Genomic DNA, 135,335 nt, shown 5'->3' with positions numbered 1-135,335 from the left:
GGCTAGATTCCTTCCTTTCTTGAGGCTTCAATAAATGGGGCATATTATCCCTTCCCAGGACCTCAGTGTGCCAGAATTCAGGAAAGCTGCTTCCTCTCCCCAACCACCTCACCCTTGAACCCTCTCACTGTGAGGAAAAGAGGCCCCCTCCAGGGTCTCTGTGATGGCAGAACTCCAGTGTAAACTGCACATAGCCTAGTCCTTGATGGGGGTCACAGATCCTGGGTAAGGCAGGCACTGGGTTGGGGGGCCCAGTTTCCCCCGCTTCAGCCCCTCTCCACCTCCATCCCTGCTCTCTCATCACTTCTATTCCCTCTACTATCTGGCCTTTGCAGAGCCATCCCCCAGGGGACTCTGCCTCTCCCCCCTCTTCCTGCATGTCCTCCCTCCCTTTTCCTCCCACAAATGTTTATCCATGCCTACTCTGTGCATATATCACCAAATAAGCTCAGTGCCTGTCCTTGTAAAGATCACAGTTTAGCAGGGAGACGGACAAAGAAACCAAGTTACAATTCATTCACCCACCCCAAATCCTGTGGCCCTCCCCGCCACCGCCCTCACTGGTACAGTCTGCTCTCCACACTGCAGCCTGAGCCGTCTTGTTAAAACGGAGGTCAGAACATGTCTCTCTTCTGCTCAACCCCCTCCCATGACTCCCTGTCTCAAAGGAAAAGCCAGCGTCCTTGCCGTGACCTGCAAGGCCTGCATGATCTACCTCATCGCCTCCTGCTCTCCCCTCTGAACACGCCATTCCAGCTGCACTGGCTGCCTTGCTGTTTTTCAACATGCCAAGCATGCTCCTGCCTCAGGCCTTTGCATTTGCCCTTGGTGCTGCCAGGAATGTCTTCCTCCAGGCATCCATGAGGCCTCCCTCCCTTCACCCAGGTGTCTCCACCTTATCCGGGGACCTTCCATCTGAATATCACTCCTTTCTTGCCTTCTGTCCCTTTATTTGCTTTATTATTATTTTTCTTGACAATATAAAGCAACATAATTATTTGTTTGTCTGTTCCCCTCCAGTAGCATAAATCCCATGAGATCTCCTGAGGTTCCCCACCCCTCAGGAAAAGAGAGAGGAATACAAGGAAACTGAAAAAAGAAAAGGCAACACTAATAACATCACTACTACAGATAATCATACTTAAAGCCTCAATAATTCAAACAACTTGGTTTGGCCCGAGCCAGTTTGGCTCAGTGGTTAGAGCATCGGCCCTCGGGCTGAGTGGTCCTGGGTTCGATCCTGGCCAAGGGCACGTACCCTGTTGCAGGCTCAATCCCCTGCCCTGGTCAGGGCACATGTGGGAGGCAACCAATCGATGTGTGTGTCTCACATCGATGTTTCTCTCTCTCGCTCTCGTCCACTCTCTCTGAAAAGCAATGGAAAAAATATCCTCAAGTGAGGATTAAAAAACAAAACAAAACAACTTGATTTGGGTGCAGAAAGAGAGACAAACAGGCCAATGAACTGGAATAGAATTCCAGAAATAGACCCACTTGCACAGAGATTTAGTATTTGATAGCTTTGGTAAAAGTGGCATCTCGAAGTGCAGAACAGACTCTGTAATAAAGTGTTAGGACAACTAGGTAGCCAACTGGGGAGGAAATTAGACCTGTACTTCACAGTGAGTACCAGGATCAGCTCCAAAGGGATCAAAGATTTAAATGTAAAAAAAAAAAAAATCAAAATAAAGCCATAAAAGCAATAGAAAAAAATGGGAGAATCTATAATCTCATAATGGGAAAAATCTAACCATGACTCAAAAGCCAAAAAGCCATTTTAAAAGACTGATAAAGTCAACTATATAAAAATAAAAAACTAAAGCATGTGGTTGGTAGAAGGGAGGGGATTAGGAGATGAGGGACAGATAGGAGCAAGACTTTGCAAAGCCTTTGCAGTTTTCAGGCTTTTTATATAAATGTAGTATCTATTTAAAAATTAAATTAAAAATTATTTTAAAACACAAATCATATTACTGCCCTGCTCAAAACCCTCCAGTGGTTTCCCATCACATTTATAACAAAATCAAATACCCTTAGTGTGGCTGACAAACACCACTAGAAGGTGAGTATCCCTTTCCACAGCTCTCAGTTCATTTCCCCTCATTCACTGTCCTCTAACCTCACAGGTGGCCTTGCTGTTCCTAGAGCCTGCCAGGCACACTCCCACCTCAGGGCCTTTGCACTGGCTGTTGTTCCCTCACTTCATTCAGGTCTCTGCTAAATGTCACTGCTGCAGAGCCACCTCTCACCAAAAAAAAAAAAAAGAAAAGCAACCCTTACTCGCAGTTGCCACAGGCTCTACCCCCTTCCCTGCTTTTCTTTTCTTCAAAGCATGTGTCCCCTTGACACATTTGTTGTCTCCTTCCACTTCTGAGTTCCAAGGAGGGGAGGGACTGTGTCTCTCTTGTTCATAGCTTGTATCCCCAGTCCTTAGCACAGAGCCTGGAACATTCAATAAACATCTGTTTAATGAATGGATGAAATGAGACACTATATGTAAGGTGCTTAGCATGGTGCCTGGCACACAGGAGAGGATTCCCTGCCCTACCCCCCCCCCTTCCTTTGGGCATCTTCACTATCTTCTTATCCCACCCCCACCAGGAATACCTCCCACGTGACCATATGGGTGCCTTCTCTCAGGACCCCATTTCTCACCCAATTCTACTCTCTCCTCTCCAAGTGACCTTTATATTCAGCTGTTGACCTGGGATGTGACATGTCTCCTCCATTAGACAATGGTTCCCTGTGCACGAACTGTGGGAACTGCAGTTCTGCCTCGCTCTGGCCCCCCCTTTCCCAGAGCTCAGCCTGTGGAGCTACCCACAGGGACCAGTGTGGCATTTCCTGACTGGTAAAGCATTCCTGGCTTGTTCCCCCTCTCTGTCAGTAAGTCCCTTCTTCAGTCTAACTGAAATCATTCTTGCTACAATAAACTCATTCTTTATTGTTTCCTCTTAGTTCCCTAGGGCTGCTGAGAGAGTGGTTGGCCAGTCCTTTCTATCCGCTTTTGTTGGTTGTCAGGGACTTGGAGGCAGGCCCTCACCATGGAATCTTCAGTTGAGGCTCTCAGGCAGAGCCATGCTGGCCAACTGCTTGGCAGGAAAGATTTATCCTTCATTTAGCTCAGAGGACCTCAGCAGGCCCTGCAGGGCTGCCAGCACTCTAGGACTGTGGTCCATTAGGTTGTTGGGGGCCAGGCACAAGGTGTGGTGGGAACTGTTGTGGTAGTTAATAAACCTGAGTGAGGGAAAAGATTGACACCTGTGATCTTGACCACCGCACTACCACCTCTCCCTTCTTAATTCATACGTCCATTCACTCAGCCTTTCAGAAAAGTCAGGAGCACCTACTATGTGCTCTTATATTCTCTAATCTCACTTTCCCTGTCTATAAAATGGGGCTAATAGTACCCTACTTATGTGGTCATTGTGAAGGTTAAATGAGTTTATTGAATATAAAGCCCTTAGCATAATACTTGGCTCATTGTAAATACTCAATAAACATGTTATTCCAATTTAATCAACACTGAGAGATGCCAGCTCTGGGCCAGGCCCTCAAGGGTGCAGTGGGAAAGGGATATATAAAAACAGATGTTTATAAAATAAAGTTCAAGCAACAGGGTACTTGAGGACAAGGTGGAGCTGGGACCCCACCTGCCTGCTGATCTGCAGGGTTGCCTTGGAGAAGACACACCTTCTCTGGTCTTGCCAGGGAGAAGACAGGAGTTAGGATGGGGACTGATGCCTAAAAATAAGGCAGAGCAGGAGTAAGGACTTGGGGTTGAGCCAATGGACCCTGCCTTCCAATCTCGCCTCTGCCAGGTCCTTCCACTGTGATCTTGGGCAAGCCTTCCCCATTCCAAACCTCAGTTTCCTCCCCTGAACAGTGGGGATCATCACATGAGGGGGCAGGGTGTTTATGAGGATACAGGATGAAAACAGATGACAAATTTGAGGTGCTGAGCCCTTGTGTGGGAACAGTGTCAGTCCTTGTGCACCTAAGGCTGTGGAGGAATTTCATCTACAGCAAGGGGACGTGGAGCTGGAAGCTGTAAGGTCCTCCTTGCTGCCGTAGCTTCTCTCATGCCAGTGGCTATAGTTATTGAAGAGGCTGAAGGCTCAGTCTTTGCCAGGCCCCAAGAAGTCTGCCATGGGGTTCACCAGCTGTGGTGTTACACCTTGGGCTGAGATCTTGTGGGCAAGCACATCTGAGGGCGAGGGGTACAGGGCCCCCTGGAATATCACATCCCTCCCCACCCAGGGCCAGAGGAGACTGGATGGACCGTGCAGGGCCTCCTCCCTGCTCAGCAATTGAGTCACTACATTCTTGGACAAGTGACTCTGGTTTCCTGGGCCTCAGTTTTTCTATCTATAAAATAAGGACAATGAGACTGACCTAGAGAATCTTTCAGAATTAACCTGTCCCATTCCCTAAGGAACGTGGTCCATTTTTTAATGCTCTCTCCCTTCCTCTGGTCCTGGTGAAGTTATAAGTGAGGTGATTTCTGCCACTTTGCTTAGTCTCTCCTTCAGACTGGGGGGATGGTGAAGGCAGAGCTTTATCTCTCCCTTCACACTGGGGGCAGGGCTATGTCTCTTCCATATGTTCCAAATGTTGGTATTATCTAACATTTACTGTACAGAGGAATACAACACAACACTTCACACACATCATCTCTGTTCATCAGATAACATCGATTTTATTAATATACCCATTTTACAGATGAAGATACTGAGGCAGTAGAGCTGCCCAGAGGCCCATGTCAGGGCTATGAAGAGAAGGTGGTGTTAGTCAGTTCAGGCAGACCCTGGGCCAAACCCCAGCTTTTTCACTCACTTACTAGCTGTGTGAACTTGGGCAGGTATGGCCTCTCTCCCTATCTCTATAAAAGGAAGGATGACTCTACTTCACAGGGAGATAATACATATAGAATGTCTAGGATAGGACCTGGCACACAGTAAGTGCTCAATAAAGGATATTCCTTCCTTTCTTCCTTCATTTCCTTCTCTGGCAGGTCCTCCAGGCCTGGACATATGCCAGGCCAGGTTGGCCTAGCTGTCTCAGAGACAATATTTGTGTTCTCTCCTCTCATACTGATAAGGCCTGGGGGACTGCTGCCCCCACTCAGGGTCTCTCCATTCCCAGGAAGCCTCAGTCTGCTGGGGGAGGGAGGGGAGGGGATAGTCTCCAGTCGGATGGAGACACAGTCCAATCAGAGAGGGAAGATACTGGCCCCAGGCCTCACACTGAGTGAGAAACCACAGCATTGTGTCACCTCTTTGCACAGGGTGTGTAGGTGGGGTGTGGACACCGGAGGCAGAAGTGTTGGTGTTCTGGGAGGGAGGGTGTCTGGGGCTCTGCCCCATGTAGAGTGAGCTGCTGGCGTCACTCACTTTTTGGAAGGTGGAACATGTCGTGTTGGAGAAGCTGGTGTAGTTCAGCTGGTACTTGTGGAAGTGACAGCCCCGTAGGTAGCTAAAGCTATGCATGGTGAAACAAACAGGAATTGTCCCCTGAGGTCCTAAGGCTACCAAGAGTTAGCACATGCTCTTCTGCCCACCACCTACTAACACCCTCTCCAACACTGAGCACTCCTGGCCCCCAAGTGCTTCAAATCACACAGGCTGCAGGGGACACCGGGGACCACTGAGGCAGAGTAGGTTTTCCCTCCCCAACAGAGCTCCCATACTCAGGAAATAAGCAAGCCCCCCACCAAAGCAGGAGGGTCTGTAGGTAGACTGCAAAGAGACCCTTAGAAGCAGAGGGCCCTGTGCCAGCAATGCTCCCTACTTTAACGGGGAGTCTCATTCTTGGGAGAGGGCTGCTGAGGAAGGAAAGGGAGTCCTGCCCAGAAGCAGAGGGATGGCCAGTTGATCTGACCCTTATCTGGAAGCCCCAGAACTCAGGCAGGATATTTCACTAGGACTTGGTGGCAGCAGAAGTCATTGGCCCCCAAGGCCATGGTAACCATCATCACCTTGTAGCTCATACTGAGGAACTGCTTATGGCTTACCGGGAGGGTGATGAACTGTCCTGTAGAGAGCATGAGACTAAACTCCCAGATACCTCCCCCAACCCGGAATCCTTGGACTAAAAACTCAGGGTTAAAGGGGGCTCTCTGGGCAGCCTCCAAGGCCACACACCATCCCAGCACCATTCTCACTCACCTCTGAAATATTTCAGCCCACCCTGTAAAAGACTCCCACCCCTTCTGAAGTAATCCTGTTCCCTCTGAAAGAATACAGCCTCCCCCAGAAGACTTTACCTTCATAATATTCCACCTTTCCTCCAAAATTTTCTAGATTCTCCTCACTAAACAATGTAGCACCTTCTGAAATAACCAGGCCCTCGGTGGAGTCTGTCCCCCACTCTACACTACTCCAATCATCTCTAAGTACTCCAGCCCCTGCTGTGAAACTCCACTCCACTGTTAAACTCCTGCTCAACTTTAAAATGTGTGCTCTGACTTTAACACTCCAACACTCTTGAAATATGCCAATACCTATAATATTCTGCACCCCACTTTAACACTCCAGCCCCCACTTCCATGATAGTTCTCCACCCCCAGTGAAAATCCTCCAGCCCCACAATGATATCCCAGCACCTCTGTAATGCTCTGTCCTGCCCCAAGGGGAAGATGGATTCCTAGGCCTGTCCAGAGCATACCGTGTTAGCACTCAATTTGGTTCCAGCTGGTTCCTAGGTCCCCCGGGCCTCAAACAGCTCCTGGACATCAGTGTAGGGGAGCATTAACACCCTTGGCAGAAGGAGGCTGTGAGATGACCCCACTGGCTTTCTCACAGTACTCCCAGCCCAGCAGAATTCCCCACCAGGAACCTTCTTCCTACCCCCAGGATAAGAGCCCCACTAACCAGAAACATGGTTGCAGTACCCAAAGGTTGGGGGCACCCAAGCCTTCAAGGACAGCAGACCCCTGACCTGCCAGGTTGACTTGTCATGAGCCCTCTGGCTGGGTCAGCCACCCAGAGGCAGTCCCACAGGCTCAATCATCCCTGGCACTCAGTCAATTTCCCCACTGTCCTTCTCTGAGACACCTGTCCTGTGGTGCCATGGGTCTGCTGATAGAAGGGTAGCCAGGCCAAGGCCAGGCTGCCTCTGTTCAAGGAACACGGTGACCCATTAGGGTGTCTGGGTCATCAGAGAGCAGAGCTGGGCCCCTGGGAATGGCTTAGGTGGGGGACAACATGCCCTGCTTTGTGCTTGTCCAAGTGCCTGACCGGTTCACCCTTATGTGAGGGTAAGTGTAAGCAGAGCCTAGCAAGTTCCTGACCACAAGGTTGCTTCATGGGAGGGGATCTTAATCACGGGTTCTGTCAGCAGAAAGAACTAGGTTCTAAGCCCAGCTCTTCTGTGTTACTTTAGGCAAATCACTTTCCCTCTCTGAGCTGCACTGTCTTAGCCTTTGAAACAGAGAACAATAGCCCTTATCTTGCCCCTTACTGGTTTTCTTCAAGGCTCAAAGGAGAGAGTGGTTATAGAATGAATCTTTCATTTGACAAATACTTATTGAGTGCCTACTATGTGCCAGGTCTGCTTTAGACTTAGACATAAAGTATTTTATTATTTCTCCCTGCATCGATCACCTTATGAGTATGAAGGAACTCGGGTATGGAGTGGTGGTAGGAAAGAGTCTAAAACTCCTGATCAGACCTCCCTCCCTGGATCCTGAAATTTTTTTGTATTCCTGACAATTTTTTGTATACCTGCTATTTACAGGTATTTGCACAGCCAACATTTCCTTTACTCCTCATTCTGGGAGACAAATATGACTGTTCTGGTTTTATTTTATATTAATTAATTAATTAATTTATATTTATTTATTTATTTTAAAATATATCTTTATTGATTTCAGAGAGAGGAAGGGAAGGGAAGAGAGAGAGATAGAAACATCAATGATGAGAGAGTCACTGATCAGCTGCCTCCTGCATGCCCCACACTGGGGATGGACCCTGAAACCCGAGCACGTGCTCTGACCGGGAATCAAACCTCCATCTCCTGGATCCGAGGTTGATGCTCAACTGCTGAGCCACGCCAGCTGGGCTAAAGGACAACTTTTAAAAGTGAGTTGTCTTTTAGAATGTTCCACATTATAGATGAGTCTGAAGGTTCCCTCATAGTGTCACTTACCTTACTTCTCTAAAACCAGTATCTCGTTACTGGAAGTTAGGTCGAGAGCTGGGTTGGCAAACTTTTTTTGTAAAGGGCCAGAAAGTAAATATTTTTAGCTTTGCAGATCATATGGTCTGTGTTGCAACTACTTGGCTCTGTCATTGTAGCATGACAGCAGCCATACACAATATGTAAATGGGTGTGGCTGTGTTTCAATGCAACTTTATTTATGGACATTGAAATTTGGATTTAACATAATTTTCATATGTCACTCAATATTATTTTTCCTTTGATTCTTTGAACCATTTTTAAGTGTAGAACCCATTCTGGCTCACAGGCTGCACAAAAACAGGCAGAGGGCCATAGCTGGCCCACAGTTTGCTAACACCAGTTTCCGGGTGCCCACCAGATCTCTCTGTTGAAAAGGAGGGGTCCTCTTTGCAAATACCAATCAGCTGTGCAGTGCTACTTCAGCACTGGGTGAACATTTTGCGCTTTAAAACCTTTCACATAGTGGTTTTGGCACCTGCTATGCACTGAATTGTGTCCCCTCACCCCCAAATTCATATGCTGAAGCCCTAACTTCTGATGTGACTGTATTTGGAGATAGGTAATTAAGGTTAAATGTCATAAGGATGGGGCTCTAATCAGACAGGTGTCCTTATAAGAAGAGACATTAGAGAGTTGGCTCTCTCTCTGCCTTCGAGAATGTGTCTTCTACAAGCCTGGAAGAGAGCCCTCACCAAAACCCAAACCAGCCAGACCTTGGTCTGGGACTTCTAGCCTCCAGAACTGTGAGGAATAAATGTTTGTTGTTTGAGCTACCCAATCTATGGTACATTGATTATTTTTGCCTAAATCTATTATCTAACTGGGGCTGCAAAATGGAGTTTTTCTAGCTCTCACATCCCTTCTAGTGGGTTGGCTGGCATTTTTCTACAACAAACAAAGAACAAAAACTTTCCCTCATTAACTAGAAATGAACTGAACTGGAGCTCCTCCCAAAAAGGCAGGATACAATGCTTCACTCCCTAAGGGAAGGTTTTTGGGTTTTTTTCTTTTTAAATGAAAATATCTAGAACCGATTTGCATGCTGAGAGGATAATTCCCTGGAGAAGGAGAAATGGGTGGTGCAGGAGAGGGGGTTACAGAAGGTGTGAAGCTCTCAAAAGGTGAGAGGATTTGGAGTGCAAGGGGAACGATAAGAGGCTGGAAGTTGGCGGACAGAAGAAAGGGTGGGAACTGGTTAACCAGGCAGACACAGAAGGCCAGCCTACTCAGAAAGTGCTTTAGAAGGATGCTGGGTCTGGCTAGTGTCCTTTTTTTAATCCTCCCTGGAGGATATGTTTTACTGATTTTAGAGAGAGGGGGAGGGTGAGAGAGAGAGAGGGGAACATCAATGTGAGAGAGAAACATCTATCCCTTGCCTCCCTTACGTGCCCCCACTGAAGATCAAACCCGAAACCTAGGTATATGCCCTGAATTGGGAATTGAACCTGCAACCTTTCGGTGTATGGGACAATGCTCCAACCAACTGAGCGACACCAGCCAGGACATGGCTAGAGTCCTTTTGAGGCTGGGAGGTGTAACCCTGTCTGTACAGCAGGTAGTTTTCACCCCCACACCCAGAGAAGGTGGCTGGTGGGTTGCTGCAGACCTGGGCTTTTCAGGTAAGTACACCAGAGGAAAAGGCAGGCAAGCAGTGCAGGGTCTTTGCAAAGGACTATAAGGAGTGACAACAGAATCTAAGCTGGTTAAAAATAGAAGTGAGAGCAAGAAAGTAATGGCTAGGTGGGAAATGGATGGGAGGTCTTAGCCGACTTGCTGGGTTTTGATTTTTGGTTTTGGTATTAGTTTTCAAAATTGATTTAAAGGAGCATGTGAGCATGCTCCTTTAAAGGATAGTGGGGGATTTTAGCAGGCCCATTCCGTGGCCTCTTTGATCACCTGTATCATATAGGAAGCAAGTGCCACAAAGAGGACAAAGAATGCACCTGATTTCTATCTGAGCCCCCAGCACCCAGCCTGGCATGAGCAGTGGTGACAGGGAAGGCTTGAGGTTTGATCAAATGAGTGAATGTTAGCAAATACTTATATGGCGGCTTCTAGGTGCCAAGCACTAGTCTAATAGCTCATTGATTTCTCCCAAGACTCCTGTGAAGTGGGGTCTACTATTATTCTTATTTTACAGATGAAGAAACTGAGGCACAGAAAAGTAAAATAATTTGTCTAAGGTCATGGAGCTAGAAAGAGTCAGTGTCCATGTTCCTAACCAACAGTTTATTCTAAATAGATAAATAAGAATCAGAATCTCTGTCCTGAGTGGTGCCAGGTATCTCTTGAGGTCAGAGCCCTTGTCTTGTCAAGAGAGATCCAGAGACAATAAACAATGAACCGAGAAATACACAACTAGATTGTCTAGATTGTGACGACTGCCATGAAGGAGACAAACTGGGTGCCAAGAGCAAAACGAGCGGACTTCCTTAGATAGGTTGGTCAGGGAAGGCTTCTCTGAGGAGGTGGCATGTCAGGTAAAGGACAGAAAGGAGCCAGTACTGTGACGAGAAAGGAAAAGAGTATCTTAGGATGAGGGAACATGTGAGACGGCCCGGAGGCAAAATTTCATTGTATTCTAGGAACTGAAAAAGATTCCGGTGGCTGAAAAGGAAGATGGCCCAATGGAACTGGAGACATGGGCAGGACCGGGGCACACAAGGCCTGGAAGGCCATGGCAAGGTGTTTGGATTTTATTTTTCTTTATTATTACTGTATTTTATTTTTATTATGCAAGCAAAGTGGGAGGTAAGCCATTAGAGAGTTTTAAGCAATTTGGTTCAATTTTTAAAATTTACTGATTTGAGAAAGAGAGAGAGGAAGGGAGAGGGAGGGAGAGGAACTTAGATGTTTCATTGTTCTACTTACTGACACACTCATGACCAGGGGTTGAACACCCAACCCTGGTGCGTCAGGACGATGCTCCAACAAACTGAGCTACCTGGCCAGGGCCAGTTTGGTCCAATTTGTATTTTTAAAGCAGAAGCAGTTTTGTTCTGCTGTCCATTTGCTTATTTAGTCATTGATTCTTGAATTTCATCATTCTTTAATTTTTTAAAATTTTTTATTGGTTTTAGAGAGAGGGGGTGGAGAGAGAGAGAGAAACATTGATGTGTTGTTCCACTTATTTATGTATTCATTGGTTGCTTCTTGTATGTGCCCTGACTGGAGACTGAATCCGAAGCCTTGATGATGCTCTAACCAACTGAGCTACCAGGCCAGGGATAGTTCATTCTTTAATTCTTGTCCTCATTTATTAATTTTTTTCATTGGGTTTTCATTTGTTCACCTGTGAATTCCTTTGTTCCTGAATAATGCATGCATTTCTATGCCTAGAGAGCCCGAGACTCTGTGCCAGACACTGCACAGACTGGAACACTGGCAAGAGCCAGACCCAGTCCTTGCCCTTTAGGAAAACATATTCCACACCCCACACCCTGAGAATCAGTGGTCACGAGGCAGAAGGTGCTGAGTGTTCAATCAGGGAAGGCCTCCTGAGGAGGATGGCAAGACTTGGTGCCTGGAACTGCAGTGGCTCTTGTGACAGCAGCCTGAGGTCAACTGACTGTGAGAATTTGGGTAAGGCCTGTCGCATCTGGTCCTCAGTTTTCCCAGCTGCAAAAGGAATTAGGGGTGTTACATGGGCCAGGTACAGAAACCCAGGTACAGAAACCCAGGTACAGAGACTCAACAGGGAGGCACAGATGCCTAGCAAGGGGTGAAACTGGGAAAACAACCACCTTGTCCCCAGGGTAACTTATCCTCCCCTAGCATATCGATGGTCATGCGGTTTAGAGCCCCTGAGGGATTCTCCCTAATGATAACATCTAGGCCTCTGTAGTATTTCAGCTCCAGGCTCAGATAAGCATGAAACCAGACAAGTGTCGCTGTGGGTGACTCAGGACCAGATTCATTGACTAATGACCCCCTGCCCTGGCACCGACTAATCAGTGGAGACCACAACCCTGAAAGAGCACACCTGGAAAGCTGATGAATATTCTATTGAGACTCTCCGAGACCTCTCCTAAGATTCCTGCCTGCATGAAAGAGATAAATATGCTCAGGACAAAGGACCCAGCCCCCGTCCCCCATTAGGGGCACATGCCAGTGCCATCTCCATCCTCCAAGAAGACCCAATGGGCAGCAGCAGCTCCTCCAGGGCTCACCCCATGAACCTGTCTCCAAGGCCCCCTTCTCTCTCTCTGACTTCTCAGTGAGCCAGAGCAGCCTGGCCTAGGTTCTCCTGTTGCTTCTTCTATGTTCTTCCTTGTTTCACTGTCCCAGGTATGTTTTTACTGCCATCATGGACCCAATATCCTTTGGGTCAGTGGTGTGTAGCCCTTCCATTTGGATGTCCCTAACCTCTTTTAATAAATTTAATTTTTCTTTATTCACCCAGCTAAGGCGATTTAGCCTGCCCGGCACACCACTGTTAACCTTTCGTGGCGGGGTGGTGGGTGGTGGAGAGGGAGCTTCAGTGACAGAGAAAAGCCCCTTTTAACCTCGTAGGCAATGATTCTAAAAGAGCAGGTGCTTCTGGGAGGGAGGAACCTGCCCCTTTGGAAGGAGCCCTTGGGAAGGCGATGCTGGAGGTTCAGGTCTGCGGAGAGGAGCTGGGGTGCAGGGACAGCGCTGGGACAGCCGACCCCCGGTAAGTCAGGGTAGGCGGGAAGTGGGGGCGGGCGGGCCTGGGATTTGAGGGCCCCTCCCTGCTGCAGGCAGCTGGCCTGGGGCTGGGGCGTGACTGTGAGTTCTCCCCGCCGCCACTGCCGTCGCGCCGCTGCGGCTGCAATAAGAGAAGTCCGAGACGGCTTCCTCCTTCCAGCCCAGAGGGGGCGGCGGTCAGAGGCGGGCAGCACCCCAGTCATCTCCCTTCACCCCACGTAGGCACTCGTGGCTGCTGGGAAACCCACCGACTCACCCTGGGGTCCGTCACAAACGACCTCCGCTGGGACCAGGTAGGCGGCCGTCAGGTGGGGCTGGAGGGGCAGCGCGGAGCCCCTCCCGCCGGGGCGGGGGGGTCGGGGAGGGGTGAGTCTGAATTTAGGGGAGGCAGCTGAGTTAATTGAGAGCCAGGAGTTTAGGGCCAGGGGGCCCGCACCCCGAAAAGGACCTAAGGAGGAAAACTGAGGATACCTGGAGAGTCAGACTGATAAGATGTGGGGAGGGGGCTGGGGGAATATGGGGAACGCAGGTCCCCTAAAAAGGTCTGGTGGGAAAACGGAGGGAACCTGTAGAGGGAGGCTGATAGAATTTGGGACGGGGGTTGACTCGGGGGAGAGGGACTAAGCAGACCTCCGAAAGGGGCTGGGGGAGCAACTGAGGGGACCTTGAAAGTGAGGGTTTGGGGAGAAGCTGCGGGGTCTGAGTGAGGGGAACCAGGTGGGGGGTCTGGGAGGATCAGGTGAGGGAGTTTGCGGGAAGGGGGTCGAGGAGAACCACTTCTGGAGGCTGCGGAATGCGGGGTGCAGTTCCGGGGGCCCATTAAGTCCCCTTATCTGGAATCGGCCGAAGTCGGGGGCGAAGCCGGCAGCCGCGAGCGGCGCGGAGGCTGCGCGACTCCAGCCCGGGGCCGCCTCCCCCACACGGTGGGCGGGTCCGGAATGCGGGCGGACACCTTCCAGGCTGGAGGGGTGGGCGCGGCTTCCTGGGGAAGTCCCCGCCCTCGGCAGGCAGGGCCTGTCGGTGCCGCGCCTGCCGGCCGCGGCGGTCTCGGTCCGCGTTCTCCGCGGGATCCGGGAATTTCTGGCCGCCCCGACGGAAATCCTGCCTTTGACCGCGATTGCGGGGAGGGGCTGTCTCCATGGCAACAGGAGGGTGGAGACGCTGAGCGCGAGCTTGGCTGCCGCGCTCGGTACCCCCGCAGCCCACTTCGGTCCCGCTTCGCTCCCATTTTGTCTTGTTTTTTGTTTTTGTTTTTCCCCCATTGATTTTAGAGAGAAAGGGAGAGGCAGCGAGATAGAGGGCAGAGGACAGAGGATAGAGAAAGAAACGCCTAATGGTTGCCCCCCCCCCCCCCACTGGCCCCGGGCATTGAAACTGCAGCCCGGGTGTGTGCCCTGACCCGGAATCCGACCGCCACCTTCTGATGCACGGAAGACCGGCCAGGGCTTCGCTCCCGCCTCGGGGCTTGAGTCCGGGGAGGGCTGCGGGGCTGAGGAGTAAGACCATGGTTTTCCGTGTTCGCGGGTCCTGGGGTGGGCGATCTGCGGTTTCTGGGACTTGACCAGACTGGGCCCTTGGTTGCTGTGTGACTTTAAGTTAGTTATGGGGCTTCTCCAGGCCTCATTTCCCTCATTTGAATTATGGGGGGAAGTCGTTTCTGCCCCTACGCAGCCCCCATCTCCCATCCCATCCCCAGTCCTGAGAATCAGGTGCAGAAAGCAGTTTTTGCTGAGTGTCCTGGAGGGGTTAAGAGCTATTTATCCCTGACCTGGGGATCCTCCCCTTCACCTTCTCAAAAGCATGTAGGGCCTGACAGAAAACCCGACAGGGCCTCCAGGGACCAGCACAGTTGACATCTAATAAATAAATAAATAAATAAATAAATAAATAAATAAATAAATAAATGTGATCTGTTGAGGGCCCATACTAGGAAAGTCAACCAGTTTGCGATCTGTCCCCAATGCCCATGGTGCCACACCCTGTGATCCTGAGTCCTTTGGCCTCCTTCCATCTGTTTTGGTGGAGGGAGAGCAGGGCTCTGTTCCCACGTCACAGGCTAGAAGATGAAGGTTTGGGAGTCAATGACTGACAGGGCCAGCACTAGGGACCCAGAGTCCAGGGCATCTTGTCCCTGATGTGGTGAAAGAAGTAGCCAGGGCTGAGGGCTGAGTTCTCCTCTCATCCCTACCAAATCCCAGGCAGCCCTCTGGAAATTGTGAAGGGGGAGAGGTGCATGAAGGCTTGGGCTTCATGGGCTTCATGGCTGGTCCCTGGTCCCCTGTGAGAGTGATTGTGAGCAGGGCTTGGGCTTTGAGTGAATGATCATCAGCATGTAGGCCAATGTGTGAGTATTTGGGTGTTCTCTGCAGCCACCTGGGGCTGATGTGGCAAAGGAAGTGGCCAGACCGAGAGAGGCTGAGTAGGGGGGCTCCAGAACCAGGGAAGGGGGAGCCAGGGCCCTTCTGGCTGGCCTAAGGTGGGACCTGGTGAGGGGGCTTCGTGTCTGGTGGAGTGTCGAATGTAGATTCGTAATTCTTCAGCTTCCCCCGAGTCACCCATGCCTCAACATCTCCCAAGAATCTGGAGTCCCTGAAGACTCCTGCTTTAGACGCTGATGGGTGTGTTTTTAGCAACAGATGAAAAAACACTTTTACCCACAAGAAGTGGGAAAAATTCAGCTGACACCTCAGGACCATATGGAGGGTAAAGCTAGTATGGCAAAGATAGGTCCCTTCCCTCTCCCCTGCCCCACTCTTCTCCCACTGTACCCCCACACCAGGTTAGGAGCCTCAGATTGAGGTTTGTCTTCTCTGCCCCTGTGTTCAGGGGTGGAAGATGGTAAGGCCTCAAGAAAAGCTGGTGTGAGATGGTTGGAGGTTCAGTGAGAAGTGGGGGTCTCAGTGAAGGAGATCAGGGCTCAGTAAGGGCACCGAAGTTCGGTGAGGGGTGGAAGCCTTCAGTCAGGGGGGTCAGGTCTTGGTGACTGGTGACAGATGGGCTGCTGTGGAGTTGAGGCTTGCCCCCTGCTTCTCCAGCCCTGACCCGCCCCTGGATAGCCCAGAGCCTTGAGGAGAAGCCGGAACTCTTGCAGGATGGTGGTTTCCTACCACTGCCCAAAGGCACCCAGTTCCCTTTTGGTGAAATTCCCCAGGCAGCTGTGCCAGCCCAGCCCTCCCACCTCACCCTGGGAACTTCTCTTTCTTCTCAGCCCCGCCACTCCTCCTACCTCAGACTTGGAGGTGTTTTCAGGGGCTTGACGGCATTTGATGTTCAGAAGCAACCTCATGAGGTAGCAATTTTTGTTCCTGTTTTCTAGGCAAAGAAACTGCAGCTTGGGAAGGTGAACTGACTTGCCAAATGTCTCAAGCTAGTTGTCAGGCCGGTAGAATTTGCCCCTAAACTTGTCTCCAGATGCTACAGATACTTGGCAGGGGTTAGTGGGGTAAACAGGACACCGTGGGTATACATCAAAGACCTGACATGGCTTTGGGAAGTGTGGTCCTCAAGAAAGGATGTGTAGGCCTCGGGCTCCTATGTCCAGGAGTAGGGGTGGGAGGGAGGCAGGCTCCTGGCTGGGTGGCCAGCTGCCATATGATACGGCAGGGAGTGGTGGTGTGTTTAGTTGGCCAGGAGCTGGGTAGGAAATATGATGTTCCCCTGCTCAGTCTTTGGAGAACACAGTCATAGTTACAGGAACAGAACTCTGGACCTGAATTAATAGTCCTGGCTTTGAATCCCCCATCCGACTGTTTGACCTTCAGCAAGTCACTTCCTCCCTACACACAAGACGGGGGTTGGGGGTGGACTGATTAATGTCCCTGGGGGCCATTCTAACTTCGATACTTGTAGTTCTCAGCCTCGCTTAGCTACTGCACACTAAGCAAGAGCCACATCTCTTCAAGCCTTCCCAACAACAGTACAGAAGGTACAGGTGCAAATATTGAGGTTCAGAGGGCTTATGTCATTAATCCAAGGTTTCAGAGTTGAGTAGGGCCACACAGAGGAAATGTTGAAGGCTGGAGGGAACACCGTGGTCGGACCTCAGCTCTGACATCCACTACCTGATTTTGACCCAGATGAACCTCTGGTAGCTGAATCCTGCCAACCAGATGTTCAAAAGCCATATTTATGAACAGAGTCAAGTCCCTATCTGTAAAATAGGGGTAATAGTGAAACCCACTTCATAAAGTCACTGAGATCGTGCATGGAAATTGCTTGGGTCAACACCAGGCACTGAAGAGGTGTTCAGTAAATTAACATTTTTAAATTAATAGTTATTGCCTCCCAGACTTCTAGGAAGTCGAATTATTTCCAAAGATCCCTTTTTCTTTTCTTTTTTTCCTTTAGTTCTATTTCTGACTCTTTCTCTTCATCTCTGCCTTTTTCTTTTCCTGTCTCTGTCTCTCTACTTTTCATTTCTGTCTCTCTTTCTCTTTGTTTCTTTCTGGCAGTGAAGCTTTGGAGCCAGCTACTGCTGGCTCTGGGGAGCTGATTTTGCAAATCTCCAGCCCAGCATTCAGGAAGTCACTTAGGTAACCTGAAATCAGCCATGGAGGGAATATTTACACCATGGAAATCAGCAAATGCTACAAATCAGGGCTTTTTTTTTTTTTTTAAGAGTCAGTATACCAGCACATCACTCTGGGATTCCCTTTGTGTCTCTGTCTGCATTTATGTCTTCCTGCCTGCCTTTTCTTTTTCTATCTCTTCCCTCTGAGAAAACTATATGAGCGTTGTCACATTCAATGTGGCATCCTTAGTGCCTTGGGCCATGCAGATTCCGCACCCTGTGCCCCACACCCTCACCCCACCTCCCCCAACCTCCTCAACACACTACCAGCGCTCAGAGGGCCAAGCCTAGCCCTGGGCTTTGATCCCCATCAGTCCTAGAGTGCAAAGCCCTGAGAGCTGACTCTGTTGCCTGCTGCCCATGGTGTCGGACCTGCCTTGGCTTGTGCTCAGCCCACAGAGCCCTCTGCCTCCTTTTCAATGGCTGACAGTTTCTGAACCCCACCCCATTCCAGACGTGCAGAATTTAGGACTCCCCTTAGGCTGATTTAAACACATTGTGGTTCCCTGGCCAGTTTGGTTCAGTGGTTAGAGCATCGGCCTGGTGACAGAAGGGTCCCAGGTCCTGTCCCAGCCAAGGGCACGTACCTCAGTTGCAGGCTTTATCCCCGGCCCATGTTGGGGGCACATGCAGGAGGCAACCTTAATCGATGTGTCTCCGTTACATCAATGTTTCTCTCTCCCTTCCACTCTCTCTGAAAAGCAATGGGAAAAATACCCTCAGGTGAGAATTAAAAAACAACAACAACAACAAAAATCATTGTGGTAATATGTACCGAAGTGGCAACATTGTTTCTATGTGTGGGCCCGAGAGGTTGTGTGGGTGTGTCTTTTATGGAGGGAGTTCTGTGTGGGTCCACCACCCAGGAGGGCTGCGTCCCTGCGCAGGCTCCATCTGTGCACGCTTGTAGGAATGGCTGCAATTGCCCATGTCTGTGACCAGGCACTGGAAAGAAGTGGCTCTTGTTCTGGGGTCAAATGCCAGGATATATCAACTGTGCGACCTTGGGCAAGTTTCTAAACCTCTGTGCCTCAGTTGCCTTATCCATAATAAGAATACTTACCTCATAGGGGTGTTATGAGAATAAAATGAGGTCATATATGTAAAGTGTTTAATGAAGTGGTGGCACACAGTAAGTGCTATAAATTCTGTATATGCTGTTGTGGAGAGGGTGTGTGTGTGTGTGTGTGTAGATGGGTGAGGGCTGGAGATTTGTGTATGTGGGGGTGTGGTAGCCTTGAAGATATATGTGTCTGTGAATGTGTGTCTGTGTGTGTCTGTGCCTGTGAGTCTGTATAGAGGAGCTGAGTCTCTGGGTGAGGTGCCGTGTGTAGCTGAGGTAATGTGTGTGACTGAAAATGTGTCAGGAGGGCTGTGTGATTCTGGGTATAGGGCTTGTGTGCCACTTAAGATGTGCACGTGTCTTCCTGTGCGAAGACCTTCATTCTCAGCCTGTAACCCTTTCCATCTTACCTCCATCTGTCCCCGCAGTGCCTGAAAACCCTGTATGCCACTCCCACCTCCATCTCTCCCTGGTCCTAACCAGCCCTGCAGCATCCTGGAGCCTTGCAGACACAGTGGTTTTGCCCAAGACGGGGGGTCCTGAGGTGAAGATCTCTGAAATGGCTTGGTGAACAGGGGCTATTTTAGGTTTCTCGCCACAGCCCGCCTCACAGTTCACCACATAGGTGTCAGCCCCCCCCCTTCTACAGGAGAACAGTTACAGTGAAGGGTGAGAGGGGCTGGTAGGGCTAGGGTGGAGATCAGGGCACTGATGTGACAGAGTCATTGGCTAAGCAGCTGGACCTGGTGGATCCAGGAAGGCTTCCTGGAAAGAGGTGAGTGGTGCTTGGTGGGAGGGGCAGGACCCAGAGAGAAGAGGAGGAAGATATCCATAAGGGCAACTGGATTTAGGGGTCAAGAAAGGCAAGGCAGGGCCCTCAGGCCCCTCTGGGGAAATCAGTGTTCACTGGGTCAGCCCCACCCTGCATCTCTCCATTCCTCTCACATCTTAGGAAACCAAGCTCTCCCCGCAGCAGTTCCTCTCTGAGTGTTGCAATGCCAGAGTTTCTGGCAGGGCAGGGGGAACCCTTGCTCAATGACCTGCTAGCCTGTTGCTCAGGGGACACAGTTACCAGGAAAGGCTAGGCTCATTGGTGGGCTCCTCAAGGGATCTTGATGGCCCTGACTTCTGACCTGGGCCTTTCCCTAATACGGGGATAAGAGCAAGCTCTAGAGGTAGGTGTCTGCCTTTACTCTGCCACCAGATGTAGCCATGGGTTGCTGGGGTTTACCCAGCCCAGGCTGGGAGCAGAGGCAGCTTCCAAAGGAAGGAGACAGTGTTTTTAGGAGATAGGGACTGGCAGGCCAAGAATGAGCTGAGCATGACTTGATAGGAATCCAATTAGAGAAATGGATCTAACACTAAAATATGAGTGTCCGAGTCTGTTACTTGAGAGGCAGCCTGTGTGTCCATGCCGTTATGCATCAGTTTGGGCTTGTGGGAGAGCTAGTTTGTGTTGGTGTGTAGTGGTGTTTAGCACACGCATGCAAGTGTATGCTGTAAGTGTTGGCATGTGACTGTTGCTGGTGTGTGTGTTACTGTATGTGGTTGTGTGGGTGGTGTGTCCTGTGTGAGGGTGGATGTGTAAGTGTGCCAGGGGTGGTGAGAAGGAAAATGAAGGCAAAAGTCATGCTGGGGCAGAGCCCAGGCCTTCTGGCTTCCTGAAGAGGGCAGGAGCTAGCAGCTGACTTGCAAAAACATTAGCAGAACCTTTCCCTTCCATGTCCTCTGTCTTACCCTCAGGTCTCTGGCCCCTCCCAAGGACCATGCTGCAGCCCCACTGACCCAGGAGTAGGGGCCTGAGGGGTGAGTAAGGAGAGTGGGGACTGAGGGCTTCTCATACTCAGGGACACTTCACCAAGAGTCATCTGCTTTGAGGGTTGGGAACTCGGGTTGGGGTGGCCTTCCCGGGCCCCACAACTCCTCACAGCCCCCTCCTCCTGCAAGGGCCCTGTTGCTAGGTAACAGATGGGGGAGCCAGAATGAGGCAGCTTGAGAGGCCAGAGGCTGGACCTGAGACAGGAAATGGCCTTGATCCCGCTCTGCAGGGGATCTCCAGGTGCGGGCACACAGCCCTCACACACACTCACACACACATCCGTGCATAACATGCACATACACAGAGACACACACGCATATGCACAGACATTCACATGTACTTCCACAGAAGTACGCGTGCATAGGAACACACTCATAAGACACAAGCACACACAGAGCCATCACATACAAAGATATGTACATGCACTTACATACACAGACATTCACAAAAGGCTGCACATACACACACACCAACAAGCTCACAAATACTTAGAGACACACAAAAGGCACACATGAGCACTCTGAAGGAGTCATAGAAATACCAAATATTGAAGCAATAGGAGGCAAAATATATAAATGAGCACAGCAACATTTGGAAGCAGAAAACCAGCCCCACTGAGGATACACACACTCTCTCCAAGCACACTAAGGCAGCTGGTAGGTAGATCAGTGGTAGCCCTGCCTACCTTTATCCCTCACTAGGGAGGAGCCCCTACTGCAGACCTGAGAGGGAAAGCTGCATGCTTGTGACAGAGTCATTGGCTAGGCAGCTGGACCTGGTGGGGTGTATGTGTGTATGCAGGTGCGCACACGCATGCATGCATATGTGCATAGTGGGGCATATCTGGCAGGGGCCCCCGAGTGAGGCATACCCCCATTTTTTAGCAGGGCACCTGGAATGGGCTGTGTGTTCTGCAAGAAGTCGGAGCCGGGGCCCAAGGAGGATGTTGGCCTGGAAGGGGACTTCAGGAGCTACGGGGCTGCAGACCGCTATGGCCCTGACCCTACTCAGGCCCGGCCTGTGTCCTCCTTTGCCCATATCCCCAACTATAACAACTTCTCCCCTCAGCCCACCAGCCCCGCCTTCCTCGATGGGGGCACCATCACGGGCATCTCAGGTGAGTTGTAGGCTGGAGGCAGGCACTACCTGGACCCTGGGAGAAGGGAAGATACGGACTTGTCCTTAGGAGTCTCCAGTATGGCATGGGAAACACAGCCCTGCTTTCCTCGTGCGCCCTGAGGGAATACACACAGCCCTAGCCTCAGAAACCCCAGTCTGCGGGGGAAACAGCTCTGTCCCAGTCTCAGAGAGGGACCCCTGTGGCAGCTGCAAAAGGGAAGTCTTCTTGACCAGGAAGAGGAGGAATTGGTGACCCGGCTACTCCCCAAGTTGGCAGGGATGAGTGTTAATGTGTGTGTCCTGAATCCAAGAGGGGCCAAGCTGTGAAGCCCGAGTTGGAAATCCATGGGATTCCAGAGGCCTAGGGAAGCAGGGCACAGCAGTGGGAAGGCACAGTGCCCGGCTGAGGGACAGAACTCTAGGAGTACAGCTGGTGCCCTACTCTGCTGAGTAGCCTTGACTCTGCAGGAACTGGGGTGACCCTGTTCATCGCCCTGTATGACTATGAGGCCCGGACAGAAGATGACCTCACCTTCATGAAGGGTGAGAAGTTCCACATCCTGAACAGCAAGTAAGTGACCTGGATTGGGAGTAGGACCCGAGCAGAATTCTACCTGGTCCCTCTCCTCAGAAAACTCCAGCCTAGTTGGAGACAGATAAATGACAATAACAATCCTGGGTAATTACTACTATGTAAGGAACTGTGAGCATGGAAAGAGCACCAAACGTGATCTCCAGGTTGGTGGTGATCAGGGCAGGTGTCCTGGAGGAGGTGATTTCTAAGCTGAGACTAGTGAAATGAATAGACGTTGAAGGAAGAGGTGAGAAAAGAGGAAGAGAAAGCCAGAGAGAATGAAACTAACTGATGACTCCTGGAAACTACCAAGTGGTTCAGTGTAGGTGGGTCATACAGTATGCGGTGAACAGAGAGAGCAGAGGCTGGAGAGGTGTATGGGAGCATATCTGCAGGGCTTCATAAGCCATGTTGAGGAGTCTTCTGGGACAGCTATAGTGGCTGGGGTCAGAACAGATAAAAGCTCTGGGGGGGGGGGGTTGTCCAAGGCAAGGGGTTAGCAGGACCAGTCTCCACCTGATCTTTTGTGTGGCCCTGCCTGGCTCTAAGGTGCGCCAGGGGCTAAGTTGATGCTGACACCCCCTGTTCTTGTGCCTGCAGTGAAGGTGACTGGTGGGAGGCTCGGTCACTCAGCTCCGGACAAACTGGCTACATCCCCAGCAATTATGTGGCCCCTGTGGACTCCATCCAGGCTGAAGAGTGAGTAGGGGTTGAGGGGAGACCAGCCCTATGAACAGTATCTGGAGTCCACACCCAAAGTCACCTCTTGGGCAAGTCACAGCTCCACTCCATCTCCTTATCTATAATTCTGTAAGGTCATTGTGAGAATAAAAGAAGATGATAATAATAGCAGATGATACTTACCTAGTATCTACTATGTTCTGGGCGCTATTCAGAATGCTTTCTGTGTATTAATGGAGTTAGGAACTAATATTGTTTTACAAATGAGGAAACTAAGGTGCAGAGAAATTAAATACCCTGCACAAGTTCACATAGCTAGTAAGTAGGTGGAGCGGGTGTTTGAACCCAGATCGTCTGGCTGCATTTGCTAAGCATTGTACATATTGTCTCTCAGTGATAACAACAGCACATGGGCTTTAAAAAATTGTAAAATGCTAAACAAATGCAAGGGATATTACTTAGAATTAATTCTATTAAGGAGGCAGGGAATTATTCACGGAGTACCTTTATATACTACTGTACCTGAGTACCTGAGATACTACTACAGGTACATTACCTACCTTGATTCATTTACTTCTCACAATAACATTATTGATATTACTGTCATCCCCATTTTACAGATGAGGAAACTGAGGCTCATACTTTTTTTTTATCCTCACATATACATATATATATGGGAAAAGGAAAGATTGGAGAGACTTCAGAGTGAGAGTTAGCAGGACTTGACTGATTTGCCACTGGGGTATGGTGAGTGGGAGGAATCCAGGGTGGCCCGAAGTCTTCTTGAGGAACTGGGTGGGTGATGATACCATTTGCTAAAGTGGGGAACATAGGGGCAGGTCAGTTTCTAGAGGGGACTTGTTGGGTTCAGTTTCATGGATAGGAGTACCCAGGCAGAGGAGCCCACCAGCAAGTAGATTCGGTTGTATTTTGCATGAGAGGTGTCCAGCCCGTGCCAAGCCATCCCCTGAATGAGCTCAGAGGAGGGGCATCTTCTTCTAATTGGCACCAAGGCTCTTAGTTTGTTGTGGATCTTGCCTCTGGCACACCTGGGCTGGGGTGGAAACTTGGGACTCTTCATGGTGGAGACGATAATTAAAGCTGTCTGGGGGTGAAGGAAGAGGGAGGAATGTGAGAGAGATTGGCCCTAGGACCCAACTTTGAAGACAGCTGCCCTTGAAAGAGAAGGGAGGTTGCTGGCAAACCAAGCCACGTCCGAGCAGCCAAGAGGGCGGAGGGCTGGTTTGAGGAAACAAGAGAGATGAGTATCAGAGGCTTCCACTGGATTTGGCAACGGGGGTGACCTTTGTGAGAGATCTGAGTGAAGAGGGTGGGAGGCCAGACAGCAGAGCCTGGGAGGGAGATGGAGGTGAGGAAGCGGAGACCCAAGTGTGAAGCGCTTCTTCAAGTGAAGGGAAGAGGTGAGATCTAACAATGTTGATGGCAAGGTGGGGCTTAGAACAGCTTCCTTTGGGGAAGGAAGAAATGTAGGCATACGTAGAGGTTGCAGGGCTGGAGAGGCTGTAGTTGGGGGCTGGTTGGTGGGGGAAGTGTTTCTGAGCAGAGGCGAGTGGACAGGGTTCAGAGCTCAAATGGGGTGAGGACTTCATCTGTGGAGGGTTGTAGGAGGCATGAAGGAGAGGAGATGATGCAGAAGATGAGAGATGCTGTGTCCACATCTTGGGGGCAGTGTCATGAGGCCCTGAGAGGCACTCAGTGCAGTGTCGCTGTTAAGAATAGTGTAGTGGTTAAGAGTGCAGGCCCTAGAGCAGACTGCTTGGGTTCCTATTCTGGCATCGCAGCTTAAGAGCACTGTGGTTTGGGGCAAGTTGCTTAACCATAAGATATCTCAATTTCCTCATCTGTCTAATGGGAGGTAATAATAGTACTTACCTCACAGCCTTGTTATAAGAATTAAATAAATACATGTATGTATTAAAGCAGAGCCTGACACAAAATAAGTGCTGTTATTATAATATTAATTATTAAGGAAGTAGCTAATGTCATGGGTGTCAGTGGGGGCAGGGCTTTGAAAAAACTTGGAAATGTGTCCTGTTGACACAGTCCTTCAACAGTTCCTCCTTCCTCATCCTGCCTGGACACTCCATTTGCCAATGCCTTCCCTTGTTCCCCAAAATGTACCTAGTACCCAGGTGTGGGATGACAATTTCAGAGTTCACTATGACTGCCACCTCCCCTGATTTGAAAACTATGCTCCTTTTAATTGAGCCCAAGGTGGTCATGGGCCAATTTGGTGATCTAATGACATCTGATTCTTCTATGGCACCTGTGGTCACTTTATCTCTCCAGTGTACTTTCACAGTTGGTTTGAGGGTACAATTCAGTCTCAGAAGAATATCCAAGAGAGCCCAGCCGGGCGTGACTCAGCTGTTGAGCGTCCACCTAGGATCCAGGCGATAGGGGTTCGATTCCCGGTCAGGGAACATGCCCGGGTTGTGGGCTGCAGCCGATCAATGACTCTCATCATTGATGTTTCTATCTGTCTCTCTCCCTCTCCTTTCCTCTCTCTGAAATCAATAAAGATATATATATATATATTTTTTTTAAAAAAAAGAATATCCAAGAGAGAGCAGGAATGCTCAAGGCCTGAAGTTGAAGTTGAGACTTAGAACAATATCCATATTTAAGAGAGTGGAGGAAAAGCAGCAGTCGGAGCCAGGAAGGAGCAGTCAGAAAGTGGGGAAGAGCAACAGGAAAGAGTAGTGATCTGGAAGCCAGAGGAGGAAAGGGATTGCCAGTGGGTGTGGGGAGAGGGATCTGAGTGATTGCCTGGGACAGTGTGAAAAGAACTAGGGTGGGCTGCAAAGGATTTCAAATACAGCTTATCGCAGGCCTTGCAAGCAGGTCACTTCTCTTCTCCCAGCCTCAAGTTCCTCATCTGTAAAATGAACTCATGGAGGAGCAGTAATGAGATGGACTAATGGACTGGTGGTGCCCTGATGAGGTCATTAGTCACTTGGGTTCTAGCAATTTTAATTCAAGAGAAACCCAGAGCCTGGCCGGGCATGGCTCAGCAACTGAGCATTCACCTAGGATCCAGGAAATCGCGGTTCAATTCCCAGTCAGGGACATGCCCGAGCTGCGGGCTCCATCCCCAGCTGGGGCACAGAGGAGGCGGTGATCAATGACTCTCATCATTGATGTTTCTATCTATCTCTCTCCCTCTCCCTTCCTCTCTCTGAAATCAATAAAGATATATTTAAAAAAAAGAGAGAGAGAGAGAAACCCAGAGAGTGGAGAGGAGAAGCCTAACCGTTATTGGGCACCTACTGTGTGCCAAGCATTCTAATTCCCCCTTTCTGTGATCCTCATACCCAGGCTGTGAAGCAGGTGTGTGGGCACCCTTTCAAGGGTGAGGACACTGAACCTTGGCTTTTGAGGTGACTTTTCCCAGGAGGTCGACTTGGGGGTTGAACTGGGTGTGTACGTAACTCTTGTTGGCCCTTTCCCAACAGGTGGTACTTTGGAAAGATGGGAAGGAAGGACTCGGAGAGGCTGCTGCTCTCCTCTGGCAACCCCCAGGGAGCCTTTCTCGTTCGGGAGAGCGAGACGACAAAAGGTGCGGCCTGTGCCAGGTCTGGCCCTTGACGGGGACTGTTAGGGTGGGGCTAGGAGGGGTTGGTGGGGCTAGGAGTGGTGGGGTGGGGCTTGGGTCAGGGCCAAGACTGGAACCTGGAGGGGCAGAGCTAAGGCTGGGACTGGGTTCGAGAGATGTGGCTGTCCACCTTCAGAGCCCCCAGTCTTGTGCCTCTCCCAGCTTCCAAACTGGGACTGGGAAAGCAGGCCTGAAGGTGACCCTTCCCAACAGGCGCCTACTCTCTGTCCATCCGGGATTGGGACCAGGCCAGGGGCGATCACGTGAAACATTACAAGATCCGAAAGCTGGACACGGGTGGCTACTACATCACTGCGCGGGCCCAGTTTGACTCGGTGCAGGAGCTGGTGCAGCACTACATGGGTGAGGGGGGCGGGCCCTTGGGACTGACATGTGCTGCAGATCCCTGACCCAACCCACTGAGACTGAGGCCCAGAGGAGGGATCTCCAACCCTGGAGGGGCAGGCCACGACTAGAACCCAGTCTGGGCTCTCACCCAGGATACTGCTCCATAGGATTCCAGAGGAAACTGAGGCATGAGACTGTTAGTTCCAGACCGAAGTGGCGCCCCCTAATATTTAAGCTGGGTAGGAGGCAGAATAGGACTGACTTGGAGGATGGGCTGTGGAGTTAAGGGGAAGGTGGGAATCATGCCCAGGTTTCTGCTTTAGTTGATTAGGGTAAGGATGAGGGCCATGGAAGAGCGAGGGTCACATGGCCACATCTCTGTGTGGAATCCTCAACTCCATTTCCACTTGTCAGAATCCCATCCTATCCTTGGAAGCCAGCTGAAAGCCACCTTCTACGGGAAGTCCCCCAATCCTTACAGAGATCACCTCACCCTCTTGGTGCCACCTTCTTCCCTGGGCACCAACATGTTCACCTACTCAGTGGGCTGAATTGCCTTCTGCCCTGGCCTGTGACCTCACCTGTGGCCTAGTTCCTTATAACTGATCTTGGAGGCTGAGATGGGATGAGGAATGTGGGTCCTTCAGGCCCGACTGTGACCTCCAACACCCCGCTCCCCAGAGGTGAACGACGGGCTGTGCCACCTGCTCACAGCGGCCTGCACTACCATGAAACCACAAACGCTGGGGCTGGCCAAGGACGCCTGGGAGATCAGCCGCAGTTCCATCACGCTCGAGCGCCGTCTGGGCACCGGTTGCTTCGGGGATGTGTGGCTGGGTACGGAGATCCCAGGGGCCAGGGCCGGGTTCCAGGGCAAGAGCGAGGGCTAGGGTTGGCAGGCAGCCCATCCTGATGAGCCGCTGGTGCCCGGCAGGCATGTGGAACTCTAGCACGAAGGTGGCGGTGAAGACGCTGAAGCCCGGCACCATGTCCCCGAAGGCCTTCCTGGAGGAGGCGCAGGTCATGAAGTTGCTGCGACACGACAAGCTGGTGCAGCTGTACGCCGTGGTGTCGGAGGAACCCATCTACATTGTGACGGAGTTCATGTGCCATGGTGAGGAGCGGGGTCAGGGAGTGAAGTCTGGGGGGCAGGACTTGGGGTAAGGTTTAGGTGAGGGTCTCTGGGGGGAGGGACTTGGGTGGTGATCTGTGATGGGAGGAAGCACAATGGGCAGAAACCGAGAGAGTGCTGGGAGTGGGGTCAGGTCCAAGTTAGACCAGGCGGGGTCTGGGTCTGGGTCTGGGTCTGGGTCTGGGTCTGGGTCTGGGTCTGGGTCTGGGTCTGGGTCTGGGTCTGGGTCTGGGGAAGGAGCCTCTGGCTTGGGGTGTGGTCAGCTGGCCGGCAGGCTTGGGCGAGTGAAGGCGGGATCTGTGATGTAGTAGGGACGGAGGCAGCGTCTGTGTGGCGGGTGTCTAGCAGGGGATGTAGTAAGAGAAGAAAAGAGATGTGTCAAGGTGTCTGTGGGCCTGGGTGAGGTTTGTGAAGGGTTGAGGTACCTGGCGGGATCCTGAGTGCGAGTGGCTCTAAATGAGAGGGCTGGGAGCAGGAGATGGGTTCTGGAGAGGGGTGGGGCCAAGGGTGACAAGGCTGGCCTGGAGCTGGGGTGGGGGTAAGGCCTTTCTGCTGATTTTCTGGGTTCCTCTCCCCAGGTAGCTTGCTGGAGTTCCTCAAAGACCAAGAGGGCCAGGATTTGAGGCTGCCCCAGTTGGTGGACATGGCAGCCCAGGTAAACTGGGACAGTAGCCTTCATTTCTCAGATACCCCGCCCCATTAACCTTCCACAAATCCCTGTGCCCTTAAACACTTAGTGGGTGGACATGCAGCCCCAACCACTATATCAGCTGTGTGAGCTGAGGCAGGGCACTGCCCGTTTCTGAGCCTCAGTCTCCTCATTTGCAAAGTTGGTTTTTCAAATGATCCGTCACATAGCTGTGGTGTTCCCATCTCTCCACACCTTGGCCCCCAGGTGGCTGGGGGCATGGCCTACATGGAGCGCATGAACTACATCCACCGTGACCTGAGGGCAGCCAACATCCTGGTGGGGGAGCAGCTGGTGTGCAAGATCGCTGACTTTGGGCTGGCTCGGCTCATCGAGGACGACGAGTACAATCCCCGACAAGGTGCCCTGCCCCATCCCACCCTGGGGCCGCGCACCCCGCACCCCTTCCCCACCCCAGACCGTCCGGGACACTCCCATCCTGACATAGCGTGAGAGACCACTCTGGGTTCAATTCCAAGCTGCTTTGCTTACCAGCCATGTGGCCTTGGGCAAATCACCTAACCTCTGTGAGCTAATTTTTCTCATCTGTAAAATGAAAATATTCAGACAATAGTAAGCCAGTAAATAGTTATCGGGCACTAGGTACTGTTATAAGTCTCACGTGAAAGTCAGTAAGTGTCCTAGCATGAAGTGTGTAGCCAAAAGGCCTGGTCTAAATCCTAACCACCTGCAAGCTGCGGCCTGCCTCCCTTTCCTTATCTGTACAATAGGGGTAATAATAGCAAATATCTCAAGGGGTTTTTGTGAGGTTTAAATGAGTTAATGCATGTAAATCACTCAAGACAGCACCCGACATGTAGTAAAGACGATACAGCAGGTCCTTGAATAATGTCAATTTGTTCAACGTCATTTCATTATAACATTGATGAGAGAAAAAATTAATTCCCAGCGGGGGCCACTGTCTGTGTGGAGTTTGCACGTTCTACCCATGTCTGCGTGGGTTTCCTCTGGGGCCTCCGGCTTCCTCCCTCATCCCAGAGCCATGCGTGTGCGTGAATGGGTGTGTCTGCATCACCCCTGTCTGAGTGAGTGTGTGCCAGTGCACCTGCAATGGGAGGGCATCCCATTCAGGGTGGGGGTCCCGATTTGGCCCTGAGCTGCTGGGAGAGGCTCCGGTCACCCTCCACCCTAAACTGGAATAAGCAGCTTGGAAAATAATTATCTTATGTGTTTTTATTCATCTTTCTTAAATGTATGTACAGCTCACATTTATCTCACTGTTTAATATTAGAAGTGTTTTGGGTGTTTATTTAGAAGTTTGGTGATGTTTTGTGACCAGAAATATGCTGTAGGAACTTACCTCTTGTTTTTATCAATTACTGGCCTGTGGTGAAATTGGTTTTGTTATACGTCATTTCAACTAAAGTTGCACTTTCCAAGAACCTACTAACGACATTAAGTGAAGACTTACTGTACAAGTGTTAGATGTTATTATTATGAGAATTATTACAATGTTTGTGAAGTGCCCAGCACTATACTAGACACGTAGTAAGTGCTGGCTAAATACTGGATCCTTTCTGTTATGCCCAGAGAACTCTACTCAGGGTCCCCCATCTTAAAGACACCATTCTTTTAATCCAGGGACCCCCCTCACTAACTTTCCCTTCTCCTCCAATCTCTCCAGGGGCCAAGTTTCCCATCAAGTGGACGGCCCCAGAGGCTGCCCTTTATGGCAGATTCACCATCAAATCAGATGTGTGGTCCTTTGGAATCCTACTCACTGAACTCATCAGCAAGGGCCGAGTCCCTTACCCAGGTTTGCTGGGGGAGGTGGAGGTGGAGGTGGAGGTGGAAGGGTGGTTATGGGGAAGGACTTCCTCCTGGCTGCTGCTTTGGGAGAGGCTAGACCCCCTGACTGATGGAGCCCCACCCTCCAGGCATGAATAATCGGGAAGTGTTGGAGCAGGTGGAGCATGGCTACCACATGCCGTGCCCCCCAGGCTGCCCAGTATCCCTGTATGAGGCCATGTTGCAGACCTGGCGTCTGGATCCAGAGGAGAGGCCTACGTTCGAGTACCTGCAGTCCTTCCTGGAGGACTACTTCACCTCCTCAGAACCCCAGTACCAGCCTGGGGATCAGGCATAGCCTGTTTGGGCACCCGTCACCTCACTGAGGGGTACCCACCAGGCCCTTTTCAACCCCCCAGGCCCTGGTCCCAAAGCCCCCAGGGTCATAGCATGTCAGAGCAAGCAGGATGCTCTGAGACCATTGAGGGCAACCACTCATTTTAAAGATGGGCAAATCAAGGCTCAGAGATGATCCCTCACCCAGTGTAGCCACAGGCACTATTTCTCTCCTTACAATTTAGGACCGTATATGCCTCTGGTCTCCCTACTCCTCCCCTCCCCCCAAAAAAGAAATGCTCAGACCTTATCTAGTTATTTATAAAACTATATCCTTTCCCTCACCTCCCATCTCTGCATTCCTACTTTGTCATCCCACCCTGGTCCAGGACCCCAGAATTCACCTCCTACTCAATTCTCTTGTGACTGTAGGTTACAAAGGGAGGGGAAAACTTTGCTGGATCCCTTTCCCACTGGGTGTACCCTGTAGTCCAGGACTGAGGTCCAAGGCCCAGACTGAGGAAGAGGGTTGCTGAGGGCTCCCTTCCCTGAATCATGTGTGTGTGTTTATTGATTTTGTAAATAAGAAAAATGACAATATGAATCCTTGAGCTATGAAAATGCCTTCCTTTGGGAGGGATGGTGGTCAGTGGGAGGTGAGTGGGACTGCTTTGGCTGCTGGGAAGCGTACACAAGGGGTGTTTTAAGACACCCAAAAGTCCTGATGCTCGTCCCCATTGAGTGTAGGACAAGTTAAGAGATGGATACAAAAGACAAGCAGCTGGACACCAAAATGTCACCTTCATTACTAATGTGGCTTTCAGTCTGTGTGCAGTAGGTTTGCTAATTCTTTACTTGATTTCCACAGATTTACTGTTCATTACAGGCATAGCAGCAGGCCTCCCCCAATAGGGGCAGTGGGGGAAGATCAGTGGACCCTCTGCAGTTCCCCCAAAAGAAGACAGATGGGAGGGAGGAGAGAGGCCTGACAGTTAGTCTAGCTCATTGGATCTCACTCAGGGCAGTTCTGTCCCCTAGAGGGTTTTGGAGAGGTTGGAGGCATTTTTATTTGTGACAATGACTAGGGCCTCCTATTGTCATTGAGTGGGCAGAGGTTGAAGGTGCTAAATAATCTGCCATGCACCTATGTAATGAGGAATTGTTCCACCCCCAGGTCCGCCTTTGAGACACTCTGACAGCTGAAGTGCATCTATATGGAAACAGGGAACAGAGTATAAGGATTCTCACCTCTCCCATCAGGAAATTGTTGACCCCTGACTTACTAAGAGGTGGACAGGGAAAAGGGCTGGGAGCTAGGAATCACTGCTGCAATTGGCAAACAATTGCTAAGCATTAACTTTGCTCAGGGCTGTTTGCTAGGCAGGACCCCAGGAACACAAACATGAACAAGACCAGTCCCTATCCTGAAGGCGTTCAGTCAAGCTGGAGAGAAATAACAACAATTCATTTATTAAGTGTCTGATGAATACTAGATGTGTTTACATCCATGTAATCTAGTCCTGAGTCTGGTTCTATGATGAGGAAACTGAGGCTCAGGGCTCACAGCTATATGTGACAGAGCTGGGATTTAAATCCTGGTTTCACACTAAAGCCTATGATCTTTCTACCAGACTTCACTGCCTCTGGGCTTTGGGAAGAAATCATATCTGCCCCAGGTGGATGTTTGGAAAATCACTCTTCCTCTAGATTTTGATAGAAAGTGTCCCTGGAAACCCAAGTTGAGTGACCTAAAGGAAAGGGGACAAGGTGGCCAATACAGATTGTGAGTTCCCTGTGTTCAACCCTGTGCTAGGGGTTGCTGAATGGGAGCAATAATATAGAGAGAGGCCAAGTAGCTGCTTAGAGAGGTGGTCACGGGAGTGGGAGCCTTGGCTCTGCACATTCAAATTTGCAGGTGTCAAGGCTTCCTGAGGCTTCTCTAGCCAACTAAATTCACAAGAGCCTGATGTATAAGCCAGAGTCCCAGTGTTTCCATCTGTCATGTAAGCAGATAAGAGCACAGTTCTAGAGCTTTACTGCCTGGTGTGAATGTGGTTTCCACCACTTGCTAGCTGTGTGATTTTGTGCAAGTTATTAATCCCTCCAAGCCTCAGTCTCCTCATCTGTGAAATGGCAATAAATGCTCAATACATGCTAGCTCTCTTTGTTATACCTTTTATAAATTATTTACTCTATGCTAGGTATCCTGCTAAGTGCATGCTACCATTTATTCCTCACACAACTCTATGAGGAAAAGGTATCTTCATTTGACTGATAGGGAAACTGAGGCACAGTGAAGTAAATAGGTTACAGGACATAACTGGCAGAGCAGGGGCTTGAACCAGATCCTCTGACTTCAAAACCAGTCCTCTTAGTCTATAGTCTTTTCCTGGGACCAAAATATTTTTGTCTGCCTCATGGAACTCCCTGCCTGGTACCTGGATGGCCACTGAGTTTAAACGAAGGCCCAGCAGGACAGTGAACCACATGGAGTTCACTAGGCCCTCTCTGCTCAGCAGAGACCAGAGCCTCCTGAGTCTGGAATCCCTGTATCTATTGGTTCCCTGCCCCTCCCTCTGGTGCAGCTGAATAAATTCTCCCTTGCACCCCCTTTTCTGTGCATCCTTCTGTTCCCTTCAGATAGAGCACAATGCAATTGATTAGGCCTCTGTTTTCTCAATTTCAATCACATTCTCGCCCTGCCTCCCTGAGATTACAGGCGGGTCACCTTGATTGAGGTTTCCACTGTTCACAAAACCCTTCAGTCGTTTACAAAACCATCTCTTGCCTCATTCACTCCCCCACCTGGCTCTTCTCCTCCCAATGCGTGGATTTTACTGGCTTAAGACTCAGAGGGCAGTTTTATTTCCAAGTTCATGGTGGTGGTGGGGGGGACACACATAATTGACTAATGCTGGGTGTTTCGCATGCATCATCTAATATGATGCTCCCGAGGCAGGGCAGAAGTGTGGTTATTCTGGGTTTATAGAAGAGGAAACAAAGACTCTGAGAGGCTACGACACTTGCCGAAGGTCATACAGCTGGATGGTAGAGTCAGAATTTGAACCCAGGTTTGTGTGACTTCAAAGTCTCATGCATCCCACTATGTCACATTCCTTTATTTAATGGAGCAGCAGGGGAAAGTATAATACTAACCCAGAGTCAGGCCCAGGGATGGCATGGTGCAGATAGAGGTCTGGGGGTAGTCCCATATATGCTGAGGATTATATTTGTAAAAGAAGCAAGTCATTTATTTTGCATTCATTTATTGATATCTCTTGTAGGCTAGTCCTGCTCAGGAGACAGAACAATAAACAATTACAACACTTAGGGGCAAGGTCAGTCTGGAGGTCAAGGGAGACTTTTTGGAGGATGTGAAAGAAAAGTGCCGGATGAAGCAACCAGAGGGTGAGGGGTGAGATCAGTTCCCACTGAGAGAACAGCACGTGCAAAGGCCCAGAAGTATGACATAACAAGACCAAGTCAAGCAAGTGCAACTAATTATGTATGGGAGGGTTGAGGGTGCAGATGAGGCATGGAAGAAGAAGGTTGGAAGGTCAGAGGCGAGAGGTAGTAGGGTTGGGCCCTGGCCGGTTGGGTCAGTTGGTTGGAGCATCATCTCATACACTAAAAGGTTGAAGGTTCGATTCCCAGTCAGGGCACATACCTAGGTTTGATCCCCAGTTGGAGCACATGCAGGAGGCAACTGATCAATTTTTCTCTCATCTATGTTTCTCTCTCTCTCCCTTTGTCTCTCTAAAAGTCAACAAAAACGTATCGTCAGGTGATGATTTTTTTTTTTTTAATTTTTTTAAAAAAAAGGAGCTATGAGGGTTGGAAAGCCAAGGGGTATGGCCCCTGAGTTGTGAAGAAAAGTCAGAGAGAAATCTATGGGACCTAGAACCTATTGGGGAGTGAGTCTTATCTTGGATCCCACTGTTCTAGTACTGAGCTGGGTGTATTCCCTATCAACTCCAGTAGTTCTCTCCCAGGCACAGTATCAAAGTCTCCCATTCACCCATTACACACACACACACACACACACAGACACAGACACAGACACACACACACACACACACACACACACACACACACACACAAACACGCACACAGGATGGTCCTGCAGAGGTATCTTTACGCCCTCTAGCGGTCGCCCTGAGCACTACGTTTAAAACTGTAGGAAACTTTCCTCTGGGCTGGGACTAGGTCCCTTCAAAACCTTCCCGTCCCATAGGGCGGGAGGCACAGCACAGTTCCTGCTCTCAGAGCTCACAGTAATGGTGATGAGGGTGAAGGAAATAGACACAGGCAGAAAATGGAAAAACAAGGAAGAGTCCTAACTCAGTTGGACCTGGGGAAGCCTGGAAGGCTTCTCAATGGAGGTGTTGCTTCACCAGAAATGTGCAAAAGGTGTAAAAGTTTGCTTGATAAAGAAAACAAGAGAAGGGCATTTCAGACTTGAATGGGACTGTGCAGGTAGTTACAATTAGGTAGGTGTAACTGGAGTGAAGTTTTTGAGGGGGGTTAGTGGCTAAATGTGGAGATGGTGAGGTAGACATGGGTCTTACCTGCCATGCACGCAGGCAAAGTTTTTTGAGCAGGGAAGTTAACAAAATCAGATTCACTTTCCAGAAGGAAATCTCTGGTGACTAATGTCGGAAGAATGGGAAGGGAAGAAGTGGGAGAGGGACACCTCTCTTGGATACAAAGAACCCTACCAGGTCACACTCATAGGACACAGCTTTGAGCAGGCCTGTGAACCAGGCACATGGTGACACCTACAGACCTGTCAGTGGATCCCAGGCTGAGCACCCACAGATAAACAAACATGCACTGATATACACTCAGACACATAACTCAGGTTCAAAAGTCAAGTTGAAAGGAAACCAAGGACATGACAGAACCACATACACCCTGACCTGATGGACACGCAGGAATTCTCTCTCTCTCTCTCTCTCTCTCCCTCTCTCTCTCTCTCTCTCTCTCTCTCTCTCACACACACACACACACACACACACACACACACAGGGGTCCTACACTACCCCCCTGTCTCCCCCAGGGTCCCTCACCACCTCCGGCAGGAACAAAGCTGACCCTTGCCCTCTGGCCCCTGGCCTCTCCTCCCACACCCCCTGCCCAGAGGGAGGAGCTGTTTGAAGTCTGGGCTGCAGCTGGGGTTTCCTGTTGCCTGGAGGAATGTGGGAGGACTTCTGGGGAGGGGGGAGTGGAGAGGGGCCGCCACAGGAGGAGGGGTAATGGGGGCCTGGGGGCCTTAGTTCCCACTGTACCACAGTGAGGAAGGGCTTTCTGCTTCCATGGTCTCTTGGGCCCCAGCTCTGAGCTGCTCTCATCCAGAGGAGGGGAAAACCAAGGCCATAATGGCTCCAGTCCAATGGGCCTCTTGTTCCTGGATCTGTATGTAGCTGAGTGCCTTAGGATAGGTCCCCTCTGTAGACTGGGATGAATCCCTTTTTAGCATTCCACACCTTTCCTGAGAGAACTCCAAGAGGGGGGCCAGCCCCAGAACTTCTGTAGTCAGGGAGGGCAGTGCCCATCACTACCCAAGGCTCATTTCATTTTGCCCTTTCCATGAGCCCCAGGGGCCTGGCTCCAGCCTGCTGCAACTTCTCAGTTATTGCCGTTATTATTATATGACTCAATAACCCCTCACTGTGCCCTTACCAGTTTTCAAAGTGCTTTCACATCCATGTGCTCAGTAAGTCTTGCAAGCGCTGCCTATAACACAGGGAAGGGATTACTCTTCTATTTTATACATATGGAAACGGAAACTCAGAGAGTTTAAGGACACACAGTAAAAGCAGAATCAGAACCAGGTCTATCTGGCTGCTAGACCACATGGCCTCCAAACCCTGAGACCCCACAACTTTAGACTCTCACCTCTATTTCCTAGGGTTTAGCTGTACCACCTTCTGTTTACCTTTGAAACAAAAGTGACTGGAATGACCTGTTCCCAGAAAGGGATGATGCAGGCTCTTCCAAAACCTGGGTCCCCTCCTTCAAGTCTGTTTTCTCAAGGAGCTAACTAACAGCTCTCCTGCCCAGCCTGCGGTGACTCCCACACTGTTTTTAAGGACTGGGTAGCTAACCTTAACTCTTTTAGACTATGGCTGCCAAAGCAGATGTGGAGATTAGACACTAGGTGGCAGCAGCAGCCCATAGGAAGACTCATGAATTTGGGGAGATCTCCCCCAACACAATTTGGAGAGGCTCCAAGAGAAAGACCAGCCCCCAAATGACTGTGAAACCCTGTAATGCTTTATTTCCAACAATGGCCAACACCTTGGCAGTTAAAAGTACACTTCGTCTTTGGGGAGGGGACAGCTGAAGCAGCCTGGGTTGGGAGGGGCATACTTGGAAAACCATACCTAACTTCTATTCTCTCCATGGAGCCATGGACCCTGCTGACTTTGCCCTCTTAAACCTCATCACGTAACCTCTCCCCTCCCATGCTTTCCCCAAACTCCTCTTTATCCCAATGCCCTGGGGCTCCCTATTTCCCTGAAGCCATCCGCATTACCCCATCCGCATTTCCTTCCCAAAACTTGGTTCAGGCTGGGTGGGCGAGAGCATAATAGGTAAGGATGTGAGGGAAGCTAAAAGAAAGGGGAATCTGGGCTTCTCCTACCCTCCCCAATGTCAAAGTCTCTCCAGTGGGGGACCAACTAGGGCAAGATGCCTGCAAGGTGCCTGCAAGATGCTGCTCCCAGATGGGGGCCTTTCCAGCTGGCCACGCCAGTCCCATGATGCCAGATCAATTGGTGTACCATTTAGAGCCCTAGACTTCTCCCACTGCTGCTGCTCCCTCTGCCCCAAAAGGCCAATAAAGAATCCCCCTCAGATCCCTTCTTTTGCCCTCTGGGATTCCAGACTGTCGTAGAAGAAGGGCTTGGGAGAGATAGAGGTATAGGGAAAGAAGCTGCATTTGGCAAAATGTTACCACCTGCCTTTGTCACACACTGCATCACCCTGCATCACCCCACAGGGCCAAAGGAGGAGCCAGAAACAGGTGGGCGAAGGAAAAAGGCAGTGCTGGAGGAACTTCAGACATGGGGAAAGACAGACAAAGCTAATAGACATGGGCAAAGGAATGTCAGACACACTGATGAAGTGGGACTAACTCAGGACCAGTCAGAGCCAGTGTTGGTAGACACTGAGGACGGGACAGCGACCATGCATTATTCATCTCTGTGTCCACTGTGAGCCACACACAGACACTAGGAGAGAAGATCAGACAGAAGCCTGGGGGGTCACAACTCCCTGCATGGCTCAGAGGTTAAGCAGTGGGCTTACTCTACCACTTCCTAATTGGGGGACCTGGACCTAAAGGTGTGCCCTCATCTTTGAAAATGCTAACAGTACCATCTCACCAGGTCTTTGCTGGACTCAAGGGTCCCTGTGGTGTCTAGCAAATGGCAGCAGCAGCAGTTCTCCTCCTTGGGCTGTCCAACTACCTCCCCTTGGTAACCAGGCCCTGGCAGTGCACGTTCCTCCCATCTGTGGGGATGGGCCAGGCAGGGGGCCGGGAGCTAGGAGCTGGGAGCTGGATAACAGATGTGACCTGAAGAGGAGGTAGGTGAAAGTGCTGAGCCCAGCCCCCTGGCCGCAGCAGGAGCTTTGAACTGTTGAATTTGAATCTTGCTTCCCGACACAATGAAAACGCTCAGTCGAATTCAGGAAGGGTATGCGTGTGCACGTGTGTGCGCGCGCGCGGGCGCGCGCTTGCACTATCTGTGGGTTATCCAGGACTTTTGTGCCCTTGCCGCCCTTGGACTTCTAGGAAGACTAGGAGTTGGCGGGGCTAAACCGAGGGCTCTGTTTGAGACGGCGGTCACTGAGTGAGGAGGAGACGCTGGTGGGGCTGAGTTTTCTGGAGCATCCCTCCCGCATAAGCTCTTGCGCTTTACTCAGTAAGACACCGTTTCAGAAAGGGAGAACGTCCTCAAATTCAGAAAGCCTATCCCCCTCTCGCTCCTCTTCTTCTCCCATTTAATTGGGACGCCCCAGAAAGTCTCAGGTCTTTTGGCTAATCCCTTGATTCCCTATTAGACTCTCATTCCATTCTCAGACCCCGCCCCTTCGCTCCCACCCGCAACCTCCCTCAAGCCAGAGACACCCGTCGGGGACGAGGAACTTGGGAAACGTTCCCAATCCTTGGGGAAAACCAGCACCCCTTGGTAAACGAGGACGCCCCCCCCTCCGGAGGGATCTGGGTGCAGGGGCCCGGTGCGCTCGGAGCCGCGCCGTCGGAGCAACCCGTGCGGCCCCGCCCGCGCAGCGCACCGAGCGGCCGGGGCGGGGACTACAAGTCCCGGAGTGCTGTGCGCGCGCTCCCCCCTGGGGTTCCGGATGGTGAGCGGCGAAGGTAAGGCGAGCTCGCAGAGGCAGCGGCGGCGGCGGCGGAGAAGGAGAGAGGCAGGCAGGCTGGGCGAGGGCGAGAGACGGAGGGAGGGAGTGAGCGAAGCAGACCAGACAGACAGACAGGCGGGCGGGCGGGCAGAGCTAGCCACCCGCCAGGCTGCGCTCAGCCCCGCTCGCAGCGGAGCGAGCAGAAGGCAGGAGGAGGGAGGGGAGGAGGGGGAGGGAGGGAGAGGGAATCCAGCTACCACCACCCAAAGCCAGCGTTTGCTTTCTGTCCTCATTTCCTTTTCCCACCCAGCTCTGAGAGCAGAGAAAGGCAGAGAGCGAGAGAGATAGAGACAGCCAGAGAGACAGACAGACAGCCAGAGAGAACGGGAGGGAGGAGGGCGGAGGAGGAGGAGCAGGAGGAGGACTACGCGGGGCGCGTTTTCTCCCAGGTTTGCAATTGGGGGGTGGCGGCGGGGGTGTCCAGGACTGTGAGAGTGTGTGCGCGGCGGGGGGGAGCGAGGGGGGCACAGAGAGAGCGAAGGAGTGATCGAGGTGGGGGGCGCCGCGGGAGCGGGGGGCCGTGTCCAGCGGAGTTAGCGGCGGAGAATGTGAGCCGAGGCGCGAGCCATGCTGTCAGCAACAGCGGGCGGCTCAGGGCTCCTTCACGACTCCTCTCCCCAGCTGCCCGGCGCCCGCGTCGCTGCCGCCGCCGGAAGACAGACGCCCCTAAAAGCCCCTTGCCTGGCTCGGACCCACGGAGCCGGCAGCCCAGCACTCCGGTGAGTGGCGCCTCCTCCCCAGCCCTAGAACCCCGCTGGGGACCGGCTGGCCGGGCTCTTTTGTGCAGCGCGCCAGGGGGGCTCTGCGCCCCCTCCGCGCACCCCGGTCCGGTCCGCCGGACCCCATGGCTGCGGTGCCCGCGGTGCGATCGTCTTTGTTTCCACCGGGGCCCGCGGCTCGGCTGGGCTCGGCTCGAAGCCTGGCAGGCAGTGCCGGGAAGGGGGAGGGGGAGGTGGACGAGAAGGGGGGGCGGGGAGGGGGGGTTCTCGGGTTTCCTGGCCGCCCCGCGGCTCCCCCGGCTCGGGGGCGAGGTGCGCGCCCAGCGCCGCCGCGCTCCCTCTCCTCCTTCCCCCTCCCTCCGTCTTTGGATTTAAAACTGCAATTTGCTCTCCAGCTTGCTGAGAATGTGGGGGGGGGGGGTGCAGGGGGGACCGTGGGAGCGGAGAACAAGGCTGGATTTTAGGAACGGCGCTGGGAAAAGGGGAGACTGCGGAGGGAGGAGCCCCTCCCCTCTAACCCCCAAATCCCAAGGTTCCGCTGGTGCTCTGGGAGTTGAGGGGCGGGGACCTAATGACCCGGAGGGGGTGTGGGGCGGAGGAGGGATTTGGGGCGGCCGGGGCCGGAGGGGTTGGGCCGTGTGCCCGGTTACCTGGCGAACAAAGTCAGCTCACTTTTGCATAAATAAATAATCGCCTATCAATGCGTTTCCTCTGGGGCTCTGATTGAATCGGCCCCCTCTTCCCCAGGGGGTGGGGTGCTGAGTGACAGCTGTCAGCCCCCTGGGCCGGTAGCTGGGGGTGAATTGCTGAATCCCTCTGCTTTCTGGCTGAGGGCGCCTTCCCCTGCTGGGTCCTGGTCCCCAGGCAGAGCCAGAGGGGCAGGGGGCTGGCTCTGAGTCTAGGAAATAACCTTGTTTCCTGTTCTACAGGAAAAGGGACAGCAACCTAGAGTTTGGGGGCTGGGGAGGAGGACTGATGGGAGCTGGAGGGGTTCCCCAGCAGCCTGACCCCCCAGCCTCCTGCCAGGCGAAGGGGCCAGCTGAGGGAGGAAGGATGTGGGCCTTGGCTGGCCGGAGGCGGGAGCTGGGGCTGTCCCTGAGGCGGCAGCGGGCACAGAGAGGGAGGAGGGAGAGAGAGAGAGAAGCGGGGGCGGGAATTCTCTACCGCAGACCCTGGGGGCCAGGGCCAGATGTGGAGGGGTGGGGAGTCCCCCCTCCCTTCTAGCTTGGGGGCCCTGAGGCTGGGCTGGGAGGGGCTAAGCCTGGTGCCCTCGGTTCTGCACCAGTGCCTGACTGGCAGGGCCAGCTGAATTTGGGCCCAGGCGTCACCCTGGGAGGCAGGGCTGGGCTGCACCAGTCTGGTCCCTGAGCACAAGGAGGGACCCTTGGGGGGCCTGTGCCTGTCTGTCTGGGCAGGCGTTTCCCGCCGGACCAGTTGGTGTCAGGCGGGACTTGGCCCCAGCTCCCTGGGCAGAGCTCAGGGTGTGAGGACAAGCTTTGCCTCTCCGTCAGGGTGGCCACATTTTGTCCACTGCTGTCACTAGTGGGGCGGAGGCATGTGCCCCGGCCTGGGCAGAGTCTGCCAGGAGCATTTGGGGTGTTTCTATTGTTGGCTTGTTCCTGCTCTGTGTGGCCCCTTGTGTGTAGCTTTGTGAGCTGGGGCTGTAAGTGAAAGATTATGGTCTGTCCACCCCCCCACCCCCACTTTGGGGGAAAGGCTGTGTTGTGGTGGTGACTTGTGGGGGGACCCCACCAGGTGACATGTGCATGCTGCTTGCTGTCTCCCTCCTTTGAGCAGATGTATATTTATTTTTATAGTAATGGAAAATCAAACTGGATAGTAAGTTGAATTCATTTTTTTTCTCCTGCTGTGTCAATAGTTGGAATAACCCCCGGAGACTGGTGAACTTCTTGCCCCAGAGCTCCCACCCTTCAGAGGTTGCAGAGATCAGTGAGGGCATGAGCATTGGGTGACTAGTGAGCACCAGTCCTCTAGTCTCTGTTGGTCTGGCATTGGAGCAGGTGCCCAGGTGGGCAGGCATTGCCCCCTCCCCAGGCAACCCCCCACACCCCAGGGCGTAATCTGGCCTCTCAGCCACCTCTTTGGTCAGTGCCTAATCTGTGCCCAAGCCTTCAGGGATATTCTCTGGGTGGGCTTTCCTCCCCCTGCCTAGGCTCCGAGCCACGTGCTGATATTTATTTTCTGTAGTAAAATCCATTTTTAATGCCGTTACTTTTGAAATAATATAGAGAGAAACAAATGTGATGTGTTTAAGTTGCCCTCTGTGAGTTTTTAATGTGATCTATGGCTGAGGTAGTGATGGAAAGAACTGTTGGGCTTGGAGAAATTTGGTGTCATAAAGAAAAAGAGTTTGCTGTTTATTATGGTTGCTGGGCTGGGGGTCTGGAATAGGGTCATAGGGGCAGGGAGCTCCAGTGCCCCCCCCAGGTGCTGCGGATGGACAGTGTAGCTTTTAGTTTGGGGGTATGAGGGCTCCAGGATTATTTTGCATTGCTCCCCAGCTTTTAAGGGGCCTTTAGTGAGGGGGCTTGGGAGTTGGGGGCTTTGTTCTCCCCCTTCCACCTGCTGAGATCTTGGCAGGGAGGCTTCTGGAACCCCCTGCAGAGTTAAATGGAGGTGTACTGTGGGGAGTTTGGACTTGGATCCTAAAGGAGATTAAGGGATGGGATCTCTGCCTGATTGTTGTGGTTGTGCTAGAGGCTTGAGGGGCAAACTGTCCCTGACAGAAACCAGAGGACATTTTTGGGGGGGGGCTGCTCTGGATTGGCAGAGCTCCAGAGGGACATTGCTCGTTCTCAGATCTGCTTGGAACACTGACTCTTGGCCACTCCCTCCTCTTGACTTTATTTGCCATTGGACAGGGGTTACCTCCAGGCAAACCTGATCTCCCTCATTCCCTGCCCCCCACCCCCACCCCCAGGTCAACGTTTGTTTGTTTGTTTTTTATTTATTTTTGGTTTGTGGAATACAGAGCTCTGTGTCTCATGCCAGCCAGCCACCCAAGACCAGGGGGTGCCATGCCTTTCTAACAGATGCTCAGGCACTTCTGGTCTGGTTGATTAAGGTCAAGCAGGCTCACTATTATGGGATGGCGCCCAGCTCTGCCTCTGGGTCCCCTGGGTCTCTTGGGACAGAACCTGGAAGGGGAAACCGGGATGGGGTGGAGACCGCAGGAGGGAGTATGGGTAACATTGTTGCTAATGTCAGCAGATGGACCCCCCAGGGAGAGAACTGGGTGAAAATGGGGGAGGTATGGGGGAGGTGGGGAGTGGAGAGACCCAGACAGCCACTTGCTGGTGGGGAGAGAGAAAGATGGTGACAGAAGCCAATGATGAGGGGGTGAGAGAGAAAGCAGGCAAGGAGAAGAGCCAGGATCAGAGCCCCCGGAGATGGGGTCCAGGTTGTCAAGAAGGCCTAGGCATGCGCCACAGCCCCAAATGAGCAGGCACGGAGGGCCTCTCACCCAAGATCAAATGCTGGGATTGTTTTTGGAGGAGAGACAAGCAAATGTCTTTGGGAAGAGGGAGGAGGACAGGTGGGAGAGAGAGAGAGAGAGAGAGAGAGACATGGAAAGAGAGATTCCCACAGGAGGAGGGAGAATGGGGAAATGGGGACCCTAGGGGTTACTTGATTCATGCTTCTGCCCCTCTGCCTTTTCCAAATGTCTGGGGACAGAGCAGAGCTCTTCTTTGGACCTGGGGGCGGGGCCTGAGGCAGATTCTGAGCCCCACAGGTTGTGGGTGCTCTATTTCAGGAGGCACCAGGGTTTTAAAAGTGGGGAATATTAGGGTCCTAGAGGAGCCAAGGACTTCATCCATTTGGGACCCCTTCCCTTGTCTGACAGGAAACCAGGTCTAGAGAGGGGAGCCACTTGCCCAGTATCGCAGACACTTGGTGGGGCAGCCTGGGACCCATACTCTTTTTGCTCCACCTCTCTGGAGCTAGAGAATTAGAACAGCTGCAGGGGGCCTCCTGGGCTCAGAGGGGGGGCAGAGCCTGGGGAGAGGAGCAGGCAGGCACCCTTGTGGCCAGAGCCCCCCCAGGGGAGGGGGAGGTGCTGCTGCAGGGAGAGAGAGGAGGGAGGGGAGAGAGGAGGGGAAACAGTGAGTCAGGCTTCCAAGAGCTGAAGATGAGAGAGCCAGCGCTGGGAGGGAGAGGGCTGGGAGGGCTGCTCAGAAGCAAAGAGAGGGAGGGGGCCCAGCCAGGGGCAAGGAGAGCTCTGGAGGGAGGGAGCCCGCCCCTGGCCCTGGCCCAGCAGCAGGCCTGTGCTTTGTGGAGGGTGCCACCAATATGGACTTTGCCCGTGGTAGGTCAGGAAGGAGCCAGATTCTGCCTCTGCAGTGTCCCTTTCTTTCCTTATTATTCCTCATTTATGACCCCATCCCAGGGTCTCAGGGGGGATGACTGTGTCCTCCCATCTCTTCCTCAGTTTCTCCATCCATTGTGGGATTCCATCTAGTCTGGGAAAGGGGGTAGGGGCACAACATCCTGGGAGGGTGTTGAGGGATGCTGTCTCCAGCTGCTGTCTTTGTGCTGGGGGCACTGTTGGAGCTGCCACTGGTGCAGGGTAGGGTGCAAGGTCTTGGGTAGGCTCCCTGTTGAACCCTTAGAGTTGCTGCGCTGGGGAGTGGAGGTGGCTGGCTGTGAGTGCTGGGGTGCAGTCTGTGTATGTGTGTGTGAGTTTGTGATGTGCTGATCTGGTGACGTAGGTGGACTACCTGGGTCTTCTCAGGATGGCCAGTGCCTAGGCGGGGCCTAGGACTCCACATGTCCAGAACCACCTTCCACTTGAGGACAGGGGTGACACTCATGTGATCCCCATATCCCCATGACTCAGAGACTCTGGGAAACTAGAAGGTGGTAACGGCCCCTGTGGGGAGCTAGCGAGAACTGCCTGTGCAACCCCTCATGCCTGGAGCTGGGACCAGAACTGGAGAGATCCCCAGGGACTGTCTGGAAGGAAGTATGGGAGGAACCTCCCCCAATAACTGACAGGTAGCTAAGGCTCTCAGCCCCCCCCCCCCCCCCCAAAGGCCTGGCATCCCTCAGTCCTGGATCCCAGTATCTTTTCTGTTGGCTAGGGGATAAGGAAGGTAGGTACTGAGGATCTGTCTCCTGCAGGGCCTGGCTTTGGGGAGGAATGGCAAAGTGAGGGTAAAGTGAGGCCCCCTGCCTCTTCCCTGTCACACATGCAAACTCAGCTGCCGTGAGGCCCTGTTTTCTCTCCTCTTTCTGCTCTGGGGTCCTTGGCCTGAGAGCCCAGGGGAGGGGCCACTTCTGCAGCTGGCTGGCCCCGAACTCCCAGCTCAGCCCAGCTGCTACTGAAGCTTCCAGAAGCTGCAGCTCTGCACCCCTTCCCTACCCCCTGAGCCAGGAGAAGCCTTTGCTGACCTGGGGGAGGGTGCCTTGGGGAGTGAGTGGGCATCCGCACTCATAACAGACAACCAGACAGATGGGTGGTGGAACAGATGGACAGAGACACCCACGCTCAGGCAGACGGAGAGAGACGGACAGATGGACCAGGACAGGGAGAGACGGACAGACAGAGGTGCTGGCAGAGAGGAAGAGTCAAAAATGGAAGGGAGAGAGAAACAGAGAGAAACTTGGAGACAGGGTGACCAGGTGACCGAGAAGGGAGAAGGAGAGATATGGTGGAGAGAGTGAGAGGCAGGAAGAGATAAAGAAAGTGGGAGACTCAGACAGAGAGAGAGAGGAGAGACTTGAGGCTACAAACCACAAACAGGGATTTGATGAGAATCTGGAAGGTGTTTTCTCCTGCTTCCCTCCCCAAACCCCCAGGCCAGCCAAGTCTCCATTCCTTCCACCCCCAGCTCAGTTTCCAGCTGCTAAAGAGGTCAGGGAGAGAGAGAGAGAGAGAGAGAGAGTGAAACAGCCCAGAGACCCCTCCTCCTTGCTCTTTTTGTAGGGGGGGAGCTGCTGGAAGCAGATCTCCCAGCCCTGACCCCTACTCACAGATGTACATACCTCCGGCCTCTTGGAAATTAGCGTCTCACACTCACCACTCACTCGGTGTATGTCTCTTTGGATAAATGCACCCCCACCCCCATAATCACACCTGTCCACACAGGCCTAGCTTCACATATACACACATTTTGTGACATACAAATGTCCACTTTTACGCTCATTTTGAATCTCACAAACGTAGCTAGTGAACGCATACCTATGCTTTCTTACCCATACATAGGTGGTGGCACAGGCCTCACTATGGGGTCTCAGGATATGTTTGACACACACACAGTCACATACAGTCACACTCTCACATGTACTGTGGCAGTCACCAAAGCAAAGAGAAGGCTTTTTCTTTCTTAGGCATGAAGATCAGGGTTCCCAGGGAGCAGTGGGGGTGACACTGGGGGTGGTATACTCCCTCACTCTCACCCAGCTGGCAGGGTGGGATGCCAGGAGGCCCTCAGTTGATGGGAGCCCTCCTGGGAAGTTGCAGGGCTGGGCCTGGACACAGGTAAATTGGCTAGTGGGTTGCGTGGTGTGAAAGAGCTGAAAGTTGGTGAGGGGGTATGTGTGTAAGTATAAAATGTACACATATGTATGGATATAAGGGATGGCAAGTGTCTGTTATGGTATGTGTGAGAAAGACTGAGCGCATGTGAGGTGGGACATGGATGTGACAGGGAGATCCATGGTGTATGGAGTGTGTGGGTGTATATGTGGTAGCTGATTGTCAGGTATGTATGTGTGGATGCATGTATGTGGCAGGTGTGTGACTACCGGGCTTTTCAGAGTGTGGGGTGTGAAATGTGTGTACATATGTGAAGGTATAGGGCCCTGGGGGTGAGCTGCATGTGTGTGAGAGTGCAGTTACACGGATGTGAAGATGTGGAGGGGTATTTGCATGTGAGTGTAGGCAGTGTGCGCAGTGAGGGGTAGCTGCCTGTGTAAGACTGTGAGTGTGTAGCCTGGGTTGGAGGGCTGTTTTCCAAGGCCAGAATGCTGCTTGAACAGAGGCCATCCGGGCAAACACATGCGAAGGGGCTCCAAGGCGCACAGTTGGGCACTGACCCACACAGCCGCGCAAGGACAGACAGACCCGCCCCTGTCCTCCCTCTTCCTCTCTCCTGGCGTCAGTGGTTTTCAAAGGAGCCTCCATGAGAGAACTGTTTGCTGTGCAGTTCCCCCACTCCCAGCCCATGCCTCTTCAAACACAGTGATGCCCTCCAGGCAGCTTTGTGGAGGCTCCTGCCTCGACCATCTGAAGGCAGATGGGTGGGCTAGGATCTGCTGCCATCCCCCAGGGAGAGAGGAGGCGGCTGCTCCTGGGCCTGGGCACAGGCTGAGACAGATGGACTGCCTGTCTGGACACCCCCGCATGGGGTCTGGGTGTGGGCAGGCACCCCCAGTAGAGGGCTTCTAGCTGGCAGCCCCCCCATTGGGCCCCTGAGCAGAGGCCAGGACTCTGCCCTTCATTTCCCCAGAGGGGCATCCACCCTCACCCTGCAGCCCCATCACCTGTGCACATGGACCCAACTACAGCCCCTACCGCCTCCTAAATATACTACCTCCCCACACACTTACAGCTCCAACACCCCTAAACACACAGTTGCTCCACCTACAAACACACAGCCCAACACCTCCACAAACAAACACCCTGGACATCAAACTGCCCCATATCACACACAGCCCCAACATGCCCCTAAACACACAACCACCACATAACATGCCCACCCACACATATATTTGCAACCCTAATACTTAACCAAAACATACATTTTTAGACCCACAATATACCCCCAAACATCCCAGTGTACACACATGTAGCTTCTACCACATAACTCCCTCTCTAACCCCAACACGTCCCCAGATATACCCAGGACTCCGCTACAACCCTAACACTTTGCAAATATGCAGACTCTCAGAGCCCCAGCACCTCACTAGCACACAGACTCCCTACAGCCCCAGCATTTTCCCCAGCTGCAGCCCAGCACCTCCCCAAACACATCTATGCAATCCCTGCACCTTCCCAAACATATAGCTCCCCCCATACACATAGGCACACTGCCTCAACACCCACTCAAATGAGAACACCCCCTGCAGCCACTCCATTTACCTCAAACACACAGACATTGATAGCTTCGGTTCCAGTATATCTCTAAACAGATAACTTCCCCCTAGTTTCTTGTACTCTCTCAGGTGCGCATGCGTGCACACACACACACACACACACACACACCCCTCCCCATCCAGACCCAACACCTCAGAAAGGTAGTCTTCTGTACATCCCCAACAAGCTCCAGCTCCAGAACTTTCCTCAGCCATCTAAGAGCCCAGGTACAGCCCACACACACCTCTCCAAACACCGACTCCACACACACACACACACACACACACACACACACACACACACACACACACACAGCCTCAGCTCAGTCACAACCCTACACCCATTCACCCCTTACTGTTTAGGAACAGCTCTTCCCCGCTCCCCTGAACCCCCCCATCTCACCCTGTCACATACCCCGCCTCAATTTGTCTGCAGCCCTCACTCCCACCATCACACATTCCAGCACACCCTCCCTCCCTAGCAGTCTCCATCACAGCTCCCTCAACCCACCTTGCTCTCCCAGACCCCCGCCCCCACCCAGACAGCCTTAGCCTTGCACACACAATTGCTCACTCTTGTGTGTTCTCTCTTCCTCTGCTTCCCAGACCTCCCCCACTTCCCAGAGCCTCCTCTGCCTGGGGAGGCATCTCCACCCCCTCACTGCCCCAGGCCTTTCATTCCTGGACAGTGAGGCTGTACATCTGGTTCAAAGCTGCCCCACCCAAGACCCTGTGCTCTGGGTACCCTGGCTTGGGCTTTGGGGGGTTGGGGCCTCTTTGGGGGCTCTTGGCACCTGGTCACTCTGGTCTCTCAGCCAAGAACTCTGAGTACCCTGCCCTGGCTGTGGCATGTATGGGGGAGACAAGGGGATTTACCCCCAGCCTGTGCTTTCTCAGGTGTTTGCCAAATCCCCTCCTCATTGGCTCACCTGAGAGAAACATTGGGCCATGGGCTTCAGGGGAAAAGACAGTGAAGGTTCTGGCTTAATATGCTCCCCATCCCGCCCACCCCCTCAGATCGGGGATTGGGACTTGGTCTCCCTGGGAGTCAGTTCCGACAGTGAAGGTTACTTTACTAGATGCATGATTTTAAACGGAATCTCCACCATCTGTTCCACCCCCTAATTACAGATGCACAGAATCCGCCTCAGAGGGCAGCATGAGGGGAGTGATTTAGAGGCTGAGCCGCTTCTGCCCGCATTAGGGCTGGGGAGATTGGGGGGGCTCACAGCTCCCCCAATACCATCCCTTTCCCAGGGGCCTCTCATGCCTCATCTGTTGCTGGAGGAAGGCTCCTAGAAAGGTTTCTCTGACCCCCAAGATTTGACAGATGAAGCAACTGCAGTGCTGAGGGAGGGGTCCCTGAAACATCCCGTGTCCCAGGCCCCAAGTCCTAGGATGCAGGCTCCATTAGAGCCTTGAAAAATTCAGTGGATCGATCTCCTGCCTGCCTCTTGTGCCCTGGGGAGCCACAGGCCCTGGCCTGGCCCAGCATCTGCCCACCCCAGGGGTAGCAGGGATTGGTGAGGTAGGGAGGGGTTGGTCAGAGCTGAGGTGGGGGCAGCCAGATTCTGGCAGCAGAGGACATGGACAGGCATGCCAAGATCCACCAAGTGTATTTGCACGTATGTGCTCATCCACCTTGGCACAGCTGGCATGCCTGACCCCAGCTTGAGCCATAGTCTTGGGGCTGGACCAGCACCAGGGGCCAGAGGGGATGGGCCAGAGCCTGGGCCTCAGAGGGTTCTGTGGGACACGGGCTACACCCTGAGGATGAGTTCTCCTTTGCCATGGGTGCCAGGGACCCGGGCCCCAGCCTGCTTGGTGGTGGCAGCAGCAGACACACTGCGGTAGATGCCAGAGCATTCACTGCTGGGAGAAAGGGAGCGAGGTTGGGCTGGAGGAATTTTAAAGATTGCTGCAGGCAGGAGGGTCTCTGGAACCCCGTGGAGCAGGCAGTCATGCAGAAGTAATCCTATCGCTGCCTGGCTGGAGGAGTGGAGAGGACAGGGGCGGGAGAGGAAGGACGGGTTGCTGCCCCTCTCCCACCTCAGCCCCTGCCCCAGCCAGCTGTGGAGGGAGCCAGGGACCCTAGGGACCTTCCCTGAGGAGGCACCTTGTCCTTTCCATTCCACTGTGGCATGTGCCCCCGGAGGGGCAGCACTGCAGCTGTTGCTCAGCTCCGAGCTCTGGGTTTTATAAATAATGCAGCTTGGAGGTGGGGGCCAACTCAGCCCCCGGTCACCTTGGGTCACCCAGTGTGATGTCTCCAGCTGGCAGTCCTGTGGCAGAGCCCCCTCCTTTCCAGCCTACTCTTCCTCTTTTGCTGTGTGAGCTTGGGCCAGAGGCCCCACCTCTCTGGGCTGGGCCAGGGGCAAAGGAGTGTGGAAGAACCCAGAAACTCCTGTCCTTTTGTTCCACCTCCCAGCCCTTACAGGTTAACTGGCACCTGGCTCAGCGAATTCAGGCTGGAGAAGGATGGCTGCCTTATAGGGGCCTCACCCATTCCAGCCCCTCCATTTTGCAGATGGAGTAACCGAGTCCAAAGAGGGAATGATGGCCACGGCCAACCAGCTGATGAACACCTCCTTCCTGCCCCATTCTGCTGTCACTCAGGCTCTTCTCAGCCTCAGCTCAGCTAAGAGCAGGGCTTGGGGGGGGCGGGGGATGTTTGGGAAAGTGGTTGCGGCTGAGAGGTTGCCATGGCGATGCTGCAGGATGCCGAGCTGAAGTGGGGGTCCTACAGGGTCTCTGGGGCCCCCAGCTCCACACCCCTGTGGTCTTCTCCTCCCCATCTCCTGCTCCTCACCCAGATGCCTGTCAGGCAGCTCTGGTGACAGGCTGGGTGGGTGACAGGTGGTGCAGGTGATGGGCTGGGTGGGTGACGAGCTGGGTGGGTGACAGGTGGTGCGGGTGCGAGGCAGGCAGGTGACAAGCTGGGTGACGGGCCCTGCTGATGACAGGCAGGGGGTGTGGTTGGCGAGGATGCTGTCTCCTGGCTGGTGGCCTGTTGCAGCCCCCCACCCTCATGTGTGTGCGCACATGCATAGACTCTGGGCACAGAGCTTGGGGCTAAGATACTAATGAGGCTTATTATATGCGGAGGGGCAGGTGCCCAGGCTCACTAATGAGAGTCCTTTAACGAATAGGGGAGACAGCTGGGGGCTTCGAGGAATTTGGCTGGCCCTCCTGGGCTGAGGCCCTGGGGGTCCTGATCTGGCTGGACCATGAGCCGTTTTCCCCGTTACCCTGGCCACTTGGATTTATGTTAGCACTACCCACAGTCATGATAACTAGCATTGTACAAGCACTTGTTACACCGTGCCCAGCCCTTATGTGCATTTTCTCATTTCAACTTAACGGCTGTAGGCTAGAGGCAGTGTTACCCATTTTACAGATGAGGAATCTGAGGCTGAGGGAAGGCAAGGGCCCTTATATAATAAGTTTCTGGTGCAGCTGGGATTTTAATCCAGGTCTTTCTGTTCTTTCTTACTCAACCACCAGTAAAACTGAGGCCTTGGTCCAGACCCAGACACTATCTCAGGGCTTCAGTTGCACTCTTCTGGAAAGTGGATGAGTAGCAAAGGGGTAATCACCGGCTTTTCAGTTCTGACTTGGGTGGCTTCAGAGACTTCTCCGGGTAGCTGCTGCAGCCTCAACCCATCTGGCCCAGATTCTGGGTGACACCCCTGGACTGGAGAGAGAGCAGGGCTTAGTGCTGAGAGAGCTGAGCTGAAGAGGGGGACACCTGGGATTTCTGAGCCACTTCCTGCTCCTTGCAGTGGGGAGGCTGAGGCCTGGAGTGAAGCAGCAACCGCCCAAGGTTACACACCCCGTGAGCTCTAGGGCCCCATGGGATCCCAGGTCTCCTTGCCTGTTGACAGGGCGGGGCTGGGTGTGGTACCAGGGCAGGGAGATACCTCCTCCTGGGCCCCACCCACCAGCCTAGCTTCTTCTCTGAAGGTTGTGAGCCCTCAGCTCATGGGAGGGTACAGGAGACTGTTGCTGTCTCTAGGGCCATACCCTCTCCCCATCAATCTGGGCTCCTAGTGTCAGTTGCGCCCCTCCTTTTGGAACTCATTGGGGTGGAAACTCCCTGGCTATAGCTGATGGATGGGTTAGACCCTTGATATTGGCCTGGGGCCACAGCATGACCCTGGAGGGACCAGGCTGGTGCTGGGGGGGTTGGAGGGGAATTTAAGGGAGAAGAATTAAGCTCATAAATCTTGGAACATCTCAGTTTTCCTCCTCCTCAGCCTTAATCTCTTACCAAACCTGCTCTCCAGCTGCTCATCCAAGGCTGGGGCTTGAGGGAGTCCACCTGCCCATTCCCCTCTCCCTCCAACTGGTGCTCACCTACTTCTGAAACTGCACAATTGCACCCCTCTGGGGAAGGAAGGGTTGCAGCCACTGTAGTTGGGCAGGATAAAGATCCTGTGTGGTAGGTAGGGCAGAGGTCTTTGATGCCTCAGTTTCCTCAACCTGGGGTTTGAAATTCTCTCCTGGTACCTGTCTGCTCATTCAGGAAGGAGCACTAAGACCGAGAGGGATTGCGCAGCTGCAGGACACATGGCCCTGTCTTCAGAAGCCCCAGTCTGAGAGAAGCACAGCCCTGGCCTTGGGAGCCCTCAAACCCAGAGGTGAGGTCTAGAATCCAGGCTGGATGTGTGCTGAGGTTCAGGCGGGGAGTGGGTGATGGATGGATTTCTGAAGCAAAGGAAGCTGAGGCTAGGGGGAGGCCAGAGGAAGGGTAGTAGTTTGCCTGGGGGCAAGGGGGCCATCTTTGTTTGGGAGCAGGAGGCTAGAAGGGTCTGGCTTTCCCACAGGCCTGGGCAGCAGTAGGCTAAAGTTCTGGGGCCCTCCTAGCTCCCCAGGGAACTGACTGCTGCCTGGCCCTGGGGACCCAGGCATCCTGGCGGGTGAGGGCGGGTCTCCAGCAGGCGCCTTGCCAAACCCTGCAGCCTGCTCACCAGGAATCTTGTTGCTGAGAGATGGAAAATCCCGGCTGGGCCTGCAGCTCATCCCTCCCCTCCGGGAGGAGGAGGGGCCCAGAGATTCCTTCCTGTACCCCCCTCCCATCTGGGGCAGGGCCCTCCTCGGCAGTGGGTGGGGCTGGGGGGCCCAGGACAGGCCTCTAAGACTTGGTCACATGTCTTGGAGCCCAGCCCAGCCTGCAGTGGGCACCAGGGCACTCTGGAGGCAGAATGGTCCTGGTGCAACAGAGGAGGGGTAAAGGTGGGGTGCTGAGACCAGAGTGGGCCTGGGTGGGGGCCTGTGCCTGGCCCTGGCCTGGCCCCACTGGCTCCCCAGGGTGGAGGGTGAAGAGTTGGTTCTCTCCTTAGACAGGAAGACGAATGATCCCATTATGGGAGCGTGATTTTATTCCACGTGTCACGGAGTCTGAGATTAACTTGCTCACCAGTCTGTGACAAACCCCTCACACCCTCACACCCAATACATACATACACATACACACACACACATACACACACAGGCACAGAAACAACATATATCCTTGGTCTCACAAATGTATATCCCACAGACACAGGTAAGCATTTTCATATTACAGCACATGGCAGAGTCTTAATGTACAGAGACGCAAGCACACACTTACACTTAGTTATACTGAGATCTAAACCCATAGCCTTAAAAGCACAACAATCCCTCACTCACGCTAAGGCGACATGGACTCACAGATACAGACAGGCATTCCAGGGGGGATGCTTGCAGCCCTGCTTAGACATGCACAGGTCAAGGACACACAGTACCGGTTAGATACAGATACACTTAGAGACACACAAACCCAGACACAGTCATGCAGACAGGCGTAGACCAACAGCTACACACACTGAGACAAAGGCCTGGGTACATACAGAGACAAAGACAGGCACAGACACACAGCCGGCAGTGCGCACACAAGCACAGGCGTGCACACCCGGACACAGACAAAGACAAATAAATGCCCAGAGGTTTTGCTGTGGACAGATGTAAGGCACATACACATCTGGGCTTCCTCCTCCACCTCCCTGCCTGGGGAGATGATAATCTGGTGCCTGTGGCTCCAGGAAGAACTCTGAGGAATCTTCTGCTCAGTCAGAGCCCCCCCCCCCCTCCGGGCCCAGGGCCAGCCCCCACCTCTGGTACCGGGCCTGTGGCCAAGGCCATGGCAGCCACACCCTCAGCAGAACCCTGACATTTCTTACCTTGCTCTCCCCATTGGACACTCTCACAGGCACACCATCTCCTTCTGCACATGTTCATAGCACTCCCACACTCCCACACACTTAAATTTCTCACCCCCCCCCCAGGAGTCCCCTTGTAGACATGTGCAACCTCCAGCACAGCCTTCATGGCATACACCCTTGTCTTCTCTTACATAGACCTCCGCACAAATTGTACACACAGGCTCTCCACACCCGCATCTTTCACAGACCCCCACATGCACACATACATGCCCTCCCTCACATACTTCCTCACCCTCTCACAGGCTAATTCACAAGTGCAACACATACACACATACTCCCCCACGTACGTCCTCGCCGCTTTCTCACACGTGCGCACGCACACACACCGAGAGCCTCCCTCACACGATCACTGTCTCTCACAAACACTCCCTCTGCCAGAAGTAGAGCTCCGCTGCAGAGCAGCCCTGGCAGCCTCTGTGGCTGCTCTCCACTGCGTCCTTGGCCTCCTGGCCTCCGCCTCTTCCCCTCACCTCCAGCCCTGCATTCCGTGGCCTTGTCATCTCTCTGTTTAGTCAGCAGTTATATATGGGACATTCACTTATTCATTCAACAAATGCTGATCGAGCATTGATTTTTGTGTTAAGCATTGGGGATACTGTGGTGACTCAGGTTCTTCTTTTATACAGCTCTCAGTTTTGTGACCAGTTTTGTTTGTTGCTTGACTAGTATGACTAGACTGTAAGGTAGTCTTTGATCTTGGATGTTGAAGAATGTGTAGGAAAAATAGGGGAAGGGTGTTCCAGGCAGAGGAAACAGCATATGCAAAGCCTGGAAATGAATCAAACTGTTATACAGGGGTGGGCAAAGGTGGGTTTACAGTTGTGAGTACACGAAACAGAGTTAATAAAGCTGTTGTTATAATCATAACCTGCATGTCTTTTTCCATACAGACAGCTGTAAATTTACTTTTGCCTGTCCCGGTGTGCTGGGAAAATGGGGTGATAGACAGAGACTAAAAGAGAAGCTGCAAAGAAAACAGAGGCCAAATGTCACAGAGTTTAGACACCACGCTCAGAGGTTTGGATTTTGTCCAGTGGGCCATAAGGAGTCATGGGAAGTCTTTAGTGACAGGATAGGGTGGGGAGAGAAGAAAGGCAGGGATGCTCGTTGAGAGGTTTTAGTACTGCAGATGGAAGATGATGGTCTGACCTCGAAGAGGCAAGCAGGTTGGAGAGGAGATTCATGTAGAAGCAAGAACCAGTGGAGTTCCAGTTCCTGAGCTGTGACCCCAGAAAGAGTCACAAAGAGTCCCATAGACTCTTTGAGCTGGGTCCATGATATGAGGATGGAGTAGTGCAGGAGCCAGGCTTATAGTAAATGCTTAATAAGTGATAGCCAGCTGTCAGTTATCAGTAGGACATGGGGGGACATCAGATGAGGAGGAGATTTACTGGGCACCTTCTGAGTGCTGGGTACTGTGCCAGGGGCTGGGCCCAAGGGAAGATGGTCTGCAGCTTCAGGAAGCTCATGCACCTGAAAACCACAGCTCACTCAGACAACAGGGAGGGCCAGGCGTGGAGTGGGGCAAAGCACCCTGGAGGTTAAAGGACAGCGAGGCAGCACCTGTCATGGCCCTCTGGGTGGCTCATGGGGGAGCAGGCATTGAGTTGGACCCTAAAGAGGCTGGTCAAACTTGGGCCGGCAGAGGTGGGGAGGGAGCTTCGGTTAGAGGGAAGCATGTGAGTAGGAGCTCAAGGGCAGGTTGAGGAGTCTAATCTGGCTCTTCTGTAGGACCCAAGAAGGGGGAGTCGTGGGATGGGATTATGGAGGCCAGGCCTTGGTGGCAAGGCTGAGGGGTGTTAGCATAGAGCTGAGCTGCATTCTAGAAATACCAATTTGGTGGTGACATGGAACATGCCCATTAGAGATTCTGCTCCAGGCGCTGCCACTAAGCCATTGGGTGATGGCAAACAAATGTTTTGGCCCTCCGTGGCTCAGTTTCCGCAACTGTGCAATGAAGCAGTTAGTCTTATATGGAAGGGAATTGTGTATCATGTCCTAGGGGTTGGTGCGCCTGGCTCTGGGCATCTTCTCGCCTGGAATTCGGGGCCTCAGCAGTGCTTTCTTCCTCAGCATTCTGAGGAAAAGGAAAGAGCAAAGTGAGGGGTTCCCCAGAGGCAAATTTTGGGTGCTCCAAATGAGGGGCCAGGCACTCAGCATAGAAGGGAGGGGCCTTTGCAGGATCTGACTCCAAGTCCCAGAGGGGACCCAGAAGAGAGGGCAAGGCCCGCCCCCTCCTGTTCTGACCCATGTGGTGGCAGATGTGGGCCATGTGCCCTCCTGGCCCAGAGGGTGTCAGGACCCTTCCTACCCACTGACCAAGGAGCAGGGCTTGGGTTCAGGAATGGGGATAAGGAGCCAGGAGGCCAATCTTGGGGTGGCAGAGCCAGGTGAATGCCTGTGGGTAGCTGGGTTCTGCCACTGATATTTGAGGTTGCCAGGAGTTGTGGTGAAAGGCAGGTCCTGGTGACCGCCCCCAGCTGCCCTGGATCCTGGCTGCAAGGGGCCCTTTAAGCATCTTACCTGTGAGGTGGGGCTGGTAGAGAATTAATTTCCTGTGCTATTTTAATTTTGCTGTATTTAATTTGCTGTTTATTTTAATTAATTAACGGCGGGTAATCGTCTCTCGTACCTTGCTGCCGCTGGCTCCTCTTGTTTTCCAGAGGGGTGGAAGGCCAAGCCAAGTGATTGCTGAGTTAGCTGTGAGGGAGAGGAAGGGCTTTGGGGACATGTCCCTCTTCCCCTTTGCCCCTCTTAACCTAGGAGACTTCCCACTCTCCTTATTTTCCTCTAAAGGGCCCCCCCTTATGGTCCCTCCTTGTCCTCCCCCTCTACTCCATGTCTGCTTCAGGGTCTCAGATGCAGTAACTTGGTGACAGAAGGCCTGACATGAGGCCCCTGTCTACTCCCCAATAATCAGTATTTTAATGTCATAGAGTGGTGGTTTAAAAAGGACAGGGAGCTTGGCTTGCAACCTAAGCACTGTTTAGAGGCTGTTGGGAAAACTTTTAAAGTGGGGGTCAGTTTTTAACGACAGCACCTTCCCTACCCCATTGCCCAAACAGCAAACCTATCCATGTGGTCAGGCCTGTGGGACACTACAATGTCCAAGCACTTGTGAACACATCTATGGGTGTGATTTCAGTTATTAGTTAATCTCTAGGCCAGACCTCCAGGGTCGATTATCCCCTCTAGAGATGAGGAAGCAAGGCTCAGAGAGGCTAAGTGACCTGCCCAAAGTCACACAGCAACTTAGAGAGGCAGGGCCTGCATTCTGGCAGTAATCTGTCTGGCTGTGTGGAATGCGTTAACAGTTAGAAGGAACAGTTAGAAGGAGAGCAGGGGAAGTGGCTTGGGGATTAGGGTAGGAGTATTAGGTCAAAAAACTGATGTGGCCAGGAAATGGGGTCCTCTGGCTCTGGAGGATGTGGGGGGAGGAGGAGTGGGTCTGTGCCACAAGGTGGCTTCCTGAGGTGTGAGGCAGAGGCCACCTGTTTCCATGTCCCTGTGTGCCTTCAGTTGTCTGGAACTGGGGCTTGCTTTGTCACTTGCGCTGTACCCTACCAGGGGGGCCTGTCTATGGCTAGGTGGAACCCTACTTTTATTTATTTAACAAACACACAGCATTTACCGTGTCCCAGACAGTCATCTAACTTTATAGATTTTTACTTAATCATGATAGCAGCCCTATTATTATCACCATCCTCGTTTTACACATCAGAATATTGAGGCTTAGGTTAAACCTTGTGACTTGCCCAAGGTCACACAGCCAGTACCTGGTGGAGCCAGCCTGTGAACTTGGAACACTGGGATTCAGAGTCCTTGTTCTGAATCACCAGGATACCCTGCCTAAGAGTGCTGTAAGTGGGAGGTGGGATCCCTGAGTTCCTGGGAGATATGGCATCTTAGGGGAGCCTCTAGTCTAGATTGAAGAGGAGATCCAGCCCTGCCCTTGCCAATCCCAAGTCTGACTGGGCAGACACAGCTCACAAATCAAGACCTGCTTAGTGCGGGGAGCAGGCGAGTGTAAAGTGTACCTGGCTGGGAGGTGCAGATCAGCAGCTAGGAAGCCTCTGGAGAAGCATGGCCCATGCAGCTATAGTGCTGGCCACGGTAGGGGTCACATGGAAGGGTTGGCCTCAGACTGTGCCCTCAGAGAACTTGCTGTCTAACTGACTGGAAAAATAAGGCAGATGTGTGTGAAGTTATCAACAGCTGTATAAGACAATGGGAGAAAAACATAGCAAAACATGATGCAGTTGAAAGAGTTTGGGCTTTGAGTCCTATGTGACCTTAGTTACTTGACTGTTCTCTGAGCCTTAGCTTCCTCATCAAGGGGAAATAATGTGGCCCTAACTCCATAGGGTTTTGTGAGGTTCCAGTGAGATAAAATGTGAAGGGTTTGGAACTTTGGAGCAAGGGCTCAGTGAGCATTCATCTAGATTCTAAGGTCCAACCTCTGGAGAAAGAAAGCATCCTGGCCTGGGGGCTGGCACTGGAGCAGAGCAGGATGGGAATAGTGAAGATGATGAGGACAGTGAGAGCCTCAGCTTTAGAGTTAGACTGCTTGGGTTCAAATCCCAGCGATGATGAGTTGCATACCCTCTGTGGGCCTTGATTTCCTTATCTGTAAAATGGGTATAATAATAGTGTCCCTCCTCATAGGGTGTTATGAGGATTAAACTAGTTATTTCATTTATTCAATAAGCAGTATTGAGCACAAGCTGGGTTCCAGACATATTTTTACTTGCTGCGGATAATAAATGGTCGATACATATTAGCAATCTTATTATCATCAGTTATATTCTGGAGGAGGGGGCTGTTTGGGAAGGAGGAAGAGAGGAGACTGAGGCCTTAGAACAGGGATGAGCAACATGATAAAATACTATAGGAGAAATTACAACCTGATACCTACTGAGTGCTTACTATGTGCCAGGCACATTAGTTCCTGAGGCAGGTGCCCATATTGTCCCCATTGTGCAAAAAGGAAACAGGTTCAGAGGGATGTAGTGACATGCCCAAAGAAACACAGCTAGTGTGGGGTGGAGCTGGAGTTTGAGAGGCTCAAAAGCCAGGCTTTGAATCACAGAGCTTTAAACCTGATTAAGAGATGGCGTGGGGTGGGAGCAGTGATTCAGCAGAGGAAGGTGGGAGAGACCTGGCCAGAGATGGACAGACGTGAGCAAGGCCTCCAAGTCCAGGAAACAGTGAGGGAACGGACCAAGCCAGCATATGCTCTCCTAGTGGTTTTTCCCAACAGTAAACAGCAAGGCATGAGATCATGGAAGGGAGCAAGTAAAGACTGGAGGCAAGGCTTCCTGGAAGAGGTGGGTCTTGAGAAATGGGTCGAGTTGAAAGAGATGGGGTCAGCGCATTCCAGGCAGAGCACGGAGCATCAGCAGAGGCCCTGAGGTGAGGATGAACTTCAGGGCTTATGGCCGAAAAGTGGGAGGAAATGGCTGAGAGAGGTCAGAATGTAAGTTGGGAGGGCTGGTGGCCTCAGGGGCACAGGGAGAGTAATAGCCCCAGGGAAATAGGGAGGGTAACAGATTCGAGAGGCTTAGCTAATGTAGAAATAGAAAGACACCCCCCCCCCCCATCGGGACAGGAAATAGAGCATAGAGTTCAAGAGGGCAAGTCCTGGAGTCAAATCCTAACCAGGCTGCTTCCTACTGGGTGATCAGGGCAAGCCACTCAAGGTCTCATTTTCAAAATGAGAGATAATGAAAGTACCTGTCTCCTAAGATGAGATGACCTATGAGAAGTATTTAGCACAGTGCTTGGCACATAGTAAGCACTTGATTCATTCATTCATTCCTCAACTACCAAGAACACATAGGAACTTTTCTAGGGCATACAACAGAGACCAAAGTAGATAAAAATCTCTGCCCTCAAGGAACTTACTTACATTTAGAGGATGAAACAGATTATAAACGCAAAAATAAGTAAAATATTTGGTTTGTTAGATGCTGATAAGTTCCAAGGAGAAAAATGGAACAGGGAAAAGGGCTTAGGGAGTGCTGAGGTTGAAGGTTTGTTGCCATTTTAAATAAAGTTATAAATGGAGGCTATTGTTAGTATTATTTGTATAGCAAGTTTTAGTAGAAAAAGTACCTTCCAGTTTATAAGGAATTAAAAAAGAAAAAGAAAAAAAAAAAAAGAATATATATATATATATATATATATATATATATATATATATATATATATATATATATATCTTTATTGATTTCAGAGAGAGATAGAAACATCAATAATGAGAGAGTCACTGATCGGCTGCCTCCCCACTGGGGATGGAGCTTGCAACCCCAGCATGTGCCCTGTCTGAGAATCGAATCGTGATCTCCTGGATCATAGATCAATGCTCAACTGCTGAGCCACTCTGGCAGGGCCGGTTTATAAGGAATTTATCCTTCATGAGAATCACATGAGATGTAGGTATTGCTGTCCCCATTTTATAGATGAGGACATTGAAGCCCAAAAAGAAGAATCTGATCCCGGAGCATGACTGAGGACAGTGCTATACCAGCTGACTCTCTGTGATGAGAGGAATGTTCCTGAGCCTAGGACACAGAAGGAGAGAGGTTAACTGAAGAGCATATAGGCACTGGCTAAGGTGGGTCAGTGCTGAGGGATGGATCTGGGCTGGAGAGCAGGGCAGAGGCCTGCTTCCTGGAACCAGAGCTGCAGTCAACATCCCTAGGCGTGGCCTGATCTGGTTGAGTTCAGAGTGGCTGGACCCAGGGGCAACCCTGAGGGCAGAGTGGGGGAAGCCGGCTGGGCCTGAGACACTGTGTGATTGAGCAGAGGGGCAGAATCTGTTCAGAACTGAGTGAGTGTGTGGGTGGTGTGGAGACTCTGGGGAGGGGGAGAGAGGAAAGGAAGAAGCCAGCTCCACTGACCAGACAAGAGGGAGCAGTGCGGAGGTTGGCGGGAGCCAGAGCTGGCTGTGAAGGCTCTTGAATGTCAGGCTAAAGACCTCCGCCTTGATGTTGTCGTCAGCAGTAGGGAGCTATTAAAGGTTTTGGAGCAGGGACACAGTGTCATGAGAATGAGATTTGAGGAAAATGAATCTGTCACTAGGTGGAGGAGATTCAGTGGAGGCATTTGGCAGTGGGGAGCCCACTGTGGGGGGCTGTCATTGCTGAGCAGGTGAGAAATGATGAAGTCAGATCAGAGAGACAGCTTGGCCTAGTAGAAAGAGTGGGGCTTCAGAGGTGGTGCTCCTGGGTGGTAGCCTCAGGTCTGCCTCACGTTTTTTAAGGGTCCCTGAGCTAGTCCTTTCCCCTCTATGTGCCTGTTTCCTCATTTGAATTGAACTGAAGGCCCCACACTCCCCCCCCTTTTTTTTTTAACCATGTGGGCTAAGGATTCATTTTAAGAAGATGATGAGAGCCATGGGCCTTCTCTTCAGAAAAATGCAAAAACAGCTTTTGGTTAAAATATTGTGAGGTTTACAAACCTGCCAGAGTCCATCTGTGGAACCATGCTAGATCATTAATAGTAATAAAAATAACAGCTAGCGTTTTATGCTTATTATGGGCCAGGTGCTGGGCAAAGTGACATACATCATGATTTTAAGTTTGTACAACAACCCTATGAGGTAGGTACCATTATTTTTATTCTGTTTTACAGATGAGGAAACTAAGGAAGCCTAGAGAGGAGGAGTGACTTGCCCAAAGTCAGAGCTGGAATTGAAGTTGGCGTTTGTCAGCTCCAGAGCCCGAGATCTTAACTGCTAAGGTTAAGGCTAGAATTTCTAGGCTGGAGGAAGGAGAAAAGGCAGGGAGGGAGGCAGTTATGGGAGGATTTTCAAAGAAAGCCATGAAAAAGCAGAGCTAGAGGCAAACTAGGCGGATGGTGGTACTACTCATTCCTGAGGTGATAGGCTTCAGGTGGTTGGAGGTAAAGATTCTGTTTGGAGCCCTTTAATCTAGCTACTGGATGGGTTGGTTATCTATCCCCCATGACCCCCAGCTAAGTGACCTGCTCTGCCTCCTGCTGGGAAGGGGTGGAGTATGGGGCTACTCTGTCTTCTTGGCCTGATTATGTTCTGCACCCTTGGCAGGGAAAGACTTACCCCTGATTCTTTGGCTTAGCTTCCAGTGCTGTCTCTGGAGTCTACCCTCCCTCCCTCTTCTCAAGGCCACTGAGTAGGGCCAATGTGCCTTGATCTCTCCCTAGGGGAATTCGGAAGTGGAGACACCCTTTCCATCCCAGAGAAGAATACTGGGTCCCATTTCCTGAGATCAGAGCAGAATCTGGAAGTCAAGCAGCATGGGGCACATGTTCAGCTCTGGTTTAGATCCTAGTCAGCAGTACCCTCTTGCAGGGAGTGATCTAGATTAGATTAGGCCATCCTCTCAGGCAAGAATCTAGATTCATGATGGGTTGGACTAGTTGGTCCTCTAGAATGGGTTGGCAAACTTTTAACAAAAAGTCAATGAAAACGGCTTTGGAGACCATAGAATCTCTGTCATGAGGACTCGACTCTGCCTTTGTGCCTTGAAAGCAGTCATAGATGATGCAGAAAGGAATGAGCATGGCTACATTTCAATGAAACTTGAGTTTTAAAAATAGACACAGGCTGGATTTGGCCCTTGAGCCATAGTTTGGCAACCCCTGATCTAGAAGCTTATTCTTCCTGAGGGTGTCTAGATCTTAAATCTGACTAATCAGTGATCTCTAAGCAAACAAGGTTGGGGTGTCAGGCTAGAAGGTGATCTAGAGCTGCACTCTTGCTGGGATCTAGATATTGTGAATTCTAGAACAAGAAATGTACCAAGTAGTGGTTTAAAGCAGACTAAGCCATAATCTCTGGCTGAGCCTAAATTCACAGAAAACTAGGGTGTGGTGGGGCAGGGTAGTATGTTGAGATTTAGACCCACACATAGGCTGTGTGGTCTGGATATGAGGAAGTTGATGACCTGAAGCCACAGAGATATTGATCTAGAGCAGGCGAAGTATTGGTCCTAAGCCAGAGCACCATATAATCTAGAACAACACTTTGCAATAGAAATGTATTGGGAGCCACATAGGTAATCTAAATTTTCTAGTAGCTACATTAAACAAAGTTAAAAGAAATAAGTGAATTAGTGTTAATAATATATCTTATCTAACTCAGTATATCCAAATTATTGTAATTTCAACATATAATCACTATAAAGTTAATAATGAGATATTTTACTTTTTTATATTTAGACTTCAAAATCTGGTATATACTTTATACTTATGGCACAATCCAGTTCCAACTAGCCACATTTCCAGTGCTCAATACCATGTTTCTACCATACTGGGCAATACAGGTTTAGAAGCAGGATTTTCATTGGGACCAGGGTCCAGAGGAGCCATGAGCCAGAATGATAGGGAATAGAGTTGGACTCACCAGAGGTTATACTCTTAGACTTGAACTGTATAGACTGACTCACCCTGGGAGAGCATCTAGGTTGGCAGGTGGGGTCCCTCCCTTAGAGCCCTGACCTACTGGCTTCTTTCCCCTCCCTCTCTCTTCCCCATGTCACCTCTGACTCTGGAGTCTAGTCTGGCCTGGCAGGTGGGTCTGGGGCAGGGTAGCAGCTGGACCCTTGAGAGAGCAGGAGCTCCACCCCTCCAAGCCAGCTGCTGCCAGCCTTCCTGGACTGACTTTGTGGAAACTGGGGGCCCAGAGACAGAAATAAACTGCCAGGTTTCCGGGGAGGGGTGGGGGGGCCTGCCAACCTTTGTGCTTCCTTGCCTAGGGTTGGGGGTGGGGACAGGAAGCTACTCCAGGCCCTGTCCGAGGCTGTTACACCTGCCTGCGTCTTCCCTCACAGATGCCTCTACCCCCACCTCTGAGGCTGGGCTAAGTCTAGAATTTGGTGGGTTAATGAATCATGGGGGTCCAGGAGTCTGGGTCTGACTCTTGGGAGCAGAGGGTGATCTCTAGGCGCTGGGAGACAGCTTGGTGCCCATCTGGGTTGTGCCTATATTGTCCATTTCTAGGACCCAAACTTGGGGCCCTCACTAGATGCAGCAGGACATTAGACTGTGAGTTGGAAGGTCTTTGTTGGGTGTTCTGCATCTTACTAGCCAAAGGCAACTTTGAGCAAATCACACATTGAATGTGTTTCCTCCTCTATAAAAAGGGGACAGTACTTGTCCCACTTGTCTCAGGGCACTATGGTTCAGTGCTAACTCAGACTCTGGAGCCAAAGTTTATGACTCTGGCCTCTGCCATTGTGTGGCCTTTGGCAGGTCACTTAATCTTTCTGAGCCTCAGTTTCCTTATCAGCAAAAGAGGGATATTATTACCTACTTTATGGGAGCCTTATAATCAAGTGTTCAGTGGTGGTTATTACCGTTGGGTAGTCGCTAAGCTCAAAAGGGTCGTAAATGAAAATACCTTATTCACATGTAAGGGATTCAGTCCTCTTAGACCCTCTCATTTTATAAATGGAAAAACTGTGGCCCCAAAAAGGAAAGGCATTTTGCCCAATGAGAGGCACACAGCAAGCCAAACCTTTATTTGGTATCCACCATATAAGCCAGGGAGTCCATTCCGATTTACCCCAATTTACAGGTAAGGAAATCGAGGCCGGCGATTGGCCACTGGTGCTCCGTGGCGCTATCCAGTGAGGCCTGAGTCCGTCACTGGGGAGGGAGTGCCCTGGCCGACTGTGCTCCCGGGAGGAGGGGCGTGCAGGTAGCGGGCGCCCTGGAGCCGCAGTCGGAGCCAGGCGCGCTATTAATAATCCGGCGGCCGGGCCCCAGCAGAGAGCGCAGGTCCGGACCGCCGCCGGGCGCCTCCCGGGCCTGGGCCAGAGCCCGGGCCCGAGCCGGGTCGTGGCGCGGGCCGCCCCCCCCCCGGCCTTCGCCCTGCCACGTGACCCCCCCCCCCCCGCGGGCAGCCGAGGGCCGGGGCTGGCGGGCCGGGGGCCAGGAAAAAGCCGAAAACACCGAGGCTGGGCCGCTCCCCTCCCGCTCAAAATAGCCCCCGGCCGGGGCTGCCACGCATTCCACCGGCCCGGGGCGCGGGAAGGGGCGGCCGGCCGGGTCCCCGCCCGGCCCGACGTGGCTGCCGGGCCGGGGTGGAAGGGGGGGACGAGGGCGGGCCGCGCGGCCGGCCGGCATGTGGCTCTCCTTCGGGGAGCCTTGGCAGCCCGGGCTGCGCGCTGCGCCGGGATGATGGAGAGCTTCTGGAATTTCCTGCAGCTGGAGAGCGCGGCCGGTCGGGGGAGCGGGCTGAGCGCGCGGTTCGGGAAGGGGTGCCTCACAGCCCGACCCTAGGGGGCGCCTCGGCGGCGAGGGTTGGCGGGGGAGATCTCCTTATCTGCCTCCACGCTGCTGGAGAGGAGGCAGCACACCTCCCCTCCCCCGCCGCTCTTTTCGGGTCTGGCGGGGGTCCAGTCCCGCCCTCCCGGCCTGGGCGGCAGAGAGGGGCCAGGTGCAGGCGACGCCCCTCCCCCAGCCGCCTGGTTTCCCTCTCGCCCGTCACCTCCTCCGGGAGTCAGAAGTTCTGTGGCCTCTTCTGGGAGGGGGCGGAGGGCGGTGGTGGCAGGGATCAGGGGGCAGCCCAGGCCTGCCAGGTAGCCGTGGAGGCTGCGGCGGGAAAACTCCGGGCGGACGGGTCAGTCCGGAGAAGGGCTGGGTCATCGGACCAGAGAAAGCCTCCTGCTTGAGTAAGAGGCGTCTCAGGGCTTCTAGGTGGGAGGAGAGGCAGTCTTCTCCCAATAACACCTCACCTCCCACCCCCGCAACTGCCTAGCGGGTGGGGGGGGGGGCAGACGTGCTGGAAAAACCCTGGACAATTTTTCCGACGGTGGCTGCAGATTTCTTTGGGGGTGGCTGGGCACCTTGCAGGTCCCGAAGTCCAGAAAAGGGCTCCCGAGAGGGAGGGGCTTCCTTTTACAGGAGCCCTGAGATCCAGGGGAGTAGGTAAGTGACTTCTCAGGGCTCACTCTTGGCACTGTGGGTTGGGGAAGGGAAATAGGTCTACCCTGCCCTTTGTGGGGGAGGGGAAGGGATGCTTGTCCACAACTTTGCTAGTTCTAGTACCATTTGGTGCTCTGTAAACTGATGAACCTTTTGGTAACTCAGCAGGCACCTCTTCTACCTTGGGTGGACCCAGGCTCTCCCCTTGCCAGTGGTTCCAGTTCAGCCCCATTTCCTGTCCCAACCCAGCACACCCTCACCATGTTAAACAAAGGCAGTGGGGACAGGTACATTTGGAGTCCTTTCTCCTCCACTCACTGGTTATTCAGTGACCTTGAGCAAGTCCCTTCACTTCTTAGTCCCTTTGCTCATCTGAAAAACTAGATAATAGCAGGTGGGTATGGCCTTGTGGAGCTTAAAGTTGCACATTTAAAGCAGTTAGCACATAGTAAGGGTGGGAAATAAAGGGCTCCTTTGTAACATACAGTCCCATTCAGAGTCATCAAAGTATCTAAATCCCCTTCCCCTCCAACACTTGGAAATTTGGCTTCCAACGGTAAGTAGTGCCTCATTCAGGCTGGGAGGATTGAAAGATGTTCATTCGATTGAGTGTTCATTTATTCATTAAACACATATTTAATGTTGTTGCTTTCCACTAGTTTCAGACCAGGGGACAGACTTCTGAATTTGTGCCGTGAACTGAGAACTAGAACTGGTCACCAAGCTATGTTAAACCTGGAAGGGCCCTTAAAAGGCCTTCCTGCTAGGGTAGCTATTAGTACAGATGTGGAAACTGAGGCCCAGGAAGCCAGCCAGATCTCTTCCTGATGCTCCTCTTGCTGTTCAAGTGAGAGTGGGGGCAGGGGCTGGCCAAGAGCTCTGGGCAGGGGGGAAGTTGGGCAGTCCCTGGCCTAGCTCCCTGGGGCATGGCCCAGACTGGCTGAGAGGCTGTTGGAATTCTGCTTCCTCTCCCTCTCCATGCTGACTTTTCACTCCACCACTGTTGGAGTGGGGTGGGGGTAGAACCCAGACACCCAGATTCAAATTCAGACGCCTATTGGCTCCCCCTCAGCCCAGGATTTTGGGCCTGGGCCTGTGTCAACTCCCACCCTCCCCTTTCTTCCACCCCCCCCCCCCCCCATTTCTCTCTGTTTCCTGTTGGATTGGCCTTCCTTGTGTACTGGAAGGAACTCAAGGCTCCATTTGTTGTCTGTGTGAACTTAAGCAAACTACCCCACCTCTATGGGCCTCAGTTTGTTTTTCTGCAAAATGGAGTTGAAATAAAAACTTTCTAGCGTAAAACCTCTTTCACGGGCACCCCAGAGGCTTCCTGGTAAGTCTATTTAAATAATAAAAGGCAGGGATTCCCTAGAATTTACATTCAAGGCCTGGGATCTGAGCAATCTTCCGTACCTTTGGTTTGGGGAGACAGCTCTCTGGGGTCCTGTGATAGGAAGTGGGGTGGGGATGAGTATCCACCAGATCATTTTGGCAAAGTCCAAATTTGAGCAAATTTATGTGGCCTAGATTCCAAGGCTGCCAGGTGCCCATGTCACTGAATGCTCAGTTCTCATAAACTTCTCTTTAGGATTACAGACTCTCCCTCACCAACTAATCCAGTCTCACTTCCCCTGCCTCAGGAAAGCCTTCCTGGGCTGACTACCTCCCTCCCCCAGTTTCTCTCCAAACCCATAGAGGGCTCTGGTTAGGGGCTGGAAGCAGTAGTTGGACTGTGTGACTCTGGGCAGGCCACTTCCCTTCTCTGGGCCTCAGTTTCCTTCTGCATAGCAAGACGAGGCTGGATTAGTGACTGCCTAAGGCACCTTCCAGCTCTGACAGGCTCTGAGCCTGTGTTGACTGATGTATCCTAGGAGATAGGAGCATACAGAACCCAGTCAGCTGGGAGATTCCTGTTGAGGTACACCCCCCCACACCCTCCCCTCCAAGGCTGGAGTGCCTTCCTTCCCAAAACACACCCTTCAGGGATACTGACCAAAATTGTGGTGGGTGGAGGGGGCAGATCACCCAAGTGAGTGGTACTGCTGAATCCCAGGGTCTCTGTTGTCGGTAGAGAGGCCTGTGCCTAAGAACCAGAGCTTGTGTCAGGCGGGGCTATGAGACTGCTGGCTTCTAGGGGAAGGGAATGTGTGTGTCAGTGACCAGTCAGCCTCCAGGGAATGGGGGGTGTGGTGCACGAGGCAGCTAGTTAGTGGGATGGAGTGTCCAGAAGAGCAATTGCACGGGCAGTATATTGGAGTGTGCAAGACAAAGAGGTTGGCAAAGAGAGGGAGGGAAAAAAACAAACCCAGATGAACTAGAGAAGTAGGTTCTGGTTTAGGGCAGGCTGTGTGGGGAGGCTCCCCCCTTACGGGGAAGTGTGGTAGAAGATTCAGCACAGTCTGACACAGTGCAGTCTTGCCTGTGCCTAGGTTTGTATGTTTGCTCATAGGTGTTGAGCTGAGCTTCACTGTTCTGAATTGCTGTTGTCACATTCTTTTGTGGGGTTATCTGTGTCAGGGTGTTTGTCAAGTTTTTCTGAACAGTGAGTGGCTGTTTGGGGTGCATGTGTCTGTACAGGATGGTATTGTAAGGCAGTGAGTAGCTTCAGTCCATTTGGGATGCTTCTCAAACTGTACTGGGTGCATCAGTTCTGGCTGTTAGGAAGCCTTGGGCTATATTGGGATTGCTGGGCTGTAAGGGAGGATGATTTCAGGCTGTGAGCAAATCCTGGCCATGATTTGGGTGCCTCTTCCCTCTCCACCGCTTACACACTGGAAGGGAGGTCTCTTGGCCTTAATCAGCCCCTCCGCAGGTAGGCAAGCCTACAGGCAAGCCTGTTCACACTTGCAGTAATTTTACCACGGTGCCTAAGTCAGGAACAGGCGTGAATTGACCTTTTAACCCCTTCCCCGCCATGGGATTAGACTCTGTTTCCTGTTCAATCTCCTCCAGAACCAGTTCCATCCCGCCTGGGGGGCCCCCCAAAGAGCGGATAAGCAACCCCCCATCTCTTCTCTCCCCCCTCCCCTGTCGAGCCTTGGGGGGGCCCGAGGGCCAGGCTAGTGAAGAAGCTGAGGACCCAGGCGGGAGTGATAAATATTGAAGAGGAGGGATTTCGGTGTGGGCTGGAGCAGCTGCAGTGGTTCGAGTGTCACACTATCTCTCCCCAGGTTTACTGACCCATTTCCATTCACGCGGCTGCCGGTTTCCTAGCAACGGCAACAGTCCCCCCAGAACAGGCGGAGTATGTGTCTGCCATTAGCGACTGCCGCAACTGTGTCAAGGTTACCCCGCTCCCTGCAAACCCACCCCGGCGGGTTTGTTTTCTGCCAGCGCCTGGCACACACAGTGCCAGCCAGGGAGGGGGAGGGGAGGGGGCCTGGGGCCAGCCCAGCGGCTTGGATGGGGGTGGGGGGCTGAGGAAGAGCTTCAGTTCCTGGTCCAGTGGGAGCCAACTTGGACTGAGGCCGAAGCAGGCCCCCCTTCCTTGGTTGGTGGAATTCCTGAGCCCGAGGGGAGCAGGGGGCGGGGCTGTCCCTCAGCCCTGACCCCCGAGATTCCACAGCCTTGGGGGAGGGGTGTGGGCCGAGGGGCCTCTGGGAAGCCTGCCCGATCTGACCCCACCTGGCTTGTTCTGCTCCTGCCTTGGCTTCCTCCCACTTCTACGCAGCTCCATGCTCTCTGCTCTCAGCTCTTTGTCCCAGCGTCTGTGGCTGGTCTCCTCAGTCAGACTCCCTGGGGCAGAGTTGTATTTCTCCCATCAGACTAGGAGCTCCTGAGGTTGGGGTTCATAATGCCTTCTTTCCTCCCTTCAGCACCACCTCATGACTTTTTTCCAAAACAGTTGGGGTGGCAAAGTCTAATTTTTCTTAACAGGGACTAATGGGGCAATTACCTCCATCACACCCCCTTGGTAAAGCAGATTCTTCCTGTTCTCCACCTGGCAGCACTCAAGGGAATGGCCACTGGAAGTAGAGTACCCCTCTTTTTCACCCTAACAGTCTGGCTGCAACGGGTTAAAGCGTTTCCCCCTCCCCCACCTTGTCTTGGTATGTGAGCTCCCCCAGGCTGGGGGGGATGGGAGGATGGGGGGTCTGTTGCCTTATAGCCACTCATGTGGTCAGCTCAGACCTGACCAGTCACATTCCTGCCCAGGAGGGCTGGAGCTTGAGGTGGAGGGGCAGGGGCCAGGAAGGGGCTGGGTTTATAGGAATGGAAAGGGGGGGGGTACTGAGAAGCTGGAGTTAGGGGCTGCTGGGAACTTGGAAGTATTGTGCAATATAAACCTTAGGAAGCCTGAATCCACCTCCCATTCCCCTGGACCTCAGTCTCCCTCTCTTTCCTCCCAGTTCGCACCCTTCAAAATGGTCCCGTGGTCCACATAGTTGTGGTACAGGTACAGACCTGGTCCCAATTTTAAACAAAGAGTGTGGTAGAAGTGATTTCTGACATGAAGAGTGGCACAGACTTGTGGGTAGCCTCCAGTGTGACTTTCTGGTGCTTGGAGGTCGGTTGGGTTTTTGGCTGGGTCAGAGGCTCTGAGATCTAGGGTACAGAGCAGGCTGTGCTAGACAGCAGAAAGAGACCTGGGAGGGCACCCAGAAAGCCTGGTTCTCTGCCCAGTCCTGTGTTTGACTCATGGCCTCAGTCTCCCCTTCTGAGGGGCTTAGGTCAGTGGTCTCTAAAAGCCTTCCTGTCTCGTTAAGTGATTCTGGGTGAGGGATGAGGAGTGGGGGGCAATAGTCTGGAGGGCTGTGGGAAGCTGCCAGCTTAAGGGGGAGTTTGCAACTCGATCCCAGAGCGAAAATAGCCCAGGTCATTTTCAGCTGCTTGGGCGGAGGTATCTGATCCTGGGAGGGCAGGGCAGCTTGGGCAGGGGGCAGGGAGGAGCATTCTATGAAGCCCTCTGGGAAACCAGACCCCAGGATGGGAGGGTGGGGAAAGGTTGGCATGCCCGGCTGGGCTTCCTGAGACCCGCTGGGGCCTTGGCAGGGGCTCTGGAGTGGAAAGATAAGGAATTCAGAGGGTTAACAGGAGGTGAAAGCTGGACTCCTGCTCCCTTTGGGTCCTGGCCTGGTTGAGGTGAAAGGTCAGCCCCAAGGAGTCCAGGCACAGCTGGGGAAAGAGTAACCGGATCCTTCTCCCTAGCCAAGCTCAGGGGATCACAGAGCCGCCTCCCCCAGGAAAGGTGCTTTGACTTCCCCAGGAAGGAGTTTGTTTCAGCTTGTTCTCTGCAGGGGTTGGGGTCTAGGGGAGGGTCCTGGCCCAAGGGGTCAGGGAGAGCTGCAGGCCTGGCACCCCAGCCAGTATGTTAGTGCTTTGTCATCCTGCGGTTAGGGGAGGTGGAGGTGAGCCTGCTGGAAAGGTTAGAGGTGGCCCGTTCTAGCCCTGCTCTCACTCTGTGCCCCATTTATAATTATTCTGATGGAACCTTAGAGGTAGGAGACTCCCCCACCCCCCAAAACACACTGATTAGTGAGAGAAACTGCCTGATATTAGACTATAACACAGATGTGTTTGGGGTGGAGAATTACACCTCAACTTGATGGCTTTGCTCTCTGTGGTTGTGTGTCTGGTGGGTGTTAGGGTGATATGATGCAAGCAGAGATAATACACAATACATGGAAGAACATGGTGGGCTCTGAAGTCAAGCTTGACCTGGGTTAAAATCCTTGCTTCCGCCTTAGGCAAGCTATTTAACCTAAGCCTCAGTTTCCCAACCACAAAATGGGACTGATAGTATTCACCATAAAGGGTAATGGCAAGAATTGGCACAGAGTAAGTGCTCGGTAAAAAGTAACCTTAATGAGCTTCATTGTGTGCCAAGGTCACATGCAGTGTGGAGCCCGCATTGAAGCTGGTCTGACTCCAGAACAGGAAGTTGGTGAGCTACAGATGAGGGAGAGGGTAGTTGTGAGAATGTGAGTGGGTCAGTGTCCCCAGGGCTGTGCATGAGGCTGTGGGAGTATCCAGGTCACTTGGGGTCAGGTGAACGGTGTTGAATCTGTGACAAGGGGTGGTTAGGGCAGATTTCTTCTTAACCCCGACCTCGGGCTGGCAACAGCCCCCTCTCCCCACGCCAACATGCTTTGTGCAGCCATATGTGGGTGTAGCTGTCCCTGGAGTGTGACTGTAGGTATGTTTGAGAAGGCGCAGGCATCCCAAGAAAGAACAAGTCGCCTTTTGTACGCGTCCAGCCTCGGGCTAGGCTGGGCCCTCTCTGGGGGATCCCCAGTTTCTGCGCCCAGCTCCCCGCCCACGGACAGCGCCCCGGCCCCACCCGCTACCTGAGAGGGCGGCTAGGCGGCCTGAGCGCCCCCTTCTGGGACCCAGGCTTTGGTCTTAGGGCTGGGGTCTGGGACAGGAGGCGTACCCAGAAGCTTGGCCACACCCCTCATGACATCACCCCAGGTGCTACCAATCTCCAGGAGCCCTGCCCATGGGCGGCCCGCCCCTAGTAGGCACCGCTCTGCTGCCATCCCTAAAAGCAGTGGGTGGAGGAGGAGGCAGGGCCGTCCTATGGGGCGGGGAGACCATTGAAGGCCTCGCCCTTCCTGCTCGGGGAGGGGCTGAACTAGCGGCCCAGAAACCTTTACAGCTCAGCTCCCCTTGAAGAGCCTCACAAGACCTCTGTCCTGGAACACTACCTTCTTGCCCACCTGTCCAACTCTTGCCAGGTACTACTTTCTGCAGGAAGCCTTCCAGAACTGACCTCCCTAATCTTTTTTCTGATTACCTACACTTTTAGTGACCCTCTGTAATTGCAATACCAGTACAACTACTAACACCGGCTGCTGTCCACTGAACAATTTACTGTGTACCGACTGCTCCGTGTTTTTCATGGAATATCTTACCTGATGGTGGATCTCTGATTGTTTTCTGCCTTGTATTATGAGCCTTTCTCACCCACTGGATTGGGAGTTCCTCTGGACAGGGGTTCCAGACATGGCCTTGCTCAGAATAGGCACTACTAAATGTTCAGGATTGATGATAGATGAGGAGACGGGCTATGGAGGTGCCTTGTCAGAAGTCACACAGCAAGTAGGTAGAACAATCAAAGCTAGCAACCAGGTTTCCTTGCTCCATTCAGTTATTCGGTTCTGGTGTGTGACTAAGAATAGGAAGGGAGTTACACAGAATGATGCTATAGATCTTTCCTTCCCCCAGGGACGCCTCTCCCCCCCCCCCCCCCCCCCGGAAAAAAAAGATCAGAAGAAACTAAAGTCTATCTTCCTCTGCAATCCGTACACCTTGTACCAGAACCCCTGACTTCTGGGAGGAGGGGAAGATGGGAGAAGACATTGGGGGAACTGGAAAGGCTTTTGCAGGCCAAAGGGGGCAGTTCTGGGCTGCAAGGAGTATTGTGGGCACAGTGATTGGGGGTTACTGGTTATGGGGACATAAGGACTTAGCTTGCAGGTGGGAGGTTCCAAGTTGGGCAAAGAGGAGTGTCAGGAGCCAAAGTATGTGGGGGTTCAGTGCAAGGGAGGCAGGGATTATGCTGGGCCAGCACTCCCCCTACCAACAGGCTGCCCCGGTGGAATGCTGGGAGGCCCAGGGGATGGGGGCCAGGCAGCCAAGGTGTCTCCGGTGGCACAGAAGCAGTTAAGAGCTGCCTCAGCCTGTTCCTTCAGACAATTAGTGACATCTCGCTTGACAACACCACACTGAGCCGATGCAGACCTCAGCCCCCCTCCCTGCCCCCCCATGGCCGCTTCAGCTGTTTATTCTTGGGCTTTAACAATTGGGATTCTGACTTGGAGGAGCGGGCGCCCTGAGCTGCCCTCTGACCCTCCGTCGCCTTGGCAACTGGAGCCCGGTAGGCCTGGGCTCTGCGTTAGGATTACAGATCCTGAATTCACAATCTTGCTGCTCCCCTGCAAGCAGAAGCAGCAGCTTCAACTGCAGCATGCTGGAACGGCAGCTAGACTGGAAGGGACAGAGGAAGAGGATCCTCAGGGGCCAGCCTGAAACATGGGTGGGAACCTGGGATGCCCACAGGCGACCTGGAAAGTGGTGCCCCACTGGCAGCCACTGTGGGGTGGAACAGGGCCCAGAGCTCTCCTCAGCTCCCAACATCTCCCATCCATTCTCTGGAAACTTTTCCTAGTAGAGCCCTGAGGGCAGGGGTGAGGCTACATCATCCCCCCCTTTCCTCTAAGTCAGCCCCCTACCATGCCCAGAACTCCAAGTGCCAGCAGACTGTGCCCCTGCCGTGCCCGCAGCCATGGCAACAGGCCCCCCCCCTCGCCAGCTTTGCTCCTTCCCCCCCCCCCCCCCAGCAGCCAACTGCCCCAGCTGAAACCGGAGCTGATGCATCTGCGAGCCTCATGCCCAGACCCACATTCCATTTCTGTCCTTCCCCCCCAGCTCTGGCGACGACATCTCTCCCCCTCCTACCACCTCCCTCCTTGCCTCTGTCTGCTGCCCCCCCACACCCACTATCACTTAGGGTCTCCCCCTTCTTCCTGTCCCATTTTCTGAGTGTGTCTCATCCTCTGACTGTCTCTTGGTCTCTGGGTGTGTCAATCCCTTGTCTGTCTCCAGCTCCCTGTGGTGTCCTCAGTCCTCTGCCTGCCCTGTCTGTGGCAGGCTCCATCCCCATCTCTTCCCCTCTGTGTGTCTTGCTCACTCTGTCTTTGTCTCTGCCTCATCCTGCCTGTCTCTGTCTCTTTGTCTTGTTAGTCCCCCTCTGTTCCTCTTCCTCTCTTGCCTTTTTCGCCTTTTTCCTTCAGCATTTGTATATTCATGTATATTCATCCACCCTCCCCTCTTTCCCCATCTCTCAGCCTCATCCTGCCCTGTTTCTCTTGCCCCCACACCCTTCCTCTTTCTGTCTCTCCCTGAATCTCATTCTCTGCCTTGGTTTCTTCCTCCTTCTTTCTCTTCTCTTTGCCTCTCTCCTTCTAAACACATAGATTTCCTTCAAGTCTTCTTTCTCAATTTCCCGCCTGGTCATTTCCCTCATGGGCCCCTGGGTTGGAGCTGGGGGCGGGGCTTCCAGCTTCACCCCAAAGAAGTCCCCTCTCAGGAGCCAGATATCCTGCCACCCCATAGGGCAGGTGTAGTTGAGTCTCAGATGGGGAAGAGAGGGTCTAAGGTCAAAGAGCCTATGGGGTGGGCACCAGGAACCTAGAGTGCCAGGCCTCCCTTTCCAGGGTTCCAGAGGATGGGCGCCACCTATCTAGTCTACCTTCTGCCAGCCTGGGTAGGGGCAAAGAGTAGTTCCAGGGGCTGAACTTACCCGAGAAGCCCTCTAGCTATAAGGACTCAAAGAAGAGTGTGGCTAGGCCTCACTGATTCCTGGGATTTGTCTCCTCCTGCCACAATGATGACGGTCTCAAACTGTGCCTCAGTTTCCCCCGGTGGCACAGAGCTACTACCCTTGCTCTATCTTTGGTTTCTTTAAAGTACTTTGAGTTCCTGGGGCAAAGTCAAAGTTATGAAGAGAGAAAGGGTAGAGTAACTCCCGCCCCCTTGCTCACCAACCCCAGGGGGACTCCAGCACAGAAGAATTTGTCTCAGGGCAGGGGTAAAATAAGGGTCCTGTCTCCTTAAGTATCTGGTGGAGGACAGTGCTCCGCCTCCCCCTCAAGACTGGCAGCCCCTGCTGTCAGGCCCTCCCAGTCTGGGCAGTGGCCTCTAGCCCTCCTCCTGGCAGCCCCTCTTCATGGAATGAGGTTGGAGTCATGGGAAACCAGCCTTGAGGTGGGGGTGCCAGGACTACAGGGCTCAGCCCTTGCCTCTGGGTGTGATGAGGCCTGGTCAGGCAGAAGTTCTAGGACCCTGGGGTCTTGGCACTACTTACCAAGGGGCCAGGAGGGGGAGTAAAGGTGCCTGGGGGAGGCGGGTTGCACGCAAGGCATGCTGGGCCCCCCTCGGCGGGTGGGTGGGGGGAACAAAGCTGGCATCAAGGCCTCAGCTAAAATTAGCCGTTTCCCTGCGCGGGAACGAGCATGCCTGCCAGCCGCCCAGATCGCCGCTGCCTCGGCAGGCCATCTGTCGCCACGTTTTGCTCAGTCCCCCAGGGTCCCCCAGTTCCAGCCACCCCCAGGGGCTAGAGGGACTCCGCTCTGAGGCTGTCCCTGGCCAGGACTCTGTTCTGCTGCTGTCATGCTGTGTGACCTCAGGCTAGGCAGAGTCCCTCTCTGGGCTCCTATACAACAAGAGAGTTCTGGACACTGACATCCAGGACCCCCTAGTCCTTCTAAGCACCAGGTGTTGATGCTGGTCATGGGGGACTAGGGTGTGGGGCTGCCTTCCTCCCTTAGAACTGGCTCTCTCTTGTCCAGTGTTTGAAGGTGGGCCAAGCAGGGTTTCAGGTGAAGGTTGGGGTATATGACAGACTCCTTTCAGTTTCCTTGCTCTTCACTGGACAGTAGGGCAGCTCTATATCCAACAACACCCCAGCATTCCCCGCCTCACCCCCAACACACACATATACATATTATAGAACTCCAAGCAGTCTTACGAAAACAGCTCTAGTGGGAAGCCAGGATGTAGAGGCTGAGCTCAGCTGAATCTAACTTGCTCTGTAGCTTGGGCAAGTCTCCCGCCCTCTCTTTGTCTGTTTCTCCCTCTTCAATAAGAAGCTCCCATTTCTTGAGTACCTGCCTACTTTATGCCACATTGTCTCTTGAGACTGACATTATTATCCCCATTTTACAGATGAGCAAACTGAGGTGCAAAAAGGTGAGAAAGCAGTGGAGCCAGGGGTGGATGGCTGTATCCTCCTTGCCATGGCCCCCAGCACTCTACTTGCTGGTCTCCAGCCTCAGCTACTTTCAGACCCTGGCACTTCCCTGGCTGCTGTCCCTTCCCCCCACTTCAAAGCCAGAGGGTAAGCTGCTGCTCCAGGGTCACTCAGCTTGGCCTGGGAGGAGCTCAGACTTGAACCCAGGCCCCCTGGCTCCCGGCCTCACTTACTCTGGCCAGCAGGCTGGGCTTGTTCCCTGGGTGAGTCATGCCCCTGGACTTTGGCCTTCTTGTCAGGCTCTGTGGTCTGAATTTGGAGACGGGGAGGGGGGGCCTTTATAAGAAAGGGCTCCCCTGGCAGTAGTAGGATGGGGTGAAGCTATCATTTCTTCCTCCTTAGTCCTGTGCCCTGAAGGTATGGTGACAGCCACCCATAACCTGTCTCTCCTGCTCCAATCTCTAAGAAGTCTTACAGGGATTGCTCCCCAGGCCTTGGTGACCACTCACTCTGCCCCCTCCCTAGATAACAACTACATTCAATTAGAAATAAGGTGAGGCTGGGAGCTTGGGGTGGTGGCATTTCCAGGTTATCTGTGTGCCCAGGTGGCTTCCTTCCCAGCACTCATCTTCCCCAGCACCAGGCCGCTGGGTTACCCAGGACGGAGGCCAGTGTGCCTCCCCTCCTGGTGTCCAGGGACCAAGGTCACACCCAGAGCCCGCCCTATGCGCTTCCATCTCCTCCTGGGGCCAGTGGTGTTTGTCACTGGGGCAACGTGCGGCTGTGCCTGGCTCTGGCAGTGCTGGGGTGACATTCATGCCCTGTGAGCTGTGACGCCTCTGCAGGCAGAGGACAGCACCACCCAGGCTGGCAGTGATGGGGGAGGGGTGGGAGTGGGCTGTCACCTGTCCGAGGCAGTCGGGGTTACATGTCGTGTACCCATCCCAGTCTGGAGGGAGGACTCATAGGACTCATGGGGAAGGAGTGAGATTGTATCCCTGGCATATACCATGCGGGGGGAGGGGGTGGCTGTACCTTCCTCACACATAGAAGGTGAGGCTTGTCTCTCTTTGGGTTGGAGGGAATGTTCTCCATGCATTTCACGTCCAATTATTAGGTGTGGGGATAACTGGTTGTATGTTAGTTACACCATTGTGAGGGTGATGGCCTATGTTATTGTCTCATACTGTCTAGGGGTATCAGATGTGCCCATCTCATGCTTTGTGGGAAGTGACAAGTTAGACTAGTCACTCATATGCCTGCCTGACTGTTGGGTATGTGTGAGATGTCACCATGTGCCCATCTCATGCTGTTGTGGGGAGTGACATGTTTGATTATCTCATGCTGTTGGGAGATTGTCAGTAACTTAGGAGCTGGTCTCTCACCCTAAAGAGACAACATGTTGCCTGGTGGTATGGAGTTGACAATTGGCGGGGCCTTCCCATGGACACCACAAGACCCCAAAGGGGTTGCCAGCGGAAGCCCTGAGCACTGGTACAAGTGTGGGTTGGGAGGTGGGGTGTCTCATTCCCTCATGACCTGCCTCCTGACCCAGGTGCCAACCCTAGAGACTGTTCCCCGGGAGCAAGGACCCATGTTTTTCAGACAGTGTGCAGCGGGGCCGCTGGGACTGGGGCAGGTGTAACTGGAGAGGTGGGGCACCAGGCAGGGTTTGCATGAGGGCCTGTCTCCCTAGGCCTGGGGGACCCTATTCCCTGCCTCTTCTGCCCCTGAAACTGTTAAACTAATTAAGGCTGTGGAGCCGCAGGATTAATCGGGGCAGCTCGCAGGGCCCGGAGCTCAGGTAGTCGATTAGTGCACCGAGGAGGATATTGGATTTCTGAACCGCAAGTCAGCACTATTCGGGCCTGTTATCTCTCCAAGTCTTGAGGGTCAGGAGGCGGAGGCTCCATGTGTGCTGGCCACCCCCGCTGGGCCAGCTTGGAGGTCCACTCCCCCTGCCCACACTGCCATCCCTGCCTGTCTGTCGGCGTCCCCACCCACTCCCCCCTGCCCTCCTGGTCCCGCTGCTGCCCACATGGCATCCTCACCCAGCTCTTCTCCCTGGCTCATCCTGGCCCTATGCATGGTCTCCTCCCTCTGTCTCCTTCCATCAGCCTCCAGTTCCCATCTATCAGGCTGGCCTCATTGCTGCCATCCCTCTGGCTCTCCCCCTCTCGGTCCCACCTGGCCTGACTCACACTGTGCCTCACTGACCTGCTCTTCAGCCTCTGACTAGCCTCTCCACCTCTGTCCCTTCCCTGCCACTGTCCCTGTCCTCCAGTCTCCGTCTCTCCATTTGTTTTGTGTGTGTCTGTCTCTCACAGTTTCTGATTGTCACTGTCTGTCTCTCTCTGTCTCTCCCTCTGGGTGTCTCTGTATCTTCTCTTTCTCCCTCTCTGTGTTTTTCTCTCTCTCTGGCACTCAGTCTCCCCCCCCCCACGCCCCCCCTCTCTTTCTCTCTTGTGTGGTCTCGGCTGGTGTCTGCAACCAGAACAAATCTCCCCCAGCCAACACCCCCTGAACAAGGAGGCCAGAGCAGCTAATGGGAAACATGTGATTCTGCCTTGCGCCTGGAGCACCGTGAAGGGAGCCTTAGTCCCAGCTCAGCCCTTGCTCCCCCCTCGCTGCATTCCCCCCACCACACTGTCCCCCTCCTCCCAGTGACTCCCCCAGCCTGTGTGGGCACAGTCGCAAGTTCCCCAGTCATTTACATTTCAGGGGTTTGGGGAAGCTGTCGTTTATCAGTTGGGGAGTATCAGGTTCTGGAGGGGCTGGAGCAGCTTTGCTCCTTTGGCTCCCCCCTAGCCCCCAGGGCCAGGCAGACCCCATGCAGACTCCCCACCACCACCACCACCATATGTAAGAAAACAGGGCCAAGATGAGCTGAGCTGTGGGGGCCTGGATGGGGGGCAGCCAGTCCACCCCCTTGGAGGGCTCTGGAGCCACCCAGATTTCCATCTTTTCCACCCTCCTGGGCCTCTGGGGAGCTGCAGAGGTGGGGGCTCCCTGAGGGCTTGGGAGCTGCTGGGCTGCATTTCTGTGCCCACCCAACCACGGGGAAAGGGGGGATGGATCAGAGGAGGGAGGCTCTGGCAGGTTGGAATTCTCCTTCTCTGCCTGTGGATAAATTGTCCCTAATCCAGGCTTGGGGAGCTGTCTGGCTCCTACAGAGAGAGAGAGAGAGAGAAAGAGAGAGAAGGCAGGAGATAGGGAGGAGGGAAGCAGGCATACAAACACAGTGACACAGACACACACTGTCTCACAAAGGGTCTCTCACATGCGCACACGTATGCACTGACATGTTACACAAAAGTGCTGCACAGATACTCAGGCACCCTTGGTCTCGCAGGCACACTTTGGCACACAGACCCTCTCACACATGTTGACACTGACACAGCTATATTAGCGCAGACACAATGACATGGCACCAAGGACCCATCAGCACACACAGATGCACAGTGGTAAGGTCATACAATGCACAAATGCATGGACACATGCATGAGCGCATACTGACCCACGGTGAAACAGACCCACAGGAACACTGTCACCAGTCACACTGTCACACCATGACCCTGAAATCCCAGAGAAAGGCAGAGGTAGGAGGGAGGCAACACTGATCCACAGTGACACCAGTGCCCGCAGTCACAGGCCTCGAGATTGGAAACCTGCAGGGACAGCAGAGGATCAGCTGCACTCCCCCTTCTCCACCCCACTACACACACACATACATTCAGAGAGCCCTGAGACAGGGAAAAGCCTGTGCAGCTCCTGACACAGTAGGATGCAGAGAGCCAGGCAGAGTGTGTACAGAGAGGCTCCCTCATAGCCTGATCACAGCTGGGCACACCTTGTCATACATAGGCACACATACTTTCACCTCTCTCCACACAGGCATGCAAACACAGGCTCAGCTGGACATAAACAAAGCTGAATAGACCCAGATGCTCACACCCACATGTGTAACCAAAGACACCAAACCCAGGTACACGTCAGGCACACATGCACGCACACACATACCACAACTGAGCAAACACACAATCCCATACATGTATACTCTTAAACACACATATACCTGCACAGACATACAAAAGTACACAGAGAAGCATACAGAAGGCTAAATCGACCCAGGAACCCACATGCAGGTATATTTACTCAGATAACTGAACACTCAGACATGCATTCACACAGGCAAAATTGCCAGGCAACCAGAACCTGTAAGGGGTCCATGAGACCTGGTTCTCAGACCCCCTTTGGGCTCCAGTACAGACCTCAAGGAGGCAGACAAATAGGCAGGAAGCATCAGGGTAGGGCCACGTGAGAAGAGCCATGGCTATTAAAGAAAAGAGATGTAACCAGCTGGTAGAGAAGGGTAAATGCTAGCTACATATACAGCCCTCATGGAAATCTGCATACACTTTTGCTTTGAACAGTAACTCACACCTGTATTATAAATAAACTCTTAGCATTTATAGTTTCCCCAGAGTGTTCCTCCCCATTCACAAGATCTCCCCATTTTATAGATGAGAAAAGTAAGAGCCAGAGAGGTTAACTGACTTGCCTAAGATGACACAGTGAAAGTTGAGCTAAGGACTCTAACTCCCAAGGCCAGGTTCTTTCCACCGTAGCCTGTGTATTCATGTTCATGCATGCGTGTACCTACACATACACATGTACTGCTTCCCAGTAGGAACCTGAGGTTTTGAGGTTCACAGCTCCCGATGAAATGCGGTTTGAGCTGATTGAATTGTATGCAAGAGTAAACCCTATCTAGGACCACCTCTTGGTCCCTCTCTCTGGCTCATCCTGTGTCCATGCTTAAGCCTGTGGTGCTGTTTGCTTCCACAGATGGGAGCTTGCCTGGCTGTCTACCCATCGGCCTGGACCCCAGAGCCTGCCCCGCTAGGTGCGTGCAGAGGGCCCCGGGTTCGGGGCAACTCTCAGGCTGCCGAGACCATCCTGGAATCACTGGTGAAGCCTGGCCTTTGCTGCTGAGACGGCCCTGGCTGTACAGCCTGCTCAGGTGAGTAACAGTGTACAGGGAAACCAGGTCTGTGCTTAGCCATCCCCATGAAGTGGGCATCAGGGGGACTTACTTCCCTGTCCTAGCAGGGATTTCCCCTTCCCAGCTGAGGCCAAAAAGAGGCCCTTGATAGAATCCAAATACATTAACCCAACTTACTCAAACTCCTCATTACCCAGAAAGGGGAACTGAGGCCCAAGGCAGGTTTACCGGATTCCTGCTTCCTAGTCTGGGGACACTTCTCTGCTCCTTGATGACTCCAGAGAACTGGGAAGAGAGGGTTTGTAACAATGAGCAGAACTCAGGGCAGAGGTGGAAACCAGAGTGCCTGATATGTGCAGTTGACCCCCAGGACTGAAATGTTTGGGAGCAAGAGCTGGGAGGCCAAGGCGAGGTGCTAGATAGGGACCTGGGTAGATCAGGTATTGGGCTGCCCAACTAGGATGAGGTAGAGCGGGGGCAGTACCCGCCTCCTTACTCCTGGCCTACATCCCACCCAGGCTCAAGAGCCACAGAGGCCAGGTGGGGCTGCCCTGCCGAGGCAACTCCCTGAACTGACACATGAAGCCTCCAGGCTCCAGGAAGCTCCCTAGAGCCCAGTCTGCCTGGGGACTCCACCCAACTTCCAAAAGAGCATTCCTGGGGCCTGAGGTCTGGGGGTGGGGCCTCCTGAGATTTTAAGGGTGGGGAGGTTCAGCTGTGGGAGGATGCAGGGCTGTGTGTACCCACTGTAAAAGTATAGGGTATCTTGTGTGCAACCACACAGGCGTGCATGCAGGCAGCTGTGTGTAGGGCTTTATCCTTATGTGTGCGGGGTTCTGTATACAAGAGTTATTGTATAAGTGGACTGAGCTGGGGATGTTTGAAGGCTGTGTATGTGGTACATTGGAGTGATGAGTGTGCAGGATTCTGGGTGTGTCCTGGGCAGGTGTGGGAATACTATAGTGTTGTGTGTGCCACACTGGATGGTGTATGTATATGGGTGTCTGTACACTGGAGAGGTATGTAGACGAATCTGAATACACTGGGGTCATAGGTGGGTACACTGGGATGGGGTAGGGTGTAAACATTGAGATCTCTCCGTGTGTCACTGGGAGAGCATGTGTTCAGGGTTCTGGGTGCATGCTGGGGGTGGTGTGTGTGCACATGGCACCATTTGTGCTTTGGAGGTGGGCTGGGCAAGCCTTCAGCTGAGCTGGGCTCAGCAGTGCCCAGCCTTGTGGCCAAATCGCTGAAGTCACTTCCTTTCCAGCAGCAACTTTCCAGGAGGAGGAGTTCTTCAGACCTGGGCAAGGGGGGGGGGGGGGCGGAACAAGGAGCTCTCAGGGGAAGGAGGTGGGCGGGGGTGAGAGGCTGTGGGGAGGGCCTGGTGGGGCTGGAGGAGGGGAGTCCTCTGGGAGACAGAGGGAAAGACAAGGACATAAGTCTGGAAGGGCCAAGGGCAGGAGGGGATGGGGGCGGAGCAGGGCGGGAAGCACAGTCCCTGGGTGACCTCAGAGGGAGGAAGGGAGGGCCGCCAGGCAGGGTGACCCTCCGGTTCAGCCAGAGCTGGCTGTGGTGCCTGCACACCTGGCACCCAGGTCAGAGGGCTGGGAGGGGGCGGGTCTAGGGCAGACCTGCTTGCCAGGTGCCCCACTCTCTGCAGGAAGGGGGTGGGCGAGGGCTGCACAAAGGAGCTCTGTGTGGCTGGGGGTAGGGTGGGGTGGGGTGTGCTGTGCTGGGGCGGGGGCTGCTGGCTCCAGGGAGCAGGGCGGGGCTTGCTCCCCTTGGGGGCATCAGTGGCTCTAAGGGGACACCTAGTGGTGAGGGAAGGTAGTGCACCAGGAAGGCTGAGGTGGGAGGGGTGGGTGAAGAAGCTGGCGGGGTAGATTAGAATTTACAAATGAAAACTCGTGGTTGGGACTAGAACAGTTGGAGAAGGCTGCAGGGGAGGGGGCTGACTCTCTGGACAGTGAAGTTTGGTTTAGAGGAGCCCAACAAACTTAAATTAAGGCTTCAGCTCTACCATGTCATGGCTGTTCTTAAGGACATAACTTCTCTGTGCCTCTAGTTAAATGCCAAATAAGTGACAGCTACCAATATTTTTTGATTATTGTTATTTTTGTTATGATTTTGGGCTGGAGTCAGGTTGGAAGAAGATTTTTAGGTATAATTGGGTCTGTGGGAGGGGGCTGAAGAGGAGGAGATTGAGAGGGGTGATGCTTAGTTCCTGGGGAGACAGATCCTGGGAGATGAAGGCCCCAAAGGGAGATGCTGGAGGTCTCACAGCAGCAGCAGTGGCCCTTTTGATACACTGTTTTCCATTTGAGGACATCCCTGGGCCTTCAGTCCAGGCTGGGAGGGAAATGGTGTGGGGGGGAGGAGTGTGCAGGCTGGAGAGAGGGTCATGAGGCCGGAAGTGAGAGCTGGGCCTGGCAGTCTGGCTCCCCTGGGGAGGCTGTGGGTGGGGGAGGGGGAGGCAGTCTGGGGAAGGGGTGGGGTGGTCACAGCCGCAGCCCAGCCAGGAGGGTGGGGCTGGGGACTCAAGGATGTGGGCTGGCGCTTCCCGGCACTGTGCACAGCAGGTTGGGGCCCCCTCCCAGCTGTCTGGTATCCCCATGGGCAGGCTCAGACACACTGACCCAGAAGCAGACAGAGGGACAGAAGGATCCTTTTGACTTTGTTCACAGACACGGGGTAGGTGGTGCCCTTGGGAGGGGTCCAAGAAAATGGCCACCTGGGTGTGGTGAGGAGGAGAGCCAGCTGCTTCCCTCAGATCCCAGAGGCTGCAAGAGAGAGCAGAGGACAGAGTCAGGAGGTCTGGCAGGAGAACATGCCCAAAGGTCTTCATGGGTGGGTGGAATAGAAGCAACCACTGGAGAGGAGGTTTTTCTTTTCTGCCAAGATCACAGCCTCTGGTCCCAAGTGGGAGGTCTCCAGAGCAGGGAGGCTTGGTAAGCACTACCCTCAGTAAGGGAGGGATGTTGGCTTCTGGTAGGCATTTCTAGGAAGGTATCAGGAGCCGTGGGTCAACCATACTGTTGGAAATCAGAGTTGGAGATACCAGTGTCTGAGCCCCTTCCCTCCTTTGTTACCCACAGTCCTTCCTGCAAGAGCAGCCATGATATTCTTGAAGCATAGAGAGCCTGGCCTGGGAGGGGTTAGGCATGGAGAAAGCAGAACCCTGCGTGATCCAGTAGGCGGGACAATGATGAGGAACAGCTAAGCACTGGGACCTGCAGAGAGGGAAGGAACAGTAGGCAGAGGAATGTTCTGTCTTGATGAGCAACAGAAGGGCCCTCCCCATGCCTCAGGCAAAGTCTCTTTCCCTTTTCGGGTCTCAGTTTCCTCATCTGTAAAATGGGAGGGGCACAAGATGGCATTAGAACATTGTACCCACTGGGGGAGCTGATTAAAAATACAGATTCCCAGATGTCCCTTCAGATCTATGAGTCAGATTCCCCTGGACTAGAGCCTGGGCATCTAGAATGTTCCACAGCTCCCCTAGGCCCAGGATTTGGAAGCCAGTGGGTTAGATGATTTTAAGGTTCCTCCCAGTCTTAAATTAGATCACAGCTCTAGAAGGAGCACTTTCAGTAGTGGCTGAAGGAGAGTTGCAGGAGCTAGGAGTAGAAGGAGGCTTTGGACATAGGGCAGAATTAGGAATCCTGCCACTTAGCAGCTATGTGACCTCAGGCAAGTTACACAATCATTCTGAGCCTGCTTCCTCTGTAATGCGGGGATCATAAACCATGCCTCCTGGGTTGCTGTAAGAATTCAGTGGGTCATATGTGTTGGAGGTGCTTTGTAGATTGCAAATCGATATCCACCAAAAGGGAGTGGAAGAGTGTCCTTATCTACACAATCCTGTCCCTGGGTCAGCTCTGCAGTCTTCCTTGTAGGGTGACAGTACTGGGCAGTGTGGCAGCCTGTGAGAGTCTGCATGTGTCTATAAGGGATGGACCCTAGGGATTAGGTCAGGGCCAAACACTAGGTAGTGTCAGGGTCAGTCTTTAAGACCCTCATGGTGGTCAGGGCCCATTCAGCTCCTTGCTCCCCGAGATCCCATCTCCTGGGGATCAGCCAAGGCCCTGATTCCCCAGGCTCCCTGGAAAGTTGGACATGCCTGGATCTAAATCCCAGCTCTGCCCAGACCCGCTCAGGGAGTCAAATGATAAATATTTATGTAGCATCCATAGCCCAGGCCCTGGGGTCGTGATACAGCAGTAAACAAGACAGACACAGTCCCTGCACCTAAAGAGCCCACACTCCAGAGGGACACACTAAACAGCCAGTTATACTAGTAATTGATTGCAGTCATGATAAATACTGTGAAGGTGAAATAGAGAGGGCTCTAGGAGTGTATAGCAGGGGCCAGATCAAGGCAGAGGTGGAATGGGGGGTCAGAGAGCGCCTTTCTGATAAAGGTAGGCGAGAGGTCAGAAAATGTTTCTTTCCACATTCTTGTCTCCCTCCCTCCCTAACCTCCTTCTTGGGTCACACTTGGGTCTGGAGAAGAATGAGAGAGAGCCCCATGGGAAAAGGCAGGGCTGAGTGCTCTGTGTGGTACATTCATTCATTTATTCAATATTTTTTGAAGCACACTTGTGGGCCATGTGCTAATGAGGGTGTTGGGAGATACACACAGAAGTGACTGATAGAAATCCTTGCCCTCATGGTGTTACCCACAGTCCTTCCTGCAAGAGCAGTGGTGATATTCTTGAAGCATAGAGAGCCTAGTGAACCTGGCCTGGGAGGGGCTAGGCGTGGAGAGAGCAGAACCCTGAGTGATCCCACAGCCCTTCCTGCAAGAGTCCTTCCAGTGGATGATTTCCTCATCTGTAAAAATGGGAATGATAATCATATTGATCTTAGGTTTGCAGGGGGTTAGATGAGATAATCCATAAAACTGCTTAGGCCAGTGTTTGGCAACAGAGAAAGGTCTCCAAAGTATGAGCTTCTATTGTTGACTCTCTGGTATGATTGCTAAACCTCTGACTTCAGGCACTTTTCAGTTTCTCTTTACAGCTTTTATCCCAGTAATAATTAAGTAATTTTGATTATCTGATGTTTTTCTACCCAGTTCTTGTGCAAAGTAGGCACGCCATAAATAATATATTGAATGAATGATGTTACTTGAGCCTCCATTTCTTCATCTGCAAAATGGGGTTATTAATAGCCCCTACCTCGCAGGATTGGTATGAAGAATTAAATGAAACGATGCCTGAACAGCTTCCAGCCCAGTGCCTGGCGTGCAGTAGGTGCTCACTAAACCTGAGCTGCGATGGTCCTTTCCAGGCGCTGTCCACACCCCGAGGCCTGGGCTCAGGCCGAAGTTGTTCCACAGCACTCCCAGCTGACAGCCAGCAACTAGCAGAGCCCCCAGGCACGGGGGCCCTCTCTCTCCCAGGTCAGCCGGGTGTGTGCACTGGAGGGAGCGTCGAGGGAACTGTGGGTGGTATGTGGAAGACACCGGGCTGGTGGGCCAGGTGGGCAGTGAATAGGCTGTGGCCACCAGACCACTCAGATCTCCTGTTGCCTGTCTTGTTGCCCACAGAGATCTCCAGTGTGACAGCCCAGGCGGCAGAGCCGAGGGTGAGTGGCCGGGGTTCCCCTGGAACCCTGGGAATGGGGGCAAAGAGGAGGGAGGCCTTGCCCTTGATGGAACTTCCTGGTCCTCTCCTGAAGTTTGGTCGGGAGTGGCTGCCCTGCCCTGCTGTTCTCTCTCAGAGGGAGGCGTCCTACTCCCCCTGAGCACATAGCCAGGGTCTAGGAGGGAGGGAACTATCAGTAGGTTGAACTGGGGCTTGTGAGGTATTCATGGTGCATGTGGTGGTTTGGGAAAAGCTGGGGTCAACAAGTGGATTGAACTTGGGGAGGGGACTTAAGAGAGGGTCGTGGAGGCTCATTGAGTATATGGGAAGCTGATGAGGACTTGAGTATTCAGTGAGGGACCTCCTGCCTGTCCTGCCCAGTAGGTCCTGGTCCCGGCTTCTCGCACCCTCATGTCAGCCCCGGCCCCGCCCGGCGGCCCTCGGAGGACAAGGTCAGGATGCGTGTGAAGCCCCAGGGCCTGGTGGTGACTTCCAGTGCCGTGTGCAGCTCTCCTGACTACCTCCGGGAGCCCAAGTACTATCCCAGCGGCCCCCCTACCCCCCGTCCCTTGCTTCCCACCCAGCCCCCCGCCAGCCCACCTGACAAGGCCTTCGCCCACACTTTCTCCGAGAACCCTCGCCCACCCCCACGCCGGGACCCTAGCACCCGGCGCCCACCAGTCCTTGCCAAGGGGGACAACCTGCTGCCTCCTCGAGCAGCTCGTCCAGTCTCACAGGCCCACTGCCCCACACCTGCCGGAGACGGCAGCAGCTCCCGACGTCGCTGGGACAACGGGCGGGTGAACCTGCGTCCAGTGGTGCAGCTGATTGACATCATGAAGGACCTGACTCGGCTTTCCCAGGACCTGCAGCACAGTGGCGTGCACCTGGACTGCGGTGGGCTCCGGCTTAGCCGCCCGCCTGCCCCACCCCCTGGTGACCTTCAGTATAGCTTCTTCTCCTCCCCTAGTCTGGCCAATAGCATCCGCAGCCCTGAGGAGCGGGCCACCCCCCACGCCAAGTCTGACCGGCCCAGCCACCCCCTCTACGAGCCTGAGCCTGAGCCTAGGGACAGTCCTCAGCCCAGCCAAGGCCACAGTCCCGGAGCCACGGCTGCAGCCACTGGTCTGCCCCCAGAGCCTGAGCAAGACGGCCCTGATTACTCAGAACTCGCTGATGCTGACATCCTTAATGAGCTGGCCTCCCTTACTTGCCCCGAGGCCCAGCTGCTGGAGGCCCAGGGCCTTGAGCCACCATCGCCTGAGCCAGAGCCTCAGCTCCTAGACCCCCAGCCCCGCTTCCTGGACCCACAGGCACTAGAGCCACTTGGGGAAGCTTTGGAGCTGCCACCCCTGCAACCTCTTGCTGATCCCCTGGGGCTGCCAAGCCTGTCTCTGCAGGCCCTGGATACCCTGCCTGACTCCCTGGAGTCACAGCTGCTTGACCCTCAGGGACTTGACCCTCTGCCCAAGTTGCTTGACGTCCCCGGCCGTCGTCTGGAGCCCCAGCAGCCTCTAGGGCCCTGCCCACTGGCCGAGCCCTTGCGCCTAGACTTGTGCTCACCCCATGGTCCCCCTGGGCCTGAGGGTCTCCCCAAGTACGCCTTGCGGCGCACTGATAGGCCAAAGATTCTGTGTCGCCGGCGGAAAGCCGGTCGGGGACGTAAGGCAGACGCTGGACCTGAGGGCCGCCTGCTGCCCCTGCCTATGCCCACAGGGCTGGCGGTCACCCTGGCTGAGCCTCCACCACTACCGCCTCCACCACCTCCCGCCCTGCCAGGCCCAGGCCCGGTCCCAGAGCTGGAGCCAGAATCTTCCCAGAACCCAGTGATTCCTACCCGCAAAAGCAAGTGCCGGGGCGTGCGACGCATGGTGGTGAAGATGGCCAAGATCCCTGTATCACTGGGACGGCGGAACAAGACCACGTACAAGGTGTCGTCCTTGAGCAGTAGCCTGAGTGTGGAGGGCAAGGAGCTGGGCCTGCGTGTGTCAGCAGAGCCCACCCCGCTGCTGAAGATGAAGAACAACGGGCGGAACGTGGTGGTGGTCTTCCCACCTGGTGAGATGCCCATTATTCTCAAACGTAAGCGTGGCCGCCCTCCTAAGAACCTGCTGCTGGGTCCTGGCAAGCCCAAGGAGCCAGCAGTGGTGGCGGCTGAGGCGGCCACCGTGGCAGCGGCCACCTTGGCCATGCCAGAGGTAAAGAAACGGCGGCGGCGGAAGCAGAAGCTGGCGTCTCCCCAGCCGTCCTACGCAGCAGACGCCAATGACAGCAAGGCCGAGTACTCAGACGTCCTCGCCAAGCTGGCCTTCCTGAACCGCCAGAGCCAGTGTGCCGGGCGCTGCTCGCCACCCCGCTGCTGGACACCCAGTGAGCCCGAGTCAGTGCATCAGGCACCCGACACCCAGAGTATCTCCCACTTCCTGCATCGCGTGCAGGGCTTCCGGCGGCGTGGTGGCAAAGCAGGCGGTTTTGGTGGCCGGGGTGGGGGCCATGCGGCCAAGTCAGCCCGATGCTCTTTCAGTGACTTCTTTGAAGGCATCGGCAAGAAAAAGAAGGTGGTGGCAGTGGCAGCTGCTGGTGTGGGGGGCCCTGGCCTGACCGAGTTGGGGCATCCCCGCAAACGGGGCCGAGGGGAGGTAGACGCTGTGACTGGAAAGCCCAAACGCAAGAGGCGGTCCAGGAAGAACGGGACTCTGTTCCCAGAGCAGGTGCCCAGTGGCCCAGGCTTTGGGGAGGCAGGCACTGAATGGGCTGGGGACAAGGGTGGTGGCTGGGCCCCTCACCATGGGCACCCAGGTGGGCAAGCTGGCCGAAACTGTGGGTTCCAGGGGACTGAGGCCCGGGCCTTTGCCTCCACTGGGCTAGAGAGTGGGACTTCAGGCCGTGGCAGCTACTACAGCACGGGCACACCTGCGGGCCAGACTGAGCTCAGCCAGGAGCGCCAAAACCTCTTCACTGGCTATTTTCGCTCCCTGCTTGATTCAGATGACTCCTCTGACCTATTGGACTTTGCCCTTTCAGCCTCACGCCCTGAGTCCCGGAAGGCATCGGGCACCTATGCAGGGCCCCCCACCAGTGCCCTGCCTGCCCAGCGGGGCCTGGCCGCCTTCCCTAGCCGGGGAGCCAAGGCCAGCTCAGTGGCAGTGGGCAGCAGTGGGGCTGGGGCGGACCCCTCCTTCCAGCCGGTCCTGCCCGCTCGCCAGACTTTCCCACCGGGCCGGGCAGCAAGCTACGGGATCACCCCAGCCACTTCAGATTGCCGGGCAGCTGAGACCTTTCCGAAGCTGGTTCCTCCGCCTTCAGCTGTGGCCCGCTCACCTACCACCCACCCGCCTGCCAACACTTACACCCCCCAGTACAGTGGCTATGGGGCTGGACAGAGTGTATTCGCCCCAGCAAAGCCCTTTACGGGCCAAGACTGTGCTAATAGCAAGGACTGCAGCTTTGCCTATGGCAGTGGCAACAGCCTACCTGCCTCTCCCAGCAGCGCCCACAGTGCTGGCTATGCCCCACCGCCTACCAGTGGCCCCTGCCTGCCACCAAGCAAGGCCTTCTTCAACAGCTCTGAGGGAGCTGCCTTCTCTGGTTCAGCCCCCACGCCTCTGCGCTGTGACAGCCGGGCCAGCACTGTCTCGCCTGGCGGCTACATGGTGCCCAAGGGCACCACAGCCTCTGCCGCCTCTGCTGCCTCCTCCTCCTCCTCCTCCTTCCAGCCCTCGCCTGAGAACTGTCGGCAGTTTGTGGGGGCTTCTCAGTGGCCTTTCCGGCAGGGCTATGGAGGCCTGGACTGGGCCTCAGAGGCCTTCAGTCAGCTCTACAATCCCGGTTTCGACTGCCATGTCAGCGAACCCAACGTGATCCTGGACATCTCCAACTACACGCCACAGAAGGTGAAGCAGCAGACAGCCGTGTCGGAGACCTTCTCTGAGTCGTCCTCCGATAGCACCCAGTTCAATCAGCCAGTCGGTGGCGGTTTTAGGCGTGCCAACAGTGAGGCCTCGAGCAGTGAGGGCCAGTCAAGCCTGTCCAGCCTGGAGAAACTCATGATGGACTGGAACGAAGCATCATCCGCCCCCGGCTACAACTGGAACCAGAGTGTCCTCTTCCAGAGCAGCTCCAAGCCAGGCCGTGGACGGCGGAAGAAGGTTGACCTGTTTGAGGCCTCCCATCTGGGCTTCCCATCATCCGCCTCAGCCACCGCCTCAGGCTACCCGTCCAAACGGAGCACAGGGCCCCGGCAGCCACGGGGTGGACGGGGTGGTGGAGCCTGTTCAGCAAAGAAGGAGCGGGGTGGCGCAGCAGCCAAAGCCAAGTTCATCCCCAAGCCACAGCCGGTCAACCCGCTATTCCAGGACAGCCCAGACCTCGGCCTGGACTACTACAGTGGGGACAGCAGCATGTCACCACTGCCCTCACAGTCGAGGGCTTTTGGCGTGGGTGAGCGAGACCCTTGTGACTTCATGGGACCCTACTCCATGAACCCGTCTACGCCATCTGATGGCACCTTTGGCCAAGGCTTCCACTGCGACTCGCCCAGCCTGGGTGCCCCTGAGCTGGATGGCAAGCATTTCCCACCACTGGCTCACCCGCCCACGGTGTTTGATGCTGGCCTGCAGAAGGCGTACTCACCCACCTGCTCACCAACACTGGGCTTCAAGGAAGAGCTGCGGCCGCCACCCACAAAGCTGGCTGCCTGTGAGCCCCTCAAGCATGGGCTCCAGGGGGCCAGCCTGGGCCATGCGGCTGCAGCCCAGGCCCACCTGAGCTGCCGGGACCTGCCACTGGGCCAACCCCACTACGACTCCCCCAGCTGCAAGGGCACAGCATATTGGTACCCGCCAGGCTCAGCTGCACGCAGCCCACCCTATGAAGGCAAGGTGGGCACAGGGCTGCTAGCTGACTTCCTGGGCAGGACGGAGGCTGCTTGCCTCAGTGCCCCACACCTGGCTAGCCCTCCAGCCACGCCGAAGGCCGACAAGGAGTCACTGGAGATGGGCCGGCCACCTGGCCCACCCCGTGGCCCTGCTGCAGCCGCTGCTGGCTATGGCTGCCCACTCCTTAGTGACTTGACCCTGTCCCCTGTGCCGAGGGACTCACTGTTGCCCCTGCAGGATACCACCTACAGGTATCCAGGCTTTATGCCACAGGCGCATCCCGGCCTGGGTGGGGGCCCCAAGAGCGGCTTTCTTGGGCCCATGGCAGAACCTCACCCTGAGGACACATTCACCGTCACCTCCCTGTAGTGCCAACTGAAGTGCCGACTGGACCTCGAGGTTTTGTTCCTGGGTGAGTCTGGGGATGTGGGTGCAGTGGGAAGAGGCCGGGGAATGGCAGAGGTGAGGACATTAGAGCCTGGCCAGGGGTATAGTGATGAGAAGGAAGAATTTAAGGACAAGACTGGGGACCTGAAAACAAGGAGTTGGGATTCAGTAAGTAGTCTAGGATTAGGTGTTGAGAACAGTCTTATGGAAATGGGTTGCCCGGGTCTGGAACCCATCACGGGGCTTGGATGTTATTGAAATGGCTGGAGAGCCATACACTGGACGGTCTCATCTAGTTTGGTTCATCAAGCATTTATTCCCTCCTTCATGCTAGGTCCTTGACAGGCACCACCTGAGTCCCAGGAAACAGTCACCACTTGACCTCGTTTAAGGGAGGGTGTTTGAATTGCTCTGTGAAGGGGGAAGCAGGTTGCGTAATTATCTGCCAGGGCCTGTCCAAGGTACCGACCCTGACTTGCTCCTCCGTTTCCCTGGGAGCTTCATTTAGTCCAAGATGCAGTCTGGCAAGGGCCAGGCTAAAGGTGTGGCCAGTATGTCTGGTCATACACTCCGCAAGGCCTTTACAGAACGGCCCAAAGGATCCTTTCCTGGTCTCCCACGGTACCCCCAAAGGCTGTTTTTCAAAGTCTTTGGCCTGTGGTAGGCTCAGTGTAGTCGGGCATGTGGGGTGGGAATCCAGAAGTGGAGAAGGGGTGCTGGGATCCTGCTGTGCCTGTGTCAGTGGGTCTGCCCCCAGGTGCAATGTTTCCTGCCTAGAAAAAGCCAGTCCCTTTGCTGAGGCCAAATGCTTTTCCAAGAGTTTGGTTCAATATTGCTAGATATTTAGGTGTTTTTATCAGGCACTATGACCTCAGTAGTTAGAGTCACAGTTTTTTTTAATCTCAAGATTTTATGTTTTAGAAAAGGAAAATAAAAGCGGGAAAATGCTCCCAAAATGGTAAAAGGGGAGACAATTGGAGAAATCATTTTCTTGATGAACAGCCTGCTTCAGAAATACAGGCACAACTGTCCCATCAGATTCCCCTTTTGAACAACAGACCTTCACAGAATTGGCTCAGATACGGTGGTGGTGGTGGAGTGGGCTCGGGGCCTGTCTGAGACCCTCACTCTTCACCTCTGCTGCCTCTGCAGCGTCCTGGGAGTGTCACTTCCTGGAGAAAGAAAAGCAGGGCTCCTGGAAAGCCCCGTCCCTGATCTGGGGAGGCCATTCAAGGCCAGGGTGACTCAGGGTCCTGAAGTCATGTCAGTGGAAACTTATTACCCCCTCTCTGACTGACCTCAGCTCCCTTGGTGCCTGAAGGTGGCAAAGGGCAGCACATGGGAGTCAGGAGGCCTAAAGAAGGACCATTCCCCAGTTGGCCATCAACTTGTTATATGCCTTTGACCAAGCTTTTATCCCCCCTCCACCCACTCCAGCCCCTGTTTCCCCATCTATTCAAGGAAGTTAACTTTGATAATCTCTTAGGCTCTTGCAACTCTGCATGACAACGGTCCAATCTTTTTGGGGGGCGAGGGGGTGCAGCATATTTTTCCTCCTAATGAAGCGAGGCCAAGATCAAAATGGCCTTCTATTCATTCCACTTGTGTCTCATGGCAAGCAGTAGAGCCACAGATCTGAAGTAGACCAGGGAGAAGCTGCTTAGGGTTTAAAATGTCAAACTCTTGACCCTTTTCACTGGAGGGGAGATGTCTCTTAGATAATCAGAAATGTGAAATAATCCGAAAACCGTTCCTCCCAGGCTGTGGGTGGGAAAATAAACTGGTGTGGGGGCTGGGTGTTTGGGCAAGTCACAGCTCAGTGAGATACATAATGGAGCCACCAGCGAGGCCTGAACACAGGAGGAACTGGGACACCATCCAGCCCCACATTCTGGCCCTGCTCCCTGCTCAGAGCTAGGAGTTGACAGCACTGTCCTCAGCTAATGCATTCAGTTATTCCAGAGACATCTGCCCAGCACCCACCATGTGCCAGGCATGGGGGCACCACAGGGAAAACCACAAATGAATACCTGGTCCTCAGGGGGCTTCCAGTTTAGAGGGAAAGACAGTAAAAAGAATGACACAAAGCATTTGGTAAATATTGCCAAAGGAAGGACTGCAAAGAGAAGAAAAGCTAGGAGCCATGAGACTGCAGCAGGGTGACCAGATCCTGAAGCTGATGCTTTAAGGATGGGGGAATGAATGGAAAGAGCATTCTGGGCAGAGGGAACAACAGTGGGTAAAGCCCTGAGGCAGGAAGGAGCTCAGTTTTGAAGACAAGTAACACTAGGGCAGGAGGGACAAGTCAGGCAGAGCCAGAATCATGTAGGGCATTGGAAGGAATTTAAACTGTGTTCCAAGACAGATAGGGAACCACTGAGGTGAGCCCTCAGCTGGGACATGCTAAGGTTCACAGTGGAGCAGAACAAGTGGTGAAGGAGGGAGACCAGGCAAGCACTGAGGGTGGCTTGAACCAAGGCAGTGGTAGAGCCGTCTCCCTTTATCTAAGGTGACACATCAGTTCTCTCATCTAAGACAGCCCTCCATTGCCAGGCACTGATTAAAATCATTGTGGAAATGAGGAAGATTTGGGAATATAGGGAAGTAGAATGGGGAGGAAGAAGAGTTAGCAGAGGGAGTGTCATTGTCAGCAGGGGGCTTAAGCAGAGAGGACAGTGACAGGCTCATTCACCAACACGTGATGTCGGGCACTAGGAAGTAGTCCTCCAGCTCAGCCTCACATCTGGAGCCCCTCCATGCCCGTCCCAGTGCCAGACTTGGGGAGACAAAGCACCCGTGACCTCTAGTCTCAGAGGTCAGCATCCACCCCAGGAAGCTAAAACAAGTACACAAAGAACCTGAAAACACCTGGTGGAAAGTGGCAGGTGCCCAGAGGCAGGGAGAAACAAAGCTTGTACACCAGGAAGGTGCGTGTTGAGGTGAGAAGTCATCTCTCTGTCCCTTTGGTGAGAAAAGGGGTGCATTTTGTGTTGGTCTCTTTATACAGTACCACTTTACTGACCCTTCCCAGTAGCCTGAGAGGTGAGTCCCCACCCCAATCAGAGACTTGAGGAAACAAGTGCAGCGATGAACCTTGCCTAGGGGATCCACAGTTAGTAAGTGGTGGAGTCAGCATTTGAACCCAGTACTGTCATACCCTCCCCACCCCCCTTCATCCCCCGCCACACTGCTCCGTCTCTACCCCACAGCCCTGATTCCCCACCCGCAAAATGGCAGATTGGTTGGATGTTCCCCCCAACTGTTCCTGGATCTGACATTTTAAGTGGATTTTGAGGTTCTGTGGAAGAAGCTGCATTTGAGCTTGACCTTGAGGAATAGGCAAGATTTGGATACTAGAGAATGGGGGAAGGGCATTCCAGGTAGAGGGAACTGTGGGCAAGGGCAGGTCACATCCCAGTGGGAATTAGAAGAGGAGAGCTCAGAGGAGCCAGAGTACAGAGTGTGGGACCAGAACTGGTCTGGGAGCTGAGCTAATGGGACAGAGAAGGAAGGGGATGGGGGTCAGGGGGCACCTGGGCCCTTGCAGATATCTTCTCTAGTCCCTTAGATGGGAAGCAGAGCCAGACAGACTGGCTCCTTGTTGGGCCCTCGTGACTGAAGATTGGCCCTACCAGACCCTGGGAAGGGGCTGGGAGGGTGGGAAGAGCCCTCCAAGGTGTTCAGGAATCTCTAGTCCCCCTCTCCTCCCTATTCCCTCTCAGGCCTGGATCTGAGGCCAAGAGAAATGTCACAGGTCTTCCAAGGTTACACCAGCTGGGGCCTGACCAGAGCAGGAAGCAGTTTCCAAGGCCGCCATCCAGCCAGGGTCAGCAGGCATGCCCGGACCTGGGCCAGGCCCCGGCTGCTCTGGGCTTTGTCTCTTCGTGTCTTGAAACCTCAAGAGGTCACTTGATCTTGCCTCTGGCTCTGAGCAAGAGGCCCTCACGTCAGGGGTCAGTCAGCCCTGCCCTGCCTCTTTTGGGCTCCTTTTCTCAATCCCTGAGGCAGTCCTCCCTCTAGTCCTCTCTTGCCTCTCCCGCAGCCATTTTCAGGCCAGGCCTTCTTGTTCCGAGCCCTCATTTCCTGGAAATCTAATCTCTCCATGAACATGCCCTCTCACGCTCCTTCTCTCCCACATCCCTGTGGCCCTGGAAGAAGAACCCAAGGGAGCAAAGCCCTGAAACCGGGAGGGGGGGCTTGTTGGCTAAGAGCATGCCTGTGGGCGCGGACAGGCCTCTGTGCAGAGTCTGATTCCATCTCATACCAGCCAAGTGACCTGGTGAGTCACATCACCTTGCTGCATCTCTTATGAGAATTAAACAAGATTACCCGTGAAGCACTTAGCCCAGTCCCTGGCACATAGTAAGCACGTAATCAGTGGCTGGTAAATGGGGGGATGAAATCCTCCCCACAGGCTGAATTCTGGGGCTCTGATCCAGTCTGTGTGAGTCACACACCCCTGACCCTTTCCTGCTTGCTCAGGACTCTAGCGAGGCCTCCTTTCACCTGCTCAACCTGCTTCTCTCCTAGGAAGGATCTTGTATCTAGTGCGGATTTAGGGCTTTTGGTGAGAGATGAAACACCACCTAGGTCTTTGCCTTAGCCACTGAGCCCTCCCTGGGAGGGCAGAGACAAGGTAAGTCACAGGCCCCCACCCCAAGGGACCTGAAGCCTAATGCTCATCAGGACCCAGGTCAGCTAGAAGCCCTGTCCACACACTTATCCACACCAGTCCTCTCTCAGTGCAGATAATCCGAAAAAAATTTCCTGTGACTTTGTAATAGGTCATGATTTTTCCCCTGGCAGATTTGCCACCTTTGTCACCATAACTTTTGCTGCCATAGTGCCCTCTGTTTGTGCTGGAGGGCAGGAGGAAGTAGGTTAATTCTGTATTCAGCTCACATGAACCAGCCACCTTTCTGGGCCAGGCACTGTAGCGAGTGCTCAGGGTACCACTGAAGAAGACAAAGCAGTGTCCTGCCCTCATGGAGTTTGCAGCCTATAAATAAGTGTTTATTACAAGCCTCCATGTGGGTATCACTCTCCAGGGGAAGGAATGAAACACTCCCCAGAAATACTAGGGACCACCCTCTTAAACCATGAGGAGGGCAGGCAGCATGGGCTTCCTGGAGGCAGAAAATGGGTCTTAGACAAAGTTGAGACTTCAGAAGCTGTAACGCCAGCTCAGCCACCTGGGTCAGAGCATCCAGCACCTTCCAGGTCTCTGCCCCAACACCTGTCTCCCCCTGCCCGAGTCCATTCCTCCCACTGTGGCCACCAGAGTGCTTTGTGCTTCAGTGCATGGTGTCTGGAGCCCCCAAAATATTTACTGGATGAAATGATTAAAACACATTTGCTCCTATGACTTCATTGCTTGATACCTTGAAAAAAATTTTTTTCTTTTTATTGATTTTGAGAGAGGAAGTGGTGGACCGGGAGAGAAAACATCGATGTGAGAAAGAAACATCAGTCAGTTGCCTCCCGCATGTGCTGGGACCCCGGGACCGGGGATTGAACCCGCCACCTTTTGGTGCATGGGCCCAGCTGAGCCACACAGGGCGCTTAACAGCTTTTGATTGCATCCTCCCCTTTCCAGCCTCCTTCCCTACAAAATAAAGCTCAACTTCCTAGCTTGGTATTCCGGGTATTCAAGGCTTCTTTTTCGACCCTGACCTCACACACCCTCCCTTTCCAGCCCTGGACTAGAATCAGGAATGGGGGGTGGGGCTTTCCCCAGCATGCCCTGTGCCTTTGCTCTAGCTGTTCTCTGGCCTGGGCTGCCCTTTCCTACCCACCATCCATCTCCCACCTGTCAGTTCCTATCTTTCACTCAGACATCACCTCCTCCAAGAAGCGTTCCAGGATCCTTCCCAGGCCCATTTAATCTCCAAACCTTTATGCATCCATGACAGCCCTTCCTGGGAATGTCCTCCCCATGCCATCAGCTCCTTTAGGCCAGTTACTCATGTCTGTGCACTGTCCCTATCTCCCTCCCCTGTATCTCATTGTGCCTGAGACATTTCAGGATCCGGGGGTTTTGGTGGTTTTTTTCCCCCTTGAGGCAAAGAACAGTATGTAGACTAGGGGGAGTGGTGAGAGGAAAGGGTGTTGGGGAATGGGTAGATGATTTCTCTCATCTTTTGTTATCAGATACACTCCTAAAAGTGTGGCAGGGCTAATTGGGCTTTGGGAGATCTCCAAGTACACTCTCCCAGGTTACAGAGGGGGAGAGGGACTTGCCCAAAGACACACAGCCACGGAAGCAAAGTCATGGTAGAGCCAGGAAGGGCCCTTGGGGATCACACAGTTCCATTGTTCTTGCCCTTTCCTTAGCCTCCACTTCAGCCACAACCCAACACATACCCATCGGGATCACCTGTCTTTGCCCGGGCATCTCCTATCAGGAGGCTGGTGGGGTGGGGGTAATCCTCCTCCCAGGACAGGCAAGAAGTGTGAGGCTCTGAGAAGTGGGGGAGATAGACGCAGGTCACACAGCCTGGTGGGCAACTATGGATGTGAACCCTGTCTGGCCCCATAGCATCCCTGTATGCTTAGCAGTGGAGGAGGTGGGAGATCCCTAACGAGGGAATGAGTGGGAAAGCACCTCTCTGGTGGACGCAGATTTTTTAAAACTTGCCTGGAGTGGGGAGGGGAGCCACACACCACAGCCTACCCATTCCCAATTGGAAGCTTCAACCCTCAGTGTATATCTACCTCTCAGGAGTGATCTGGGCCCCAAGGGAGCCAGTGTCCTCTCCAAATTTGAAGGGCTCTCTGGCCTGACTTTGCCTGAAAGTGTCGGAAGGGATGGATTGGCCTTTGGGCAGCTGGGGTTTGCCTCTGATCACTCTTCTTTGGGGCACTCTCTCAGTGCCTGAAGATCTCTCCCTTTCCCTGGTTAGCCCCCTTATTTTAATGTAGAAACTGAAGGCCAGAGAAGGAGAGGACTTGTCCTAGGTCACATAGTAAATCAGTCTCAGTTCCCATGTGCTCTCTTGGCCTTCTGCTTCGCTGCCTTGTTTGATGTTGAGGCCCCTTTCTGGAGGGCAGTGGCTAGAAAGTGGGGGTTAGACCTTATCTTGTGGCCTGTAGTTAGTGGGTGTGAATATATGTCTGCTGGTTGCTTAAATGAACGTGGAATGTGTGTTCCTTTAGAGGGGAGAGCAGCTCTGTCCAGACAACCTGATTTTTACCCGATCTGCAGCACTTTGAGTCCCTACTCAGCTATCCCTCAGTGCCCCACAGTGCCAGCTCCCACTGTCAGGCAGAGACCATTTAATGCCCTGGCACCTTGGACAGTAAAACTACTAGAGCACACGGACTCGGTGGCATGTGACTCTGCAGTCATTCATTATGGAAGCACTAAAAGGTTAAGTCTCATGAACAGTGGCTGGTGCCCTAGGGCACCAGGCGCATGCTGGTGTTGGGGATACAGAGGTACCACACACAGGTCTCTGCCCTGGAGGAGCGGGGAAGGGAATGACAAGTGCAGTGGTAGCTATGGTAACCGGGTGGTCTAAGGAGGCATCTAGGAGGTGTGCCCGACCCGAGCTGGACCTTGACACGCTGATCAGACTCTGACCTGTCTTCACTATCCTCACTGTCGTCAGTCAGCACACATCCTTGACCCCAGCATGAGCAGGGCACTGTGCTCGCAGCAGTGAGTAGAAGAGCCACAGCTCTTCCTGCCAAGGCTGGGCTAGGTGCCCCTCTGTGCTCCCTGAGCCCCCCAGGGCTTCCCTGGGCACAGCCCTCATCTCCCTGAGTTGTAATTTCCTGGTTTGGGGTCTGCTTTGCTTCCTTGTCTTCTCTGTGAGCCCCTCAAGGGCAGGGACTGGCAGGCTTGTTCTCTGCTTTACCTCCAGTACCCAGCCCCGGGCCGCCCGGCATGTCAGCCGTAGTTCCATTTTGTGGAGAATTGAACCCAGTGAGGTCAGAGTTCTACATAGCCACAGCATTCTCCATTCTCCCCTGCTCAGGAACCTCTGCATTTTATTCTCTCCCCTTCCCCCACCATCCCCCAGATTCTGGCCAAGCCATGAAAGCTGGGGAGGGTGGTGGGAGGAGGAAGGTGAGACACGATGGCTTAGCAGAGGGTGAGAAAGCCTCCCTGCTGCCTGGCCACCGGCACCATGGGAATGGTTCTGGCAGGAGCTGCCTGCTGGGCTGAGATCACCATGGAGACCCAGCTTGGAGAGGGTCACTGGCAGTGTCTAAGGGCTGGAGGGGGTGGGGGTGACAGGGATTTGTGAGGAGGCTCCCAGCCTGCCCTGGGGCCCTTAGGAGGAGCAGGAGAGGCTGGGGCTTGGTAGAATTTACTTGCTAAGTGGTTTGGAGCAGCCCATTCTAAGTCTCCCCCTCACATGTCTCCCCAATACATAATACCTGTCCTTAGCTTAGCAGCTGTTCTTAAACTGCATAAAACTGTTCTACAGATAGGTGCCTCGAGCCCTCCAGCTGAACCTTTCCCCCACACCAACAGCCCTGCCACCTAATGGATACCCTGCTTATCTCTGCAGCGGTCCTGTTTATCCTTCCTGTGGAGAACTGATATCTATCTCAACTGCACCCCTTACCCGAGAGTTGCTTTTCTGCCCAGCTGCTTTTCTGCCGATCGCCCCAGTAGTAATACAGCTGTCACCCCACGGGCATACCTCTTACCCTAGGCTAATGTTCCGACCTCCCCTCACCTGCAGGAGACCTGACAGCTTAGCAAAGATGCAGCTCCCACCCTCCCCCTCGCACCTCTGCTTGCCACCTGGGCTGACACCTGGGCGGCGTGCTGCCCCACCTTTCAGGAACCCACCTAGGTCCCCTGACTTGGGGCAGTACTGGCAAGTCCAGCCTCAGGACAAAAGTCTTCCCCAGGGCTGACTGCCCAGCAGACAGCAGCCGAGGCTGAGCAGAATTTAAATGCGGCCCTGTTGGAAAGGGGAGCCAAGAAGAGGACAAGGGAGGAAAGGCTTTTTGTGGCTGCTGGTGCCTGCAGGGGTGGGGGATGGTGGGCTGGCCTGATGAGGAGCCTTAGAAGGCAGTTTTAGCACCCTTACCCTGCCCCTGAATTCTGGTGGGATGGTCCCTCACCAAGTGTGGGAGACGGGAATTTCAGGGCTCTGAGAGAATGACAAAACTGAAAGGGTCCAGCTAATGATCGGAGTTGCTGAGAATGACCAAGCCCATCCCTGTCCCTCCGGGCACCTTTCTGCTCATCCCAGCTGGGATCTGGATAGGGAAGTCAGGTCCCCAGGGCCCTGCAACCCTAATTCTACCTTGTAGGGAGAGGGGGTACTTCAGACCTCCAGTGTCTGGCGATTGTAGGGACTGAGGACTTGGGAGTTCCTGAGCTTCAGGAAGGGGGGGGGCAGCCAAACGCAGATGGTATTGTGTTGGGCAATTTCTTTATTCCTTTATTCAGACAGACTTCTTCCTCACCTCGACTCTCTAAGGAACAGAATGGCTTTGGTGGGGGGTTGGGAGAGGGTTGGATTTAGAAGAAATCAAAGCTGTGGTTCACACCTGTGCTGTGCTAAGACCCCATCCTCTCCCTTAGGTCATTCCTCAGAACAGCCTAGGTTGGAGGAATTACTAAACTCATTGTTGCCTGAGGAAACCCAGCTCGGACAGCCTAGCTGGCCCAGGCCCCAGGAAAATAATAACGACTAGTAATTGGTGTCATTTATTATGCATTTATGTATCAGACTTAATCTGTCGTTAACCACTGAATCCTCCCAACAAACTATGGGATAGTTCTGTTGTCCCCTTTTTACAGAGAGTAAACTGAGTCTCACAGAAATTCACCAACTTGCCCAAGGTCATAGAGCTATTTAGTGGTGGTGTGAGCTTTTGAATTTAGCTGTGTCTGGCTCTAGAATTCAAGTTCTTAACAAATTACACTGCCTGGAACCCCAACTGCTCACCCAGCAAGTCCTTTACCTCTCAGTGGAGTGGGCCTTGGACCACACACCAATTTTACAGATGGGGAGACTGAGCTCAGAGAAAGCCAGAAGCAGTCCAGAGTCTCATGGGGGACTGTTTGGAGTTCTGTGGGAGAAGGAACAATGGGGTTAGCTTCTCCCAGAATCCTGGTAGGAACTGGGTGGGGTCCCACACTTAGCCTCCCTGTTCTTAGAGCTCAGTGTCTGCCTGCCACTCATTTCTGCCTCTTCTCTTGTGTTTCTTTGCAGCTTTCAGAAAACCAACGCCAAGACCCCTCCCAGTGTCCACATCGTCCTCTGGCAGGAGCGCCTGCCCCTCTGCCTCCCGCCCCCCCACACCTGCACCCCCTACCCTCCCAGCCCCATCTCCCCTCACCCCTCCCTGCCCATCTCCTCCACGCAGAAGCCCAAGGTGAGCCCTTTCTGCACAAAACCAGCAATTGTAAATACTTTTTAAAAATGTACAAAACTTAAAAACCAAACACAGTTTTAGAAAAAGAAAAAAAAAAAGAGAGAGAGAGAGCGTGTGCAAGAGGTTGCGAGCGGGGCCTCAAGGTGTCCAGAGCCCCTGCAAGTATGCACTGAGAAATTTATCTACAGGTCGTTTGACAAAAATGAACAATATCCTATTTATTGTATATACTGTTTTATTATAAATCGTGGATTGTATATTGCATTCTGTAAACCTGCTGTGGTCCCGTGGTGTGCAAATTCGCATGGTGGGGGGGAGGGAAAAGAACCTCTTGCGGGAGCTTTTTTTTTTTTTTTTTTTTTCTTTCTTATTTTTCACTCTTGGGTTTTCTCTTCTGTTGTTGTTGTTGTTTTCTGTTGGCAGGACACACCCAAAGATCCAAGTTTGTATTAAAAAGAAATGGAAAAAAGCAAAAAAAAAACAAAAAAAACACACACACACCTTGTGTCTTGTGAAAGGGGGGGTGAGTGAGGGAGGAATGGAAGGGGCACGCCTGGGTTTTGTCACCAGCCACTGGGTCCCCAGAGGAGTCTAAGTACTGCCATGTGTTCCCTCCCTTTTAGTTTTCCCTTTTGCCTGAGATCTGAATCACCTTCACATCTGGACCCCCTATCCCAGTTCCTCCCCAGGCCCTGGGTTCCCCTGCCTCTGGCTTCCCAGTCTACCCCCTAAGGCTTCTGGCCCCTGGTCTGTTCATTCTGACCCAGGTGCGGGGATTCTGCCTCTTAGCTCCTTGTTTTGCCGTAGGTCCTGGGTCTCCCCTCACTCTGAGACCCCTCTTCTGTTCCAAGTCCCAGGTCTCCCTTTCTCTGGGCCCTTTTTTATGTGCCCAGGTCTCCCTGCCCCTGGACCACCATCCTTTTCAAAGTGCAGGGATGCCTGCCTCTAGGACCCCTGTTATCCCCCGAGTTCCTCTCCCTGAGGAACCCCTGTTATGAGTCAAGTCTCTAGTCTCCCCTATTTCTAGATCACCTCATTTCAACCTAGGTCCCAGGTCTCTGACTCTAGCCCCTTCATTTGTCCTGTGTCTCCCCAGCCTCTGGGCCACACAGTTCTACTCTAGTTCAGGGACACTTGTCTGAGACACTCATTCCACCCTAAGCCCAAGATCCCTTGTGGGACACCCCTTTTTCCCACGAGGACTGGAGTACCCTCCCATTTGTATGTCTCCCATTTACTGTAGGGCCTGGGTCTCCTCTGTCTCCAGGCCCCCATTTTGCTCCAACACACTTATATCTGCCCCCTGCAAACTGCAGGGTATGATTAAGCCAGTAACCCCGATATTTCTCTACTTTCCCCTTTCCATCTCAAGCCCCAAATGCTGGGTCTGTGTTTCCTCCCAGCTTTTGTAAACTTTGGAAATCCAAAGACAACCCTTAATCCTGTGCCTATTTCTGGTGTACCTGGAAGGGCTGAGCTGTTTCCCACTCCCTGACCTTGGGAACTCTTGGCTGCTTGACCAAATAATAAATAATGCCCACCTTGGGCTGCCTGGTCTTTAGCAAGCAGCTTTTCCTGTAAGTCCATTGTATGTTAAAGCTCTGCCCCATGTGGCTTCTCTGTGTCCCTCCCTGCTGAAGCTCAAGGAGACCCCAAAGGCCAGCTCTACCAGCAAGGTCCAGGCCTTGGGAGAGTCAAAGGAACCCTTCCTCTAAAAGGGAGACAGACCCCTATCTTCTGGGCACCCCTGCCTGAAAGAGGAAGCCAGAGGATGCAGCCTCTATCTGTGCTGGATGTGAAGTGAAGGCTCATCCACCCACCATGGCCCCTCCATGAATCCCCAAGAATCAGGTGAAGACACTGTGCTCACCTTCCCGCATGGTGAAAGCAGAGGCACCAACCCTGTACTCAATCCAGTGAGGTGCTGGAAGTGGGGGCAGGGAGCAGTAAGAGCCTGGGAGGGTCAGGAGAAGGGGGGCTTTGTTCCTGGAGGAGGAAAGAGCCTGTGCAAAGGCCTGGAGGTGCGAGAGGGTGGCAGGGGGTGGAAGTCACACATACTTAGGTCTGTTTGGAGTAGACACTATGTTTGGGGTGGGAAGAGAGCTTTGGCAAGACCACTCTGGGGCAAGGTGGAGGCTGGTTGGAGGGGGTGGGTGGCATTGCAGGAACCAGTGGGGGAGGCTGGAGAAGCTTGTTTTCAGCCCCAGGAATCGCCTGCAGGGAGAAAATGTTCAGCAGCTGCTGAGGAAGCAGAAGAGACTGGGGAGGCTGTCCAGGTGGGGCAGGCTGGGCAGAGGCGATGCCCAGTGGGAGACTGAGCGCTCCACTTGTGATTGGCCTTGAGATGGGGAGGAAGGGCAGTGAAGGGTAGCTGTGCCACAGAATTGGAGAAGGGGTGGGGAGGGGAGACCCATGAAGGAAATGAAAGTTCAGGGAGGTGATTATAACCCAGTAAGGGGGCTCATTAACCTGAGGGCTTTGTAAGGGGGTGGGGATTTACTATAAAGATAGGGGCGCTGGGAAAGGGATGGGAACCCAGAGAAGGGCTTATAGTTTCTGGGGTGGGAGGTAGGTTTGGTAAGGAAAACTGGGGCTCCCTGAAAGGAGGGGTCAGTGAGAGAATGGCAGCTCATGGAGAGCAGGGTTCTGTGGCTTAGTAAGGGATAAGGAGAGCCAGGATGTATTTTGGACAACAGATCAGATCTGTCAAGGCCAAGGGCCCAGCCTTTTGGATTTAAGGCCTCAGGGGAAGGGCAGCAGAGACCCTTCCCAGGTAGCTGGGGAAGGATGGGCAGCACCCTGTTTATTTTTTCATTTTTTTATCCTCACTCGATATGTTTTTATTGATTTGAGAGCGAGAGAAACATCTATATTGCCTCACGTACGCACCCCGACGGGATGAAACCCACAACGTAGGTATGCGGGACTGTGCTCCAACCAATGAGCCACGCATCCAGGGTGTGGCACCATATGTGATCTGTTCTTAACACAGCTGCCACAGTTCCACACCCGGTCCCCGAATGCACCAAGGCAAGGCAGCCCCTGGGTATTTGCATTTTCCACCATTTATTAAATAGTTCCTGGAGGTGTTTATCCCTCAAAACAGTTGCTGAGGTAGAGAAAGATATTCACCTCATTTTCAAATGAAAAGACAGCTTCAGAGACTTGGAGTAAGTGACCTATACAAAATTACATGGGAAGTGGCAGAAGTAGGTTGGCCCAGAATCTGACTCCGAGCCCTTGCCTTTTTATAACTATTTAAAGGAAAAAAGTCCTGCTCTTAAAATTCATTCAAAAATTGATTCATTCTATAATAAAAAATTTTAATTATAGAAAAAAAATTGGAAATAATTATAACACTATGTACCAGATACTGCTCTATTATTATCCCCATTTTACAGACAAAAACTCAAGTGCAGAGAGGTAATTTACAACGACCACTTAGTAAATAGTGTCACCAGGGTTCAAACCCGAGATTGTGGGAGTCTGCTTCACTGTACTGTTAAAAGTTTAAATCCACTCTACCACCATCCCTGGTAATAACCCCTGTGTTAACATTTCTGAATCCATTCATCTAGATCAGTGGTTCCCAACCTAGAGATTCTGATTTTATTGAGTTGGGTAGGGCCTGGGCATCAGAATTTTAAAAAGCTGCCCAGGTGGTTCTGTCAGCCAAAGTTGAGAACCTCTAATCTAGCTGTTGTGCTGAGTGTTTGCACACAAGTGGACACCTGTGTGCAGACACCTATATTTAAGGTGTCCTAGGTGTACATCAGATGCCTTGTGTGTACACTATGGTAGGCATTTGTGTTTTTCACTCTGAGTAGCTGTAAATTACTATGGGTTCTCTGAGTGACTGTGAACGCATTCATTTAACAAAAATTTCTTCAGTACCTACAAGATTCCGGGTACTGTCACAGGCACTTGGGGATGCAACAATGAACCAAAGAGATCAGGCCCATGCCCTTGAGTATACAGTCTGATGGAATTGACCAGTTTGGTCCTCTGTCTTTCCCTGTGAGTAGCAGAGGTTTGGAACCCCTCAGAGATTGCTGAGGGGTGATTGGCTGGCTGGGAAAGCTTAGGAAGGTGGGACTTGGTGGTGTGGCTATGTGCATGGTAGATCTTCTTGCCCTATGTGCAGATGTGTTTGAGACAGGGAGACCCGGGGCATGCTTCTGGGTTTGAATGAGTATCGCTGACTGTGTGCCATGTGTGCATGATCTGGGCCTGAGAAAATATGGCAACTGTGGTTGGGGGGGAGGGAGAAGTAAGGTAGGGCTGTGTGCAAGGTAGCCACCAGCCCAGAACATCACTCAGATGGCGGCACGTGCATACATACACACACACAGCCAGCTGCTGCAAGGAGGAGGCTGGGTTCCAGTCCCAGGACACAGATTCCCAGGGCCAGCAGAACTCTGCTTTGGGTATGTGGAGGAGGAGGCATAGGTAGGGCTGGAAACTCTTGAGTATGAGGAAGGGAGGGAAAGAGATGGAAGAGGCCAGGGACCTACATCTTGGTCTCTGGTGTGTTTCAGCAGTTCTGGACTTGGTGCTCTGGGTCTCTGTGTGACTCTGGGTCTCCCTCTCACGAATGTCCTGATCTTGGCATCTCTGTTTCTCTCTTCTGGGTCATGGACTATAAGGCTGATCACATGACTCTGGATCACCACCTCTCCTGCCTACTTGGCTCTCTATCCCCCTCCAAGTCTCTGTCTCTGTCGCCATATCTGCCTCTGTCTCCGTGTCCTTCCTTGTCCTTGCCAGGTGGGGGGGGGGCTCAGTGCTCGGGGAGCAGGTGTCGGCTTGCTCAGGCAGCAGGGAGTGAAGCTGAGGAGGGCACAGAGCCAGCAGCCCCTGGGCACAGCCACACTCCAGGACACACACTCAGGGCACTCACAGGAACGCATAATGACATGGAGAGTTGGGTTCTTGGGGATTCACAGGGAATACACACAGATAGATACACAATGCAACATGCAGCTGTGCCCAGAAACTCACAAGGATGCAGTGGGTCACATGCAGATACCAAGGGATCATGCATACACATGCTAAGAAATACTCATCCAGGTACAGGCACACCTGGGACATACATCGGAGGAAGCTCAGGGCCATGTGCATGCAAACGGAGACACACATACACCTTTATACAGGCACAAAGATAGCAAAGACAATTGCACACGGTTACACTATGGCAGTTATACTCAGAACCACATACATTCAGAAATGAAGAGGCAAAAACATGAGCACAGACAGGCAAATATCCTCAAGGACAGCAGAGACAGAGGCACAACAGGCACACTGAGGAACACACCCGGGCACGGGCTGAACCTTTTCAGGTCCCCCCACCGCCCCTAGAGGCCTACTCTGGAGCACCTGGGGACACGCCCATAGGCCGCGGGGGCGGGAACTGGGTGGCCCTGTGCACCTGGCGCCCCCAGCTCGCCCCCAGGTGCCCGAGGGCGCCCGGAGTGTGCGTGCCCGTGCGTGCGTGCCCGCTGGTGCGTGTCGCCACCTGTGGGAGGAGAGGTGCGCGCTGCGCCTGGGGCGGCCCGGATGCAAGGCGCGGGGGAGCCGTTGCCATGGCGAGTGGAGCGCGGCCGCATACTAATGGGGCGGCCAGGGGTGCTGCCCCCCTGCCGCCTGGCTGCCTCCTCCCACAGCTTCCTCCAGCTCCTCTGAAGTCACCCGGCCCGCCGCTGGTCTCGCGCACTCCACTAAAAGGGCCTGAGCCCCATGCCTGCAGCCTGGGGGTGATCGGGAGGCCCGGGGCTGCAGGACCCTCGCCTCCCCTGCTCCCCACAGAGAAGGCCCAGGCCTGGGGGTGCTGAGGGCCTGGGGCGCTGCGGGACTACCTAGCTTGGACGTGGGCATCAAGCTGCACCGCCGCAGGGCATGCAGGTGCTGCTTTGGAAATGGGGGTGGCTATCCTGGGAGGGGGAAATAAAGGGGGAACTTAACCCTTTTGTTGCCAACGGGCTCTCCATTCTCTTCCCTGAGCTAGACTGGGGAGGGGCAGGGGCTTGACCAATCTCTAATACCACCCACAGGCCTCTCTCCAGCTGCTTCCAGCATCTCTCCAGTTCTGGCTTGACCTACAGGGGAGGGGAGCATCAGCTACCGTCACCCCAGTTCTGTTCTAATATGATGACATGGTGGTGAGAAGTGCACTGAGGACTGAGGGGAGGGAGGCAGTAGCGCCAGAAGGGTTAACACTCCCCATACCTTGATCCCTGTCCCAAAGCCCCATTTTCACTGCAGCCTTGACCCCCCTACCCCCTCAGCCCCACTGTTTTAATTGGCATGAAAGGGTATGGCAGTACCCTGGGGTGGGGGGAGCCAGCAGAGGGTTTGCAGGTACAGGCAGTGGGAGGGGTGCCTAATGGGGGGGGGTGCCAGGCGGTTGCCTAGCAACCCCACAGCTGTCTGTTGACCTAGAAGAAGCTGCGCAGTCTTGACACAGCTGGTGTTTACATGTAACTGAGGCTCTGGCTTAGCGCTTGCTTAGAGGAAAGCTGAGGCAGGGCCCCGGTGGCAGCCTGGCCACAGACCTGGCTGTGGTGGGCTCCGTGCCTGCCTGCCCTCTGCTTCAGCTCCCACCTCAAGTCCAACCGGAGATAGTGGGAGGGCAGATCTCAGAGCTGGAGGCCTTGGTGCTGGGGAAAGTTGATGTACATACACAGAAAGACACAACCTGAGGTTTTCAACACAGAAATGACGGGAGACTAAGCAAGGGAAGGGGGAGGAGATGCCCAGCTTGTGCACAGATTTCAACCCACACAGAGAATACTAACATTCATAGGGACACATGGACATACAGACCCACAGAAATCAAACTGACTTAGGCACACATGCACAGGCACAGAGATGCCCATTGACACAATGATATTCAGGCAGACACACAAACAGTAATCGAGCGACTGAAACTCCAACACAGACATACCCACAAACCTCTTGACACAGAGAATAAACAGGCACTGACCATCTCAAACACACTGACACACAGAAACACCCTTGTGTTAATGCCAGCAGCTCTCACATGAACACAGTTCATTCCAGCTAGAGTTTGCACGTCTGCATTATGAAAGGGAGAAACGCAGACCCACACACAGAATCACCTACATGCACACAGAAAAACACACGTGCCTCAAACTTTTATCGATCGCCCATAATGCTCAAGGCAGGCAGTCGCTGACACCACTGACACAGGCGGAGACACCCAGGAGCCCAACGTGTGAAGAGGTCCCTGAAAGACCACGGGCCCTGACATGTCCTACCGCACCCACACTCATACCCGTAACAAACACATGCCGGCCCAGGGTGTGGGCAGAGCTGAGACTCCTCCCTACCCACAAGCTTTGAGCAGCAGCAGATGTGCCTTGGGGTCAGAGAGCTCCAGGGGCCCCAGGATCAGTGCCAGATGAGCCCATACAGCCTGGACTGCACCCCTGACCCTTTGCTCTAAGGAGGAAGTAGCACCAACTCTTTCCTTGGGAGTCTCCAGACTGAGGGAAAAGATACAGCCCATCCCCAGGAGCCCCCTGTCTGAAACTCTGTCCTCCAGAGTCCCTGGACTGACAGAAGAGGCACTGCCTAGATGAGCCCCAGTCTAATGGAGGCCATATCTCCCTCTCAGGCAGCTCTGGATACCACAGACAGACACACACACACACACACACTCTAGCATGTGGCAGCTCCTGGGGGTACTTGAGGGCTTCCTGACAGAGGTGAACCTGGGGCCTGGCTTTGGAGTCCAAAAGGAAAGGGGGAGGGAGTGTGCTGAGAAGGGCCTCCTCCACCCCATACCCTGCCCCTCATCCAGCAGCTCCTCCTCCCCCCAGGGCCCAAGGGGCCTGCTGGGGCCCCACAACCCCATCAGCCCAAGCAGTGAGCAGGAGGAGAGGGGATATTTTTAGCTTCTCTGCCACTGACATTTCACAGCAGGCGACCTGGGGTGAAGCTGAGTGAGTGCTGAAGGCTGGGAGAAGCCGACAGCGCCTTCCCGCCCCCATGCACAGTGAACATTCACACACAACTGTGCACACACACAGCCACGTCCCCCAACACTCCCAGTGCTCCCATAAGTGGCACAGCTTCAGATACACAGTCACAAACCTAGATACACACATGCACCTTTCTACAAACTTGGTTCACATGCCACTTATGCCTGAAACCTCACACACCTGGATGCAAAATGTATCTATTCACATACCCAGATACATGCACACACAATTCACATACATATAACATAACACACTTCCCACACCTAGCCGAGCATGCACACACTCATTCATCATTCATTCAAGAAATGTGATTCAGTGCCTACTGTGTATTGGCACTATGCTAAACACTAAGGATATGGTGAACAAAATAGACAAAAATTCCACCCCTTATAGAATTTACATTCTGGCAGGGAAGTTTGACAATAAACAAAAAATAAATAAACAAAGAACTACACATATAAGCCAATCCCCCAAAATATACAACCACACATTTAAACAGTTCCCTAACATTCGCGGCTCCACAAATACACACAACTGCACACATAACCCATAATCAAGACTCATACAGACAACTTCACTATGTACCTTGAAACAATCACAGATGTGTGTGCCCAGCAGCACACATATTCAGTTGCACACTTCACATATACTCATGCAATTCAAACACATGATACACACATAAATCCAGACGCACTATACATAGCTATACAATTTAGCTACCTACATACACAGAATAAGGCCTCCAGGTTCATACACTCACACACACACATGCACACAACCATTCCCTCAGGGTAAAATTTTTTTCTTCCTATTGCACACACACACATACACACATTCCTGCAATTCTCCCCCTCACCCCGTGAACTCCAAACCTGTACACATTCACAGATGTACACACAGAGTCCTAGCACACTCACAATTTCACATACACACCCAACTCCCATGCTCTAAAGAAGCCAAACACCCTAAGTCAATTTATACCCAGGTTCACACCCACCCTCCCCACACAGCCCCCTACCTCCTTTCTCATTAGGTGAGTGTGGTCACTGCACATCACACAAGCACCCAGAATACTGTCCCCAAGATTCCAGCCCTGCTGCCCCCAGGGTTTGGGGGTTGAGTCCAAGCCATAGAGAAACACTAGGGTCCTTATCCCAGCCCCCAAGGGGCAGGACTCCCTCTGGGCTCAAACTTTGCCCCTGGTGCCCAGGCTGGAGGTGGAGGCAAAGGAGAGTCTGTGCTTCCCAGATATGCCCCCAGCCCCCTCCCTTCACTCTCCTCCCCTCCTCCCTCTCTCTCTGAGTTCCTTAGCTTCTATTTCTCCATCTCCCCGTCCCACCCCCACCTCCCCAGTAGCCCTTGGCCCAGAACCAAACTCTCCTCTTCCAGGTTCTGCTGCCCTAGAGGGTACTGGAGCCTTGTGACAAACAGATGGACTAACAAGCAAACAGACAGGTCACTTGGGATATATATATATCCTGAAGACCCGGGAGGGAGAAAGCGCTAAATGAGCCAAGGGAAAAATAGGACTGACTGACCCATGCAGCGCACACAGCAGACACAACTGGGAAAAGAAGCCCTGGGTTCTAGTCCTGCCTCTGCTGTGCTACCCCAGATCAGTTGCTACCCTTCTCTGGGTCTCTCTTCTGCTTCTGTACAAAGAGGGAGTTGCAGTCAGTGATTTCTGAGGCAATGAGATTCTCAAAGACACGACAGCAGTTATATAATCAGGGAGGGGAGCTGGGAGCCTTGGGAGTCTGATTAGAGCAATAAAAGCCCCCTCCCCAGAGACTCTCCTCTCCCCCACACCCTTCCTGAAGCTTCCTCCCCCTTCTAGGCCTGGGCTCTAGTCTGAGTTGATACACCAGAGGCCAACAGCACCCCCTCCCCCAACACATATAAACACATGTGCCCCCCCCCCAGCCTTAGTCACGTCCTTTGCCCTCTCTGGACTTTTGGTGTGCAGCCTTGTGTATTTAGGGGCTCACATTTGGGCTCTGGGTCGGTGAGCCAGTCTATGTGTGCACTGTCTCTGTCTGTCCAGCTGCCAGCAGCTTTCAGGCGCCAGGAGGGGAGGCAGCAGTCGGGAGAGGTGGGGGCGGGGAAGGAGGTAGCGTTGACAAGTTCCAATGTCTGGCTTTCCCTCCTGGAAACCCCAAGCTGGGGCTGGCCCCCCCTTCCCTTCCTGTCTCTCGTTCAAGCACGTCCCTTCTAAGAGCCCCTCTCTGCAGACACCCCCAGTGGAACCAAGCCCAGATTTGCTGCCAAGAAGGCCGACATTTCTTAGACTTGCCACGTTAAAGGTGCCTGCACAGGCACGCACTCAAATCCTCCCTCCATGTCCTCCTCCTGTGCGCATTCAGACGACCCGAAACACACAAAGACACGGTTGGACACAGTGGCCACCTGTGCACACAGGAGGTAGCACATGGAGCGCATCTGACCCCGGCTCACAGACAAGTACAAACACAGCCATGTACTCCCCCCTCCTTACCCTCAGCTTACCACAGACTCAGGAGCACGCACAGTCTCCAGCACGCGGTGCTCACAGACACGCACAAACACAGTCACACACAGGCTGTGCCATGCAGAGAAACAAGTGCAAACCCATAGCATATTGTCTCCCCGCACAGCACAACCACCACCGCCGCCGCCGCCACCGCCCTGCGCGGATGCAACACAGGGACACAATGCCAGTGCCGCCTGTTCTCTTGTGCACACAGCCAAGCATACACAGCCACACATGGTGATTCCCTGCATTGCCGTAGATAACCACACTACAAGGTCTGCTGGGTGGAGAGACCCCGCGAGCCTGTCCCTGGACATTTGCACTAGCCCACACAGTTCCAGTGTCCTCCTGGGCACAGGGACAGGCATACAGTCACAGCTGCATGCAGCATTTCCCTATGCGCACACAATCACTGTCCCTTGGACACACACATAGATGAGCCCAAACTCAGTTACATTCTTACCCTCACACACAATAGCAAATTCACAGCGGCCCCCAGCACATCCAGACCGGAGCGCAGTACACAAAGTCAAACCCACGAGCTGACCCTTTTGTGCACACACAGATTGGATTCCTTGTCACTAACAGTTGTCTTCCATTTGCACACACAGGCATGTGTTCAAACTTAGGACATACACAGCTTTCTCTTGTGCTGACACAAACACACAGTGGCCCACTGCGTATGCACAAACCAGCACAAACTCACACACACACAGCATCACCTGTGCACATTGAGGCAAACAAGACTCACAAATCACTCCAACATGCTCCTCCCTGAACACTTGAGTGTGCTGGCTCACAAAAACAGACCCAGCTATCTGAACCTCAGACACTCAAGCCCTGGGCCCCTAACCCCAGCCTTCTGCCTCCCTCCCTTGGCAGTTGAGGGTGGGGAAGGGCTGGGACGGTGGGGGGCTGGCTCAGCCCTTGTTCCCTCCCTCTGCCCGCTGGCTCGCTCCTGCTCCCTCCCATCTGGCAGAGTCAGCCAGCCCAGCCCCTGTTCCAGCAGCCCTGGCTTTTCTGGGCAAACTCTCCACGGGTTGGTCTCGGCTGATGCCGCAGCAGCAGCAGCAGCAGCAGCAGGGGCGAGAAGGCTGCGGGCGGCTGCCAACGTGGCAGACGGCGGGCAGGGCAGCAGGAAGGAAGCTGGGCCCATTCAGCGCCCACTCACTGGGGGAGACAAAACCAAGGGGGCTGGATGAGCAAGCAAGGCAGCTGGGCAGGAGGACCTGGTGCCCAGCCTGGGCTCTGGGCCCATATCGGCCCCAGACTCACTGGGTGACCTTGGGTCACTTGCTCCTCCTCTCTGGTCCTATTTCCTCCTTCAGCATGTGAACAGTCTGGACTGGACACTTCTTCCAGCTCCAAAAGCTTATATCAATTCAGTGCAGAGAACTCCAGAAGGAGCCGTGAGTTCACTGTGGCCTCAGGCTAGTCACTTCTTTCAGAGATTCAGCCTTTCTGTCCAACAGTAAAAATTCCTCACCTCTGTACAGCTGTCACTGTTGGCAAAATGTTTTTATTCTACAAAGATAGCACCATTTTACAGATAAGAAAACTAAGCTTCAGAAAAGTCAATGATACACCCAAAGTTACCCAGCAAGTGAGTGGCAGAGCTGGGACAGGAACTCAGGGCTTCTGATTCAGTCTCTCAAATCAATGCTGTGCTGTCTAACCTCATCTTCCAATCATCCCACGCCCCCCACTACCCTCTGAGAACCCCCTAACCCCAGCCCTGGGCCCCACCAGAGCCACCTGGCTCTGCCCTGGGGAGTCAGGGTGCAAAGGCCAGACAGGCCTCCCACCAGCATTCCAGCTGCCACTGGGAACACAGCTGTCAGCAAGACCAAGAGAGCCAAAAGCCGCCTCCCAAGCAGGCCTACATAATTGGTACATTGTCAACTCAAAACAGAGCTGCTGTGGGATCTTGGGCAAGCCACAGTCCTCTCTGGGCCTTGGTTTCTTCATCTGGCTGCAGTGGATTGGGCTAAACCATTTCCAAGGGCCCTTTCAGTTTGGACAGTTGCCTAGGGAGTGACCGAGGAGAAACACAATGGGGGCAATAATTGTTTGAAGGTCCCCAGGTGGCCCTGGCCTGCCATGGGTGTGTCTCGCATGTTTGGAACAGAGGAATCTGGCCCCTGCCTTACCTGTAAGCTGGGGTTGCATCTGGGCCCTCTCTGAACTTCCATTCTGGGAGAATTTGCAGGATGATGGATGGACAGACATATGGACAAAGGTGTGAGGGAGAGAAGGGAAAAGAGGCCCTCAACCAGTGCTCTAGGCGCTTAGCACCCCCTGAGGAGGAAGGAAGACAAAAGGCAGAGGGAGACTCTCCCCTTACCCCCTCCTTTGTTTATACAATAAACCTCTCCCTCTTCTGATGCTACAGGGCAGTCTGTGGGGAGGACAAATGTGGGACAGACAGGTCCAGCAGGGTGGCGAATGCTGCGGGATCAGTCCTGAGAACTATGGAAGAGGCACCCAGCTCACCTGTGGGGGTGAAGAAAGGCCTCTGGGAGTCACAGGCTTCTAGGATAAGTCAGAGTAAGCCTGGTGCAGCATGCATGCTTGAACGCATGTCCGTGCAGGTGCAGTTACTGTCCCATTCTACAGAAATCGGCACTCAGAGGTGGCGAGCCAGAGCCAGGCCTTACACCCAGGCCTGCCTGATGGCAGAGCCAGCGTTCTTTGTGCTATGCCACGATGCCTCCCAAAGGAGTGAGTTGCTAATGGTGGCATTTCAGATTTCAGATGTAGTGACAGCAAACTAGGGAAGAGGTTCTGGGCAGATGGTTCCCAATCGGGTCCCTGCCTCGGGCAAGCAGAGCAGAGGTTGTCAGGGCAGGCGAAGTGCCCTCCCCTCTATTCCTCTTGTGTGTGGGATGCAGTCAGGTCCCCCCCACACTCTCCTCACCATCCCCCTCCAGCCCTTTGGCCCTGCCTGGGTGACCTGCATGAGCTCAGCTTCCCAGCAGCCCTGCGGAGGAGTCAGCCAGGGCAGAGGCTGTCTCTGCCCTCTCACTGCTTGGCAGTGCCAAGGGAGGCGGGGCTGCAGGAGGGTTGGGGGAGCCTCCCAGCCACCAGGCCTCTGGTCCTGTCCCCCCAGCTCAAGCGCCCCCTGGGATTCGCTGCAAGGTCCAGGCTGGGACAGGTGGTGCAGGGCTGGGGCACTCTGGTCATGCCCGTCCCTGTTGCTGCAGCCTTGTTGAGCTGCCATTAACAAGTGGCCGGAGGTTGCCGTGTCTCCATGGAGACCAGACAGTCAGTGCGGCTCCGGGGTGAGGGCCGTGATTAGTGAGTGTCAGCTTTGCCAGCTCTGCTCTTCCCACCGCCCGCCGCTGGGCTCAGAGACAACAGGCCTGAACGGGGGTGGTGAAGGACAGGGAGGTGGCTCTGGGCTTCCACAGGCAGGGGGGCTGCCAAGCCCAGCCCCAGGTGCTATGTCTTTGTCTCCCCCTGTGGCTCCTCAATTCCCCCTGCCTTCCCTCCTAATCCATCTTCCACACAGCCCCCAGGGTGAGCTTTCTAAAACACAGGCTGAATCCTGACACTGCCTTCTTTAAGAACTTTCCATGGCTCTACATTCCCTTGAGGGTAAGCGTCAAATTCCTTATCGTGGCATTCAGATCCTTTCTTCCTTCATTCATTCACGCATTCATACACCAGGTATACACGGTCAGTAAAACAAGTGAGATCCCCGACTTGGAGGAACTTCCAATTTAGTGAGAAAGACACACTATAAGTAAAATACAAATCAACAGATGCACAATTACAATCATGAGGAGGGCTGGGAAGGAAATGGAGAAAATTAGAGAATAATTTTTTTAAGATTATTCGCTCTCTTTCTCTTTTTTTATTGATTGGTTTTAGGGAAAGGGAGAAGGAGGGGAGAAAGAGAGAAACATCGATTTGTTGTTCCATTTATTGATGCATTCATTGCTTGCTTCTTGTATGTCCCCTGACCGGGGATGGAACCCACGACCTCGCTGTACCAGAACAACCCTGGTGTACCACTCTCACCAACTGAGCTCCCTGGCCAGGGCGGTAGAGAGTACTTTGTAGGGGAACAGCCTACCTAGGGCAGTCAGCCTGGCTTCTCTGAGGAGGCCATATTTTGACAGTCACAGACATTGATGGGGACCCCCTGGTGGGGAGACAGGGAGGAAGAGCATTCCAGGGAACAGCCTGCTCCAGGGCCCCAGCCTACAGCCCTGGCCTGCTCCTCCTGCCCCACCTCCACCCCCACTCATGTTTCCCATCTTGGTTAAAGGCATCAGGGCTTGTCCAAGGGAGAAGAAACCTCTGAGTTATCGCCAACTCTTCCCTTTCTCCCTGTGTTCGCCTCTCATCAATCGTGCGTCCTGGCAGTTCTCCCGCCACCTTCCCTCTCCTCATTGCCACTCCACAGCCCATCATTTTCACTCAGACTGTCGCACCCACCCTCTAATGGGCTTACCCATTCACCCACTGGTTTATTCATGCATCTGATCATGGATTGAGTGCCCTCTATGTGTTGGGCACTCTGCCGGGACTTTTGGGCACAGCCGTGAGCAGGATCACACAGGGCCAGAGTCCATTCAGGGCGACGGGCAAGTCCACAGGTACCGAGGAAGCGGAGGACCTAACCTAGACCCCCTAGCTGGGGTGCCTGGAGGAGCTTCCAGAAGGTGTGGTGAACTGAGACCTGAAGGAGGACCAGAAAGTGGCTGGACAGAGCCAGGGAAAGATGTCCCTCGTAGAGGAAAGAGCCTGTGGGCGGGCGGGGCGGAAGAGCGGTCAGGGCCTGGCCTGCAGGCTGGTGGGGAGCCACCCAGGGCTTTCACCCGCAGGGAGCATGCTCAGATCTGCTCCCCGACATCCAGTCTCTCCCCTTCCGGTTCACTCTCCACACTGCAGTTAGAATCATCTTTCTAAAATAGGCACAATCATGTCCCTGCCCAACTCTTAAAGTCCTGCTCTGTCCCCAGTCCTTTAAAGTCTAAACTCGGCAGCCAGGCCCTTGAGGCCCTTGAAACGCCTTTCCAGCCTCATTTCCTATCACTCCTCCCAGCTGACTGCTCAGCCACACCCAGACAGGTCATATCCTTCCACATGGCGGGGCCTTTGTGCATGAGTGCATTCCTCCTGGGATGCCCTCCCCCACTTCTCCAGGTGAATTAGCTGTCCTTCAGGGCCCGACCTAGATGCCCCCTTCTCCAAGGAGGACCTGAGTGGCTCCTGCTCCCCAACAAGAGTCAGTTTTTCCTCTATGCTCCCATTGTACTTAATTACAGGTAGTTAATACTCACTGAATGCTTCTTCCTGTGTGCTAGACTTACGGAAAATTTTATGTTCACGACATCATTGCATCCTCATGGCCACCTTGTAAGAAAGTATCCTATGATCACCCCCATTTTACACAAGGAAACCGAGGCTCAGAAAGGTTATGTGACTGGCCCAGTTTCCAAAGGTAGTAAGCCTGATTCATCCAGGATCCCCAGGGCCCAGCGTTTAGCTCCACACACTGGAGGGCTATGAAGATGTGTGTCAGGTGAATAAATAACTTTAGCTAGAATGCTACTAGAGGGTTGTGAGATGGGCTCACAGGCAGGTTTCTGAGGATAAATTAAACCCCTCTATCTTGAGTGGATCTGGTCATGCTCCTGGGATAGACACCATGCCCAGTCCAGCATCTGGCTCCTGGCTCAGCCCCAACAAGGATCTGTTGGTGACCTTGAGATTCCCATCCCTTGGCTAACAGCCCTTTCAGAATCAGATCCAGCTTCAGATATCATCTGTGTCCTTAGATATAGCTGTGTGACCCCAAGCAAATGACTTTACCTCTCTGAGTCTCAGTTTCTTCATCTTCTAAATAGCCTCAATAGTGCCTGCATTCCAGGGTTGTTGTGAAGATAATGGATGGCAACCATTCTTAGTCTCTCCCAAGTGTCTACTATGTGCTGTGCCAGGCTTTGTCATTTATTCTTAATCAGTTTGGCCCTTAGGCCAGGCAACCAGGGAGGCAGGAGCCCCTGCATTTCAGATGGTCCACTCTAGCCCAGCAGTATTGGTCCCTTCTCCACAAAGTGAGAAGTCAGAGAAGTCAAGAGGCCATGCACACCTAGGACCCACCTTCACCACCTTCTAGACCACCTCTGGGTACCCAGATCCTAAAGTCCTTTAAGCTAGCTTCGAGGGCCTGAATGGGCTGTTACCTAGTCCAGACCCCACTACCAGGGTAGATTCCTAGGCCTGAGAGTTGGCCAAAGGGCAGCTCTGTTCTGAGGACGGGAACTTGAACATGCAAATGGTGGATGAGAGAGGAGAAGGGCCTCCGATGTACTATTATTAGGGACTAGTTTGCCCTTATTAATCTTCACAAATGCCCTCGAAGGCAGGAATTATTAGCAGTATTTTAGAGATGAAGAAACTGAGGCTCAGACTAGAGTAGTGACTCCAAACTTGTTCATTTTACTGCTCCTGAAGTGGCAGTGTTTTATATTCACATACTTTACATCTATTATCTCAATTCTCACAACAACACCATGATGTAAGTAATACTATCATCCCATTTTACAGATGAGGAAACTAAGGCACAGAAGGGTTAAGAGACTTGCCTAGGCTCACACAGCTCATAAAGGGCAGATCTGGGAGTGGAACCTTGGCAGTTAAGCTCTTAACTATAGGCTCTGCTGTGTGTTACAATTTTCATAGTGATAACTCAGTTTCTCAGTTTGGCTAGCAACCACTCTGCCACAGTCACCTGCCTAAATAATGGGATGCAGTAAAGGGGCTGAGTGCCCCCTGGTTGTAAAGCCAGGAAGAGGCAGAGATGTGATCCAAGCTGAAGGGAGGGTTGTATGGAAGGAGCTGGGGACTGGAGCTTGAATCTGCTGAGTCCTCTGCAGCCCCAACATAGCCAGGCAGGGCCCTGGGGGCTGCTCAGAGAGAGGCCCCTCTGGCCTGAGCTCATAACTATGCCCTCCTTCCCAGCCTGTGGCCTGAGAAGATGACGTTTTCCCAGGGCCAAAGCAGAAGCAGCAGCTACCCCACCCCCACCCCACCCCCGCTTAAGGCCCAGCTGTGGGGCGGCTGCCCAAGCCCCCGCCAGCCCCTCCTCTTCTACTCCCTGGCCAAGTTGCTGCTCTGTGGTCACCTGGACCCAATTTCCTCCTTCCTGCCTCCTCCCATCTCTGGGAAGCGCCCCTAGGCTGCCCTGCCAATTTCCAAAGGCTTCTCCCCCAGGAAGCCCTTTCTGTCTTCCCCCCACATCCCAACCCCAGGTCTCCTACCCTTATTTGGAACACTCCAGTTCCTCTCCCTTCAGCCCCCCACACAGAGAATCACTTGGACCATGAGCCCATTTTCCATTTGGTTCCTGGCTGAACATTGGGTCCCCTGGCCAGGCTTTGAGTTCCCTGCCCCATGGCAGTTATCACATCCTGTGCTTCCCAATCCCCCCACAGTACCTGGCAGGGAGGAGCCCAGAGCCAGAGCTGCCCCTGCTCCAGGAACCAAACCTTGGAGCGTAGAGGCCCAGGGCCAGCATCACTGTTCTTCAAGCTTTTGAGGTCAACCTATGCTTCATTTTAGGTGGAGAGACCCAGGGAGCCCAGGAAAGGGAAGAGACTTGTCCAAGGTCATCCAGAGGTCAGGCCAAGACTCAAACCCAGGTCTTCTGACTCTAAGGCCCAGGCTTCTGAGCACTACCTGGATCAAGTTTCTAATCCTCGCAGGTCCTCATTTTCAGTCAGGAGACCCAAAGAGTTCCTGACAATGTATTGTCAGAACCCGGGGGGTTAATTTTGCCCCAAATGCCATATCTGGAAAAGCTTCAAAGAGATTAGTCCAACCTGCCTCCACTCACCCCCATTTCATAAACAAACCGAGACCCAGAAAGTAGGAGGGACCACTTCAAGATCACCCTGAGCTGGACCTAGAGCTGAGATATTAGAGTCCATGTTGAGTTCTTTGAAGAAGATTAAGCATCGCCAACTAATTCATTCATTCAACAAAGATTTATTTTTTGAGAGCCTAATAATGCCTGTGCTGGGTGCTGAAAATATAAGGGTAAAAAGAAGACAGTTATAGCTGGTAGGAACATGAGGGGGCTTCTGGGTTTAAGAAATGTACAGCATCAGAATATTTTATATCTTAATCTGGGTACTATTTCAGAGTGTGTGTGTACAGTTTGTGAAAATTTACCAAGCTACGTATTTCGATACATATACTTTCCTGAATGTATATTACAGTAAAAAGTTTTTAAAAGACAGTCACAAGCATTGAGCTCACAAAGCTACAGTACACTCAGGGAGATGATATGTTAAACTACTAATTACACAAATAATTGTTTAATTACAAGTGTGACAAATGCTACAATAAAGTACAGGCTGCTATGGGCTGTGGAGTGGGAGGACCTGATTTAGTGCAGGAGTAGTCAAGGAAGGCTTCTCAAAGGAGGTGAGGCACATATATAAGCTGAACTGTAAAGAATGAATGGGAATTAACTGAGCGGGAATGATTCTCAGTCCCTACCTCGCACCACATAAAAATTAATTCAAGATGAATCACGGACCTAAATGTGAAAGCTAACACTATAAAGCCTCTAGAAGGAAATATATGGAAATATCTCCATGACCTTGGGATAGGCAAAGATTTCATAGGCATCAAAAGCACTAAATATAAAACAAAATTATTAGAGGATGGTGAAAAGCTGTCAAAACAGAGAAAACAATATATGTGAAAAGGAAAGAAGGGGCAACGTGTATTGGAAGAACCGAGAAAAGGCCAGAAGGGAAGGGAAGGCAGGGGAGAGCGAAGTGAGAGAAAGTCCAAGAAGTATACAGGGGCCAGACCACCCAGGGCTTCATGGGCTGGGTTAGAAGTTAAGGCTTGATCCTGAGGGTACTAGGCAGACAGAGAAGGGTTTTAAGTAGGGGAAGTGGCAGGAGCAGCAATTGAAGCAACAGTTGGGGAAAATGTGACCTTACCTGGGTTTGTAAAATTAAGTATTGGCCTCTTCGATGTACACCAGGCTTGCAAGGTGTTGCTTACACAGAAAGAGGAGTAAAAGGGAACACTCCCCTTTCTCCCTGCTCAGCAACCAGACAAGGCCAGGCTTGGATTCTGTGTCCTTGCAAATCAAGATGTAGTTTTACAACTTGAAAAGTCACTTAATCCAGATGCTGGGATGAGGCAGGGCGTTGCAGGTGGGGACTTTGGCTGTGAGGCCCTGTCCTGCCAGGCTCAACCCTGGTCTTAGAGGAACTGGAGTCTGCCAGCTCCCACCCACGCCCCCAGCTCCTGCTATGGCCTCATCTCACCCCTGTTCAGCTCCTGGCCCTCCTCACCTACTCTCCCCTGTCTCTCACTCCCTTGGAGGATGGAAGAGTCTCCACCATGAAGAAAGAGCCCAGAGGTCAGGAGTTTCCTCCATCCATTCCCGTTGCCACACATACCAATATACCCAGAACCAGAGCTGGAGTAGGACTCAAGCAATCAGGTCCCAGCAGAGTCCAGCAATCTCATCACTCAGGTCTCCTCCTTGCAAGGTACTCAAGAAAGGCACTGAAAGTGGTGACTCCATTCAATTCAGCCAGCACTTATTGGGTACCTGCTGTATGCCCAGCTCTGTGCTAGAGTTAAGAAGCATTATTGTTTCTGCTTTCCGGGAACTCTTGGGGTAATGGGGGAAAGGGAGTGCAACAACATTGCAAGTGCTTTATAGAGGTGCAAAGTGCAAGTGAGTATAGAAAGTGAAGCTGATTTCACTTGGGGAGCAGAGTGTGACTATCAAGGAAATTTTCTTCCAAGAAGTGACATTTGAGTTGGATCATAAAGAATTAGTAAGACTGACAGTAAGATGTGCTCTTTGTGGCAGAGGGATGTATAAGAACTATAGTGACTATTGAGAATCTCAGGTACTGTGCTCAGCATTTTATGTATTCATTTCATTCCTACAATGATGCTAGGAAGTAGATATTATAATTATGCCCATTTTCCAGGTGTGGTAACTGAGGCTTAGAGAAGGGAATTGATTTGTTACAAACTCTGATAGCAGGTAAGTGGTGGAACAGAGAACCCAGGTCTGTCTGCTTCTATGCTCTTAACCTCTACTATATATATAGTGGCCTGGGCAAAGGACATGTGGGGGAGAGGGGCAGGAGGTAAGGCTGAAAGGGTTGGGTGGTGGAAGCCTTGATAAGGGGTGTGGGCTTTATCCAGAGAGCGATGGGGAGCCACGGAAGGAAGATTCATTAGTGAGGGAAGGTTAAAGAGGGATAGTACCCACAATTAGTTTTCTGTTTTTAGAGGCCCACTTTGAAGGAGTAGACAATAGAGACAGAGAAACCTGTGTAGGAGTTGCTGCAAAAATCCAAGAAAAGGATAGGAATTGAGAGATGGAGAAGAGGGGACACAATGGGGAGGAACCAAGCAGAACCTGGGGACTGACTAACTCTGGCAGATGAAGTAGAAGGAGTCAAAGATGATGTCCCAGCTTTGTGGCCTATGTGCTCCAGAAGGAAGCCCAATAATTGGTCTTTAACAATAGAGTAGTCCCTGCTTACCTGCAGGAGAGCCAGTCCAAGACCCCCAGTGGATGCCTGCAACCACAGGTTAGTACCAAACCATAATATACTATGTTTTTCCTATACATACATACCTATAATAAAGTTTAATTTATAAATTAGGCACAGTAAGATGTTAACTATAATCATAAAATAGGACAATTATAACTGTGCTGTAGTAAAAGTTATGTGAATGTGGTCTCTTTCTCCAAACATCTGATTGTACTATACTCACCTTTTCACTTCAAGGAAGCACTTTACAGCTGCTCTTTGGAATGTCTGAATTGCCAGCATCACTGCTCTTCTGCTTTAGGGCCACTATTTTTTTTTTTTTAATATATCTTTATTGATTTCAGAGTAAGGTAGGGAGAGGGAGAGAGAGAGATAGAAACACCAATGATGAGAGAGTCATGGATCGGCTGCCTCCTGCACCTCTGCCCCCCACACTGGGGATCAAACCCGCAACCCAGGCATGTGCCCTGGCTGGGAACCAAACCAATCTCCTGGCTCATAGGTAGATGCTCAACCGCTGAGCCACGGCCGGCCGGGCTGGGGCCACTATTTAGTAAAATAAGGGTTTCCTGAACACAAGCGCTGCGATACCGATAGTTGATCTGATCGATGACTGAGGTGGCTCCTAAGTGACTAACGAGGTGGCAAGGAGTGTATACAGTGTGGACACCTGTACCAGGCAGGAGAGAGTGGGACAGTGGGAGATTTCATCATGCTACTAAGAATAGCACATGATTGAAAACCTATGAATTGTTTATTTATGGAATTTTCTATTTAATATTTTGAGACCTCAGTTGACCACAGAAACTGTAGAAAGTGAAAAGGCAGATAAGGGGGAACTACTATATATTGGGCACCCTCCCCTCACCATGGTTCAGCTCCACATATGGCACCTGTAAAATTCACTCCTGGAAGGTCCTTTATTCTTCTACAAATACTCATGTGTATTCATTCGCCCATTATAAATGGAGCACCTACTGTGTGCCAGATGTTCTGGGAGCTGGGAATAGGCAGGCAACAGGCTGACCTGACTTATTAAGGGGGCAATGGTTACAGCTCGGGGTCTGGATTTGAATCCTGGTTCTGTACTTCTTTGTGCTAAGTCTTGGCTCAGCCTCCAACTTGCTGTGACCTCAGGTAAGTTCCTGAACCTCTCATTGTCTCAGTTTCCTCATCTGTAAGATGGGGAAACTAACAGTGCCTGCCAGAGATTAAGCGGGTTAGTTAATACATGTAGTCGCAGGCACTGGGGAAGCATTCAGTCAGTGTCAGCTATTATTATTACAGGGTTCACATTTTAGTGGGGAGACAGATCCAATTACACAATTAATTATTTAATTACAACAGTGATAAATACCCTGAAGGAGCAGCACAGTCTGGAGGGGAGGGGAGGCTTCCCAGAGCAAGGGTTCTGCTGAGCTGAGTGAGCAGGGGCTGGCCAGGTGAAGCACGGCGTAGGGAGGGGTATTTGAGGCAAACGGGTCTCTGAGTAGGCAGACCCTGGGCAGAAGGAGGTGCCGAGAGGTCTGCATTTCTGTAACTTCACCTCTTTGGAAAAAATACTGAGAAGTAAGTCAGGCAAATTATCTGTCCCCATTTTCCAGAAAGGGCACTGAAGTGCAGAGAGGAACAGCTAAGTCATTAGCTGGTCAGCGACCAAACCTCCTGGTGGATTCTCTACCCCCACTGATCCAGGGGGCTGGAGGGGACAGGTCTGAGAAGAGGCCTTTGTCCCTTTGCCCACTGGGGTGGGAGCAGCAAGAGCTGAAGCCGCAGCTGGCCACCAGCAGCTGTGGCGGCCAGAGCTGCATTCCTTCCTCTGCCAGCAGAGCAAGTCCAGGCTCATGGCAGGGGCCAGGAACGGTTCTTTTTGTCTTTAAAAAAAAAAAAAAAAAAAAGCGCTTTAGTCAACATTAAGCTTTCAAACAGACACAGCTCCCAACTGTCCTCCCTAAGCCTGGGTCTCTCCAACTCCCCAGGGTAAGCCCCCAGGCAGCCAAGTTTCTGGGAAAGGGAATGAGGCTTGGAGTCCAAAGACTTGTGATGAGTTCTGGCTCAGCATGCAATTTGCTGTGTGACCTTGGGCAGGTCACCAGCCCTCTCTGGGCCCGAGTGTCCTCTGCAAAACAAGGAAGGGAAGGTTGGATGACATCAGGTGTCGTGGGGAGCCCAACAACCGGCTCCAGCCAGCTGCAGCAGCTTTGCTGCCCTTTAAGTTTGAGGCATTGGGGCCTCAGGGGTCCGGAAGCTGGGGACAGGCAGCCTTTCATCTCTGCTGGCCCAGGGTCGCTGCAGGTTGGCAGGCCCCACATCCCGAGATCGCGTTTCAGGCTTGAAGGGGCCTTCCTGTGACCTCAGCCAGCCAACCCTGCCCCTGCCCCCCTCCTCCCCATTCTCACCAGAGGGAAGCAGGCAGCATCCCGCCCAAGGTCACCGGCCAGCAAGTGGCTGTCCTTCGGCCTGCCCTTCCCTCCCACCCGAGGCAGCCCCCACCAGACTCCCTCTGTAAAGCCTCATGTCTCCTGGGCCATTAGGAATCTGCCAGGCGAGGCGTGGTCTTTTTCCTCTCTCTTGTTTCTTGGCTTGTTTTCCTGGTTCTCCAACAGCCGCCTCCTGCAAAAGCCTCGGGGTGCGTGTACAGGAACATTTTTCTTTAAAAAAAAAAAAGAAGTGGAGAGAGAGAAAGAGAAATGCAGCCATAGTTTGGGTAAAAAAGCAACCAACTCCTTAATCCTTCCCTGTAACCTCTGGTTCCTCGGCTGGGTCGGCTCCAGCGCTGGGAAGGAAGGCCCTGCTGGGGTGAGAGGTCCGGGCTTGCCTCCCGGCCCACCCCATCCTCACCCGCCTCTGTTCTCCTTCGGGGTTTGGTCTGACTTCTGGAACCAGAGGACGAGCTGCAGGGCTCAGCAGGGCTGGGAAAGCGTGGGCGGGCTGCAGGGGTTGGCTGGGGCCTCCTCCCCTCTGCCCACTTGGCCACCTTCTAAGGAGGTTACAAGGTCAGGATTTTTCACCCCTAACCCACTGCCTCCACTCCCGCTTCCATTCCTTTATCCTCCTGTCCCATGGTCTCTCCACTGCAAGTCCCCTCTGTGCCATCTCCCATTTCGCCGCTTCATCGTCCAGCACGGGACTTAGCTTTCCTTTTGTGAAAGTAATACATTTTCACACTCCAAACCTTTATCCGTTCAGACACCTCTGTAGGGGTGGCACTCAATGTCCCTGTCACGTCTTGCTCTGTCTGCAGAACCCTTAATTATCTGTTGCAGCCCCAGTGCCTGGGTCAGTGCTTGAAACACAGTAGGTACGTGGTGTCTCTTGAATGAATGCAAACCATAAATAAATCTCTACAAATATTAAGAGTGATCTCACAAAAGGGACGTTTGATTATGGCAAATTCAGGTTAAAACCCTTCTGTGCCTTCCCAGCACCCCGAGAATCTAGCCCAGTTCTCCATCCCCACCACTTTCCACTCACCAGCTCTCTTCAAAAGATTTTCTCCCCTCCCCATCATGTTTTCTCTTGCTTCTGGGCCTTTGCAGGTGAAATTCCCAGTGCCTGCCACACCCTTCTCCACCTCTCACCTGGCTGACTCCCTCTGTCACCCTGTTAGATTACCCAGTGAGCAGAGCAACCATGTGTTTAGGCACCAGCAAAGCATTGGCACTAAAAACATTATTTTCAAAACATAATTTGATGTTTGATAATTTAAAAAACAACAACATGGGGGGGAATCAGAACTTTTATTGGAGTTTCCTATTCTTATTTTATAGTTAGTATTGTTTTTATGTTGACTTTATATGTGGTCTGCGCTGGCAGTAGGTGACATAATCCTGCTCTGATCTTTAAGTATCAGCCTAGACATCAAACACTCCTCCAGGAAGCCTTCACTGAACCCTGAACAGGTTTACGTTTCTTTTTGGTAGTCCCAGAGTTCCTCTGGATTCTTCTTTAATATTTTTTAATATTTTTACTTTATTTGCTGCTTTTCATTCCCACCCCTGCTCCCCACACCAAATCTGTAAGTTCCCTGAAGGCCCAGTTAGTATCTTTCTACCTCTATACCTGCAGCGCCCAGTACAGGGCCTGCCATAGAACTAACCCCAGCCCGGTGGGTGTGGACCAGTTGGTTGAGCGTTGTCCCATGCACCAAGAGGTCACTGGTTGAATTCCTGGTCAGGGCACATGCCCAGGTTGCTGGCTTAATCCCCAGTAGGGGGCGTGCAGGAGGCAGCCAACCGATGATGCTTCTCATGAAAGTTTCTCTCTCTCTCCCTCTCCCTCTTTCTCTAAAAATCAATAAAAATATATTTTTACAAAAAGAACTGACCCCAGATATCTTACTCTCTATTCAGTCCTTTTTGCAGGATCTGTATTACACATCGTATTCTATGTTCCGCTTCTTTTTTTAAAATATACCTTTATTGATTTCAGAGAGGGGAAGGAAGAGGGAGATAGCTAGAAACATCAATGATGAGAGTCATTGATCAGCTGCCTCCGCCACGGCCCCCACGGGGGATCGAGCCCACAACCTGGGCATGTGCCCTGACCGGGAATCGAACCTCAATCTCCTGGATCCTAGGTCGATGCTCAACCGCTGAGCCACGCCCGGCCGGGCTATGTTCCCACTTCTTAACACTGTCTGAAGAACTCCTACTCATTTTTCAAGACCCCACTCAAATGACCCCTCCTCTGTAAGCCTGCCCCAATCCCCCAGTTAGGTTCTATGCTTCTGTGAGCTCACAGCTCCTGCTGAATTGGTATCTCCCTCTTTTTTAAAAAAAATTATTGATTAATTTGAGAGAAAGAGACACCAATTTATTGTTCCAATCATTTATGCATTCATTAGTTGCTTCTTGTATGTGTCCTGACCGGGGATCTAACCCACAGTGTTGGCATATCAGATGGCACTCTAACCAACTGAGCTACAGGGCCAGGGCTGGTGTCTCCCTCTTTTATTGTAATTTTTATGTATGCGTCTCCTCCTTCACCAGATTGGGGGCCGCTGGTGGAATGATCCCTGGGTCCCCAGTGCCCTGCATAGCCCTGGCCAGAGCAGATAGCAATATAAGCTCGTTAAATGAATAGACTAAAAGGTGTCATAAAGGAGGGAAAATTCAGGCAGAAATTTAAAAAAAAAAAAAAGTTTTTATTGATTTTTAGAGAGGAAGGGAACAGGATAGAAACATTGATGAGAGAGAAACATCATTGATCCACTGCCTCCTGCACGCCCCCCACTGGAGATCAAGCCTGCAACCCGGGCATGTGCCCTGACCGGGAATTGATCAGTGGCCTCTTGGATCCCAGGTCGATGCTCAACCACTGGGCCACGCTGGCTGGGCTCAGGCAGGATTTTGAAGGTAGGAGGAAAGAAAATAGCATGTATTTACTAAGAGCAGAGAATCAGTATAGATAAAAACAAATAACATTAACAATAATCATGACCAACTATCACTGAGCACACCATAGTGTAGTGGGTGAGGACAGAGATTACGCTCTGCGTCTTCCTGGCTGCATGACCTTGGGCAAGTTATATATATAATTTCTCTGTGCTTCAGTTTCCTCATCTGTGAAATGGGGATAATAATGATATCTACCTTATCAGGAATTAAATAGGCTAATATGTGCAAGGTGCTGAGAGCTGTGCCAGGCACACCTGGCCTGGTGTATCTTTGCTGTCGGTGTTATCTCCACTGCTAAGCACTTTGGTTGTGCCAGGCACTTTCATCTGGCATCTCACTTGGTCCTCACAGCAGCCTGAAAGGCAGGGATTGTTGTGTCCTTTTACAAAGAAATGTGGCGTAAGCAGGCCACTCACTGGGTAAGTGGCAGAAATCGGATTTGAACCCTAGTCTCTCTGGCCTGCCGCCCACCAATGTTCCCTGACTGTGGCACCTGCCTGCAGGAGGAGGGGGAGGAAGAGAAGATGGCACAGTGGGAAGGCAGGGTGGCTTCACCAAACTGGGGCCTCCGGAACAGAGCAGCAGGCGTTTTTCTAGAGCTTTCATTTCCGTCTGCCTCTTCTGAGCAGGTGAAAAACCCCACAGAGGGCCCTTCACTGAGTTCTCCTATTCCTCCCCCTCCCAGCGCTGCCTCATCCCCAAGCTGGGAGGGGGGGAGGTCAGGCATGAAGCATGGGGCAGGCAAGGGAGGGGAGTGAGGAGGTGGGGGAGCATCATTCCAGATCCTTTCCCTCCAGCAACCCCCTCCTCCCCATCAAAGGCACTCCGGGAGGAGAGAGCATTCCAGGTGGAAGGAATGGCAAATGCAAAGGCTGTGGATTAAGGATGTGGAGGCGGAGAAAGCCTTCGAGCTTGGCTGGAAACGAGGTTGGGGCCCCCTGGGATTGCTCAGTGGAGAAGAACTTGTTTGATGAGAAAGAGAGAGGGAGAGAAACACCCAGCTAAAGCTGAGAATGCTGCCAGAGGTAGGATAGTGGCTGGAGACCATTCTAGACTCTGAGCACAGAGCTCTCTGTCTGCCCTTCAGATAGGGGTGGCAAGGAGGGGTCAGGGTGATTCTTCGTGGTCTCTCCCCCTAGAATCCCTTAGCAGGCTTCGCTCGGCCAGCTCTGTACCAACCATTGACTCATGGCTTCTTATGCGTTCTCGTGTTTTCTTTCCAGCTCTACAAGATCAGTATTATTCACTCCATTTTGTAGATGAGAAAACTGAGGCTCAGCCAGGTTATGTAACTTGCCCAAAGTCACAAAGGGTGTAAAAGGCAGATCTTGGATTCGAACCCAGGACTGTTTTTCAGAGCTGGCTATTCTGCCTGTTATACTGGTTTGGGCTGCTTTCCCAGAGTGCTTGCCATCCCCATAGCAACAAGGAGAGGCACTCTTGTGCTGACAGCACTTTATAGTTAATGCAGGTCTTATTTTTTCTGTTCCTCACAACAGCCCCATAGGCAGGGCTGTTATCACCCCTATTTCATAGATGAGGAAAGTGAAGCTCAGAGAGGGGGTGTGACTTCGTCAAGATTACAGAGCCATTAAGTGGCGTAGTTGGGACTCAGACCCAGTTCTGGTGACTCTTTTATACCCCTGGAAGAGGAAGAGGGTCTGTTTCCTGCTCTTATCAGCCTCAGGGGACAGGGAATAGACAAGGGTTACTTTTTAGAATTGATGGAAAAAGAATGAGGCTTGGCCTTGGGAACCTGGGGACTTGCTACCGGCAGTGAATAATTTCATCCCTCTAACTCCAGGTGATAACTCCAACTCATTGAAAAGAAGAGGGCAGCAAACCCCTCAAGCTCAAGGTTTGGTTTAAATTCCAGCTGTGCTGCTTCCTAGCTGGGTAGCTTTGGGCAAGTCAGTTAACCTCTCTGTGTTTTATCTCATTTGTAAAATGATAATAGTAATAGAACCTAAATTGTAGGACTGGCTATGAAGACTTTTTTTATTTTCTTTTAAAATATATCTTTATTGATTTCAGAGAGAGGGAAAGGGAGAGAGAAACATCAATGATGAGAGAGTCGTCATTGATCAGCTAGCTGCCTCCTGCATGCCCCCAACTGCAGATGGAGCCCACAACCCGGGCATGTGCCCAAACCGTGATCTTCTGGATCCTAGGTTGATGCTCAACCGCTGAGCCACGCCCGGCTGGGCTTATTTATTTATTTTAAATATGTTTTTTTAATTGAATTTAAAGAGAGAGGAAGGGAGAGGGAGAGAGAGCAAAACATCAATCTGCTGCCTCCTGCATGCCCCCACTGGGGATCGAGCCTACAACCTGTGCACATGCCTCTCGGTGCATGGAACAATGCTCAACCAGCTGAGCCACACTGGCCAGGGCACGGCTATTGGAATTTATGAGTTAATGCATATACAGTACTTAGCACATGGCTGGCACATAGTAAATGGTCAATATTAGTGCCTATTACTACCACTATTAAAATGCACAGCATTACCCCCTCTGAAAGCAACTTGTCTATCTTTATTGTCTAAAAGAAGAAACTAAGGTTCCTATTGCCAGACAACCTTCAAGCAAAGCCCCAGAGTCTTATCTAGTATAGGTAGTAACTGCTGATATCAATAATAATTATTATTAAAATTAACATTTCATGCCTGGCCGGGCATGGCTCAGAGGTTGAGCATCGACCTATGATCCAAGAGATCAAGGTTTCATCCTGTCAGGGCACATGCCCAGGGTTGCAGGCTCAGTCCCCAGAGGGGAGCATGCAGGAGGCAGCCTGTCAATGACTCTCTCATCATTGATTTTTTTCTCTCTCTTTCTCTCTCCCTTCCTCTCTCTGAAATCAATACAGATATTAAATAAATTAATTAAATTAAATTAACATTCCACAACTGCTTACTATGTGCCAATCACTATGCTAAGTGCTTCACATTTTGTTTTGTTTTTAATTATGCTTTTATTTCAGAGAGAGGAAGGGGGAGAGATAGAACATTAATGATAAGAGTCATTGGTTGGCTGCCTCCCCCACATCCCCTATTGCGGATCAAGCCCAAAACCTAGGCATATGCCCTGACTGGGAACCGAACCAGTGACCTCCTGGTTCATAGGTCGACGCTTAACCACTGAGCCATGCCAGCCAGGCAGTGTTTCATGTTTATTATTTCATTTAATCTTCACAGCTCTGGGAAATGGAAACAATTATAATCTCCATCTCATAGATGAGGAAACTAAAGCTCAGGTAGGTGAAGTCACTTGCCCAGAGTCACTCTGCTAGGAAGTGGTATAACTGTGATTTGAACCTAGGTTTTGTTTTGTTTTTAATCTTCATCCAAGGATATGCTTGATTTTAGAGAGAGAGAGAGAGAGAGAGAGAGAAGGACATTGATGTGAAAGAACATCAATCAACTGGTTGCCCTCCATGAGTGCCCCAACTGGGAATGGAACCTGCAACGTTTAGGTATATGGGATGATGCTCTAACCACCTGAGCCACACCAGCCAGGGCTGAACCCAGGTTTGCCTGGCTCCAAAGTCTTCTGTGACAATTAAGGTCAGATGACAACTTGCGCAGTGTATAGATTCTTGCATAAGTTCTTTCTCAAACGCATCCATCTGCTGGATCTGTTGCCTCAGGTTCACCTCGGTTCACGCTGGGAAAACGAAGCCCCATTTTACTGAGTGCCCTCTATGTGCCAGAATGCTTTATATACATTTCCATATTGAATCCTCGCCCCCATCTTATGACCCCCAATCATTATCCCCATTTTTCAGAAGAGTAGCTGAGGCACAGAGAGGTGTGGTGACTGCTCAAGGTCACACAGTCTAAAATAAAATCACAGAGCCAAAATTCAAATCCAGATGGGTTGGCCTCAGAGCTTGCATTCTTTAGGGACTATCAGAAAAGCACAGACACCCTTGGAGAATAGCCCCACTTTCAATACCAGGTTCCTTCCCCTGTAACACCTCATTTGTTTTGGCCTCCGTGAGCTTTGCCCTCCCTCACCATTGCCACTATCTCTATTGGCCTAGATGCCTTCCACACCCTCCCTTGGCCTGCAACACTTTTCTCAAGTACCTGCTGCCTAGTTAACCCCCACTCTTCTAGACATCACCTCTTCAGGAAGCCTCCTCTGACCCCACCCAACCCCGACATTCGCTCTTATAAACACATTGTACTTTGCCTTCTTGTTCCTTATCACAGTTTCTAACTGTATTTTTATTCATCTGATCATTTGTTTAACAACTTACTTCCTCACTAAACTCTAAGCTCCATGAGGGCCTGAGTCTGTTTTGTTCAACCATTGTAGCTGCGTCACTGGCAGGCTGCCTTACACATCGTTGGTGCTTAATAATTTTTTATTGACTAGATGAATTTATGAATGAATAAATAGCTACTAGGCACTTTACAGATGTGACTCATTAACTCCACAATTAACTCACTGAATCCTCACAACTGCCCATTTTAGAGAAGATGTAGGTGAGGCTCAGAGAGCTGGAGAGTGATGGAGCTTGGATTCAATGGAAGGTCAGTCTCACCCCAAAGCCACTGATCTCTGCACAGCACCTGCTGCCTCCCAGCACCCAGTGGCTAGAGACAGGATTTAAATAGTAATTGTCGGACCACAGGCCCCAATTTAAGCCTGGAGGTCATGACTCAGCCAGCACTGGGGCATGGACACCACCCACTTGGTGGTCTCTGCCCTTCTAAAGTCTTAGGCTGCTTCCCCTCCCACTCCCTTGACTTCCTTTTTTTCCAGAGAGGGAAAGGGACTAGAAATTACAGTCACGGCAACCTTTCTCGGAATAATAATCCTGCAGTGAAAAGAGCCCTGTTCTGAGCTCAGAGAGACCTGGATTTAAGTCCTGGCTTAGAGGCTGCCCCGCTGAGGGCCCACAGTGGCGTCACTGCCCCTCTTGGAGCTTGTGTGTCTTCCTTTGGGATTCTGTCTGGGTGGCTGACCAACCTGTCGTCCCTTATTCACTTCCTGATACTTAAGATACCAGAAACAGCTCAGGCACACCCCAAGGATCACTTTTCCCTTGCAACCTTAGTGATTAACAGTTGTTGGGGGGTAGAGGGGAGCTGTGACTGTCTTTGGTGGCCGGAGAGATGGGAAACTGGCCGGGCACCCTCAAGACCCTCCCTAGAGTGCTAAGTGGTTGGAGGAGGGAAGTCTTTCTCAGGGGACACCAGGCCTGGAAGGGAAACATACAGGAATGGGAGCCAAAAGATACAGGTTTGATTCCCAGGGTTGTTTCAAATTCCCTGGGTGACCCAGGGTAAATCATATGGTTTCTCTTCTGCAAAACAAGAACACTATCTACTTTACAGGGTTGCTCTAGAGAACTAAATAAGGTATCTTTATTAACTTGCAAATGCCACATTGATATCCAACTGCAGCCTTTTATAATCACCAAGACGCACATACACCCACTCATGCATGAATCGAATCTTCATTCAGCACTCCAGGACATGAGGCAGGCAGTACTGCTCCTATTTCGCAGAAGGGCAAACTGAGACCCAGATAAACTCAGGGAGTAGTCTGAAGTCGCAGAGTTAGGTGGGGGCTGAACTGCAGTCCAGCTCACCTGACCCTGGGCTTTCAAAACCATCTCCCAGTCCCAGGACTCCGGGCCTCCCAGCGGATTGGATCCTTTAGTGGAGGGTTCAAGCCGGTGACTCACTCTCCCCACCTAACTTTCTGCCGGACTTGAGACCCGGAGGGAAAAAACAAAACTATCCGCAACTTGAGGGGTGTCTACAGCAAGTTCATGAGCTTTGCCCCTCCGCTCCACCAAAATTACTGGTTCTTTTAACTCTAAGAAGAAAAATTCATCTTTCAATACACTTTGTATGAGTTTCTATACTTTCTCAGGTGGAATTTCCCTACTTTGGATTTAGAAGTTGATTTTAGTTTAATTTCCACCCCCACTTCACTTGGTTTGCCCCCCTGCTGTTTACTCCGATTGCGGAAGTAGCTCGGGTGGAGTTCCCGGGGCGGTACTC

General features: G+C 52.8%; 2 protein-coding genes across 6 annotated transcripts; both read left to right on the top strand.

The window, feature by feature from the left end:
• The first annotated feature begins 21,198 nt into the window (after positions 1-21,198).
• On the top strand, positions 21,199-31,138 carry FGR (FGR proto-oncogene, Src family tyrosine kinase). Its single transcript, XM_016219599.2, has 11 exons — positions 21,199-21,418; positions 21,889-21,991; positions 22,595-22,693; positions 26,152-26,255; positions 26,505-26,654; positions 27,321-27,476; positions 27,574-27,753; positions 28,350-28,426; positions 28,667-28,820; positions 30,105-30,236; positions 30,358-31,138. Exons 1-11 carry the CDS (start codon positions 21,199-21,201, stop codon positions 30,564-30,566), a joined length of 1,584 nt encoding a protein of 527 aa, XP_016075085.2. The 3' UTR covers positions 30,567-31,138.
• A 7,901-nt stretch (positions 31,139-39,039) lies between these two features.
• AHDC1 (AT-hook DNA binding motif containing 1) lies at positions 39,040-103,104 on the top strand. 5 transcript variants are annotated; one of them, XM_087820243.1, is made up of 8 exons: positions 39,040-39,360; positions 39,593-39,690; positions 52,313-52,427; positions 81,484-81,658; positions 86,936-87,047; positions 87,195-87,232; positions 87,616-92,520; positions 102,680-103,104. In XM_087820243.1, the coding sequence occupies exon 7, from the start codon at positions 87,690-87,692 to the stop codon at positions 92,475-92,477; it is 4,788 nt and encodes a 1,595-aa protein (XP_087676369.1). In that variant the 5' UTR covers positions 39,040-39,360; positions 39,593-39,690; positions 52,313-52,427; positions 81,484-81,658; positions 86,936-87,047; positions 87,195-87,232; positions 87,616-87,689; the 3' UTR covers positions 92,478-92,520; positions 102,680-103,104. The 5 variants fall into 5 exon arrangements, with proteins under 5 accessions (XP_087676369.1, XP_087676366.1, XP_087676370.1 ...); XM_087820240.1 differs by lacking the exon at positions 52,313-52,427; XM_087820244.1 differs by lacking the exon at positions 52,313-52,427 and having other exon boundaries at positions 87,613-92,520.
• The last annotated feature ends 32,231 nt before the right edge of the window (positions 103,105-135,335 follow it).

The sequence above is a fragment of the Miniopterus natalensis genome, chromosome 9, assembly GCF_054644295.1.
Source record: "Miniopterus natalensis isolate mMinNat1 chromosome 9, mMinNat1.hap1, whole genome shotgun sequence".
Classification (NCBI taxonomy): domain Eukaryota; kingdom Metazoa; phylum Chordata; class Mammalia; order Chiroptera; family Miniopteridae; genus Miniopterus; species Miniopterus natalensis.
Note: the sequence above shows the minus strand (reverse complement) of the source record. Positions and strands in the feature narration are given on the sequence as shown.

Bases quoted from the DNA above. Each gene is read 5' to 3' on its own strand.
- FGR (XM_016219599.2), top strand. From the start codon at position 21,199: ATGGGCTGTGTGTTCTGCAAGAAGTCGGAGCCGGGGCCCAAGGAGGAT. The intron at 26,256-26,504 runs GTGCGGCCTGTG...CCTTCCCAACAG, and splicing joins GGAGAGCGAGACGACAAAAG to GCGCCTACTCTCTGTCCATC. The intron at 26,655-27,320 runs GTGAGGGGGGCG...CCCGCTCCCCAG, and splicing joins GCTGGTGCAGCACTACATGG to AGGTGAACGACGGGCTGTGC.
- AHDC1 (XM_087820240.1), top strand. From the start codon at position 87,690: ATGCGTGTGAAGCCCCAGGGCCTGGTGGTGACTTCCAGTGCCGTGTGC.